This window comes from Oryzias latipes, chromosome 13 (genome assembly GCF_053564925.1).
Source record: "Oryzias latipes strain Hd-rR chromosome 13, Olatipes_Hd-rR_3.1".
In the NCBI taxonomy this organism is placed as follows: Eukaryota; Metazoa; Chordata; class Actinopteri; order Beloniformes; family Adrianichthyidae; genus Oryzias; species Oryzias latipes.
In genome coordinates, this window is record NC_136249.1 from 17,066,810 (window position 1) to 17,188,705 (window position 121,896).

At 39.7% G+C, this 121,896-nt stretch overlaps 4 protein-coding genes and 1 long non-coding RNA gene across 7 annotated transcripts in view; 1 reads left to right on the forward strand and 4 right to left on the reverse strand.

The window, feature by feature from the left end:
• Nucleotides 1-6,516, reverse strand: part of LOC101162182 (chloride channel protein 2) — a 97,311-nt gene extending 90,795 nt beyond the window's left edge. For both annotated transcript variants that reach the window (XM_023961539.2, XM_023961538.2), the window contains exon 1: nt 6,365-6,516. In XM_023961539.2, coding sequence (XP_023817307.1) covers nt 6,365-6,415 — 51 coding nt within the window. In that variant the 5' untranslated portion in view covers nt 6,416-6,516. The remainder of the gene's footprint in view (nt 1-6,364) is intronic.
• A 24,947-nt stretch (nt 6,517-31,463) lies between these two features.
• Nucleotides 31,464-34,961, reverse strand: LOC144996831 (uncharacterized). Its single transcript, XR_013659634.1, has 3 exons — nt 34,822-34,961; nt 33,481-33,593; nt 31,464-31,593 (listed from the first exon to the last, which is right to left on the reverse strand). It is a non-coding gene; the product is annotated as an uncharacterized LOC144996831 (long non-coding RNA).
• Nucleotides 34,962-35,916: 955 nt separating this feature from the next.
• Nucleotides 35,917-40,662, forward strand: tekt1 (tektin 1). Its single transcript, XM_011482670.4, has 8 exons — nt 35,917-36,057; nt 36,665-36,843; nt 36,915-37,080; nt 38,025-38,153; nt 38,241-38,387; nt 38,596-38,821; nt 40,190-40,386; nt 40,497-40,662. The coding sequence occupies exons 2-8, from the start codon at nt 36,687-36,689 to the stop codon at nt 40,654-40,656; spliced, it is 1,182 nt and encodes a 393-aa protein (XP_011480972.1). The 5' UTR covers nt 35,917-36,057; nt 36,665-36,686; the 3' UTR covers nt 40,657-40,662.
• A 735-nt stretch (nt 40,663-41,397) lies between these two features.
• On the reverse strand, nt 41,398-47,123 carry xaf1 (XIAP associated factor 1). The gene is made up of 7 exons (XM_023961578.2): nt 46,943-47,123; nt 45,908-46,043; nt 45,767-45,823; nt 42,613-42,826; nt 42,468-42,535; nt 41,614-41,826; nt 41,398-41,541 (listed from the first exon to the last, which is right to left on the reverse strand). Exons 1-7 carry the CDS (start codon nt 46,984-46,986, stop codon nt 41,497-41,499), a joined length of 777 nt encoding a protein of 258 aa, XP_023817346.1. The 5' UTR covers nt 46,987-47,123; the 3' UTR covers nt 41,398-41,496.
• Nucleotides 47,124-48,370: 1,247 nt separating this feature from the next.
• On the reverse strand, nt 48,371-103,954 carry ecel1 (endothelin converting enzyme-like 1). Of its 2 annotated transcripts, none has more exons than XM_023961545.2 (18): nt 103,783-103,954; nt 95,739-96,870; nt 94,514-94,582; nt 92,596-92,706; nt 92,389-92,481; nt 90,885-91,009; nt 75,305-75,527; nt 69,767-69,865; nt 69,188-69,262; nt 64,427-64,530; nt 62,674-62,732; nt 59,965-60,016; nt 56,743-56,810; nt 55,187-55,311; nt 52,119-52,184; nt 51,827-51,922; nt 49,670-49,746; nt 48,371-49,583 (listed from the first exon to the last, which is right to left on the reverse strand). In XM_023961545.2, the coding sequence occupies exons 2-18, from the start codon at nt 96,594-96,596 to the stop codon at nt 49,484-49,486; spliced, it is 2,400 nt and encodes a 799-aa protein (XP_023817313.1). In that variant the 5' UTR covers nt 96,597-96,870; nt 103,783-103,954; the 3' UTR covers nt 48,371-49,483. The 2 variants fall into 2 exon arrangements, with proteins under 2 accessions (XP_023817313.1, XP_023817311.1); XM_023961543.2 differs by having other exon boundaries at nt 55,187-55,335.
• Between the last annotated feature and the right edge of the window lie 17,942 nt (nt 103,955-121,896).

Below are 121,896 nucleotides of genomic sequence, written 5' to 3' on the forward strand. Positions count from 1 at the left end.
ATCCCACCTGTGCCGTCAGAGATCATGGCAGAATGAGAATTCTTCCTTTACCCTAATTCTTCTCCCCACCCCTACATTAAGCAAACGAAGAGTTATGGAAAAACAGTGTCTTTTAAAATAGGCATCACTACTACTCGATGATGTCATCAGTAGTGGAGCTGCTTAATCTTGGAAAATAGACAACATTGGTTTTATAACTTTAAAAAGGTCATGCAAAACAAAAATCAGTGCTTACATTTCAATGTAAACTTCTGTGCTTCAGAGCACAACCACGTGAAGAAAAGCGCTTCTCTGCGGCACAGCGCTGAACCCCCGCTAACATGGTTAGCCCTTGGAAAAAAACGATTTTGGACAATCCTACCCCTCCAAATGCCCCTACAATTGGAGGGGTAGGGAGAAGCTGTAGGGGTAGGGGAAAAATTCGGATTCGGCCCATCGGTCCAGTTAATATAAGTCTATGAAAAACCTGAAGTTCAGATGAGACTAAATATCAGATGTACACATTATTTTAACAGTTTTAGAGAGCGGTACACCACAGATGGGGTACATGAATATATGTGGTGGTGCAGCTTGTTGTGATACCTCACAATGCAAGAATGCTCCAGATTTAAACCTGCTTGTTAGTTTAGAGTTTGGTCTTCATGTGGCTTCCAACCACAATGAATGTTAATTAGCAGGACTGAGTGTGCATAGTTGTGTGACTCTATATGCAAGCCTTCAGAATGACCAGAGTGACCAAAACATTGACAAAACATTTGCAATTTCCATGCATTGTTAGCAAACAGGAAGTGGAGTTTTAGGAAGCTTTAGATTTTCTCTACCAAACACCTGATGCCTCACCAGAACCAGGGGGCACTCAAGGTGAAAGGATCTGACTCAGCCTTGGTGTGAATGACTGCAGTCCAGGTATTCCTGATAAAAACAAGTTTCCGTTTATCAAACAGATGTTTAAAGTAAAAGCAGCTTGAAATGTGGACAATCTGACAGCTGAGACACACAGCTGATAAGAGACTGAACATCCACTGATGTGTCAACGCTGACTTTATCACCAAGAACTGCCAGACTTGCAAAGACCTGGGGATCCGCTTCAAGGAGGACTTCAGTAAAGCAGACCGAGAAGCTCGAGCGGCCGTCTGGCCTATGATGGAGCGGGCCCGAGCAGAAGGGAAGAACGTCTATTACAGGGGCCATGTGGGATACATCAACGGGACTAGAGTCACTATGGAGTGAAATATTAACAAGGAGGTGACCTACCTATTTTGCATTAAAGAGTTCATATCATTTTGTTTAAATTGTTTTTTATTCTAGTTATTCTAAGTTTTAACATTTAAGTCATTTTGTTTACATAATAGAGTAAATCTAAGTTAAGTATTTTATCCTTTATTTTTACATTTTACCTTTTTCTTAAAAGTATTTTTTCTAAGATGCGAAAGGTTTTAATTAATATGGTTATATAATTTGTTATAACAATTTATATTGTTTTCCAGTGAAACATTTTCATGAAAATCATCATATAATGGTAAAATTCTCAGTTTCATATTTAGTAAATAGTTAGGGCGCAGCTAACCCTTAATTTAAGACACCAGCTTCTTTTATCTTAAATTTTCTCTTTTTTTGTTTTTTACATCATTCTGTGTTTTATTTTATGTCTTTAACTTCTGTGTGGTCTTTCATTTCGCTAAATACTAGGGGTATTAGGGATTCTGTTGAAAGAAAATCACTTTTTTTATTTTTTGCAAAAACCAAAAAGTTCAATGTTGTTGTCTACAAGAAACTCACTCCAACGAGACTGATGAAAAGTTTTTGGCCAATCAGTAGGGAGATAAAATCCTTTTCTCTCATGGCACCAATCGGTCAGCAGGGGGCGCTATATTACTGAATAGTTTTTCTGGCAAGCTTTTAGTTACAAAAAGAGATGGTTCTGGTAACTGGTTGATTTGTGTTTTTATGAAAGATGATAAATTTGTTATTCTGGGAAATGTATATGTATATAACTCTGCAGCGCAAAACAAAATCATGTTTTCAGATTTTACAAATTCTGTTAAAGAGCTAAACCAAATATATCCTAGCAGTAATTTAATCATTGGAGGTGATTTTAATATGGTGGAAGATGAATACCTTGACAGATTTCCCTCAGCATTTCAAAATCATCATTATAATCCAGTTCTTCTTCATTTATGTAGAGATTTAAATGTTTCTGATGTCTGGCGCCGTGATAATCCTGATGTTCGAGCGTTCACCTGGTTTAAACCGGACGGATCTGCTAAATCTAGGTTGGAATTTTGGTTAACAAGTGAAAATCAACAGAATTTTACATAAATAGCCAATATTTCTGCTGCACCATTAACAGATCATTCTATGATTAAACTTATTATTCAACCTCGCAATAATCCTAAAAACAAAGGTTACTGGAAGTTCAACTCTATTGGAGACTGAAGTTTATTCTCAAGCGATTATAAATGAAATCCAAAAGATAACTAAAGACAGACAGTTTACCACTCAGAGGGAGAAATGGGAATTTTTAAAATTCAAAGCAAGACAGATTTCCATAACTCCCAGCAAAAGATTGAGTAGAGATGGTTAACAAAAAGAAATGGAAATTATTAGAGAAATTAACTCTATTTGTTGTAAATCTCTATTGAGTGAAGGTGAGAAACAGAGACTCTCATTATTGCAAACCTTGCTGGATAACATGTACGTCTCTAAAGCCAAAGGTGCTTTCATTAGATCCAGAGCTAAATGGGTTGAAGAGGGAGAGAAAAGTTCGGCTTACTTCTGTAGACTAGAAAAAAGGCGACAAGAGAAAAATGCTGTTAACAAATTAGTAATTAATGGCAGGGAAAGTACAAATATGGAGGAAATTAGGAGAGAAATTTTCCAGTTTTACAGCGGGTTGTACTCTTCCTCTTATTCATCTCAGGATGCTGATCGCTTCTTTAATCACATCAAGGATTTGGCTCCTAAAGTAGATAAAAACTTTAAACAAGTTTGTGAAGCAGAAATCACTATGGAAGAAGCAGAAAAAGCCATGAGAAGTTTAGCTTTAGATAAATCTCCAGGATCTGATGGGCTTACTATTAACTTTTACAGACATTTCTGGGAACACTTGAAGGAGCAGTTTCTGTTGGTCATAAAGGAAATTTCTGAGTTGAACATCCTTCCAACTACCATGAAGCAGGGCGTCATCACCCTGATTCCTAAACCTGGGAAAGACGCCAGACTAATTGATAATTTGAGGCCAATATCCCTCCTTAATAGTGATTATAAAATTTTAACCAACATTTATGCATCTAGATTAAAAACAGGACTGAATCGGATCATCTCGGACACACAATCAGGATTCTTAAAAGGACGTTCAATTCACAATAATATCCGGTTAGTTCTTGATCTGATTGACTATAATCAGTTAATTGAAGATGATGGCTTCATTTTATTTTTGGATTTCTTCAAAGCCTTTGACACGGTTGAACAGAAATTTATGTTTCAGACTTTAGAAATATTTGGATTTGGACCTAATTTCATAAGTTTTGTTCAAACAATCTATAATGATACAAACAGTGTAGTTATTTTACCAAATGGCATTTCTCCCAGGTTTTTAATTAACAAAGGAATTAAACAAGGTTGTCCAATTTCACCGTTACTTTTTATAACAGCAACAGAAATGTTATCAATACTTATTAAAAACTCTGGTTTCGGTAAACTCAATGTTCTGGGAGAACAGTTAGCCATCACTCAGCTGGCAGACGACACTGCTATATTCATGAAGGACAGTCATCAAATACCAGAGATCATTCAGACCGTGGATTTCTTCTCTAAAGCATCTGGGTTAAAACTAAATCTCAGCAAATGTGAATTATTGCCAGTTGACCATGCTGATCAGTCAGTTCTTCATAACACAGCTGTTAGGACTGGTGTGAAATATCTTGGTGTTCATATCACCAAAGACAGTAAAACAATGGAGGAAATAAACTTATGGAAAACTTTAGAAAAATGTAAAGCCAATTTAAACATGTGGTCACAGCGAGACATTTCTATTCTGGGCAGAGTGTTTTTAACTAAATTAGAATGTTTATCCAGATTCATTTATCCAGCATATTCACTCCCAATTCCTAAATCTGCAAGGAAAGCAATAAACCAGGCCAATTTCAACTTCATCTGAAAAAACAAAACCCATTATATTAAAAAAGGAACAATAATTCAGGATTACAGTGCAGGTGGACTTAAAGCCATTGACTTTGAAAGTTTGGATGGTATGATTAAAATAAATTGGCTTAGGTCTTTTCTGCAAAATGAAAGAAATATTTGGTTTCATATTCCTTCAAACATTTTCTCTCATCTAGGGGGCATTGATTTGCTTCTAAAATGTGACTTTGATTACAGAAAACTTCCTATTAAACTTTCTACTTCTCATCAGCAGGTGTTACTGTACTGGAAACTCATAAACAAACATAACTTTAGTCCACACAATACTCCCATATGGAACTGTCGGTATGTTTTATGTAGAAACAAATCTTTATTTTACAAAAATTGGATTGATAACGGCATTTGGTCATTACTACATATTATGAATGACAATGGAAACATTATCTCTTTTGAAACTTTTTCCATTAAATTTAAATTAAATGATAGAAAACAATATAACAATGTGATCAAAGCAATCCCTCAGACTTTGATCCAAATGTCCTCCAGTTTGGTTCAAAATGTTCAAGTTCAGCTTCCATCTCTGTTGTTTGATGGTCGACCGGTTAATTCAAAACTTCCAAACTCATTTATACGATCTTTTTTTTTGTTAGAGAACTGTTTCCAACATTTGACAAAAATCATTTTATGTCACAAGAGAGGAAATAAGCAAGTTCAGGTCTCAGTTCATTAAATATCCAATTTTCCCAAAATACAAAGGAATCCATTTTAAAATAATAAATGCAGTCTATCCGTGCAAAGAACTGTTACACATCCGTTTTGGTTTTCCAGAAAATAACTGTTCTTTTTGTGATATAAATATTGAAACACTTGATCATTTGTTTTTTGAATGTATGTATGTTTACAGTTTTTGGGAGGATTTCTTTTTTTTTTTTTTTTTGGTGCTCTTCAAAGTTTCCCTTTCCTATTTCTATTCAATTACAAAAGCACATTATATTATTTGGAGTAGTTTCCGGTGATAATCTATTTGATTTGACATTCAATACCTTGTTAATATCTGGTAAATTTTTTATTTACAAGTGCAGATTCTTAAAAACCAAACCATTATTCAATACATTTCTTAAAGAAATCAGTTTATATTTTAAATCTCTGACATTGATGAAAAACAAAAATGCAATAAAACTGTGTATTTTCATTGAAGATCACATGCTGTATCACAATCCCTAGTATTGTAAACTACAATTCTATATATTTTGTTTTATTTATTTATTTTTTCTTTTCTTTTTCTCTCTCTTTTTTGTGTGTGGTTATTATGTGTATGTTTAAAGTTCAATTAAAAAAAAATAAACTGGAGGAGACATCACGTGGTTCTTCGTGGGAGAAGAGCACCGCCATCTTGGTGAGGTCAAGTTACAACTGCAGTGCAAATTCTTTAATTGTGGAATTATAAAAAAAAAATCTGGGATGAGTTCTGCTTCTGGTATTCTTCCAAAATTGCAATGCCATTTCATTTACACTCAAAAAATGTTCTATTCGGTGTGGTATCATATAGACCAGAAAATACAGTTCTTAATATCCTGATATTGCAAGGAAAGTTTTATATGCACAAAAATAAAATTTTGAAGACCAAACCACTTTTTATAACATTTAATAAAGAGCTCTGTTTTTACTTTCAATCACTTCATTATATGAAAAAAGAAGAATGGCTTGAAATTGTTTAGTTTTGTTCAGAAATACAAACTTCACGAGTACCCCTTACTAGTATTAGACTATTTTCTATGTTCCTTTATTTTATTTATGTTTTTATTAATTTGTGTGTTATGTTCATGGTTTCTTTTTTCCCCTCTATTCTTTACTTTCTATGTTAATATGTTATGTTTGGCAATGGTGACTGATCTTCGAGGCAATATCGATTACATTGTTATTGTTCGTTGTTAATGATACTGTCTTTGTTAATGTATGATACCACAATTGTCAATAAAGTTTTTTAAAAAAACTTAGCGACGTTAACTCATTGGTCGTGGCAACTTACAGCCAATCAAATAGTGTGACGTCATCATTGGTCGAAGGACCCCAAAGGACCCCGAGAACATCCGGCAACCCGAGAACATCCGGTACACACACCGGCGCGAGGACGAGACGCCTTCTGAGTCTGCTCCACGCAGATCAGAGAAAGTCCCGCAAAGTTCAGATGGAATCTCAGCAACAAGTGTGCGGGACTCACCAGAGTTTGTTCATACTGCAGCGCGGGCTGCTCCGCGCCCTCCCTGGCCATGGCTGTCGGCTAGAGCGGCGGGCTGGAACCGGGAACTGTGGCCGCGCTGATACACACAGCCGTCATTTTATAGCCTTCATGTCCCAGAAAGACACGGCGGGAGCGAGGCGGGACTTGGCGGCGCGTTGCGTGGATGGACCCTCCCATCAGTGCAGGAACTTCAGGTTCCCATCCAGTTCTGCTTCTTCTCAGGACTTCCACTCCGATGACAATTGCGTTTTGGGTGTTTTTAACATATACTTGTAGCAATTTTCTCACGATTGAGGACATATATAAAGAAAATTAATCTCAAACTTGCACTTCTTACTATTTTTCTTTCTTCAAATTGTCGTGAAACAGGGGCAGTCGAAAAAACGCATATTAGTGAGGTAGAAACATGACAAACATTTCCCAAACATGACATTATTTTAACTATCATAATCAGAATCTCTTTTTAGGAGTGTTTTATTTTTTACCAAAAAGAGGGTCTAAGGGCAGGGATGCCCAGTTTAGCTTTGTCTAGTTAGTTTAGACATTCTCAATTGAAATTTGTGACCTTATGTTCTCTATGATTTAATCTTCACTATACAATTACTGGTATGAAGCCCATTGAGACAATTATTGTTTTAATATTGGGACTATTTAAATGAAACTGAATCGAAAAAACACCACTGAGAATGCTTTGAAAATAGAACAAAAGATGACCAGTGTGGAACTTTAAAGACAGAGATCAATTACCTGAAACAGAAGCAAATGTGATCAGGTTTGGAAGGAAATCTTTTGTGACTGGGATTCATGGAGCACAAGACTTCCTTAAAAAACCCTTTTAGTGTCACTGAGCTTCCTCAGAAAAGCTGTCAGTAAAAAGTGGTTAAACCTTTGCTCAGTACTAGTCAGAAATACTTTCATTCCACATTTGTAATCTAAGAACTTTTAAGCTAAACTGTTTCATGATACTAGTAATTTATTTCACTATCACGCTGCTCGGGCATTTTTTAGTTTGGATGAATATTTTTACTTCTACTTGAATAATTTTGAAGAACCTTTTATTTGACAATGACTTGAGGCTCCTCTTCTCTTCACTTTACAAAAATGATGGAAAGTTCTTTCAATGTCAGGTCTATTTTTACTCATGGAAGTTTTAAAATAGTATTCCCTTAGCAAGAAGTAGTCTATTTACTACAAGTAAACTCAGTCTATAAAGTGAGGCAGTAGTCTTGGAAGCTTACTTTTTTATGTAGAATCCATATATTGTAAAATGTAAACCTGAAATGTTCCAATTTAGTCGGAAGAAGTATTCAGGTAGTGTACTTCCTAAACAACATGTACATGGTCTATATAAATTACAACATTGGTTCTTAGGGCTTTCAGTAAAACTTGATTGTTTCTTCAAACATTGGTTCCTTATTTACTTTTTTTCAGTTCAGTCCTGCAGTCTGCTCATCTAAGGGGGAATTTAGGTCATGCAGGAAAAAAAATATTTCAAAAGCAACATATGAAAAAATAATAGAACTAACAGGTGTTTATATCAATATGGTTGATTTTATTCTGGGAAAAAGAGTGAACTGTCTGCTACACCTCAATGCTTCGTGCCAAAAGTAGTACACAAGCTTTAATTATGACACAATTTCTTCTAATCTTCAATTAAACTGCCATGCAATCAGTAACCTGATCCATTTGACCTTCAGTTTCTCTTTGACATTGTGTATAAAAATATATCTGAGCAGAACCTAAAGAAAGGGATGGTAGGGAACAAAAAGTTTCTTTAACTTTATTTTATAAGTCGTTCCTTTCGTCTATTTAAAAAATGTAAAACAAGATGACCTGTGAAGAATTAAATGAACACAACAAACTGAATACATTAGTGTTAGCACACAAATTTAAGTCAAGTTGCTGCAGAATTCTGCTAAGAAAAGAGCAGGAAAAAGTCTGCATTGGAAATTAGACATTTATATTTACACAATTCTACCAAGTTGATGACACTTAGTTTATTATGGACCCCCAAACCAAAAAACTGGAAGTTTAGCATTTCGATTAGAATTGCAGATAGTAACACACTGAAGATGATCTTTAAACAAGCTCTGCAGTCCGTCACCCTGCAGCCTCTGGCTGTGCATGCAGTCTTATGTTTGAGTGGAAGAGGTTTTGAAAACTTTCCTCTGGTAATGTCAGAAAACTCTGCATCAGTCTATAAATACCAGCTGTGTTCTCACCATCTGTCCAAAACGTTCCATCTTATTTGTTCCTGGGAGTCTGAATATACCCAGAAAAAATAAAGAAATACAATTTCTGTTGTTTTCTCTCAATTTTACTCATGGCCAGGATCCTGAATCCTTCATCTTTATTCTGAGTCTTATTTATTTATCGCATTTGGAGCTTTAAAAGCTCTCTCAGATGCCTCCATGTCCCGAAAATACTTTTTTTTACCATCTGCACCTGCAGGAAAACACAAGTTTCTTAAGAAACCATCAATTTTCACTTTTCGCAAATGTGACTTTAGCCAGATTTATTTTCATAGCTTTATGCATAAAACATCTATTGTCCCAAAGAAGTCACCCGCTGACTCTAATGATCTGCTGGATGGATTTGCACAGAAGTCACAAGGCCTCATTCCTTAGGGAGTCGGAGCGTTTGTGGAGCCGCGCTCAGAAGGGTTTATCCAAATCTGATTAATAATCTGGTTTAATCAATAAATGATGGCGAAGAGTTTTGTGCTTTTATCATTTTTGGCAAGACACCCCCCCCCAAAAAAAAAGAGTACAGAAAGCATGTGAAAGATAAACAGGTTAAAATCAAACACATCTTGATCATGAATCTGAATGGAGGTCAAACTTGATTTTCTAAGTTAACCAGATGTTACACGCTGGGTAATTATTACACGGAGGATTTCTCCTTCTAAAGCTGAATTACAATGATTCGTCTTTAGGAACGTAATACAGAGAAAGTCACGTGTTTGATGTTCTTTTGCTGTGATGTGAGACAAATACCTGGAACTTAATTATAGCTGTCAGTGGAGACTTCAACCTGAGGCGCAGCTCTATAAAAACAGACTCGTGTCTACACTGAAACAAAGCCCGTGTTTTGGGTGGGGGTACAGAGGGGGTTAATCATTATTGTGGAACTGCCTGAATGTTTTTGTGGTTTCAATTCCAAATAGTGTCAGGTTGTAGTTTAAATATTTGCAGATACTTCACTTGTAAAACCTGATGTAGCGTTTGAGATTGAAAGTTGATGCTAAGGAAATGAGAGTAGAACCAAACAGCTCAGTGCTGTCAGTGACAGGGTGGCTAAACCTGCCTCTTGCATGCAGCACTGCTGTTTCCAACCAGGATTCTGAGAAACTTCTGACTTCCTGTGGAAAGGGACTAGAGGTGTGAGACAAACAGAAAGACCAATCAGCAGCAACAACTCAGTTTTCCTTGACTAACCCAAATCGGGGTGATGAAGGCTTTAAGAAAAAAGGCTGACTGTGTGTGGACAATAGAGGGACTTCCTGTGTTATCCGTCCCATAGCTTCAACACAGAATTTCAACTGAGATCATAAGATGTCTGTTTGTGTTGGTGAAAAGACTTGGCAGATGAGGAGATTGAGAATGCAGAGTAATACATAATCAAAGCCGCGAGCGTACTTGTGTGGCCTGCAGTCGCTACACCTCCCCACCCTTGCAGCCCCTCTTTGACCGACCCTTACCGTCTCCTACATGCCCCTTACTTTAGCCTTCTGATCCTGCCAGCCTTGTCAGAGCTGCATGTGACACATTCATAAAAAAACAACAACATTTTTAACACCATAGCAACCATATAATGATTTGGTCATCTGAGGGTGATGAACAGGTCTGTGTGATTTTTAGAAGAATCGATAAAAGATCCCAGATTTCAATTGGCAGCAGAAGTTCTTTGTTAACCACGCCCACATTCCTAATATGTTCATATCCTGTGTCATATTGTTTCATTCAACTTGAGCCAACGATTCACATGTTCAATTTTCGCTATATTCTGGCAAAAAATGTGGAAGCAACACAGAAACTCCACATTCGTAAAATTCAAAATCTAAAACTAGTCGTTAAAAATCTGCAAACTTCTAGTTCCAACATTTTTTCAGAAGTAGCTTCTCAGTGATGCTTCAGGAGTCAGAAGACAATAGTTCAAACAACTAAGAGGAGTTTAACTTTGTAGAAGGTTGTAAAGGTTTGTTTTTTAAATTCAAGATGGCAGCCTCTTCCAGAGGTCAAGGCTTATCAAAACTTTGATTGTGGTGTGTGGGACATTCTGTGATGATTGCTCGAACAAAAGTTTTCTTTTACCATTTTGTATGAAAAGAAAAATTACACATTATCCCACAAAATGGCTGACAAGCCATAGGTCCTGCCAGCCCATAATAATTTCAAAGCTTCTTTTGGATATCCCTGACACTTTTTATTAGCCCAACAAGAGGTTCATTCTTTGACGGTTTCTCTCGCAGTGATGTCCCTTTATTTATTTGTTTTCATTTGTAGGTAGGTCATTCATTACCTACAAGAAGAAATCGATCATCCTGCCGATTCCAAAATCCCCTCAAGCAGACCCAAGAGTCCCTCTGAATTATAGAGGCATTAGCCTTCTGAGTACCGTGTATAAAGTGTTTTCTAGTATTCTAAATAATCGGTTATCTGAATACCTAGAAACAAACAAAGTCCTTGTAGAGGAGCAGAATGGATTCAGGAGAAATAGAGCATGTATTGACAATATTTATGTTCTGTCCTCGGTGGTGAGAGCTAGACTGCAAGAAAGTAAAAGTACCTTTGTTTGTTTTGTGGATTTAAAAAAAGCATTTGACTCGATAGACAGAGATCTTCTTGAATATAAATTACTTATGTATGGTATTAATGGTCAATTTTATAAAGCAATTAAAGCTCTGTATAAGGCTCCATTAGCCTGTGTACAGGTGAATGACCTAAAAACAGGATGGTTTTCCACACCATTTCGAGTTAAACAAGGAGATGTTCTTTCACCAACTCTTTTTTCTATCTACGTCAATGATTTAGCTCAAGAAATTAAGAAAACTAACTTGGGTCTTGATATCAATAATTGGAACTTGAGCATATTACTTTATGCTGATGATATTATTTTGATAGCGGATGAGGAAATAAAATTACAAGGAATGTTAAATACAATGAATGACTGGTGTAACAAATGGAGACTCACTATCAAAAGTGATAAAACACATATCGTTCATTTTAGAAAGCCTTTAGTACCTCAAAGTCATTTTCTGTTTTATTTTGGTAAAACTACTCTCATGTTTACTGATACCTATAAATATCTTGGTTTTGTTTTTCATAAAAATATGATGTTCTCAGAAGGGCAGCTGTTATCAGATTCTGCTGGGAGGGCGCTTGGTGCAGTGATAAATAAGATGAAGGTCTGTCCTGAGTTGAGTTTTGACACGTTTGGTAAATTGTAGGATGCCATGGTGGGATCTGTGTTATTTTTATGGGGTTATGAAGACACTCCTGAGTGTGATAAGGTTCAATACAGGGCAATGAGATATTTTCTGGGTGTACACAGGTTCACCACTAAAGCCGCCATTGAGGAGGACATGGGGTGGGAACCTTGTGTGATCAAACAAAGAGCAGAAGTTCTCAGATTATGGAACCGGCTGGTGATTTATTTGTTCTCATTTGTAGGTATGTCATTCATTACGTCAAAAATTCCTTTTCAGCAGGTACAAGGTGTTTGCAAACATTTGGTGAATTTTAGTTTTTGAGTGTGGCGGGTGTAAAATTTCCACTCAAAGGCACAGTAAAAAAGAAGACGAGTCCAGGACTGCTGTGAGACAGAAATAGCGGCATGTAGTCCAGATATCAGATTAACACTTATCCATGTTTCTTTAGCCTTCAAATCGAGTATTGAGACGCTCATTCACAAGATATGATCTATAACATCTCATGATGCTTTCGCATGAATTATTACTAACTGGACAGAACTTGACAATTGTTTTATAGCACAGCTTCTCATCATCGGTCCGTGATTACACAGTTGGTCAGACAAACCAGCAGGGATTTGAACAGATAAGTCTACAAACAGCTTGTAGTAGCATCTGTTCACATTCCAGCACAAGCTCATTGGCCTTGTGGTAAAATGTCTGCCCTGAGACTGGAAGGGCATGAGTTCAAAGTCAGGGTTGAGTCATACCAAAGACTCTAAAAATGGGGTCTAATGTGTCCCTGTTTGACACTCAACATTAAGGGGTTGGATTGGGGAGAGAGGCCGTAAAGCTAATGGCTCTCCCAGGGGATGGGTCAAATGTGGAGACCAAATTTCACACACCTAGTTGTTCGACAGCCAATGGGTTTTAACTTTAACAACACTGGACATAGTGGTTTGTTTCTGTTTCATTGTGGTTAAAACAGAAGACATTCTGTTGTTGGTAGTTCCTGCATTTTTAAAATCCTTCTGAAGATGCATGGATTTCTGCTGCAAACAGACTTTCTGTTCTCATGATCATATCTCTGGAGTTCATTCAAAATCTGAATGTCTCAATCCAAAGCTCACTAGGCGCCACACCTCTCCTCACTCAGTTTACTAATCCTTCAATCAAACTTTCATGCTTTTGAACTGAAGTTTGCAGAGGACCTGGAAAAAACCCTCACATTCACAATTTCCACCTGTCTGAAGTCACGCCTGTAGTCAAAAATACTTTTAAAATACTTTTTAAAGTCAGAATGTGTTTCTGAAAATACCACCAATTTGAATGACTGACAGACATCCACCGTTTGGTTTCATGAAGGTGCATTTCATTTGCAGAAAAGATGGAAACAGTTACATCTGGCCATGAAAACAGAAGGTGCAAAATACAGAAGAACCCTTTCATTTCTGGGTGAAGAATGCATAATGCATAAATAAAATGCATAAATATCAGAGAGTCCTGTTATGGCCTCAGAGTTTCTAGGGGCTTTTCCTTCATTGCATGTAATATTACAACATGCAAGCAAACAAAGTCAATACATTAGTTTGTAGAGGTGAGTCTCTTAGTATGGTTAAAGTGACTCCTTCCTTTTTGAGACCTAAAAGTCAGCACAGACTTTAGTGTGATTTCTGAACTATCTTAATTTATTGTGTCTTTTACTTTAACATGTCCCTGCTACAGTCTGTCAATGTTGCTTCTTCCTGTTTTCTTTTCCTTCTGGTGTTTTTGCTACCTTACATGTATCCTGTTGCCCTCCACTGGCTGCCTCAGCACAACAAAAGCAGTGCTGTGATCCATCGATCCATCCATGTTCCTAACCCACTATATCCCTTTTGGGTCAAGGGGTTGCTGGAGCCTGTCCTGGCTGCTGTTGGGCAAAAGCAGAGTACACCCTGGATTGATGGCCAGTCTGTCGCAGGGCACACAATTACTCATAGTAATTACTGTCCACCTAGGGACACTTTAGACTAACCAACTAACCTATGAAGCATGTTTTTGGACAATGGGAAGAAGCTAGGGTGCCCAGAGAAAACCCCCACTTGCACATGCAAACTCCACACAGTTGGGTCCCAGCTGGGATTCAAACCAGGGCCTTCTTGCTGTGATGTGAAGGTGTGAGGCACTGAGCCACCACACAGCCCAATGCTGTGATCATGGAGACTTCATGTGACCAGCGAGCTCTCGTTACAACAATCATTCAGCAAAACGACTCCTTAGCTTACCTGGTGTATAGATATTTGATGGTTTGGATGCAGTGAAAACCCAGGTCTGACCCTTTCCAATTGGAAAAGATCCAATCCTTACAGGAAAACTTCCTCTTCTTCATGTGGAGCCTCTGCAGAGGGTCAAGTCTTCTTGCAATACGTCAAATGTGTCTGAGATAATAATATTTTTGAATGTCAGTGTGTGAGCAAAACCTGAGAAACCACATCCTTTCAGATCCTGTTCCTCAGATGGAGGGATTTGGATTCAAAACAAGTTTTATCCCAAACCTCCTGTAGAGAAAGAGGAATCATACACTGGTAACCTCTGAGAAAGTTTTAGCTTGCTAACTAACTACCATATTTTTTGGACCGTAAGTCGCTCCGCAATACAAGTTGGAATATAAGTTGCATAATACAGAATAAAAAATCATAGATAAATCGCACCTTTTGGAGGAATTTATTTAACAAAATACGGAAACTAAAACATGGCTGCACGGTGGCGCAGTGGTTAGCGCTCTTGCCTCACAGCAAGAAGGCCCCCGGTTCAAGTCCCGGCTGGGGGACATGAAAAACACAACATCAATGGGGGACCTTTCTGTGTGGAGTTTGCATGTTCTCCCCGTGCATGCGTGGGTTTTCTCCGGGATCTCCAGCTTCCTCCCACCATCCAAAAACATGCGACATAGGTTGATTGGTAACTCTAAATTGTCCATAGGTGTGAGTGGTGAGAGTGAGTGGCCGGGATAAGCTCCCGTGACCCCGAAAGGGAATAAAACGGTTAAGAAAATGGATGGATGGAAAATACGGAAACAAGAATTGAGGTTTTATCTTGAAGACACAGATAATGTTGAGAGATCAGGTTTATTTATTATGATAATTATTTATTATGAAGGGTTCTACAAGCTGACGTCATTTCCGGGTGAGCTATTCCCAGTGCTAGTTGTGTAACTGCTGTCCTCTTGTTTGGCATTAGCCTTACTACTATTGCTTACTCTAAGGGTTATCTGGGTTAATATTCACATCTAGTACCTTTTATTAGCTAATTCACCACTGTTAAACCGCTTTCTGTTCACTTTTCTCATTTTGCTAAATAAACCACTTCTCTTTACTTAAACACCGCTAGCCTTAGCTTAGAACCTAGTATGGCCACCACCACTCCTTCCGCCTCTCCTCCTCTCTCCTGCCCCATGTGCCATATGTTTAGTGATGATCCTGCCTCCTTTAGTGAAGATAGCGGTAGGTGTGTTAAGTGTAGTCTTGTGTTAGACTTGGAGGCCAGGCTGGAGCAGTTAGAAGCGCGGCTCCGCACAGTGGAAGCTAAGCCGGCTAGCCAGGTCGTTACTCGTAGCGCGGGCCGCGCTACCAGGGCTAACTTAGCTAGCACCCCAGCGCCCTCCCAACAGCCGGGAGACAGTCAGGGGTTTGTACCGGTTGGGAAGAAACATAGTGCTAAACGCAAAAACTTAGAGCACCCGAGACTCCACGTTAGTAATAGGTTCTCCCCCCTCAGCGACACACCCGCTGAACACTCAACTCTGGTTATAGGCTCTTCTGAAGTTAGAAACGTGGAGCTCCCAGCGGCTACAGTCAGGTGTTATCCGGGGGCCAGAGTTGGTGACATCGAGGGGAACCTTAGGATGTTAGCTCAGAGTAAGTCCAGGTTCCGTCGAGTCGTGATTCACGCAGGCGGTAATGATGCCCGACGGAGACAGTCAGAGGTGGTTAAGTTAAACGTAACTTCGGTGTGTAAACTGGCTAAGACGATGTCCGACACTGTAATTTTCTCTGGTCCCCTGCCGAACTTAGTCAATGATGAAATGTACAGCCGCTTTTCATCATTTAACCGCTGGCTTTCTAGATGGTGCCCAGAAAACGGCGTTGGTTTTGTGGATAACTGGAGCGCGTTTTGGGGGAAGCCCGGTCTCATGCGGAGAGACGGCGTCCATCCCACCCGGGACGGTGCCGCTCTTCTTTCTAGAAACATTTCTGCTAGGCTTAGTCTGTTAACCTGACAATCCAGAGACGAAACCCGGGCGCAGAGCAGCAGTGTAAAACGCTCCTCTGAGCCTCCCTTAGGGTTAGTGCCGGTGCAAAACCCATGCAGGGAAAGTCAAGCAGATCCGAGCTTTAGCTTATGTGCTGAAAGACAAATGAAAGGAGCGCGTCATAGAAACCTTAAAGTGACAGACAGCAGTTCTCACAAGCAGAATTATGACATTAAATGCGGTTTATTAAACATTAGATCCATTTCCTCCAAGTCCCTCTTAGTCAACGAGTTAATTACTGATAACAATCTTAGTCTTTTAGCCTTAACAGAAACTTGGCTCCATCAGGATGACTATGTTAGATTGAATGAAGCAACCCCCCCCCACTTATGCTAACTATCAGAAATCCAGGATTTCAGGGAAAGGAGGTGGTTTGGCAGTAATATCACAGTCTAGCTCACTTCTCAGCCCTAAAGTTAAAAATGCTTATAATTCATTTGAAAGCATCATATTGTCTTTAAGTCACCCAAACAGGAAAACTCGAAAACCTGTTTTACTCATAATTATTTATCGCCCCCCCGGCCCATATTCAGAATTTTTAACTGAGTTTTCCGACTTCCTATCGACTATTGTCTTAGATTCTGATCAAATTATAATATTAGGGGATTTTAATATTCATGTTGATGACCCCAGTGACTGCCTAGGAAAGGCTTTTGCAGCTTTATTAGATGATGTTGGTTTCACCCAAAGTGTGAATGAACCCACTCACTGTCATAAGCACACCCTGGACCTTGTTCTAACCCATGGGATAGAGATCAGCCAGCTGAGTGTCCTTCCTCTTAACCCCATCATTTCTGATCACTTTCTGATTACCTTCCAGTTTACACTGGAACATCCTTCTGCCCCAGTGAATAAGAAACAACTTAGAAGAACCTTAACTGACCGTTCTGTGTCTGAGTTTAAACACACAGTTCAGCCAGTACTTAGTGATATTCTGAGAAAATACTCTGAGACCAGCTCCCATAGTATCAGTCCTAGTATAAATGACCACTTTGTTAATGATGCCTTACAAGCCCTCAGGAGTACACTCGATGTTGTTGCCCCCTTGAAACCTAAGTTCGTCAGACAAAACCGAGTAGCACCGTGGTTTAACGCTGAAACTCGTTCTCTTAAACGAGAAACCCGTAAGTTGGAAAGAGAATGGCGCCGCTCCGGTTCAGAGCAGTCTCTGGATATCTGGAAACATAGCCTATTAAATTATAAAAAAGCTCTGCGTAGAGCTAGAAGCCAGTACTATTCAACCTTAATATCAGAGAATGGAAACAATCCAAGATTTCTTTTTAGCACTATAGCTAAATTAACTCGCAGTCAGAGCTCAGTAGAACCACATGTTCCTGTTTCTCTCAGCTCTGATGATTTTCTTACATTTTTCGATAGTAAAATCTCAAATATTAGACATAAGTTAAATCAAGTTATTCCTATTATCAGCCCAGAACAGGCTGAAGCGATAGAAATGGAGGCATCCATAGAAACCTCTGTAACATTAGACTGCTTCACTGCTGTGGATCAAGCGGAAATAACATCAATTATTACGTCCTCCAAATCCTCAACGTGTCTGTTAGACCCAATTCCCACTAGACTTTTTAAAGAAACTTTTCCCCTAATTAATGATCCCATATTAACAATGATAAATACCTCTCTGGAAACGGGTTACGTGCCACAGTCTTTTAAATATGCAGTTGTTAAACCTCTTCTGAAAAAGCCCAGTTTGGATCCTAGCATCTTGGCCAACTATAGACCGATATCAAACCTGCCCTTTATTTCTAAAATCCTAGAAAGAGTTGTAGTTAAGCAGCTTTACTGCCACCTACAGGACAACAGCCACTTTGAAGACTTTCAGTCGGGGTTTAGACCTCACCACAGTACGGAAACTGCACTAGTTAAAGTCTCTAATGACTTGTTATTGGCCTCAGAAAAGGGACTACTTTCTATTCTGGTCCTGTTGGACCTCAGTGCTGCCTTTGACACTATCGACCACGGTATTTTACTCCATAGATTAGAGCAGGACATAGGGATCAGAGGATCTGCTCTCCAGTGGTTTAAATCCTATCTGTCTGATAGGTATCAGTTCGTTAATGTAAATGGCCATTCCTCTCAGTGCACTCGAGTCAACTATGGAGTCCCACAGGGCTCAGTCTTGGGACCGATCCTGTTTACGCTTTATATGTTACCCCTAGGAAACATAATCAGGAAACACAGCATTAATTTTCATTGTTATGCCGACGATACGCAGTTGTATTTATCCATGAAGCCTGACCAGAATGACCAGATAGAGAAACAGAACGCCTGCATCAGTGACATCAAGACCTGGATGACAATTAATTACCTCCTCTTGAACCCAGAAAAAACTGAGGTCATTATACTTGGTCCTAAAAACCTCAGAGATGCTCTGTCTGCTCAGATAGTCTCCCTGGATGGTATAAGTATAGCCCCCAATTCCACAGTTAGAAACCTTGGGGTTTTACTTGACCAGGATTTATCATTTAAGGCTCACATATCTCAGGCATGTAGAACTGCCTTTTTTCACCTGCGAAATATTGCTAAGATCAGAAATATACTTTCTAAGAGTGATGCTGAAAAACTCATCCATGCATTTGTTACGTCGAGGCTGGATTACTGTAACTCCTTGTTAGCAGCGTGTCCTAAGAGTTCCTTAAGAAGTCTCCAGCTTGTTCAGAACGCAGCTGCTAGATTGTTAGCTGGAACCAGCAGAAGAGATCACATCACTCCTGTGTTAGTTTCGCTCCATTGGCTCCCAGTTGATTCTAGAATTAAGTTCAAGATCCTCCTGTTAACCTATAAGGCCTTACATGGAATGGCCCCGTCCTATATTAAGGACCTCATAGTCCCTTACCAACCAATCAGAACACTTCGCTCGCAAAATGCAGGACTGCTTGTGGTTCCTAGAATTAGTAAAAGTACGGTTGGAGGTAGAGCGTTTAGCCACCAAGCCCCTGTCTTATGGAATAAACTCCCAGCTCATGTAAGAGAGGCCGACTCAGTTTCTACATTCAAAGCTAGACTGAAAACATTCCTCTTTGGACAGGCTTATTGTCAGACTAGCTAGTATTCAGAGATTATTTAACTTAATGTTAGTTTGTTTAAATTAAACTTAATAATAACTATTTCTTTTAAAAGGCTGCTAGAAGTTGAAGCTGGGGTAACTATGGTGCACTGGGGTTCTGTCCTCTTTCCTTTTTTACTTCTACCCTTCCTCTCCTCTATTCTTGATCATAATTTATCATTTAGTTTTCCATGCCTCTGTTTGGTGCAGTGCGATTCATGTATTGTCCCTCTTTTCCTCTCCCCTCCTGGGGAGTGGGAGTGCTTCCAGACTCCAGTTGGCTCATCCGTGCTCCAGTTCCTGACCGTTTACCTCGCCTTTGCTCCTGCTCCTACACCTGGCTGTGGATCCTGCCTCTGGCTCATCTCTGGCTCGTCTCTGCTCTGTACCTGACCGAGTACCTCGTCTCTGCTCCTGCTCCTACACCTGGCTGTGGATCCTGTCTCCGGCTCGACTCGCGCCTTTGACTGTCCCCACAACCACGGCTGGATGAAGCTCGTCTGCTGGACTTTTATATATGTAGTTGTAGATTTAGATAAGTTAATTCTTCTCTAAGATTTCTGGTAAATCGCCTGTCCGTCCTGGGGGAGGATCCCTCCTTCATGTGGGCACCCCTGAGGTTTCTTCGTTTTTTCCGGAATCCGGTTTTTTTGGGAGTTTTTCCTTACCGCGAAGGGGGGTCTAAGGGCAGGGATGCCAGTATAGCTTAGTCAGTTTGTTAGTTCATTTTAGTATTTTTCTATTGAACTCTTTGTATTCGTGATCCTTTTGATTTCATGTTTTACTTCGAAGCCCATCGAGACGACTGTTGTTGTGATTTTGGGCTATACAAATAAAATTGAATTGAATTGAATTGAATACAAAAAAATTGGAAATCCTGTCTCGACATTTGGGTTTGAGATCATTCAAAGATTCTCCCGGTACCGGGAGGTTCACTCCCGCACCGAGAGCCGTCTCTGCACGACGGCCGCCTCCGCTGTGTTTCTGTCTCAGTTTGAAGGCTCACTGTTCCGCGTTAAGCTGTAAGGGGAAAATAGAAAAAATTAGGGGGCCTTTTTTTTAATCATTGTTTCTATGAAAATAAGAAAAATATCTCAAGGGTATGTCTGAATTCCTTCTCTACTCACTACATATAGCACTATATAGTACGTTTGCCATTTTGTAGTGCTGTCCGAATATACAATTCCAAATGTTGTCTTTTGAATAGGAGGGTAAATCCAGAGAATGATTGCTTCACCTCTGTGTCTTTTAAGGGTAAAGCTGTGGTGGATTACATTGTCACTCCGCACACTGGTTTAAGCGAGTGTGTTGAATTTAAAGTTCTCACCCCTCTGGAGCTGATAAAAAGCAACGAGTCTGATCTGATGAACCTCATTGATGACAGAAGTAAACTCCCTGATCATTCAGTGCTCTATTTGCGTCTTAAAACTATTGAAACAAATTTTTCAAATAATATGCAAGTTGGTTTACAAAATAAAAAGCCAATCAGAGAACTGCGTGTTCACTTTCTGGAGTCAGAAGTCTGTTGTCTCTATGTGAAATTGGTCTTCAGCTGAGGGAAGGTAGACAAACACAGGAAAATCTGAACCATTGCTATGGCTGGTTTTGTAATGTTTTGTATAAAGAATTGGATAAAAATAGACCAAAACAGAAATATAAAAGCAATAAAGGAATATGTAAAAGAAATCAACCTTACAGGAACAATGAACTGCAGAGTCTATGGGAAAAACTGTGTTTATCAGAGAAAAAGTATTTAAAATGCAAAGAAATGGTTCTGAAAAGAGAGCTTCTTTCTGTGTTTAAAAACTGTCAGAGTCATTTTGATAAGAAGTTAAAATTATTTAAAAGACGTTTCAGGAGGGGTAAAGCTCTTCAACTACAACTGCATTTGCAAAATAATAAATCACAGTTATTTTGGAGGGAAATAAATAAACTTGGACCTAAAAGTAGAAGAACGGTTCCACATGAGATTCTAACAGACTCTGGAGAATCTGTTTTTCTAACAGAGCAAGTGTTAAACAAGTGGGAGTCAGATTATAAGAACTTGTTTACCTGTAATAGTAGTTCCCACTTGTTTGATGACCAGTTTTTTCTGAATATGTGCAAATCCAAAACACTGCTTGAAGACAATAGTTTTAAAATTTCTCTGAACTACTCTGACAAAATAAATCAAGATATTACAATTGAGGAAGTTCTAAAAGTCATTGAGAAAACTAAACTTCATAAAGCTGCTGGTGTGGATGAACTATCAAACGTGGTTCTTAAGTGTCCCAAATTGTTAACTACTTTACATTGTCTCTTTAGATTCTGTTTTAAGAATGGCTTTATACCATCTATTTGGTATAAATCGATCATCAAGCTGATTCCAAAATCCCCTCAAGCAGACCCAAGAGTCCCTCTGAATTATAGAGGCATTAGCCTTCTGAGTACCGTGTATAAAGTGTTTTCTAGTATTCTAAATAATCGGTTATCTGAATACCTAGAAACAAACAAAGTCCTTGTAGAGGAGCAGAATGGATTCAGGAGAAATAGAGCATGTATTGACAATATTTATGTTCTGTCCTCGGTGGTGAGAGCTAGACTGCAAGAAAGTAAAAGTACCTTTGTTTGTTTTGTGGATTTAAAAAAAGCATTTGACTCGATAGACAGAGATCTTCTTGAATATAAATTACTTATGTATGGTATTAATGGTCAATTTTATAAAGCAATTAAAGCTCTATATAAGGCTCCATTAGCCTGTGTACAGGTGAATGACCTAAAAACAGGATGGTTTTCCACACCATTTCGAATTAAACAAGGAGATGTTCTTTCACCAACTCTTTTTTCTATCTACGTCAATGATTTAGCTCAAGAAATTAAGAAAACTAACTTGGGTCTTGATATCAATAATTGGAACTTGAGCATATTACTTTATGCTGATGATATTATTTTGATAGCGGATGAGGAAATAAAATTACAAGGAATGTTAAATACAATGAATGACTGGTGTAACAAATGGAGACTCACTATCAAAAGTGATAAAACACATATCGTTCATTTTAGAAAGCCTTTAGTACCTCAAAGTCATTTTCTGTTTTATTTTAGTAAAACTACTCTCATGTTTACTGATACCTATAAATATCTTGGTTTTGTTTTTCATAAAAATATGATGTTCTCAGAAGGGAAGCAGTTGTTATCAGATTCTGCTGGGAGGGCACTTGGCGCAGTGATAAATAAGATGAAGGTCTGTCCTGAGTTGAGTTTTGACACGTTTAGTAAATTGTAGGATGCCATGGTGGGATCTGTGTTATTTTATTCTGCAGGAGTCTGGGGTTATGAAGACACTCCTGAGTGTGATAAGGTTCAATACAGGGCAATGAGATATTTTCTGGGTGTACACAGGTTCACCACTAAAGCCGCCATTGAGGGGGACATGGGGTGGGAACCTTGTGTGATCAAACAAAGAGCAGAAGTTCTCAGATTATGGAACCGGCTGGTGACTTTACCTGCAGAGAGATTTGCACGTAAAATATTTGATTGGGATAGAGCTCATATTTATCCCTGGTGTAATGATGTATTTAACATTCTGTCCTCTGTAAATCTACAATCATTATTTTTTAATTGTTTGAAACGTAAGAGAGATAATGTTAAGGAAACTTTAGTTGGTTATTATGAAAAAGACTGGAAAATGAAACTGCTTCAAAAACCAAAATTACGAACTTATTTGCAAATTAAGGACACATTTTCTGCTGAGCCATATGTTATATATAACTTAAAAAGAGGACAAAGATCCTTATGTGCTCAACTGAGAGCAGGAGTGCTCCCCCTACAGGTGGAAGTAGGGCGTTTTAAAGGCATTCCTGAGGAGGAAAGACTGTGAGGTCTGTGAGCTGCAAGTGGTGGAGGATGAATTTCATTTTTTGTTTTATTGTCCTTTGTATGAGAAACAGAGACTTTGTATGTATGACGTTATAGAAAAGAAATGTCCTGATTTGTTTTGGTTATCTGAAAACAAAATTTTACGTTGGCTCTTTGAAAATGAAATCTTTTGTTTGTCAAATTTTGTGTCAAAGGCATGGACAATAAGAATGGACACTATTTATTATGTTAGACTCTGATTAGGGGGGTTATTGGTTATTGGATTCTTTTTTTTTTTTGTGATGGGGATGTATCTTTATGTATTGTGTATTTTGTTTTTTCAGTGTCATATGAGCCCGTGTGGGCTGGGCACATTAGTGCATGACACTTAAATAAATCAAATCAATCAAAATCCAAAATCGAGTGCCCTAGAAATTTCCCAGAAGTCTCTGCGAAGAACCATTGTGTAACGATGCTCACTGGATTGGTAAATGTAGACCACAATGGTCTGCGTTTGGACAATTTTAGCAACAAAAAAAGTGTTTACATGTCATTTTTAATAACCAACCATTAAAATTTTCATCTTCAGAACACAATGGATTTATAAATAATCGTTTTAAAATGCTATTAAATGTTACTTTTCGCTGACGTCATATTTGCTGTTTAAATGGGGGAAAAAAGTAGTGAGCATGGTATCCAAATTGCTTTTAAAATCAAGGGGGACTACATAGTACTCTTTGGACAGGCTTATTGTCAGACTAGCTAGTATTCAGAGATTATTTAACTTAATGTTAGTTTGTTTAAATTAAACTTAATAATAACTATTTCTTTTAAAAGGCTGCTAGAAGTTGAAGCTGGGGTAACTATGGTGCACTGGGGTTCTGTCCTCTTTCCTTTTTTACTTCTACCCTTCCTCTCCTCTATTCTTGATCATAATTTATCATTTAGTTCTCCATGCCTCTGTTTGGTGCAGTGCGATTCATGTATTGTCCCTCTTTTCCTCTCCCCTCCTGGGGAGTGGGAGTGCTTCCAGACTCCAGTTGGCTCATCCGTGCTCCAGTTCCTGACCGTTTACCTCGCCTTTGCTCCTGCTCCTACACCTGGCTGTGGATCCTGCCTCTGGCTCATCTCTGGCTCGTCTCTGCTCTGTACCTGACCGAGTACCTCGTCTCTGCTCCTGCTCCTACACCTGGCTGTGGTTCCTGTCTCCGGCTCGACTCGCGCCTTTGACTGTCCCCACAACCACGGCTGGATGAAGCTCGTCTGCTGGACTTTTATATATGTAGTTGTAGATTTAGATAAGTTAATTCTTCTCTAAGATTTCTGGTAAATCGCCTGTCCGTCCTGGGGGAGGATCCCTCCTTCATGTGGGCACCCCTGAGGTTTCTTCGTTTTTTCCGGAATCCGGTTTTTTTGGGAGTTTTTCCTTACCGCGAAGGGGGGTCTAAGGGCAGGGATGCCAGTATAGCTTAGTCAGTTTGTTAGTTCATTTTAGTATTTTTCTATTGAACTCTTTGTATTCGTGATCCTTTTGATTTCATGTTTTACTTCGAAGCCCATCGAGACGACTGTTGTTGTGATTTTGGGCTATACAAATAAAATTGAATTGAATTGAATTGAATACAAAAAAATTGGAAATCCTGTCTCGACATTTGGGTTTGAGATCATTCAAAGATTCTCCCGGTACCGGGAGGTTCACTCCCGCACCGAGAGCCGTCTCTGCACGACGGCCGCCTCCGCTGTGTTTCTGTCTCAGTTTGAAGGCTCACTGTTCCGCGTTAAGCTGTAAGGGGAAAATAGAAAAAATTAGGGGGCCTTTTTTTTAATCATTGTTTCTATGAAAATAAGAAAAATATCTCAAGGGTATGTCTGAATTCCTTCTCTACTCACTACATATAGCACTATATAGTACGTTTGCCATTTTGTAGTGCTGTCCGAATATACAATTCCAAATGTTGTCTTTTGAATAGGAGGGTAAATCCAGAGAATGATTGCTTCACCTCTGTGTCTTTTAAGGGTAAAGCTGTGGTGGATTACATTGTCACTCCGCACACTGGTTTAAGCGAGTGTGTTGAATTTAAAGTTCTCACCCCTCTGGAGCTGATAAAAAGCAACGAGTCTGATCTGATGAACCTCATTGATGACAGAAGTAAACTCCCTGATCATTCAGTGCTCTATTTGCGTCTTAAAACTATTGAAACAAATTTTTCAAATAATATGCAAGTTGGTTTACAAAATAAAAAGCCAATCAGAGAACTGCGTGTTCACTTTCTGGAGTCAGAAGTCTGTTGTCTCTATGTGAAATTGGTCTTCAGCTGAGGGAAGGTAGACAAACACAGGAAAATCTGAACCATTGCTATGGCTGGTTTTGTAATGTTTTGTATAAAGAATTGGATAAAAATAGACCAAAACAGAAATATAAAAGCAATAAAGGAATATGTAAAAGAAATCAACCTTACAGGAACAATGAACTGCAGAGTCTATGGGAAAAACTGTGTTTATCAGAGAAAAAGTATTTAAAATGCAAAGAAATGGTTCTGAAAAGAGAGCTTCTTTCTGTGTTTAAAAACTGTCAGAGTCATTTTGATAAGAAGTTAAAATTATTTAAAAGACGTTTCAGGAGGGGTAAAGCTCTTCAACTACAACTGCATTTGCAAAATAATAAATCACAGTTATTTTGGAGGGAAATAAATAAACTTGGACCTAAAAGTAGAAGAACGGTTCCACATGAGATTCTAACAGACTCTGGAGAATCTGTTTTTCTAACAGAGCAAGTGTTAAACAAGTGGGAGTCAGATTATAAGAACTTGTTTACCTGTAATAGTAGTTCCCACTTGTTTGATGACCAGTTTTTTCTGAATATGTGCAAATCCAAAACACTGCTTGAAGACAATAGTTTTAAAATTTCTCTGAACTACTCTGACAAAATAAATCAAGATATTACAATTGAGGAAGTTCTAAAAGTCATTGAGAAAACTAAACTTCATAAAGCTGCTGGTGTGGATGAACTATCAAACGTGGTTCTTAAGTGTCCCAAATTGTTAACTACTTTACATTGTCTCTTTAGATTCTGTTTTAAGAATGGCTTTATACCATCTATTTGGTATAAATCGATCATCAAGCTGATTCCAAAATCCCCTCAAGCAGACCCAAGAGTCCCTCTGAATTATAGAGGCATTAGCCTTCTGAGTACCGTGTATAAAGTGTTTTCTAGTATTCTAAATAATCGGTTATCTGAATACCTAGAAACAAACAAAGTCCTTGTAGAGGAGCAGAATGGATTCAGGAGAAATAGAGCATGTATTGACAATATTTATGTTCTGTCCTCGGTGGTGAGAGCTAGACTGCAAGAAAGTAAAAGTACCTTTGTTTGTTTTGTGGATTTAAAAAAAGCATTTGACTCGATAGACAGAGATCTTCTTGAATATAAATTACTTATGTATGGTATTAATGGTCAATTTTATAAAGCAATTAAAGCTCTGTATAAGGCTCCATTAGCCTGTGTACAGGTGAATGACCTAAAAACAGGATGGTTTTCCACACCATTTCGAATTAAACAAGGAGATGTTCTTTCACCAACTCTTTTTTCTATCTACGTCAATGATTTAGCTCAAGAAATTAAGAAAACTAACTTGGGTCTTGATATCAATAATTGGAACTTGAGCATATTACTTTATGCTGATGATATTATTTTGATAGCGGATGAGGAAATAAAATTACAAGGAATGTTAAATACAATGAATGACTGGTGTAACAAATGGAGACTCACTATCAAAAGTGATAAAACACATATCGTTCATTTTAGAAAGCCTTTAGTACCTCAAAGTCATTTTCTGTTTTATTTTAGTAAAACTACTCTCATGTTTACTGATACCTATAAATATCTTGGTTTTGTTTTTCATAAAAATATGATGTTCTCAGAAGGGAAGCAGTTGTTATCAGATTCTGCTGGGAGGGCACTTGGCGCAGTGATAAATAAGATGAAGGTCTGTCCTGAGTTGAGTTTTGACACGTTTAGTAAATTGTAGGATGCCATGGTGGGATCTGTGTTATTTTATTCTGCAGGAGTCTGGGGTTATGAAGACACTCCTGAGTGTGATAAGGTTCAATACAGGGCAATGAGATATTTTCTGGGTGTACACAGGTTCACCACTAAAGCCGCCATTGAGGGGGACATGGGGTGGGAACCTTGTGTGATCAAACAAAGAGCAGAAGTTCTCAGATTATGGAACCGGCTGGTGACTTTACCTGCAGAGAGATTTGCACGTAAAATATTTGATTGGGATAGAGCTCATATTTATCCCTGGTGTAATGATGTATTTAACATTCTGTCCTCTGTAAATCTACAATCATTATTTTTTAATTGTTTGAAACGTAAGAGAGATAATGTTAAGGAAACTTTAGTTGGTTATTATGAAAAAGACTGGAAAATGAAACTGCTTCAAAAACCAAAATTACGAACTTATTTGCAAATTAAGGACACATTTTCTGCTGAGCCATATGTTATATATAACTTAAAAAGAGGACAAAGATCCTTATGTGCTCAACTGAGAGCAGGAGTGCTCCCCCTACAGGTGGAAGTAGGGCGTTTTAAAGGCATTCCTGAGGAGGAAAGACTGTGAGGTCTGTGAGCTGCAAGTGGTGGAGGATGAATTTCATTTTTTGTTTTATTGTCCTTTGTATGAGAAACAGAGACTTTGTATGTATGACGTTATAGAAAAGAAATGTCCTGATTTGTTTTGGTTATCTGAAAACAAAATTTTACGTTGGCTCTTTGAAAATGAAATCTTTTGTTTGTCAAATTTTGTGTCAAAGGCATGGACAATAAGAATGGACACTATTTATTATGTTAGACTCTGATTAGGGGGGTTATTGGTTATTGGATTCTTTTTTTTTTTTGTGATGGGGATGTATCTTTATGTATTGTGTATTTTGTTTTTTCAGTGTCATATGAGCCCGTGTGGGCTGGGCACATTAGTGCATGACACTTAAATAAATCAAATCAATCAAAATCCAAAATCGAGTGCCCTAGAAATTTCCCAGAAGTCTCTGCGAAGAACCATTGTGTAACGATGCTCACTGGATTGGTAAATGTAGACCACAATGGTCTGCGTTTGGACAATTTTAGCAACAAAAAAAGTGTTTACATGTCATTTTTAATAACCAACCATTAAAATTTTCATCTTCAGAACACAATGGATTTATAAATAATCGTTTTAAAATGCTATTAAATGTTACTTTTCGCTGACGTCATATTTGCTGTTTAAATGGGGGAAAAAAGTAGTGAGCATGGTATCCAAATTGCTTTTAAAATCAAGGGGGACTACATAGTACCACACTCGTTTGTTAGTAGTTAGAAAAGAATTTGGGCATAGCCTAAATTCAGGAGGCCCGATTCCCTGAAAACATCATGTGCCCATAGCTGATTCCCCGATTGGTAGATGCGACATGGTGACCTATCCTTGAACTCTGGCTGAGCCCGCTGCTAAAATACTGCTCCAGAACCTTGGATTGCGCTTGTAGCATTGACTTAACATCGAAACTGGCCGCCACTGCAAGTATTTTAGCGCAATATATGAACAATTATCAACAATACAATTATCAACAATACAACCTTTGAACTATCATTCAAAGCTTGTATTTGTTTCTGACTCTACTTTTTTGTTGGAGGTGAGTGATTCCGGATAAACAGGCGGACAGAAAGCCGATCAGTTATGATCGCTCTTTTAACGTGAGAGGAAAACATCAAACAATAACCTGAGTCATTCTCCATCCACTAGTGTAGGTGTTAGTGTAAGGGTTTCTTGTTTGTTAAAAAAAGACATTCCTGAGTTAATAAGCTGCAAGTTTATTCAGAAAAACAAAAGTATGAATACGCAACAGAGCGGGGAGCATTCCTGAAATAGCAGCTGCAGAATGGAGGTCAGTGTGTGTGTGTGTGGGGGGGGGTTGACTTGACTAAAATGATTACAAAAACTGTTAACTGGAGTTGGTTCTCTTTCTTCAAACTTCTTGGAGAAAAAGTGAAACTTCTGCACTGATAGAGTCCAGCTGATGACTTTTTTACGATATGCTTCAATGGAATCAACCTGGATGATTGACAGTCTACAGACTTGACGAGAGGGAGTTCACCACTGAAGGTGTGCTCAGGTGGGCAGCTTGCTCCTTGACAGCGCATGCTCATCCTATCTGTCCAGTTTCAGGTCAGATTAAAGTGTTTTTCCTGGTTTATATTGATGGGTCAAAAGTCGAGACAAAAAAATTAAAAATCAGTTTTAATGTGGAGTTTTTTATGTCATTATTTACTTAAAACTCACTTTTGTTGATCCAGTATTAATCAAAGCACAGTCATCAGTTTTTGTGGAATTTTTACATCTATCATCTACACTGGCCAAAAATATAAACGCAACACTTTTGTTATTGCTCCCATTTTTTATGGTATGAACTCAAAGATGTGAAACATTTTCCACATACACAAAATAACCAGTTCTCTGAAATATTGTTCACAAATCTGTCTAAATCTGTGATAGTGAGCACTTCTCCTTTGCCAAGACAATCCATCCCACCTCGCAGGTGTGCCATATCAAGATGCTGATTAGACAGCATGATTATTGCACAGGTGTGCCTTAGACTGGCCACAAGAAAAGGCCACTCTGAAATCGTGTTTTGTTTTATTGAGGGGGTCAGGGGACTCAGACAACCAGTCAGTATCTGGTGTGACCACCATTTGCCTCATGAATGCAACACATATCCTTCGCATAGAGTTGATCAGGTTGTCTATTGTGGCCTGTGGAACGTTGGTCCACTCTTCTTCAATGGCTGTGCGAAGTTGCTGGATATTGGCAGGAACTGAAACACGCTGTCGTATACGCCGATCCAGAGCATCCCAAACATGCTCAATGGGTGACATGTCCGGTGAGTCTGCTGGCCATGCAAGAACTGGGATGTTTTCAGCTACCAAGAATTGTGTACAGATCATTGCAACATGGGGCCATGCATTATCATGCTGCAACATGAGGTGATGTTGTTGGATGTACGGCACAACAATGGGCCCCAGGATCTCGTCACGGTATCTCTGTGCCTTCAAAATGCCTTCAATGAAATGCACCTGTGTTCGTCGCCCATAACATACGCCTGCCCATACCATAACCCCACCGCCACCATGGGCTACTTGATCCACAACATTGACATCAGAAAACCGCTCACCCACACTGTCTGCCATCTGCCCTGAACAGTGTAAACCGGGATTCATCCGTGAAGAGAACACCTCTCCAACGTGCCAGACGCCATCGCATGTGAGCATTTGCTCGCTCAAGTCGGTTACGACGACGAACTGGAGTGAGGTCGAGACCACGATGAGGACGAGGAGCATGCAGATGACCTTCCCTGAGACGGTTTCTGACAGTTGTGCAGAAATTCTGTGGTTATGCAAACCGATTGTTTCAGCAGCTGTCCGAGTGGCTGGTCTCAGACGATCTTGGAGGTGGACATGCTGGATGTGGAGGTCTTGGGCTGGTATGGTTACACGACGTCTGGGGTTGTGAGGCCAGTTGGATGTGCTGCAAAATTCTCTGAAACGCCTCTGGAGACGGCTTATGGTGGAGAAATGGACATTCAATTCCCTAGCAACAGCTCTGGTGGACATTCCTGCTTTCAGCATACCAATTGCACGCTCCCTCAAAACTTGCGACATCTGTGGCATTGTGCTGTGTGATACAACTGAAGATTTCAGAGTGGCCTTTTCTTGTGGCCAGTCTAAGGCACACCTGTGCAATAATCATGCTGTCTAATCAGCATCTTGATATGGTATACCTGCGAGGTGGGATGGATTGTCTTGGCAAAGGAGAAGTGCTCACTATCACAGATTTAGACTGTTTTTTTGTGATATAAATATTGAAACACTTGATCATTTGTTTTTTGAATGTATGTATGTGTCGCGCCTTCAGCGCAAGGTTCTGGGAAACCAGCACGAGTTCCACCGTTAGAAAGGATGAACGCAAAATATGTTGGTGTCAAAAGAATCTTTAATATATACCAGTGGTGACTACCACGAGAAAAAAAGCTAAAAAATTCTAAAAGTCCCAAAAGCATAAAATGGCCAGGTAAAAGGAGCAAAATCGATTAAAAAAAACACGCCTATAAAAACACAAGAGTCCATCTGGGTAGTTCATGCATAGTAAAGAAAAAATAGGAAGTCCTTCAATTTAAAGCAGTGGATGAGCAGCAGTCCACGAAGGGGGTCCCGATTTATACTTTTCTGCTCCAGCAGTGGCCCCCTTCCTGCACGCCACTGGAATGGGGAGAAGGAAACTCAGCTGCAGTTCAACCAGGCCAGACAGTAGCCACGTTCGTGCTCACAAAACCAGTTACGTTCCTTTAAAGTCTGCTCCTGCTGCAGCGATCCTCCCCTGTGTCGGTCTCGGCACCTGCTCGTCTGGTGGTGCTGCTCCTGTTCGTCCCTCTGCTGCTTCCCCTCGCGCCCAGCTCAGTCAACTGTTCTCCTCTTTATAGACTCCTGTGTGCTTCAGGTGCGGCTCATCAGCAGGTGTCATGCATCACCAATCAGTCCATGCAAGAGTTCATGCAAAGAATCAAGGAATCCACTACAAAGTCATGCAACACAGAAACCCTCATAAATATTCAATAAAAACATGTGATAAGCCACCCGACATATGTTTACAGTTTTTGGTGCTCTTCAATGTTTCCCTTTCCCAGGGCCGGCCCTGGTCTTCTGGGGGCCCTAAGCGAAATTTAATTTGTGGGCCCTCCAACTGATCAGGAGCACCAAAAAAAACGCAACTGTTGTTGTAATATAAATGAGATCTCTCTATTAATACATTTGTGAATTATTGTTGCTGCCGAAGAATTGAATACAGTAAATTGCCTGCATGTTGGATGCACATTTAGTGGTGCAGAACAAATTTTAAATGCAAAGAAATAAATATGAATGACAAATGTATATAGATATATAGATCTATATTTTTTAATGTAACATTAGGCACTCAACAAATTACATTCACAAAACTCCAACTTATTAAAAACAGCAACTTAATACCAAATTATATAACGATAAAACAATCCAACATAAAGAACACAACAGCTCAATGAGGGGGATTTTGGAAAGTCATAGGCTGCCTTTACACTGCATGGTTCAAGTGACCCAATTCCGATTTTTTCCTCTCACGTGGCACAGATCGGATATGATCGGTGAATGTGTAAGCAGGACAAAGGCGCATGGATTCCGTTTTTCTCAGATCGGATACAGGCCTCTCTCATATGTGGAAATAAATCGGAAACGAATCGGATACGTGCATTTGCGTGTGCCATGTAAGCAGACAAATCGGATATTCCCCAGTAAATGCGAGTCGTACGTCAGTGACGTCAATTCAGGACACCACCAACTGAGATCACATGACTTATTAACCCTTGTGCCATCTTAGAAGACCCCACCCTTACACTGACGTGTTCTCCCTACCATGACAAAGGTGGATAAAGATGGAAAGATTTCATGTAATCCATGAACACCATTGAAGATCACAAATCATTGAAGAAAAAAGGTTCAGAGTACTGTCTAGTGGGTCTAGAAGACCCAACTCCCTATGTTAAAATGCCTAGGATAGCACGAGGGTTAAGGTGCTTTTGTGCGCTGATGTTGCTGTCAGCGTGTTACCTTTCAGCCTCAGGCTTCAGACCGTAGTTGGAAACTGCTGTCATGTCCGGTCCGGACGCAAACGGTAACTAATGAAGCGGGACACCGTTGCTAGAACAGGCTAGAAGCTGTTTATTTCTTTGGGGGGCGTGTATGATGGGGACCGTGTGTGTGTGTTAGCGCGCGCGTGCTTGCGTGTGTGTGTGTGTAAGGAGAGACAGTGAGTGTGAGCGCGGAGCGGGGGACTGTCAGAGAACCGTAAATTAAAAATAAGGTGTCTCCCCCAAAAGTTTTGGAGTCTTTCTTAGCCCACTCTGGAGGCTGAGGGTTCAGAACGGAAAGTGAACCCCGAGAAATCTCCTGTGCGTTTCTGACTACGGTTGGAAAAGAGAAGTCATCGCGCAGGAAAGGTTCAACACTTGGATCAAACTGTTAGTACAGCACGTCTGCAAACACTTCCTCATTCAAAACTCAGAGAGAGCCTAGCAACCCTCCCTTTTACTCCCCCGTGCATCCCCTCTGGAGCGCCCAAGGCAACGCCTCCTTCCGTCGCAGCTTTGCCTCCATGACAACCGCAATCACAAAAGTCTGATGGAGGTCCGCGGAATGCGGAAATACTGCTACGTAGTCCTCAGAATGTCTACGTTTGATAGTTTCAGCATTGTATAGTGTAAAAGCAAAAATCAGATACGGGTCACTTTTAAAAGATGATGTAAGCGGGTCGTCAAAAAAATCGGATATAGTCAGAAAATCGGATATGAGCATCAAGACCTGCAGTGTAAAGGCGGCCATAGTCTTTCTCAGTCTGAAAAGGACCTCTTTGCACCAAATCCATTCTTACTGGATCAGAGACTGTGGTTGGCCATCATTCATCTGGACCAACTGGATTTGAGGTGGTAGGTGGAATTTTGGATCCACTAGGCTCCTCTTCCATACACGCCTCTCTTGGAGCCTCTGGAACATAAGATACAGAACTTCAATAAAAGCAAACAGTGAAAAGTAAAACAGTCAAATGTTTTCCCTTTCAACGGTAGATGTGGTGACAGGAGTTTCTTCTGGAGCTAAAAAACAAAAATTATTATTATAAAATAATCAATGATAAAACTAATAAAATACCTAAAGCAGAATACTACTCCAACTACTATTCTACAACTCCATCGTAGAATACTACTAATAGTTTAGTGGCTCATTTAAATCTGTGTGCAGGTTTTTCACAAATTCATGATCTTTTTATATATTTATGAGAGATTTATTGTTTGATTGTATATTTGTATGAGGTCATATTTATTAATTTAATTATGAACAACTTGGGACTCCATACTCCTCAGCTGCTGTTTATGAACATAAGGGGATATGCAGACACTGTTTTTTTTATTACTTTACATGCTATAAAATTATCTTAGATGACATATTCAGTGATGACAAGAACATCTTGGGATGTGGACGCTGCATCACCTCCAATACTTTTGGAGAGCAGAAGAAACTGTTGGCTAAGACGGAACTGAGCAAAAACATCATTATTATGTAAAACCAAAACTGCAAAATACAAATAAGAAAAAAATGTACCCATTTATAAATAATAAATGTGAACAATAATTTGAGTATAAATGGAAATATAAGCATTTATACACGTCTTTATCAATTATTTTACGTTCATGATTTTTAAATTAGTACACTTATTTTGTTTATCATTTATAAATGAGAACATTTATTTCCTATGTATTTGGCAGTTTTGATTCTCCATATTTTATGCCAATGCAAGATTTTAAGACACATTCAATATTGAATAAGTCAGACTACCTGACCTGCTATAATAAATGGCTGTTTTTTTACTGACATAACCGGAAAATGCAGAACGCACTAAATAATATGCTAAATATGTGTTAGCAAAACAATGAAACAATACGATAACGTGAGTTATTTAAACATTTATCAGCCACCATACTATCATCATTATTTACTTTTCTCTGCTCTCAGCCGTTTTAGAAGGTCATGTCTGACCTCATCTTGGAAACTTGGGTATCAGAATTATTTTCGAGTTTTCCATTGGAAATAACGACAAACAGGGTCGTTTTATGTCCAATCTTTACCTCGGATCGATTAGTTTTTCACGTAAATTGCGCAGCTGCACAGAAATACTGGACAATGTAAAAAAGACGGCCCCAACATCCTCCAAACTTACCTTGTGATTGGTGTTGAAGTTCTTCATCTTTTTTCAGCTCCTGATGATAAAGTATCTTTGGCATGAAGTTCTCTTGTTGTCGCTTTGATCAGTGTGACAAAATGTGCTCGTTTTTTTCTTTTTCCCAACTTTATTGAAACAAAATGTGCTCGTAACTGTACAGTGTGCCAGGCTCAGATGCAATTATGTTGACCGATCGTTGCTAAGAGGGGCGTAACGTCCTTATTGGGGGGGGGGGGGGGGGGGGGGGTGTCACAAAAGTGCAGGCAACTTTATTTTGCACAACATTCACAGCGCACGTTGGTACGGAAATTCTATGAAATGGGTTGCCAGATTTGGGTCCTTCTTTGTTTTATTTTTTTTCGCTACCTCGGGGCCCTGGTAGTGACGGGGGCCCTACGCGGCTGCGTAATTCGCGTATAGGGAGGGCCGGCCATGCCCTTTCCCCTTTCCTATTTCCTATTTCTATTCAATTACAAAAGCACATTATATTATTTGGAGTAGTTTCTGGTGATAATCTATTTGATTTGACATTCAATACCTTATTAGTATCTGGGAAATTTTTCATTCACAAGTGCAAATTCTTAAAAACCAAACCATTATTCAATACATTTCTTAAAGAAATACGTTTATATTTTAAATCTCTGACATTGATGAAAAACAAAAATGCAATAAAACTGTGTATTTTCATTGAAGATCACATGCTGTATCACAATCCATAGTATTGTAAACTACAATTCTATATATTTTGTTTTATTTTTTTATTTTATTGTTTCTCTCTCTTTTTTGTGTGTTGTTATTATGTGTATGTTTAAAGTTCAAATTAAAAAAGGGAAACCCTGCAGCCAATCAGAATTCAGTATAAATGCAGACCATTTTTACAAAAAGAAAAAAAAAAATCTGCAAGGTTCTTTTATTTTCTCATCCTGAGGACAAATCATGTGATGCATGAAAATGACAACAATCCCACAAATCTCGTTTCTTTTTGCGTAATTATATTTTCTTTGGTTAAACGAGCTGACGGCTTCTGCCTCTACAAAAAATGAATCTCTGCGTAAGATTTGTTTATTTTCACATTTCCAAATATCTAGTAACCCTAATTTGTTAAAGTAGTTTAGTAGTTGTTTATTCGTGTTTTCGAGTGAAATCAACACGGAAACGCCCCGAGCGGAAGACGCGTGCCGGCTGTAACCATGGTAACGGTTTGTTGAACAAGCTAACGCTGCGTGGAAGGAGGTATGTTCCGGTTTATGTCTGATTCAAACTTTTTGTTAAGATAACATCAAATAGAAACTGTCATATCATGAGTAAAAAGAGTTTTTTTTCCACCTTTTATTTCTATGTTATGTAGGATTCTAGTTAGCTTTTTATGTTAAATGCTAATTGATTATATTTAGTTTGTAGCTAATGCATCCTAAGACTTAATCTAAAATATTTTAGTTTCAGAATAACTTCTAAAATTAAGTTCCAGATTTCAGTTTTCTGAGCTGCCCTACAGGAAGCCCTTGGGCTTTCTGATGACTGCTTTCATTTTTATTTTTCTCTTTATGTTTTAACTCTGTTCTTTGTTTCCATAAAAGTGAGATTCAAGTTTAAATCCATTTAAAAAAAAGGCAAAACAAAATCTAGTTTAAAAAGTTTATCCATTCCTGCTCTTTATTTATTTTCTTTCATCTTATTTTATTAGAAAAAACTCAACTCATAATCAACGATTGTTTTATAAAGAACATTAAAAAAAGGAGTTGGACACAGAGAAAAAGGCAGATTGTTTTACATGAAGGAGAAGAGCGTGTTGTCATTTATGAGGTTGCATTTTCATCTTTTCTTTCTGCCTGGACGACAGCGAGCGTGGAACCGTTTCGATAATGGACCGCACTCTCCAGAGCCATGAAGGTCTCAGTCCAGTAAATGTTGCTGGAACTCTGCACCAGTCTGAGCGTTTCAGAGCAGAATGCAAAGAGCTGATCAAGGAGACCAAACAAATCTGCAAACGCATGCAAGAGGACGAGAACCAACAGTTTGGTGAGTCAGAAAACACGTCAGACTGTCCACTGCATGTGGCTGGATGGTGACATTCTGTATCTGCTGCTCAGATCAGAAGCTCAGAAGAATCCAGTTCCTGAAGAAGGAGCTGGAGTTAAAGCTGGATGAAGTTAACTTGGAAATCGATGACCTGGTAGTTTTGCAGAGCAGAGTGACCAAGGCTCTGGATGCCTGCAAAGAACCTCTGGAGGTCACTGACCTTTGTATGAAGGAGCGGTAAGGAGGAGCAAAGGAAACCCAAACCAATGAATGAACGTTTATTATAGGTTTAATTAAAAGGGATCTGGCATATATATATTTACATCTTCATTACAATCATACAACAAACACCCATGTGGATCCACGCATGGAAAAATGTATTGGTACTTCTCTGTAAAATGAAAGGAACCCATATTCAAAGATTTAAACTGACAAAAGTAACAATAAATAAAAATAACTACAACAAAATTGACCAATTAAAGTTTTTCCCTGCTTTTGAATTTTTATTTAAAAGAATAAAATCAAATTAATGAAACACATGAAAAAAAATCCTTTTACAGTGATAACACTGATTTACAGTAGTCAGTGATTGTCTAAGATGATTTTTTTTCACCTGTCAACAGGTATTATGGTCCATTCCTCTTTACATGTCTGATATCATGCAGATAATATGTCTATAATAAAACAATACAGACAAGAAACAAATAAGTACATTCAAATAAAGCACTGAAAAGAGTGGTTAGAAAACAGGATGTGAGGGAGTTAGAATTAATCCTGTCAAAAGTTATCACAGTGGGTGAAAAAAAAACATTCCAATAAAAAAGTTAAAATCAATCCAAAAATTAAAAAAACAGAGATCTTAAAAAAAATATGGTTACATTGTTTTGTATTCAAAAAAACTTCACTGCTGTTATATTTGTCTTAAAATGTGTCAGGCCTTAATTTAGCAGCTGTGCCATAGTATTTTTACGCTTTAATTTAATCTTGAGTCATTCTTTCTACATTTTTGTTTTAATCTTTGATTTAAATAAAAGCATTTCAGTATGTGTTTTAATATTTTTAAGAAGTAGAAGATAAAAATTATATAGATGCACTGCAATGATGGAGAGCAGTTAGGTTAACTCAAACTATGAGCTGGTAACTTGGATTTGTTAAATAGATTTAGTTTGTTTTTATTGCAGACTGAAACGACCCAACTCTGAGAGGTTTCATGATGAGGTGGATGGTGAGCTGCTGAAGGAGAGTGAAGGTCTGAAGAGAGTGGAGTCTCTTCTGCAGCGTGTGACGGAGCAGATCTCTGAGCAGCTCCGGTAAATCCTGAGAGTAAAATCATTTTGTGCTGAATTTCATTCAAATACTCATTGGAGTTACACTGGTTCTGTTCTGTTCAAATCCAGACTGAACCGATCTGCAAAATATGGCATAGAGAAGGACCTGAAGGAGAAATCTGAGGCTCAGAACGTCGACAACTTCTGCACATTAATGGCCACCCTTTCTATGAGTCACCGCCACAGACCCAAAACCCACTCCACACCAGAACCAAGGTGACCACTCTCAGTTTTCCCCAGGGGGTCTTGATGTACTTCAGTGTTTGAAGGAGTTAGGCTTTTTTAGGGAAACTCTGCGTCCTGTTCTTGATAAGGAGGTTCTGGAGTCTTTCTGAGCAGGGCTGAAAGGTTCTCTTCAAGCTTTCTGCAAATAACCATTAAGTTTAGACATTTAAAAACGTAGTCGCTTGTTTATGTTCCTCAGCTCAGTGCTGACCCTGGATCAGTGGGAGAACATCTCATACGCCAACATGGCCAAGGCGGAGCAGCAGAAGACCAACTCCAGGTCTCTTCAGGTTCTGGTCCAGTCTGTGCTGGACCAAACAGCTGCTGACATGCAAAAACAGGTCCAGGCCACGACAACTGCAATCCAGCTAAACGTTCAGAAAATGAAGAATGCTAAAAACCAGATGGAGGATGAACTGGTCAAGGTACAGAGTTTATACGTAGCAAATCTATAGTGAAGATGTTGACTCTGATTTCTTTCTCCAATGGGAGAAATCTAACCTTCATCCTGAAGGAGGATCAGAGCCATCAGGGGTTACAAATGGTCAAAAAAGTCTATTAAAATTGAAATAAATGATCAAAATGGTGCAAAGGTGGAGTGGTCGGCCTCTGTTCGGAAGAGCGTGGGTTCAGTTCCAGCCCTGTCCACCCAAGTGTCAAAATCCCTTTGGGCAAGACACTGACCCCACCTTGCTCCCGGTAGTAATGGATGGTGCCAGCGTTTGGTAGCAGAGTGTGAATGTTTCTGGGTGAATGGGACTGTGAATGCAAAGCGCTTTGAGCCATCCGAGAAGATAGCAAAGCTCTGTATAAATACAGTGATGGACAAAATTGTTGGTACCCCTCAATTAAAGAAAGAAAGTCCACAATGCTCACTGAAATGACTTGAAACGTTCAAAAGTAACAAGTACATTAAAATTCTTTGACAATTAAATAATCAAAATCAGCCATTACTTTTGAGTTGTTGATTAACAGAATTATTAAAAAAAAAACTAATGAAATAGGGCTGGACAAAAATGATGGTACCTCCATAAAAGACTGAGAACTAATTGTCCAGGGGGTCATGATGAGCTCAGGTATGTCCTTTAATTGACATCACAGCTGTTTTCAAACCCATAATCAGTCAGTCTGCCTATTTAAAGAGAGACAAATAGTCACATTGCTGTTTGGTGAAACGGTGTGTACCACACTGAATATGGACAACAGAAAGTGAAAGAGAGAATTGTACCAGGACATTAGAAACAAAATTATAGACAAACATTGTAAAGGTAAAGGCTATAAAACCATCTCTAAGCAGCTTCAAGCTCCTGTGACGACAGCGGCACATATTATTCAGAAGTTTAAGACCCACGGGACAGAAAAATTGGGAGAAGTACCATTTGCCAGAATGTTGAAGGATTAATTCTTGTTTGTTTTTTTTGAGCGGTTGGGAATTTTTTTTGCAGTTTTATTTTCAATTCAAATGTATTTAACAAATTCTTGTTGGTACTTTGCAAAACACAGCAGTTGGTGGTCAGTAACTCTTTTAGATAAGATTAGATTTTTGTGCTCCATATAGGTTTTCACTACAATAAAACAGGTTTTTAAGCAGTTTTCAGCCCTGAATAAATCTAAAACTGCCACATGACAAAACAACTTTCCATTAAAGATTTTACATGTTTATAATAAAAGGAGGAGAAAGCCATTTACAGGCTAGTACTAGAACCATAGTAATGTTTATGTCTGTACGTGTAATTCTATGTATTTTAGTTGAATGTTCTAAATTCTTGGTGTCAAACTCGCTCTATTTCTAGATTCAGTCAGAGATCAGCAGCCAGAGGAAAACCAGAGAAGATCTTCGAGTTGCTGTTGCAGAGAATGAGGAGTTTTTGAGTTTGACTCAGGCGAGGCTGGCTTTGCGCCATGAGAGGCCCGGAAAAGAGCAGTGGCGAGATCCAGCCCAGCGTAAACTCCTCGCCGATGTCCAGAAGATCACAGAGCACATCAAGCAGTAAGGCTGGCTGAGAGTTTTCCTTAAGCAGAACCTACAGATGAGTGACTCCAGAATGGAGATGTTAGCATGCACCTTAAATGTTCTGTTTCTTCCCTTCATGCTGTCAGACTGCAACAGGAAGTAGACCGCTCCGAGGATGAGGAGAGGCGTCTGCTTAACTGGAAGCTGAGGCTGCAGGAAAGCATCGACAGCAAAGCTAACTGTCTGTACATTGATGAGGTTGTGTGCATGCAGCGCAGGGAGGCAGTGATCATACAAAACTTCTGAACAGAACTTTCATTCATTCATTCTTTTTCTAACCGGTTGTTCCCTTTCTGGGTCACGGGGCTGCTGGAGCCTATCCTGCCACTTGTGGGCGAAGGCAGGGGACATCCTGTACAGGTCGCCAGTCTGTCGCAGGGCCACATATCACACATCCATGCACACTCTCACTCCTAGGGGCCATTTCGAGTAATCAATTAACCTACATAGCGTGTTTTTGGATGGTGGGAGGAAGCCAAAACATGCAAACTCCACACAGAAAGGTCCCCCATTGAACCGGGGGCCTTCTTGCATTGAGGCAAGAGCGCCAACCACTACGCCACCATGCAGCCGTGAAAAGAACATTATTTAAAAAAAAAAACATCATCATTTTATTTGACAGATTTTTATTTTACTACTGAGTGAATCAAACTTCTGTAGTTGTTCACCTTTCTGCATGTCCCCCCAGGGGGTCGCCATAACGAATCAGCTTCCACTGTGTCCCACATTTGGTTTGGCAGAGATTTTTACGCCGGATGCCCTTCCTGACACAACCCTGTATTGTATCCCTGTATTTTGATTTTTTTATATATTCAAATCGTTGGGAATTAAGAGCTAATAAAAAAAAACAGTTTGAAAAAGCTCTGTTTGGACGTAGAATCTGCGATGGAAGGGCTTAAGTATCCCTGCTCTGCTCCATTCTGATGCAAATATGCATCAAACCACTTCTGCTCCCTACTTAATTTAGCATCAACTTGTAAGCAAAAACACACTCTAGGTGATTTTTATTTTTTTTTCCTAGCTGGAAATAAATACAGGCATCGAGGGGTTAAAGCTGGAGGCAGCAGATCCACTTGGAGTTCTTCTTTAACTCTTTCTGCCTTTAAGGAGCACATTAGTTTGACATCTCACCTGCAAACACACAGAGCAAAAACTTCTTAGCAATAGAAAGGCTTGACACTAAGAGGTTCATGCTAGATTTACCTCATGCCAGTGCAGCGTTCTGACAGGTAAGGCCAGGAGACAATGAGGGCAGGTGCTGATCTGATCTGGATCTTCTCTGTCATCCTGAGAACCATGGCTGTGGGAGTTTGAGGAAGCTGCTGCCTCGGCCGCACGTTTCCAGGAGAAATAATAATCCTTCTCTTCCACCTTTTCTTTTTCATAATCCTTTACGGTTCCTGAGAAACGCTTCAGCTTAGGAAAGGCACAAGCACAGGAATTAGCCTCCATATTTACTCCATAAATGTTATGTTTGAAAAAGTGTAAACCTGCTCTGCTTTAGATCAAATAAACTAACAGCTAAGAAGTCTATGACATAAAGAAATACTGCTGGATCAACAACACCCAGAACTGATGCTCGGATATGCAAACCTCCAGTACTCTTCATAACAAAAACACTAATTTGAAACATTAATGTGAGGTTCTGGACACAGTTCATTCTTCTCTCTGTGACGACAAACGTCTTCAAAGTTTCCCTAACATCAAACACAAATTTGTCCTGAAAAATAATCCTGGATTCAAGTTTAAACCTCGGCTCCACAAACCCAGGTTTTTTATTTAAACTTTGGAGATTTCTATTTAAGATGATGATGATGATTGTGGCTATAGAAGACAGATTTACAGTTTCCACTTTGATGAAATGATTCTGTTTTTCATTTCTTAAATTGGCTTTCATCCAATGTTCTCACACCACCTAGAGGACTATCAGGGTCTTTCGAATGTGTCTGATTGTTCGCTTGATTTTATTTTGTTCCTTTACTTCAAAAAGATTTTAAACATTGAGGACAAATAGGTGACCCCCGAAACTGTGACGTTAAAACAAATAGAGAAAACACCTCATGTTCTTCTGTGTCTTCAGCTGAAAATGAGCTCATCCCTCTGCAAAAGTCCCCTGTTCCTCCATCTGTAGAGAGAAGGAAATAAGTTCTTTCCTGGAGGAGCAGTGGTTGGGCTTGGTGCTGCTTAAGGTCTTCTTCTAACCTGTGTCTTGCACATCACTGGCAGCTGGGCGGTTCCCTCTGGTCGAGCATGTGAAGCTGTGATCCTGCAGGTCTCTCAGTTTGACGTAGCAGCTGCAGTCGCTGCAGAGCTCCGTGCGACTCCCACAGACCAGAAGGTGCTCGTCCAGCTCCCTGAAGCAGACCTCCAGCTCGCAGATTGGACAGCTCTGCAGCCGTTCGAGGCATTCGTCAGACTGAAAGACAAAAAACAGACATGAAATCCACCTGGAACTAAGAACTTACACCTGAGTTATAATGTGACATCAGGTGAAGGAAATCGTAGTAATGAGTCCCCTCAAAGCCCACCACAGAAAAACTTAGATTTCTTTTTGTCTGAGCTGACATCTGTCTTAACTGCATAACTAGGATGAGCTCCATGAACCTGCTTATGATGAAGTCGGTAAAAGATGATGGACCTTTAGTGCTTGGACATGAAATCAGTCAAAAGCTGTAACAGTTAGAGCTTCAGTCAGAAAATTATTTTTTTTTGTTTTTTTTTCTTTAAATACCAACTGTGATAAACATATTTTTTTTGGTGTTTTGAACATGTTCTTGTGGCATTTTCTCTGTGAATGGAGGACATATGTTAGGATAATTAAGTTCGAAATAGCATTTCTGAGTACCGGTATTCCTTTGTTTAAATTGCTGTGAATCCGGAACAGATGAAAAAATGCAGTTAAAAAAAAACGTGTAATTGTCACATAAAAAAAGACACAGAGTGGGTAACAAGCTCATTGCTCCACTCAATTCTGATGCTTCCACTTCCAGATAATTGGATCCATGTACGTCTTTGTTTTCTTCGTCTGAGCTGGAATCTGGCTCAAAACTGTACAGCTTGATAGCTCCAATATTGCTCACCATTTTTGTTGCAGTAGTAATGTTAGGTTGGGGGTGTGAGGGGCTGTAAGCTAGCGGGAGAGGGTGGCCGAATCGAAAATTCTTCCTCTATGCCTCCGGCTGCCCCCTATCCCTCCGATTTTAGGGGCATTTGGTGGGATAGTGGTGTCTGAAATAGTAGATTTTTTGAATGGGAAACCTTCGCGGCCGCGACGGTAATTCTCGTCACGCTGTGCCACGGAGGAAAATGCATTTCTTCACGGGGTTGTGCTCAATGACTTCATGAATCCACTGTGTTCTGAAGATAAAATTTTTTAAATTTTATTTAAACAATTAATTTAAATAAATTTTATTTGCAAAAATTGTTCAAAAGCAATGCATTGTGGTCTATATTCGCCAATCTAGTGAACATGGATGCACATTGGTTTTTCGGCAAACAACGCAGGTTTTTTTTTTTTTTATTTTGGCGAAAAAATATTTCCCCCATGAAGTCCCTATGTTCTTCAGACCAGTGTGTGCTACTGGTTCAGAGAACCAAATGCAGGTTCTGGGAGGACTGCACGTTTGCAGTGTTGGCTTCTAATCTCTGGAATAAACTGCCCCCAGCTATTAGAGAGGCTACCTTCTTGGAGAGTTTTAAAGCTAGACTGTTCCTCCACAACCATGCCCTAGCATCTGCTTAACGGACCTTTTATTATATTCTTAATTCATGTGTAACCTTTGTGCTATCCTAGCCACTATAATATTTGGAGTTGGGTCATCTAGACCCACTAGACAGTGCGCTGAACCTTTTTTCTTCAATGATTTGTGATCTTCACTGGTGTCCATGGATTACATGAAATCTTTCCACCTTTATCCACCTTTGTCATGGTCGGGAGAACACGCCAATGTAAGGGTGGGGTCATCTAAGATAGCACAAGGGTTAATAGTTTTTATCCTTTTTTATGTTTTATCATTGTATTAATTATTGGTTTGACATTGTGTTCAGCCCTTTGGGCCTCATTGGATGGTGGTGGAAGGTTCTCAATAAATGAAATGAAATAAATAACCCTTCTGTTTACCTTTAAAACCATCTGCATCTTGGGGTTTCTTGAAAGGCACTTATTAAATAAAATGCGTTATAATTATTATTATTTGGCTGGGTGTAGGACTGGTGCACAGGAAACCTGGGTTCCCTTCCCAGGGGTGCAATGAGCTAAATCCAGTGTGGGACTCTTTACGCTGCTGCCTGTCTGGGTCTCTCTGTGCCTTGAAAATACAGGGTTGTGTCAGAAAGGGTATAACCACCTGTGCGAATCACTGAAAGCTGATTTGCTGTGGTGACCCCTTACGGGATAAGCCGAAAGGTGAACAACATTATTATTATTATTATTTCAGTTAAAGTGAAAGTATGAGAATGATATATAAAAAAGAAGACAGCCAGAATCACAAACACTACAATTCTGTTAAAGGGTGGTGAGTAAAGGGACCTTGATGCTCAAAGTGTTCTTTTAGACGACGCTTGCTTCTACAGGAAGGACTGGAGGACCAACTTTCAGCTTCGGTCCACAGAAATGAACATCCAGGCTAAACACAAACTAGTTTTTGACTAAAGAAATAACAAACAAAAAAACTCTGGAGAACCTGAAGGTGAAAAGAATAAAAAACACATGTAACCTGATGAAAGCGGCATTAAAATACTCCTTTAGCTTTAACAACAAAAATACAGAAAGCTGATGTATCTGTGAGAAAACATGGGGAAACTCAGAGTGTGATTTGAACAAATCCAACAGGAAAACGTTGATCAGTAATTTCAATTAAACTATCATCTTGCAAAAGAGAAATTCATCCCTCATGGGAGGTCAAAGGAAAACCAAGTTACCAGTCACCGATCACTAAATAACCCAAACAAACAAAGTAAATGGATAAAACCATAAAAAAATAATTGATCCATTAATCAAAAATGATCCATTCAAGATTTATTAAAATGGAGATCGGTGAATGGCCCTCCAGCAGGAAAAAAAAAAAGATTTAGTTTGTAAACAAACAATGCTGTGAATTTCTCATAATCTCACTGCTTTCTACAGTTTTCTCAGCAAATCTGTTTCAAAACAAGAGTAACAGAAACATACAGTGTAGTGTATTACTCTGAGAGTATCAGCTTTATTTCATAAAATAAATGCGTTACTGTACTACAAATTACTTTTGTAATGCGTTACTTCCAACATAATTGCTGAAAACTTTCATTTGTGGGGGTAAGGTGATCCCTCAGCCCCCACAGGCGTCTTTGGAGGAGCCAGGTCGTGCAGGTGACTCACCTGATGCTCTGACAGGTGGCGCCGCTCCATCTTCGTGCGGCACTTGGAGCATTTTACCTTTAAACAATTTCACAACAAACAATTGTAACAGACGGCATGATGGTGTGTGACGCACGTGCCGGTGAACGAGCGCGCGCGCACCTGTGCGTGTTGTTCATCCTTGTGTCGGGCCAACTGATCCCTGGGGACCGGTTCGGCGCAGTCGGGACACAGGCACAGGAACCGGCGGCAGTGGCTCTCGTGCAGAGCGAAGTTGGGCTCGGCAACGTCCCTGTGGCTTTCAAAATAAAAGTCCGGCAGTGACAGTTAGGAAAGTGCGCCCCTGCTCGGCGCTGCAGGTCACAGCAAAAGATCACAGTGACTGTTATCGATCGATCGATCACTCTGATCTATGACAGGGGTCGGCAACCTTTACCACTCAGAGAGCCATCTGATCTGGACCAATTTCCCTCCGACATAAACAGGGAGCGGAGCCGCAACACCCTTGCACGCTCACATTCACAGCTATGGACAATTTGGATTGACCAATTAACCTATGAAGCATGTTTTTGGACGGCCGGAGTCCCCGGAGAACATGCAAACTCCACACAGGAAGGTTGTTCTGTTTCAGGTCCCCTAGCGGGGATTTGAACCAGGGGCCTTGGTGTGAGGCAAGAGCGCCAACCACTGCGCCACAAAATGTCTACATAAGATTTTTTCTAAAACCTAAAACTCAGCCCGTTAGTTGTTTTTAAAAAAAATCAATTTTATAAACCTTCCCTGTTTACTGCTTTCCGACAGTAGTCGTCAGACGACCCGGAGAGGTTCTGCATGATGAGGATTTATACACTTCTCATTCAACATGTACTGTCTTTTAGAAGAACTTTCCGTCCCATAACCAACAGACTCTGGTCCGCGTTCACAGCCGCAGACACGCCCCCTACGCGCGTCCACGCTGCTCTCTTCCTCCTTCCCGGTCACACATGTTAAAGGCACCACGACAATCTTGACCATAATAGTTATTTTACAAAACCACAGAGAGCCGCAGCACAGGGAGGAAAGTCCCGATCTATGATCATCAGTATCGATGTTAATCCAACCTGATTTACGTAAACACATATCAAACCTAATACATCTGATCATGTTGATCGTTTCGACTTTAGAAATAAACTCGTGCAAATATTAACTTAACCTTACCAATGTCCGCACGTGCGCGTCGCTTCCTCCTCCCTGTTTTCCATTAATTTAAATGTTTGTTTGAAGAAGCTGAAAAGGCAGCAGAGATATTTTCCCACTTTAGCTAAACAGAAAGTGAAATGATTTTATAAATACTCTATACTTTGTAGATGTCGATAGGTTCCTTGTGTCTCGTGGCCTTTTTGGTGCATTGTGGGACTTGTTGTAAATTATGACTACAACGAAAAGACGTAAAAGAGAAATTTAGTCCACTTATTAAAAACATTTTTTTTGCTACTTATTGAAGCAAACATTTGGAACAAAGGCTCTAATAGCCTATGTGAAAGTAGAAAATAGTAAATGAATGAAATGCCTATCAGATTCTGTGATGAAATTTAAAATCCAAATTTTGAAAACAAACCAAAAATTAACCATTGATTCAACCATTCATTCAAAATTTATGAAAAAACAAATCTAAAAAAGTAACAGAAAAACAATGTTGTCAAACTCGTCTGTTTATGCCAGTGTTTATTTTATTTATTTTTCTTCAGTTTGTCAATGTTAAGGAGTGTCTTGTTAAACACTTATTGTTCAGGAATGCATAGGCTATGCGTTATGTAAGGGTCTGTGCTGCTTTTAACAAACAGAATGTTTGGTTGTGCGTCTTTGTTTCCAGATTTATCTTTTATTTATAATTCAATAGTTTCATTTACAGTTTTTCTCTTTTAATCTCATTCCCCATGTTTCAAGTTACTGTAAAATGACAATTTTCAATCTACTTTTTCCCAAAAGGAAGAAAAAGAACTTTATTTCAAAAGCTGCTGTTAACAAAATTAAACATTTTTTTTATTTGATGTATTTCTCTGTATTCATATTCTTTAATGAGTCAGCATTAGATTTGATGAAAGCTCTTCAAATAGTTTAATAAAGACTAAATATTTTGAGTCAAAGTAAAGGACATACTTCTTTAATTTGTAGGATAATTTTTCAGCCAAACCTGAAACTGTACTCGTAACTCATCTTCTTGAAAATTAGGATGAAAAATGTAATTTAATTTAATTTTCTGAATTTGCACTGAAAAAATGATTAAAAACTCTATAAATAGATGTTAAAAGCGGAGCAACTATATTAAAACAAAACACAACAGCAGTGGGATTATATTTGCTTCTTTCCACATCTTTTAAAGCAATTAGTCAAGATCTATTTGACAAATGTAATATATAATGGATTCAGTGCATCATGTACTACATTTAACTTCTTTTTCTTGGTTAGTTGGCAGATCTTCATAGAGGAACCTTTTTTTTTCCCTCATCCGATCCTGGCTGTTCTGCTTCTCATTGGAGGGCATTTGTTTATGACACAGTTTGTTCCTGGATGTGTTGATGCTGGCTGGGCTGTGCAGTGAGAGGTGGACGCTCCACTGGGTTGAAGTGATGCAGGAACATCATGGAACATCATGTCAGCACAGAGACTGAACCGTTGCGTTTATTCAAACATCAAACAGCGACCAACAGGGAGGAGGAGGAGACAGCAGCGGAAGTGAGACTGATTTGTTTGTGGAATTTTATCCATTTTTATCAATCAGAATCTGATGGATAGAAACATGCACTTACTTCAACAACACCTGAGGAAGCTCTCCAAATGTTTAAAAAAAAAAAAAAAAACTCATTATCACAACAGATTCTTTCTTCCAAAGTAAAGTATTTTACCTGTCACCCTATAAAAATCTATGACTCTCCTTTAATAGGTTCACTTTACTGAACAGAATGTTCTGTAATAAGGGGTTTAGTGATGAATATGAGCTCCAACATCTTGATTGTTGAGTTCTCGCTTCTTCAATGATGTTAATTCTTCTGTTTCCGAGAGAAAGGATTGGTTCATTCTGCGGCGCCACGTTTTCCTCTGTGATTCCAGGGAATAAAAACCGTTCCTCCTCCATATTTTCAGAGTTTGGAGGATCTTATGCGTCTTTGAAGGAGCAGACAATCCTGAAGATCCTCTGTTCGGTGCCGCACTGTGATGTTGTTTTTCAAAATAGGACAAATCTTAAAAACCTTACAAACATTCAAAGATGCAGGCAGACAACACAACAGTCAGAACAGGAACCATTGCCTTCTGCAGCCACAAGAGGGCAGCACTGGAACACAAGTCCATCCCAAAAAACCCAAAGGGCACAGCTGGCATGAAATAGGAAAGTTTTTCTAATTTTAGACATTTAAATTTCATTTTTATTCAATGCTTTAAAGAAAATTAAACAACTAAGAATCCTGCTCATGATTATGAATATATTTTAAATATAAAAATAGATTTTAACACAAATCTAAACTTACAAATATATAAATAATGAAATACCAAATGAATGATCATCCATGCTTCTGTAATCAAACTGGTGTATAAATGACCATCCTGACTAAATGCATGACAGCAGTCACTGGTGGAGTCTGAACGGGACACAGTTTTGCTTCCAGGGGCTTTGTAGGACATTGCAGAGAAGGATCCAGAAGTGACAGTAAACTTTTGGACGCCAGCATGAAAACTGAGGGTCATCAAGTGCAGCAGAATTCACCAGACAGAGCATTTACTGGCAGGATTCATGGGAGAATCCTTCGGACAATGGAAAACTCGGGAAAACTCGTCAAACTGGGAAACGCTGCCGATCACCCTGCAGGAACACAAAAATATCAAACCCAAGTCCTCACCGATCACAGTGATTTGGAGATGAATCCCGTCATGCATAAATGTTTGTACCTGTAGTGCTCTGGAGCGTGTTTGTCAGTCAGCAGCTGCAAGTAGATTGACTGAGATCGTCTCTTCATACACCAGTTCTGAAAACAAGGACACAACTCAGACGGAAAAGACCAAAAACCACCGTCACAGAAACATCACAGAAAATGATTCAGTCCTCGACCGAAAGACCAGACCAGATTGGTTTCTACATTCACAGTTAGACTGAAAACATTCCTCTTTGGACAGGCTTATTATCAGACTAGTTAGTATTCAGAGATTATTTAATTTAATGTCAATCTGTTTAAATTAAACTTAATAACAATAACTATTTGTTTTAAAGGCTGCTAGAAGTTGAAGCTGGGGTAACTATGGTGCTCTGGGGTTCTGTCCTCTTTTCTCATCTACTTCTACCCTTTCTCTCCTCTATTTTTGATCATAATTCATCATTTAGTTCTCCATGCCTCTGTTTGGTACAGTGCGATTCATGTATTGTCCCTCTTTCCCTCTCCCCTCCTGGGGAGTGGGAGTGCTTCCAGACTCCAGTTGGCTCATCCGTGCTCCTGTTCCTGACCGAGTACCTCGCCTTTGCTCCTGCTCCTACACCTGGCTGTGGATCCTGTCTCCGGCTCATCTCTGGCTCTTCTCTGCTCTGTACCTGACTGTGTACCGATCTCTGCTCTGTTCCTGATCGTTTACCTCGTCTCTGCTTCTGCTCTTACACCTGGCTGTGGTTCCTGTCTCCGGCTCGACTCGCGCCTTTGACTATCCCCACAACCACAGCTGGATGAAGCTCGTCTGCTGGACTTTTACATATGTAGTTGTAGATTTAGATAAGTTAATTCTTCTCTAAGAGTTCTGGTAAATCGCCTGTCCGTCCTGGGGGAGGATCCCTCCTTCATCTGGGCACCCCTGAGGTTTCTTCGTTTTTTTCCGGAATCCGGTTTTTTAGGAGATTTTCCTTACCGCGAAGGGGGGTCTAAGGGCAGGGATGCCAGTATAGTTTAGTCAGTTTGTTAGTTCATTTTAGTATTTTCCTATTGAACTCTTTGTATTCATGATCCTTTTGAGTTCATGTTTTACTTCGAAGCCCATCGAGACGACTGTTGTTGTGATTTTGGGCTATACAAATAAAATTGAATTGAATTGAATTGAATTTCACAATTCTTGTTTCTAACTGCACCTTTGAGTATAAAAACGTTACCCCCACCGCATACTCACACCTAGTATTCTGTAAAAATAAGTTTTTGGCACACATGCTATGAAAGACAACAAAATATGTTTATGAAGATGCACACTCTTTTCAAATGTTGCATTGGTGTTCTGCCTGAGCAATATAGCTGCAAAGCATTTTGGGAATCTCTGACAGATCTGTGAATCTTTCATTTCCCTGAAGGTGAATGCCTCTGTACATGTTTTTCCTCTGTCCTTCCCTTTCATCTGAAGATGTCTTCAACTCCAGACACAAGATTAAACACATGATCATAAAGAACTCCAAAAACGGATGCAATCGGCCTTGATCCTCAAGAGGTCTCTATGTGAGTGTGTTCTCTGGTTTTAGCTGAAATCCGAGCTCAAATAAGCGACAGAATCTGCATCAAACTGAGCTCAAATGTGTCGGATGTCTAAACAAAAGCATGTTGACGTATCCCTGCGTGCTTGGTCATTCATTGGCGGAAGTTTATTAAAACACGGTACATTGATCAATACGTTTAAAATCCCTGGTGTCAGAAAAAAAAAAGTTAGATTATTAATAAGTGACTTGTCTGTTGGCCTGCTGTGAACTTTCAGGGGATTGACTGTATTCAATTCAGTGGAAGTTGGAAAAAGCCTTAAGCCTTTTATTCCGACGTGGATTAAATGTAGAGTGAAAGTGAGCTCCTGATTTTCGCAGCACTTTCCTGTGGTAAGAGTTTAAAAAAATCCCTTTGTGCTTCCTTCCAAAGCACCTTCACATTTTTCCAAAATTACATGAAGTTAGGATTTAAATAAAACCTATACCCTTTATTGATCAGGGGTGGTTTAATTCTGTGGTTAATACATCATCAGGTTTGCTTAACAGGATGTTCATCCATCAAGGGATGCTGATTCGGTTTCAACCTCACCTGCTCTCTGTGATCAGTTGCTGCAGCTAAAAGGAGTTCATATGTAAATGTAATGAAAAAATGAAATGAGTCCTACCTGTGCAAAAGCGATGAAGAGCAGCTGCTCGTGAGTGTATTTGAGGCCGGGGAGCGGCCTCTCTGGGCCGTGTTCCCGAACCCACTTCTGATATGCCTGACAGGAGGGAAGAGAGGCAAAAGTAACAATGCTTTATTTTTGAAAAGTGACTTTAATAAAATAGATTTTTAAGTTCAGGAGAAATTGTTGAGATGATTCCTGGATCAAACTCAGAGTTTGGTGACAAGAAAAAACCCCAAAGTTCTGCTCTTTATGTTTCCACTAAATACAAGAGGAATCATGGAATACTTACAGAGTACGCCAGCTTCAGCCCTCCCATATCTGCGATGTTCTCTCCCAGAGTCAGACGGCCATTGACCTACACACATGTACACACACATACAAACGAACACACATAGACATACATTTCGATTTAGTGTGTAAACCAGCTATCCTGGTTGCGTTCAGCTCAGTATCAGTTTAAATGTGAGCCGGATTTGGTTTATATCTTTACTCATTTGTCTTTGTTCAGAGGAGCTAGAAATAAACCAATGAATCTTGAACTCATTTTGAGTTTTGGTAAATAACTATTTACTTGTACTTTTTGTTAACCAATCCCCTGATTGTGCTTTCCTGGTTTTTACTGTTGAAACAAGTGTTTCTTCAAGTCACCTGAACAGAACTGAGCGATCTCCACAAATGCAGCTTTCATGCAGAATGCATATTTGGGTTTATGTTCAGTGGGTCAATACATAATCTTGGTCCAAACATTTTTTGGACACAGACATCTTTGCTTAGATGTTGGTTGTGTTTCAGAGGTTCAAAAGAACACTTAAAAAAACAGAAGCTATAAAAGTCATGCACAGTGTGTGCATGTATTCTAGCTGCTGCCGCTTTTTAACATGCACAGTTGGCATCTCCATTAACGCTTATTTTTGTGGAGCTGAATGTCAGTTGTGTGACTTTAAAAGGGCAAATCTAGAAGTTTCTCTGTGTTTAGAAGTTCACTGTAAAACTCGTCCTTCTAAAAAAAATATAACAAGGGATTTGGAGGAAGTGGTCTGGGCATCAGCTTAGACTGCTGCCCCCGCAACCTGGAAGAAGATGGATGGATGGAAAATAACAAGAGGAATGTTTGAGCAGAATTTCTTAAAATAAGGAATAATATCCTGCCTTTTAAGACAAAATTAAATCTTGAAATTAGCTACAAACATTCATATTCAGGCATACAGTATTAGTCTGGTAACTGGAAATATCTGTTGAAAAAAATGTGCATTGCTGAAAAAATGTTCTATATCTTTAAAATATGTATTTTTTTCTGTCGCTTCCCATCGTATTTTAAGGGCTAGACTAGTCCAGCTATCCTTATAGACCAATATCCTTAAATGGAGACTAGAATTACATATTTCAAGATAAAGTTGACTTTAAAATTATATGTAAATGTATAAATAAAAATCTTCAGTTTCCCTAAATCACGCAAGTTGTGTCTTGAATCAAGACCGCTCACCGTCACAAAGAAAATTTCTCCTTGAAAATTTTATATAAAGTAAATAAAAACTAGTTTCATGATAGGTATTGTTTAAAATATGATGTTTTCATGATCAAATGACTCAAAAAAGTCATTGTCGTAAAACAAGTTGATGCATTTGACTGAAAAGTTACTAGGAAATCAGTCTTGTCTTATATCAAGTATAATAAGATATTTCAACCAGAAACTAAACAAAAATACTTGGGGAGATTTGGTGCTTTTGGTAGTGTTTGGTTCCAGAAATAGTCTATCGTACGAGCTTCATCTGGTTTGTCTTCCTCATTTGGATTAAAGATGCTGGTTCTAAACCGGATCCTTTCCTCTGGTATGTTCATGTTACATTTCAGAAGATGCTTGTTAGTGTTGAGTCTTCCTCACAAACCCGTTTCTCTCATAGTCTTTCATAAGGAGACACACACACGTCCACATGACTAACTACTTTAGAACAGATGTTCCTCAAGGGCTTTTACATCTGGATTCTTTCATTTCTGCTTTCAGTTCTACAATGACAATCAGAAGATCAGCTTCTCTCAGAGCAAAGCAGTCTTTTTACTTTAAAACTGCTACTCTTCCTTTCCTGCAGTTTCTCACTGATCTAACAAGCCAGTTTGGGCTTTTTTTTACGGTTAAACTGTGTTAAGAAAGATTGATTTTGTGAAAGTTTTAAGCTGCTCTTTCTCTAACCACATGAAGGAGATGTCTTTACCTGTTGGTAGTCTGAACAGAAATGTTCACATGCTTCAGTGGGGTATGTGTAACAGTTGCCGCTGCTCTGGTCTTAAAAACCCAGTCGTGTCTTCAGGATTACGTTCCTGAAGATACCACAAGGTTGTAGATGGGATGCTGAAGTCAGAACCACGTGGAATGAATTGCTGAAGCCGTTCCCTCGCTACCCTCTGGCGCCGTGACTGTCAGGATAATCCTCCTTGCTTTATCTGAGATCTAGCTCCATGGAAATGACCACGAGTCTGCTAAGCTAATGTTTTCCAAAGCACCACCTTCAGAGCACAGATGGGTTCAGACAGCATCTCTCAAAGCCTGGAGTTTGGGTCAGACAGGTTTGTCTGATCTGGGGTTTAGATATTCAACTGCAGCAGAGGCTCTACATTTTGAATTTTCCACCCACTATTTCTCAAGCAGCACTCAGCAAAAATCTAAATGAAAATAAGAATAAGACAAAGAAAATATATCTGGCCAAACACAGTGTAAGGATTAAACATGGTCTAACTTTCAAATGTAATTTATTTCAGATTTACTCCTCTGCATGACACAGTTCATCTCCTTCCTGATGATCTGGTGGGTTTGAAGCCAAGAAGACCTCAAATTCTAACTTGATCTGTCACAAAACATCTGAACATGCGTGGAATTTTCTGAATTTGAACAGCATCAGTGGAAATTCTGTAGTTCAGAACAGAAGCTTTAAAAGGACAAAACAAAAAAAATAAGACAGAAAGTGGAGGAATTTATCAATCCAGATGGAGTTCAGCGTTGAGAGACAGATTTTGAGTTCAAATTCTCCGTTGCGCCACGTTAAAGTCTGTACATTTTCACGTTGGAGGGTTTAAACCACCAAATGGTTTCTGAGTGGAGCTGCAGCCCCCCCAGGGGTTGGGCCAGTATGCAGAATAAATTTCACACCCACAGATTTGTAGAAACAAACTTTAATTTGAAAAATTGAGGGGCCTTATTCAAGCACGGTGTTCCCTCATTTATCGCGGGAGTTATGTTCTAAAAATGACCTGCGATAAATGAAATCCCTGATCCTGAAAAAAACAGCAAGACCACGAAGGGTGAGTGTCTGTGTGCACTGTGTGTGTGTGTGTGTGTGTGTGTGTGTGTGTGTGCAAGCCCACCCTCTGGTTATACACGGTGAAGTTATCATAGAGCTTGACGATACATTCGGCTTTCTTCTGGAACTTTCTGTACGACTCCTCGGTCCACCACTGCTTGAGGTTTCCATGGCGATCATATTGGCCCCCTAAGAACATGAACCATTGCATCACTAAGATGAGGGGGCAAAAGGCAGGGTGGAAGGGTGAGAGTTAGAATGAAGAACAATCCAAAGAACTGCCCAGCATGACATTATCTGATGAGATGATGGAGACGCCACTCAATCAAGATACGATCAACAAAGTCAGTTTCATCTCAATTCAGGTGTTCATGCCCTCCAAAATGATGCTAACAGTTCTGTTAGAATAATTTTAAATCCCCATGTTAGAAATAATTAAAAAGTACAAAACGCAGAGAAAAACAAAATACAAGAACTGAAATGAGATTCATTTACATAAAAGAAAAATGTGTTAGGGGGAATTCAGAAGGCGTCAGGTGCCCGAGGCATAAAATAGTATTTTTTAAACAAATAGAGAGTATTGAGATCAAAGATTAACAGTCATTCCTAATTTCTACTTTACTTTGCGAAGAAATGACTTTTTTGTTGTCCTGTTTTGTGCAGAAAATCAAGAAATCAAGGAGAATCCTGCAACTACAAAGCACACATTACTGTTAAATGGGGCATTAGCATGGACCTCTTCATATTTTTGAGGCCTCCGTGTTGCTAGATACTAGATTTCTACAAAGCATTGATGCAAAAAACCAAAACAGCCACACAGACTTAAGGCTTAGATCTCAACTGTCATCCTGGAAAGATTTATTGGAGAAACCTTTTTTCCAAACACACCACGGAAGCTTTTATTCAGACAGATTTAAACAAATGTATGTTGTTGAACACGTTTGGAGATGTTCGTAAAAAGAGTTTACAACATCTGGCTCATTTGATTTCTCGTAAATGTTAAGTGGTTGGAGGCTTTATGAGAGGATAAGGACTTTAACAGGAAAAACCCAAACAGCCTGAATCATCAAAAATTGACGACAAACCCTAAAGATTGTAATACATAATAATAATACTAATGATAATTTGTTTTCACTTGGTGTTTCAGCTCTTAATTGAATTGCACAGTTTTATTGTTCCTATTGGTAACATATGTGGATTCTTCCACATACATTTCCCATATCTGCACCATTTTTCAATGAAGTTTGATCTGGCACTGATTTGACATCACTTCCTATTTAATGGGATTATTTCCCTGACATGTCTGTAAAATGAAAACTGAAGACATTTCCGGGATTACCCCTCAAAACGGAACCCTTAAGTGTGTCCTCGAGCACCATTTTTTTCTTAAAATCTTCTATTATTAGGAGCTGTACCTACACTGGATTTGATTTCTGACTTTGGATGGATGGAGGAAATGCGTGATTCTTCCTAAAGTAAACATTTGAAAGGGAATCAGTTTTTACTGGAAAACACGTTTTAATTTGTGACAACGAATGAATGATGTGGATGGATCTAAAGATGTTTACATAAGACTTCAAATAGTAGTGAAATTCTGGATGAAGAGGTTGTTCTTCTCACCCCAATCATCATATCCATGCGTCAGCTCATGCCCGATGATGGCTCCTATTCCTCCATAGTTCAGAGATCTGTCAAGAAGAAGGAGAACATTATCAAACCCTTTATTGAATAATGTCCTTTTATTAAATAACATTTAAAAAAGGGAAGCTCTAAAACTGAATAATTCAAATCAACCTCCCACCAAATTGTTCTTATTAATACAAACAGATGAGAAAACAAAGATGTTTCATAGCAAACTCCATGAAAAAAGCCTGAAGTCATTTTCGAGTAACAAGTGAACCGCAAATGGAGTGTGTACGGTACTTGATCTATAGAACAGCAGTTCTTTCATTGCTGGTGACATTTTTTGGATCACATCAAAGTGTTTAGAAGGTCATGATGTTTCTGTGAGGGTTGCTTTGTTTGTTTCTCGCTCAGACATGACAGATATTCATTGAAGTCCTTCGCGGCTGCTTCAGTTCCAGGTGATCAGTTCTTAGTTCTATTAAGGTCTGTCTCAGTTTTTTCACCTGTTTTTTTCTGATGTTTTAACTGTTTTATTGTTTAGTCTTTTTGTTGTTTTTGTTCATAGCAGTCGGAGCATCCACTTCCTCTCCCATCATCCATCCTGACAGGTTCTCGTTTTCTTCTCATGTGTCTCACATTGACCAACGGAACAGCTTCATAAAGTCAATAATGTATTAAGGATATGAATATAAAGCATAAATGCATATTTGGAGGATGTAGGAGAATTCAGAAATTAATAATTTTTAGAATTTCTTGTATCAAAGTCACAAGCAGTCAAAAAGCAGGTTTTAAAAACTGGTCACTTACAAGATAATTACATCTTTCTTTGATGTTTTTTAATATCTGCAGTCACTAAAAGGTCAAACATATAATTTTCAAAACTGAACCCACTAAAGTTGAATTCTGTGGAGTTCCTCAGAACATCAACAAGCCTGTTTGTACGTTTGACATCCGTTTTCTTGTGATGATCTGCTTTGTTCTTGTCACGGCCTCCTTCTTCCTGGAGCAGGACGTGACAGTTACATGTCTGATTGGTGCTGAATAAAATAATAGCACAGGTTTGTTTTGGTGAACCATTTCCAAAGCAGACCCATTGCGTGACCTCACTGCTGAAGTGGATATTTAGCACCTGCTATAACATGTGAACCGTGTGAGAAAACCATCAAGCCTCCCGGTGCTCCCTGGGTTCTGCGGGTCACCTCTCCTCCCACTGACCCAGACTCTCCATTGGATTTGCCATTTGTCACACATGCAGATGCGGCGAGCGTCTGACTCAACTCGAGGCTCGTCGATAAGATGCTTCACACCAAGCCGACTCCTTCGTCAGCTAACAGGCTGTTTGAAGCTTCATTATGCTCCACATGAGTGGACGTGTATGTGTGTGTAACCAGGGCTGCTGCAGTAATAACTTGTAGGGGGCAGTTATGTGTTTTCTACAGTCATTAATTAAAATTGATTAGCATGCGAGTCGTGGCAGTGATATCCTTTAATGAAGACATAGAGGTGTAGGGGCTGCAAGGTCTAATTATTGGATATTCTTGCTGTGTGTTCGTTCACAGAAGTTTCTCTAAATGCAGACGCTGTAGCTTACTGAACTGTGGCGTCACCTGAACATCACCTGCAGCAGCGGGCTGTTGGTAAACAAGAGTTTAGGAGTCACTACACATGTTTACTCACTTCCTGCGCTCAGACTAAACTTAAAAATGTTTGGGCAAGAACGCCACTTTAGAACATCAAGAACTTTTAAAAAAAGACAAAGCCGGTGCAGCTTTTTCATCACTTTAAAAAAACCCAAAAAACAGATGAGAATCTCACATCACCCACTGGAAATTTGAGCTTTTCTAAAATATTTGCAGGTATACACACTTGCATTATTTTAAATCAAACATTGTTAGGATAAAAAAATCAGGAATGTTAGGAAAATAAAGCAGAACATACAGTAATGAAATCAGGCTGGACTGGTTTAAAGACCCACTCTGATAAAAAATATGCTTTTGGTGTTTATAAAATGTTCTTGTAGCATTGTTCTGGTGATGGAGGACATTTATAAAAAGAATTACGCTTACAATTGCATTTCTGAGTATTTATTCATTCAAATCGTTGTAGTAATCGTTGAAAAATATCATATTTCAGACAGAAATTACACTGGGCAGGCCACAAGCTTCCCGCTTCGCTCTATTCTGATGGATCTATTTGCAGTCGACTAGATCTATTTATGCCTTTTCCTTGTCCGAACTGGCTTCTGGCGTCCTGCACACAACTCAGAGTCAAGTGCTCTAATGGACTATTGCTGCTCTGCAGGAACTGTCCCTTAAAACGACAAATCTTTTTTGATTTTGGCTAAAAAAGGAATAATCATAATCAAAAGACCACTGGGAACACTTTGAAAATAGAACACAATGATTGGATTTACCCAGATCAAGAACTTGCAAAGCATAACCTCTAGACACACCTAACAAATGCAACACCTTAAACCTGAGATGCACTCATGTCAGAAAAAAACATATTTCCAATTCTTTTCTAAACAAATTAGATTATTTTAGCTAAAACTACTAAATTACCAACCAATTATAAAAGTTTGAAAACTCAACAAAAACATAAATTATAAATGAACAGCATCATTTTCAAAACTATTTAATTGTCCTTTTGTGTCTTTTGGCAAAGTATAAAAATATTTATATTTAATTTTCGTGGCTCTTTACGATTTCATACTCAGTATAGTCACCTGAGGATTTTGACCTCACCTGGTAAAGAAATAATTCTAACAACAGAGCAAAAGTCAATCAAAACTGTCAGTTTAAAAGTAGAGTTTCTTTGACAAATATATATATATATATATATATATATTTAAAGTTTGAATTATGAAATAAATAGTAAACCAACTATCCATTTCTTTACATCTTTAGACATTAGTCCTATCAGTGGAGAAGACAGAGGAACGGGGAAAGTCAGGTAGGCACTCTGCTGGTGACATTCCCATCAACATGCTGGGCTCAGATTCAGGGAAGCGACCTCTCAATGACATCTTTTCCATTAGCAGGGCCTTGTTCAATAATTGAGCTCTTGGTGGGTAGTTAAATTGGTTTAATCAGGTACGTTGGGACCTAACAAAAGCAGAGGCTTTCCAGGCTCGAGCTGCCGTAACGACCTTGGTTGAGGCCACAGAGCAGCCGTTGGCTCGCCGCAGAGATCTGAGGGGATGCAGGCGATACTTACTGTGGAAACTCGGGGTTGTAAAGAGTCGGCTGAAGAATGCCGGCAGGAAAGACTGGAAAACACATCAAAGAAGGAATTATTTGCATTAAAAAGGGTTGGACAAAGAGATGTTTTCAGGCAACTAGAATATTCATTTCCCCATTCTCTTTTCAGAATGAAAACCTCTTCACTAAAACTGACAAAGAATTTCTTTACTATTTTACTATGGGCCTTTCAAATTAAAAACTGTTTATAACAACAACAACTTATAACAACTATTTTAAAAGGTACTTTTTGAATCTGGATGAAGACCAAAATGTGAAGACTAAGACTGAAGACTAAGATGTGATTAAAGTGTGATGCCATTGCTTTGATTCACGAGGGCCCATGGCAACATAAAGCAAACTGCACGTAAGATCATTTCCTGTCACATGTTGCCTTGATGTTGAGTCATAGACTTTAAATCAAACTTCAAGACATCACCTGGATAAATGAGAACCTTTCTCATCACGTTTCACAAAAAGATGCAAACGTTTTTGTCTCTGGATTTATTCATAAAACAGACCTAAACTTTGACTTGACTTTTTCTCTGCCTGGAACCCTTAAAGTTAGGGATCATAAGAGGGATACTTGTCTTCTTTGCTGTATCCTAAATATGCATAATTAAATATGCAATTCAAATCTCTTTTAGTCAAATATTGAGTTTTTATGTCCAAACTAATCTTTTTTATTAAGTGAATGAAAAATCATAGACATGAATAAAGAAAAATGTTAAAACTACACAGTAACTTGGAACGGATTATGCTGTTTCTAATGAGTGATGAAGAAAAACTAGCTGTGAATTCAGAGGGTTCACTGAATTAATGATCAAAAACCGAGAGGCTGGAGCTCAGTTACACAATAAAAGACTAAAATAGAGAGTTCTGGAACAAAGTTTTCTGTAGTGCCCAAAAAAATTGACCTACAATGATAATAAAAAGGAAAAAGCTCATGAACTCTAACTTGTGTTGGAGCAGAATACTATTGCATTCCCTCAAAGAATGAACATTTTTACAAAACCCTCCACTCTTTGTTCCCGTTCATCCACTCCTGTAAAGAATACTAGAAGGTCTCTTTTGTTAGTAACAAATACACATAATATAAGAAATTATTTTTGATCTATGTTTCTGAAGTCACACCTTGATGGGATTAAACGGGAAAACAGGAAGGCTAAAATGAGATGGCAATAAAAAGCTCAAACTCTGACTGAATGGTTGTCTCCGAGCAGCCAATCTCCAGAAATTTTTTTTTAACGCAACCAGTAAACCGTCAGTTAATGAGAACATCACTGCTGACAGGGGCAACAGGTGTAAAGGAGCAGAATGAGCAGTCAGATTCAGCTGAATGCATCAGGGGGCCTTCAAAAGTATTCAATCAAAGTAGGAAAAGAGCTGCTGAAGGTGCAGAGGTGGGAACAGACTCAGCTATCTAAAGCCTTTGCCATGCATAAAGGGGGGCTTGGCCCGTTTGGGTGCGGCAGGTTTTTGGGTTGTTCCAACTCATTGAGGGTCATAGAGAGGAATGGATGCACCTTAAAGGTAGCACAGGTGTGACACAGACAACACTTTGATTGAGTAATTTTCTTATTTCTATCAGTCAGACAGCCTGCAAGGAGCATCCTTTTACTGAGGGCTCCATTCGCAGGATTCAGGATTTGGGGGGGGTTGATAAAGTGGAACATCTGTGCGACATGCCTGTGTCTCACCGTCTTCACTCTTACTTACGTGTTGTATTACTGTTCACTATGACCTGCTGCCCATAACATGCCTGTAGAAAACATGTGCATGAACATTTCTCTCTACAGGTTCACCGATTGCTCCACAACCTTGATATTTTGTGAGGGTCACCTGTGTGCTTGTCCAGGATTGACCATTTTTCGTCCGCAGACAGCCAGTATCCACCTTAAGGGCAGTTGTGAATAAAGCTTACTTTTGTAGATTTAATGGCATTATTAAACTATATCATAAAGTAAATGACTTCATTGTCCATGGATGTTATTTATATGCCCGGTCCAGAAAACCATGGCGACATGATGCTACTTTGTGCTGGTTAGTCTGCAGGCGGCATGTTAGCCTGCGGTCCAACTAGTCAAACTGAGATGGACGGCGTTTCTTCCTTTTTATTGCAGTGTAACATGTTAGTGCTGTGATGCTGAGCTGACCCTGAAAGCACCAACATCTAAAGATGGATGACTTCATGGCTGGGCTCTGCAAAAATATGACCCAGAGAGTCCGGATGAGTATGCTTGTTTAACCTTTGTCTTCTTGCATCAACTCCTAACCATCGATTTTCTGCCATGACTTTAATCCAACAGGTTGACAGGCGTAGTCGACGGGCTGATTTTCAGAGAGGTGTGTGTGTGTGGGGGGGGGTGTTTGGGGGCAAACTAGATTTGTTCAATGCTCAGGAAGCTGTTGCTGCTTGTTTTTCCTCCAGGGGGGAATTAGGCAGGAGAAGTGGAGATCGAAGTGGAAAGTAGCGAGCCATGATCGAGAATATGACATGAGGAGGTGGATGTTGTTCTTTTTCCCGGCAGACATCGTGTTTCTGGCTGAAGTCAGACAGCACGGCGGTGTAATTGTGTGTTACTAACGCTTCCGTCCACATGATGGATGTGGAGGAAGGATTGTGTTTGTGTTTGCAGAGGCTGATACCAGCATCAGCATGTACAACGAAGAGTCAAGCACTCACCCATTTGGTTCTTGTTAGGCAGGTAGTAGGCATTAAGCGCCTGTGGGGGGAGAAGCCATCTGAGGAGAAGAGAATTAGACAAGCATGATTTTAAAGACACTTTTCTTATCCCACACTCTCAAATCCCCTATCAATCTTGTTGGATTGTGAGCAGAATGGGAAAAAACATCTAAATCTGTATTCCTCTAAAAATCCCGTTCAGAAGTTTTATTAAGTCTGGTCACCGAGCTGAAAGTCCTCATGAAATACAGACTTCTTGTCCAAGGCTAGTTTATTGGCACCAAATCCCCAAATGACTAAATTCAAGATAAGTGGCCCTGACTGCATGTGCATGACTTTTCCTGTAATAACACAACCAAACATTAGGTGGCAGTGTGGCATCTTTTACTGTAGCTGTATCTGATGTTGTACAGAGAAGCCATCACATCTAAATTTTTGGTTTATGATGCTTTTGTTATTTTTTGAGGGTAATTAATTGATTGATTGATCGATGGATTGATTTTCGACAATTTCAGCAATAAAAACAAGAAAAAAAGACAACAAAAAGAAGTAATCTGAAATAGATAATCCCATCAATTTCAGATATTTAGTGGACACAAAGAGATGGAACCGCCAACTAAAGAGAGCTGGGTCTGTTGTGGGACCAAGTCTGGACTCTGTGGAGGCGGTGGTGGAGCGGATGATGCTGTCCAAGCTCAAAGTACACCCCAGGGAATAACAGCCATCCCGCGCTGTCAGTCTTCTCTGACCAGAGGAGTGTTGTCACTGACCAACTTGCTGCTGTGCTACACTGTTGTACCCGGTGCAATAAGGCTACTCAATGCTTTATCTTTTGTGTGTGATTCCTTGTGTGATGAATAAATGGAGCAAAGGACCACTATTTCTCTATGGATCAATAGAGTATCAATCAATTAAATTGTTCATAAATTGGTTATAAGATAAATCAAAGAAAATGATGCTATTATATAACATTTAAAGTTGGTGACCTCAGGCAGCTGAACATTAAGGTGACCCTTCCTCTCAGTTTGGACATCAGTGATTTTGAAGGATAAGGATGAAATATGGTTGTAAAGTTAGCAAACATTACAGAAACAATCTGGACGACTGAACATGAGGGAAAAAAGGATTACAAACCAGGAAATATGACACTAATAAGCAGAAAATCAAATAATGTCATTAATGTGATTGATTTTTAATCTGATGGACTAATGTATGCACATGTGCATGGACTCAAAGGAGGAGGAGGAGGAGGAGGAGGAGGAGGAAGATGAGGAGGAGGAGGAGCGGTCCTTCCGCGACAGATAGTGATTGAAGAGTAACTTTTTAAGCTCAGAGTCAGAATGTGATTCCCTCTTTAGGTCATCGAGTGGGAGATAATGATACAGCCGCTAAGAGCCCCTTTGAATACTGATGTACTGTGGAGTCCTAACACAACGGCTCGATCCAAACATACTGGACCGTGTTTAGGTAAATGGAACCAAACGTCCCACAGAACTCCGCCACCCCCACTGCCTGACTGCAACACATAAGCAAAGCAAATTCATGGCAACTATTTGTTTTATACTTATCTTTTGAATTATGTTATCTAAGTGAAACTGCTTTTCTTTATGTTTTGATTTTTCTTTTTTTGTGAATATTAAATACATGAACTGACATGTGTTAGGCGGTCAAACGTATGGAGGAGAGGAGCGAAGACGCCGCAACCGCAGCGTGAGCATCAGGTGCAGGAGATGAATCAGTCAGGGACACTCACGCAGTCTTGTCAACTTCTTCATGGATCTTCTTAACTGACAGCTTGATGTTGAACTTGATACTGTTGAGGATGTTCTTGAAGTAGGTCTTCTCGTTCACGTCAAACTGAAAAGCACAGATACGAAGTGAGTCTCAGACTGAAAAGCTTCAGTGAATGTTAACATTTCCGGAGTGGATGAGTGGAAAAATCACAAAACATAAATCTCTTGCTGGTATAATTTTACTGACGTTAAACATTTTAATAACAATGGAAACAATTTGAAATGTCCAATAAATTACTCTTGGCTCTTTTCTACTTAACAGGAACTTAAATTTTTATTGTTTTTTCCAGAAATGAATATTGTTGTTAAATCAGTGGTCCAAACAAAGTTCAAGCAAAGCAAAATTAAATATTTTAGTTTTAAAAAAAAAGTCTCACAAACAAAAATGTTTTCAACTTTATTGTTTAAGTATTAAATTTAGCAAATAAATCAGTAACAGGGGGGGGGGGGGGGGGTTAGCAGGTAGAGCTTGGTGTGTTTCTTTGTGAGAAAAAATCTGTGTGATGGTTTTGACACATGGCTTGTGCACCTCTTCAGAGTGGGACGTGTCTACTTTTTGGAGATGCGTTGGTTTCATCACATCCAAAACCTTGAAGGTGATTTGGAAGGAGCTCTGCTGAAGATCTAAAGGTTCCTGTCTGCAGTCCTGAGTCTGAACTGATCCTCTGAATCTAAAATTAAAGAGGTTCTATTGACATTTGACTGTAAATTAAAGTATGGATTGAGCCGGTAGTTGGAGCATCACAAAGTTTATAGAGTGCCATTCCATAACAAGGATAATCTCAAAATGCTGCCCAGAGAAAACCATCAAACATCAGAATAAAAGCAATAGAAGAGGACTGAATCAAAAAGTAAAGCAGTCATTTTGTGTTCTGAACCTCTCCCATCTCCTGGGACTTCACAGAAATACTTCTGAAGGGTCTTTGGACTTAATCCTACAGACATAGTAAAGAGTTAAAGCTTTAGTCACAGCACCCATAGGGAGCGTTGAGCCGAACGGGTGCTGCGGGTTTTTGGGTTGTGCAGGTCTGTGGAGCGGCTGCATCTTAGGGGAAGCGCAGGTGTGTCTTGTCACCTCAAGGGACATCATAAAAATAGAACATACCATTGTTATGCGTGTGAAAGGGTATCGTGAAGTATTTGTAAGGATAATGGAAGTTAGAATTAACTTGAAGCTGAGTTCTGTTTTTAAACACGTCACACACTACCACCGGATGACGACTCTGACCAAAGTGGAAGGTATTCCGCCGAAACATGTAAGGTATGTTTGACAAAAAACAAACTGTGTCTGATAAAAATTAATTTAAGAACTAAGTTTTGGCGATCTTCTCAGGAGGTTTTCAGATGACTTCTGATAAATTGTTTTTACATAGGGGTCCTCCAGATTAGATTTATTGTTTACCTTGAAAACCTCCTGGTTTCTCTTTAGATGATCTGACGTTTGTGACTGGAGAGTGGGACCCTCTTGAAAACAGTTTCTCTGATTGTTTTCCTCAATGCAGGTCATAACTAATGAGGCTTAGAACAGTCAGTAAAGGTTGACATGTTTGAACGGCAAAACCAAAAATGTTTTGACTGCTGAATCCTGAAGATGGGAGTTCAGAAATCCTGGTCTGGAGATCTAATCTTAGACCACTTTGGAAGAGACAATCCTTTAAGGGTTTTAGATGGTATCTTTTTTCCAGTTGATGAAATAAAAAAGAACACTTTAAATTTCACTTTGAATTTCCCCTCATGGGATGAATATAGAATGATCCTGAAAAGAAATGTACAGAGCAGTAGATTACAGTGCACAGTTGTGTGTGACTGCTGAGGAAGCATCAGTTTTTAGATGAGCTGAGCTGTTCCCGCTTTGGATTAATGCAGCCTCACTTATCCTTGTCAGAAATTTATCCTGCTGGTAAAAAAAAAAAATTAAGTTTTCCCAAAAGATGGGTCTGTTCCTGGTTCTGGTGGAGAATAGAGGAAAAAAAAACTTTTTTTCAAATTTGCAGTAATGGACGCTTGGTAAAAAAAGGAAATCTAATAGCAACGAAATCAGGCCCAGTTAACAAAAAGCAATAATGTGATGTCTATTATTATTTTGAATAAATTTATGACATTTTAATTAAAGGAGAAAAAAGGCTTCAAATGTTCACAGTTTTTCTTTTAGATTGAATTAAGTACATTTGCTCAGTTTGGGTTGCCATGCAACAATAATGAGCTGTCAGCACCTATTATAAGTGTAAAGCAAAGTCTAATGAAGTTTAGCAAAAGTTTTGCAATTCTATAAAAGCAATATATCTTTGGACATTCTAATTACCTTTTTTGGGGGGAATTTTCAGAAATCTCATCTTTTCATTTTTGTAAGTAAGTGGCATCAGAGTTCTGCTGCTGTGTGGTTTGTTATGTTTGTGTTGACATAGGACACGTGTCCACAAACCATCACACCCACTGACCCACTGTGGTTGTTATTTTCCTCTAAAACACTCATCCTCTCAGAGAAATGTTGTCAAGCACAAACTAAACATTTGATCCCTTTTGCAAAAAACAAAACAAAAAATAAAAATAAAAATAAACACCCGGAAATGCTTAATCTACATTCAGTTACCCATAAAATGACTTAGCAGTGTTTCTGTTTATTCCCCCACAAAAAACTAGCTTTTACAGAATCATAGTTAATTCTGAATTGGTCTGCATTGCTTGGTGTTGCACTGCCTGTTGCAGTGAGTCTCTGACTCTGTGGCCGCAAACAGATAAAACAGCTGTAAGTTCATAGCATCTGCACTCAGCGGACCATCGTCCCCAACAGCTGACAGCTTGTCTGCTTCAGACGCATTCATGAATGACAGCTGAGATGTGGAAGGAATTTGTGAGACTTGAGTTTTTGTTGAAGAAAAGACATCAAATTTATGGCATCTGATTTTTGGGTGTAACTTTGGGTTTAATGGCTTGAACTAAACCAGGGGTGGGCAATTATTTAAACTCGCGGGCCACGTTGGGTTCTAAAATTCGATAGAAGGGCCGGACCACAAGCAGATGCGTGGAGTGAAAATATTATAACATGGAATGTAGATGAAAACATTTGGATTGAAAATTATATTCTAAAACAGAATATTCTAGAGTTTTTAGATTAAAACTTTTGTTCCCATTTTAGATCAATTTTTACTGTGAAGCCCTTTGGTACCTTCAAGGAGTTGTAAAGTGCTGTATGAATAAAGTTTCATTCATTCATGATCTTTTTAATAAAATAAATAACATTATTTATGAAATAAAACAATGACCAAATAACACTCTATGATTTTCAAAGACAAAAATTCAGGAAAAATATACTGATACATTTAAAAACACACACACACACAAAAAAAACAATAAATAATCGATCCTCTCCCATCAAAATCCTAATAAAGACTTTGAGGGCTACAGCCACTCACGTCTCACAGTTTGCACAGCTGTGCTGTGTCCTGCGCGTCTGTGTTTCTCATCCAGTAGTAATGGAAAAAGCGAATTTCCATGTCTTCTGCTGCAGCTACGCATATATCTGCATTACTTTTTCACTACTACAGAGTTCCCTCGTTTATTGCAGGAGTTAAATTCTAAAAATAACCGTGATCAGTGAAATCCACAGAGTCTGATTACAGAAGTTTATGGCACTAAAACTCCTCACTGCTGCACACTTCATACACATTTCTCACACAGGCATGAACATTTTCATCCTTTTCTCTTGTTTAAATTCTCAAACCTTCATTGAAATTAGGTCCAGGATCTTAGAATGAAAACAAAGAACTGATCGATCGCAGATTTCTGTAGATTTGAAGAACTCCGCGTTTCTGAACAGGAGACACGGCACGGACTGGGGAGATTAATTGACTGGGTCTCCAGCCAATCAGGACACAGAACAGGGTGCGCTGTTTAAAAAAGGCAGGATGATCACTCTAAAAGAACGAGCTTAACCGGGAAAGATGACCTGGGACACTTCTGTTCTGTTTGACAGAGATTTTGAGAGGGTTTCAGGTTGGAGCACAGACTGCAGAAGGGAGGAAGAAAATGTCACGTCTTGATCATGTGGCCAGATTAAAAAAACTGGTTTGACCCAAAGGACTGGACTAACTGAAGATCAACATTTCACAGTTCCAAATATTTCTAACAAAACATTTCACATTGACAGACTACTGTTGGTTCCTGCAGTTTCCAAAAGTTGAGTGGGTGGCAGTTCTGCTCCTCCCATGTTCCTCGACCACAGCTTGTGTTTTTAAGCCAGAAACAGCCTTGGAGTCATTTACAGCTCACTTTAAAAAGCACAACAGCTTTTGTCTTTGTCCTCCACCAGCAGATGGCAGCTCGTTCAGAGTACAGTTCTGTCTGTTTTGAAAGAAAACCGTTTTCTGCATCGTTGCCTTCTGAATGCGCAGAACTGGGGAGTTAATGAAGCTTTGATGGATTAATTCAAGGATATTCATTTGCAATGAACTGGAAAACAATTGGAGAGTCATTGTCATCGTCATTCACGCTGAATATTGTCTCTGATCTGCAGGATTTCTTGGATTTTGTCTATAGCTTCACTTTTGGGCAAATGATCAACCTTTGCGCAAGACTTCAGTGGAATCTCAAAAGAGATGATCAATAAAGTGTCTTGGAAATGGCAAAGTAATGTTATTCTCTGTATAAATTGAACAACACTAGATGTACTGAAACAAGTGATTGAAATGCATGATGAGTATGTCATTGCAAAGGCTACTCACCCCGTACTCCTGATCTATGAGCTCAGGCTTGACCAGGAAGTCTGGGTATCCCGTCATTACCATCATGTGCTTCAGCTGGGAAGAGAAGGATGAGGGGAGGAGAGGAGGAACATCGTGAGTCATGCTACTCTCTCCCTCATTCACTTATTGTACAGTTACTAATAACCACACATACATACTTGGCTTTAACATTATCTGAGAACACACACACGCACACGCGTACAAACGCATGCACATACATCAGCTAATCAGGCAACCCCAGTGTAATAGGATTACAGGGAAGCTCTTTATATTCAGCATGGCTCTCTAAAAGGATTATAACTTTAGACTGTAAAAGAATTGGAAAGGATATCTTTCCGTGCAGACCCTAAATCAGCACCACAGAGGGATCGCGGATTAAGCAATCCTCACTCTCAATGTCAAGCCCTTGATGTATCCTATCACACTATCTAACCATGCAATCAATCAAGTCTCCCTGAGAAAAGAATCACAAAGAAACAACTAAGTCCTTTTGAAAAACTAATGAGATCTGGCAGCAAGTTGTGATTGGGATGCAAAGGCGGATTCAGACTCTGGAACCTTTGCTCGGGCCGCCTGCTTGGTGGCTTCATCCATCCAGTCCAGCTCGTGCAGGCGGAGGTCCAGGGAATGCTTTATGTCCTCCACCAGCTCCTGTACCTGTAAGGAGATTGCAGCACAAAGAAACAGGTTTGAAGGAAATACCTTAATGTTTTAAAACACAATTCCTTTACCTGTTTATGCAGAACGTAAATAAGTAGTATGACTAAAAGTCCCATTTGTAAAGCATTCTCTGTTGTCTTTTAATAATATTATACCGTTTTAGTAAAAAACAAACAAACATAGGACATGGAAAGTGGGGTGGCCCTAAGTGGTCAGGGCGGACAGAGACAAACAGCCACCAGATAGTAACTTTTGATGTAAGTTTCCTGTGGTCCACCCTGAGAGGCATGTCAGCAGTGGCTATCTAGACTTCGTGGTCCTCCCCTTTAACATAACGAAGCCCACTTCCTGTTGTCAACATGCTTTCTATAGGTGTCCAAGGTTCAGACGACCACCCAACAGGTCTTTCTCCCTAGAGGCCTAATGGGTGCTTCAAAATCCCCAAATGCTGGTTGAGTATCTCGAATTCTAACTGATGGAAGAAAAAGATGTAGGAGTGTACCTAATTGTCCACAGACCTTGGGATAGGAGGGCTCCAACCCTCCAGTCCAAGGCCTCCACCTACACAATGAAATACTGTGTATCAGCTGGCATGAAACTCCAAAACAGCCTTTGGTAGAGCAGATGTCATAACATTTGTCTTATCATGAGATTAATTTTATGACATCTGCTTAAGGGATCGCATGAAACTCTTGTGTTGGACATTTTCAGCTTTTGAATGTTAGAGAGTGAGGATATCATCAAAGATACACGAAACAAATGTGTTGGCCGTGTCATTTAACACATCATTGACCATATTCTAAAAGCAGAAGCCTTTGTTATTCTAGACCAGATTACAAAATACTCATGGTGTCCATGAGAAGTATACATTCACTTCACAAGCCCAAACAAGATGGTTGGCCTTGGGTAGGTCAAATTAGGTATAAGATCTGAGTTATTGCAAGAGTTCAATCCAGAAGCTATGCAGGGCAAATGCTAGCAACTACAGATGGCTATCTGACTGAGTCCTAACTGAGGACATGGTCCTAAAATGCCTTGATTTGTATTTCTATTTTTTTTAAACAAAGGAGGACCCTGTCCCTACTGGTGACATGAAGGGTGAATCCGACCAGTGGTCTTATGTTTCCCATGACTTCTCACCTAGAGCCTGATGGAGTAAAATGGTTTCATCAGTGGGTTAGTATTAGATGTCTATTGCACAGTCAAAAAGGTACGTGAGGAGGTTGGGAGAGGGCCTTAATTTTATTAAAAACCTCAATGGACTCTGGGTATTGGGATTGCACCTTACAGAGGTTAGAAAGATCCTAACCTCTATAAGGTATATAAGATGTTCTTTGTTTTTCTTCAAACAGAAAGGTGTTACTTTATAGCTCAGAGACAATTCTACAAGCATGATGAGTCCCACAGTGTCGGTTCTGGCACAAATGATGCCCTGGGCGAGCCACACCAGTCCCGCCCCTCGGTACCCTCCAATTACGACCCAAAAAGGTACAATTGCTTATTATGGTTTACTTTATTATAGGACTTATAAAAAAAATACTAAAAGTAAAAACAACTCTTACAAGGATAACATCACACATGTTTGCTTGAGGTTTCAAATGACCTCCATTATAAGATAAAAAACTATATACAACTAGTGCAACTTAAAGCTTGAAGCCTATTGAGATGACTATTGCTGTAATATTGGGATATATAAATAAAACTGAATTAAATTGAAAATTCTCATGGCTTACACTATGAACTTGGTCTGCTTCTCTTAAACTAAAAATGTGCCCATCTTGCCTTAATATGGGCAAAGTCAACAATCAAATCCTCATATGTTAGTTTTTTAGCAATGGTGTAGTTTTATGATTATACTGCCAAATCAGACAGCCGATCTTGAGCCATGGATGATCTTAGGAACATTTTGATAAGCTTAAGCTTTTTATCCTTACAGCTAATTCTTTCCAAGTTTTCATGCAGTGGATATGATCTGAGCTATTGTCATGTGAGTTGATGAAAGAACTGACATGCTTCCAGACATGAAATCCTAAACTTCCTAAACGGGTTCTGAAGTGGTCTCTGTCTCCGTCTGAGGTAGATGGCTGTGGGACACAGCCATCTACCAAGGGACCACAGCAGCTGCTTCCAAATATTTTAGAAGTGCATCTAATATGAATAGAAAAACGGAACATTCTTACAAAATATTTAGACAAATATACTAAAGTAGATGGGATTGAAACTGTATATTTTAATACAATTTCTGACAAGCTGAGGAACCACCACAAAGTAATAGTAATAATACTGAGAATAAGAGAAAAAGTACTGAATATATGAAATTCCAAATATCTAAAAAACGTGACAGCAGCTCATTGTGTCGTGTTTTTTGCTATTTGCACCAGCGAATGAATTCATTCAAATTGGTTGGATATAAGTAATTATAAAATTGTATTTAATTAGCTGAATTGTGTGCACAAATTGAGTTTGGATTATCTAAAAGTGAGCTGCACGGTGGCGCAGTGGTTAGCGCTCTTGCCTCACAGCAAGAAGGCCCCTGGTTCAAGTCCCAGCTGGGGGACATGAAAAACACAACATCAATGGGGGACCTTTCTGTGTGGAGTTTGCATGTTCTCCCCGTGCAAGCGTGGGTTTTCTCCGGGATCTCCGGGTCCCACCATCCAAAAACATGCTTCATAGGTTGATTGGCAACTCTAAATCTTCCATAGGTGTGAGTGTGAGTATGAGAGTGAGTGGATGTGTGATTGAGGACATTCCACCCTGCGACAGACTGGCAACCAGTCCAGGGCATCCCTTGCCTACGCCCAAGTGGCCGGGATAGGCTCCGGCAACCCCGTGACCCCGAAAGGGAAAAACAGTCAAGAAGATGAATGAATGATGAATGAATTATCTAAAAGTAGAGGCTAACAATAGCCTAACTACCTTTCAAATAATATTAATTGTGCATGTTTAATAAAGTTGTAGGTTTACATAATGCATTAACATTGTTCAACCTTTGTCCTTTTCACGTGTCTCTTGGTCTTCTTTATTCTTTTTTTCTAAATCGGTCACCGGATGGTTTTGTCCTTTTCATTTTATTGCACTTACGAAGACAAACAAGTTAGCATCTTCTGACACCAACTACCATTAGGATCACAACAGCTGCGGGCTAAACCAATGCTTATTATAGTATGTTTGAGAGACTGGAATTGGGTTTTAAAAATACATCCACAGTAAATGCAGTCTGTAATCTGGTGTGAAACTAGTTTGAGCTAGAGATGACTGTTAGACTGAAAAACTGTTAGACAATTGCCTATGTTTCTGTGAGATTCACCCAGCCCCCTGGTGAATTGCGCCCCCCTCTTGAATTTTTTGACTTGTTATGTTCCAGAGGACTTTTACGAATTTCTCGCCCATGAAATTACAGTCTGCTCCAGAATCAATGAACGGCTCTCCCAGAACAGGACAATCCTTAAAGTAGAGAGTAATGACAGTCCTAACAAATACAGGACAGGAAGAAAAGAACAGTCTGGCCTTCCTCCCTCCTGTTCAACCTGATCTTTTATTGGACAATTTTCCTGCTTGGTGATCTGGTTCAACAGAAAAGAAGCATCTGGGTAAACATGTGCCCCAGCTGCAAGGGATTAAAAAGTGTCTTCTAGAAAAATGTAGTTTGTCCAACTTGGAAGAACCAATCATGAAACTTTGGTTACTCTATCTTTTTGTCTCACGCATCCGATGCACACCGCCAAGTTCCACAGACTGCTCAGAGAGGATGGCGGGGTCACGAGCTGCCAAGTCATCCTTTGTGTTGTCATTGATTTGCTTACTTATTTGAGTCCAGCTTCATGTGCAGGAATCAAGGGATCAAAAACCCCTTAATGTGAAAAAAAAGTCCTTAATTGAGAAACAAATCTCCAACATTTGTTTCCATTCCATTCCAGAGAGAAGTGAAATTCCAAAAGTCACCTTGGAGACTTCAGAGGGAAAGAAGGGGGGTGCAGAGTGAAACAAATCACACTTTGGTTAATGCATGAGCAGCATATAGTGGAATCTTTCAAAAAGCATTCTGGGGAGGCAAACAAGGGTTGTGACCACACCTCGATGAGCCAAGGCCAGCAACCAAAACAGCTTTAGGTTTGATTGATTAACTTAAACTATGTCAGCCAAGCCAGCAGAAATGTCTGGATCTGTAAACATGCGCTCCCATTCCAGAGCCATTCTGGGGACCATTTAGGTCAGATGATCGGGCAGTGAAATGGAGAATGGACAACCATGAGGAGATCAGATTCTCAGACTCTCGTGAATGGTACAAACTCAATCAGAGGACAGGATCGTGATCCTGAGGATCCCAAATCCTGACACTTCAATTGAGTAAAAGAATTTATTACAAGGCTAGAACAAAAAGCTACGGAGCATCAAGAAAACCACAGAGAAATGCTCCAGCAAAGTTTGTGTTTGAGTTCAGCGACACGAAGGATCCCCGACTTTAAATAACGGAAGAGGTTAAAGTCTGGAAGAGCCGGAGCAGGTGACCCCACATACATCAATCCCACCAACCTTAAACCCTCTCAGGAACCAAAGCCTTCCTGTCGTATATTTAGAGTTTCTTTTTCCATGTCAGCCTTGAATTTAAAGCAGTTCCTTCACTGTCTGTTTCTCCGTCTGGTTGCTCATCTCTGACAGGAGGGTCAGGGGCAGCTGGATAGACTCATTCTGAACAACTGGAGTTCTTTAACCTTCAATTGGGTTCATGTTTCAAATATAATTGCAAAATAGTGAAAGAGGAAAAGGAGACCCTTCATTTGAAGACGCACCAGACCAAGAAGAGATGGGAGGAACATCAGATTTAAGATGAAGACTTCTCATTTGTCCTCTGAGAAGTGATGGAGTTCGGCAGCATTTACAGACGTTGAACTGGACCCTCAACGGCACACAGAGGCCATGAATAAGTAAGAAGGAAAGAAACTTCACTTCTTGAGTTTGACAAGCATAATGAGTCCCGTGATGCTGCTGATCATTTCAAACTTTGTAGTAGAAATTACAGCTTAATATGCAATCATCTGCTGGAGCAGCAGGATAAGAGACGAGAACCAGGACTGGTTCAAAAGGTCTGTCTCCTTTTGCAATACCTTCACCAGAAAATGGATCAAAGAATTTTAATAAAAAATTGTTTTCGTAATATCACACATTACTATTTTATAAAGATAACATTTAATTTATGATTAGGAGTTATTTGAGAAACTGAGAATTCCTAAAAGAAGGAGAACAAACTGAGCTGAAATATATTTGTATATTTATGCAGAAACCTTTGGGAAATACTTTTCACATGATAGTGAACAATAGGAGGAGGACGTTAGTCTTTAGTAAGCACAGATACAGATAAAACACCTCATCCATCAGTGACCCATGCACTCCTCAACCACAGCACCACCATCAGTCAGTGTGCAGAACCCAAACCTTGGCCTTGCTCTGTGAGGAGAAGTGCTGCTGGACGAATAAGGCTCCCAGGGCCATGCCAAAGTGTTTGTTGGTCTGCGTGAGGCAGAGCCTGCTCAGCTCCAGCTGCTGCTCCGTGCCATCAATTTCCCGGGAAAACTCATGGATGGTGCTACGGAAGGCCGTGGACAAGTGCTCGCTCAGAGCCGCCACGATGCGCCACAGCATGTAGTTATGGAGGACCCTGAATAGAAAACAGGAAAAAGGGACAAATGTTAGCCATACAGGATTTCATCATTAAAACTGTTAAGGACTAGACAAACTCTGTGAAAAGGTATTTTTAAGGGATTAAAATAAAACATGTTCACTTCCGCCCACTCCTTTTCAAGCAATTAATCAAACTCTATTTGACAAACTTAATATTGAATGGATTGAATGGATTCAATGTGTTGTGTACTGTACGCATTAGTGAAAATATTATTTCTCTTTATCATTAAGGGAAATAATATTATGGTGTGTATATGAATATGTATGTGTATTTCTCTATCTTCCTTTTTCTTTTTAATTTTTAAATTTTCAATCAATTCATGACTAATTTTCCTAAGTTTGATATTTGTATTGATATATAGGCTGTTAAAGTACAAAATATCACTGTATTATATTTTAACCATAAACTGGTATACGTAGTATTTTGGTCTAGTTTGTAGTTTAAACATCTTTTACACTTGACATAAGACTAAGCTAACTTATGAACAATGTTCAGTTTTATGCCATTTCTTCTTTCAAGACAATAACTTTCGAATATCTTGTCAAGTCATTTGATCTTGAAAACATTTTTTTAAACAATATCTCCATTAAAACCTTTTTTTTTTAACGGATATATGCTTACTTTATGGCATAATATTTAGAATATCAGAGCAATATACTACATATAACCTGGATATAAGTTTAGCTTATATCCAGATTAAATTTTGCCTTACAAGATCAGGACATCACAATTTATTTAAAGAAATCTCACCAAGATAAGACCAGTTCTATTAATAGAATTTATCACTAATAACAAGGGAAAAACATCCTGTGTTCAAAAACATTTTGTAGTCTATATTTTTGACCCTTCGTCTTTAGCTTTTTTAATTGACTGTTTTAAATAAACCAATTTCAATAATATGTTATTCAGTAATATAATTAAAACTGCTGATTAACTTGACTGAAAATGTTATATTAAACTATTTCTTTCTATTTAAAAAAAAATTACTTCAATCTATTTTCACTGAAATGAATTCACTCACACGTAAATATTTAGTGAGTTTTCTCTTCCAGTCTAATCTACACTTCATTTCTTTATCAGAAGTAATAAATAAATGTAAATATAATGTATATGTATGTATATAAATAAATGTAATAAATGAAAAGTTATTATGAACTAAAACAGACTTTTTTAAGCTTCAAGTAACAAATTTGTCCCCTTGAGTATTTTTAAAAAATGCCAGAAATTCAGTGAATACAATTAAGTGGGCTCAAGAAGTCATGGGGATTCAAACATTTACACTTAGATTTTCTTTAATTATATTTCCTCATATATTAAATTGTTTAATGCTTTTCATATTTCACAAACTTTTTCTGACAGGGTTTCTGGATCCAGAGAGAAAAGTTCAAATAGAAAAAAACAAACTATGAAAAGTTGCTGAAGCCCAGCAAATATCACTCTTTTCTAAAAGAAAAAAAAAAAAAGAAGCAGCAGAGGGTTGTGGAAAGTGTCAAACAAGAGGAGAGGAAAAAACATCATGCATATATGTATTAAAGCTGTTCTTCTCCCCTCAAACGATGGAGTGCTGCTGTGTCCCGGTGCCCCCACTGGGTGCACACATCACATCAGCCCTGCAGGGACAAACGCTCCTTTCTCCTGTTGTGAAGCTCTGTGCAGACCTCAAGGCATGTTGTTGTTCATCCTTGTTTTTCCTGGTGATTTTCTCTATGTAGAGAAGGTATTAGGTCAAAACTGTCTTGGCAGCAACAACCCCTGCAGGTCCAGACAACTTGTTGAGAAGTGAACTTAATTGATTGAAGTAAAGGTGCAAACTTGAAGAATTAAGCCTGGATGGGATGTATGAGGCGATGAGGTCTGGAGGAAACAGTAGGAGCCAAGATAAAATATAAACTTCGTTAAGTTTTGGTAAGTTTAGTACTTTTGTTTATTTTTGTTTTAAGGCTGTGGTGTAGAGGCAGAGAGGTTGACCTCTGATTGGAGAATGGCAGGTTTGGTTCCCACCTTGCCCCCCTATTTGTTGAAGTGTCCTTGGGCAAGACACTGAGCCCCTCATTTCTTCTGGTGGTTATAGGTTGGCGCCAGAGTTCGGCAGCAGGGTCGCCATCAGTGCATGAATGTATGTGTGCATGAGTGAATGGGACTGTGAGTGTAAAGCGCTTTGGGCCTTCAAGGAGGGTAGAAAAGTCATAAATATATATGTAAGTATACGCCATTGATAGACACTGGACAATGAGCACGTCATTTGTATGGCATGATTAATGAATGTGTTTTGATTAACCATCATTGAGATACATGCAGAGAGACACTGCCTTTTGACCTTCACTTATTTTTGTTTCTCCACAAATCCCAGTGTAGGATGCTTTTTTAAAGTTCAACAAATGTTGACAAGTTAGACTTACATTCATTGTCATTATTTTGGAAAAAAGGTAGATTTATGTTTTAAGAATAAGTGCTAGTATTAGATTTTATGAGAAATGACTAAGATGGGCAACTTGTGCTCATTTTGTTCACATTTTGTTCTAAAAGGGCTCATTTATATTTAAAACACTATTTTTTTGTCACTGTAATCAAAACTAACTACAATTAGAATAATAAAAACTCAAAAAATACAAACCATTTGCTTGGAACTACCAAGAAATTACTTATTTTGCTGTATAGCCTTCAATTTCAGGTAATTCTAACAGTTAACTTTTTTAGCTTAATTTTCCCTGTTTAAACGCTTGTGTGGAACGCCTTGTTTCCAGATTTTATATCTTACAAGATTTCTTGTTCAGTAAAAGTAGTTTGTTGCATGCACAGATAAGTGTACTACTTTCAAGTGAGTTTCTCCTTAAGATCAATGTTCCTTTCCTAGTTTTAGGCTGTTTGTTACAGGTGTAGCTTCTTCTATTTGTCTTGCATGATTATTGTAGGGACTGTGCTACGTCCCTTTTGTCCATTGTGAGCACCCGGCCAGCGAATGTCTTTAGAAGCACACAAACATGTGGAAGCCACATTAATGGTACAACAGCAGCAGCCTTTGGTTGTGGGAGAAACAGGAAATCTCACAGTGAGACAGAAGATAATCCACATGAAACTGTGTACAAAAGTCCCAAAGCCACAGCGTTAGAACAAGCATGAGTCACAACTGCAATTATATGACTGCCTCCTTAACATTAATTAAGGAGGAAGCTGTAATTGAACAGCAGCTCAGTGCCACACATTACGAGTTAGTTTAATAAGTTATGGAGCATTTCTGGAAGTCCTCAGGATTATGATGAAATAGCAGTTAGATTAATGGCACTAATTTGCTCAGATTTGATGAAGATTAACAACATTTTAAACAGTTTATGCTGGAAAGAGCATAGTGGGTGTGTGCATGTTGAGTTTCTGCATGGTGTTCTGTAATGACAGAAAGGCATATTCTGTTTTTGTGGTTGATTGTCGGGCAGTGCCTTGAACCAGGCATGAACACTACAGTTAGAACTGTTTGAGAATGACCTCTCCTCCATTCTGCAGGATGTGCATATAGAAAACCAGAGTCCTTCACTGGCAAACACTGAGGAGAATTGTTTGAAACTCTATTTACTAAAACTCAAAGAAATCCTTGTGAATTTAATAAAATGTGTCATTCATAAAGTGTTATTCTTGATAAATCTTTCTTTAAAAGTATCATGGTTTTGTTTGGTGGCTTGTAAAAAAAAGTGAAAAATGTTTTTAAGAGCTTTACAAATTTCAGCATCTTCCTGATGTGACCATCACTGTTTCCCAACGGCAGTCAAATTCAATCAAAATCTTTTGTGACCAAGAATGTCCTTTAAGTGTAAGTCACATGAGTGCGTATGAGTGCTGCAGGTTTTTGGGATGTCTGACACATGGAGGGTCGTAGAGTGGAGCGGCTGCACCTTGAGGGGAGCGCAGATGTGTCTTGCAGTTCCCCTAGGGCTCTGAGGCCACCTCAAGGGACATCATGAAAATGAAACGCACCATTGTTGTTTGTGTAGTGAATGTATCGTGAAGTATTTATGAGGCCAATAAAAGTTACACACACTTACGACGTGCGGGTGATGTTGTTGTATGGTGTCCTTATTTCACTTTCCAGTAAGTAACTCCTGCAGCCTTAGTGATGTAAGAGGAGTACCAGAGAAGAGAGGGAAAGTGGCTGTGATTTTATTTTGTTGATAGCACCATCAGAAAATTATGGAAGCAAGGCTCAATGCAAATTTGCAACATGGGCGTTTGGGCCCATCTCAAAGACTTTAAGGACCATGCCAAAACAAAGAAGCACAAAACAAAGCATCATCCCGCTGTCAAGAATTTTCTGGTGGCATCGATATTAGTGCTCAGAATTGGGACGACCAGAAACGCCATGAACTCCACATTGCAACATATGTCCCTACACATCAATTTCTGCAGTCTGTCTGACATTCTGCAGGATAAGAGTGGAGCATTTCAGATGCACAAAACCAAATGCACAGCCATAATATTCTAAAAGTCATGTTCTCTGTTCTGCTCTTGGTACTCTGCTCTCCACTGTGCTCTCTGCATCTTTGACCGTTTTCACCCGCTGAAACAAAAGGGGGATTGCAGGCTTACTGATAGAATTACCATAATGACCCCACATTGGCCGGAAAACGCAACCTCTAAGCTTTCAGAAACTGCTGGAATTTTTCAGACTAAGCAAAGTGTTGTGGATATACAGCAGCCAAAGGTGGACTTCAATCAGACAACTCATGCAGTAAAATTATTTATTTTCACATTCTTTTAGTTTGGCATAAGGCTCCGTACAATTCCATGAAACAAGATTTCCATAAAACTTTAGTGTAACAACTACCCTTAACGGAGCTCACAGGTGGAAGACAGGGAGGAGGGTGGGGCGACGAAAGTAGCGCTTGCGGTAAAGGAAGAGAATGAACATCTTGCACACCTGGACTTAAATAGGACGCTGAACAGGTGAGTTGATTAACTGAACCGCCATAGGGGAGTAATTTCAGTCTCCCTGAAATGCTCCCAAGGTCGCTCACTTGTGCAAAGGTGTCTTTACAATAATATTAATGACTCTTTCCACATTTTCAGGCTAATTAATTACTGATTAATTTCTCAAGCGTTTTTTGTGGTGTCTGGTGGTTTTTAGATGACTATTGGGATGGAAAACCATGATTCCATCAATGTTTTGCTTGCAGCATGCCCATACAAAAAATTTAGCATAAAGAGTTTTGCTCTATGGGTTCACCCAGTAGTTTATGACCTTGATATTTCATGCAGGTCTCCTGCATGCCCTAGACAGACCCCATTTCTCAACCGCAGACAGCCCATATCCACCCGTAAAGTGACTCAAACAATTCATGCAGCAGAGGTGTCTAGTTTCAATCTTCAGTCAACGCACAGATGAGATGTCCTGCGGCCTGCAGCGCACAAGTTCAGCAGCATTGCAATCTAAGCGCCACCGTGGGATTTGGATTACGCGTCGCGTCAACCAATCAGGGGCTCAGCGGATACACTGATGTGACATGTTTAGTGACACAATCAGTGGGTGGTGCCTAAAGCTAACTGGAGGAAATTCTGATCGTTCTTCTCCTGAACTTTATTTTCCTTTTTGTATCAAGGCAATGATAAAAAGGTCAGTTTTCATTATTATTCTTATTATTTTCCTGGTTGGAGTAATGCCGGACAGCAAGTCGACAGACACACAGAGAGACAGAAGTACCGCTGCGATTGGCCGTCATTCAGACACAGCTCCCTCAGCAGGGGTGAACCTCCCCGTACTGGGACATGGAGAGTCTCTGACTGATCTCATTTGTAGAGCTCTTTAAAATAAAAACGTCTGATCTCTCAACATCATTCTTGTCTTTTATACCTTGTAAATGAGATAAATAAATACACTGCTCCATGTAGCGATAAGGCTAAAAACATTTGGCAGTAGTTCCTCCCTCACGCGTCTGGGGGTGTGGTTTATAAACACATTTTTGGACAGGTGTTGAGCAGTAAATTCGAAGAGCATCCAAATAAAGGTGATGGAAATTTGATGCACAAACTGCATTCGGTGTGAATGTACCATAAGGCTGAAGCGAAGCAGATTCTCCTCATGATTCCCTGTTGAGAACAAAACCTGTAGTCTTTTCTGTAGTAACATCACTAACAGGTTTGCAACTTTAGCAAATTCCTTCATAGAAGTCTTTTTGAAGTCAATAGCAAGACACATCACTCTGTGTTCAGAACGTAACCATCAGAACAAACACCTAAAAGTCTAAAGACTCAATCTTCATTTACACAGAAGCAAACTTTAGAATTACATGATGGGGGAATCATTCATTCTCTAATGCATCAAAGGTGTAACAGGGCTTTAAACTGTCTTTGTGAGTGTGACTTCATGCAGTAATGGAGTCAAAGCACAGCTAAATGAAAGCATTGTCTGCCAGAGCTCTTCACAGATCAAGCAGTAGGTCTTAATCAACACAGGACTGAGTGAAAGCCTCATTAGCTGAATGGATTTTAATGGGGCTAGTTAGAGAGATGAAAAGACACCGTCCCCGTGCTCTACATTAACACATTAGAGCAGGTAATGACCCCTTAGGTAATTGAAGAGAGAGGCGCGCCTCTTTACAAAACTCCTCTTGAGCTGCACTTTTACTACAAACTGATAGTGATGGGAAATGTCCGCAGTTTGATCATTTCAAATTTTAAATTGTGAAACAAATGTAAGAAAATGGGAAGTACAAGCAAGTTTTCAGATGCACCTGAAAACTCAAGGACCCCATGACGTTTTTTCCTGTGGACCTTGAAGTCTGAGCTCCAGAGTGATTTGTCACTCCTTCTAAATATAAAAACTTTTTAAAAAATTGCAGCAAAATTGTAATCAATGTCCATGTAAAACAGATTGGATGCTTTTAAAGAAACATTGTTTGCATGCAAGAAAACAAGATGTCAAACACTGAAAATTGGGTTTGAGTAGTTTTTTGTCTTTTGACTGTGGAAGCAGTTTTCTGTGTGAAACCATCATGGGTTTTATTGAAACATTACAACTTTCCAGTCCCAACATCACCTCAATATCATACATGAAAGATTTTCAATGTATTTCCATTTAATAACAATTTCTCTTCTGTTTTCCGTGTCTAAAATATTTAAATTTCTACTCTATAATAACATTTTTTGGGATGCTGTAACTTGCAGAATTTAGGAAAGCAACTTATAAAGCAGAGATGGATGGGGATGGGGTTCATTTTGTGAAAAATAAAAGTATAAAAACAATTATAAAAAATGTAAACATTGAGTTCAGTCTATGCTTTGAGGTTTGAAGCGCAAAATGACCCCCCCAAAAGCAAACTGCAGGTTGGTTCAGTCTAAGACCTCTGAAGGTTGGTCTCACTGACTGCATGTGAGAATTGGAGTGAATGAGAGTGATGTGATCCATAGAAAATGGTCCTCTTCTGACTCCAACCAAATAAAGTCAATTCAGATCTATCAATCAAACATTTGTAACTTTTGATTGATTGCCCAATAGTGATTCTTGCTCTGCTGCAAAAAAAGAGGAACAGAGGAAGAATGGTTATTCTGACAAATAGAATCATTTCGTTTATACGATTTTGGATTCTTGGAGCCAGTGAGTACTTCCTGTTTGGAACGTCATGGGGGAGGAGTCACTCTGTCCATTTCTCTTAGACAGTCAATGTGTTTTTATGATAAGACTTTAGATTGCCTTCATGGACTGAAATGCGCCATCACAGTTGATGAGTTTTGGGACACTCTTTTTATCTGTTTTAGTCATTGTGACACTCAGGTTGTGTAGGTTGTTTTAAACGTGTATTTCTAGGTCAGTAGCCATCCAACTGGGGTTTGCATGGTTGCACAACATCGTTTAATAAAGTAATGAATGCTGTTGGAACCCCAGAATCAGGTTATTTGAGATTTTTTTTTGCTGCCACCTTAACTTTTGTGCCAGCAGAGCTGCAGACCTGTGAATATTACAATGGTTTAATCCACCTGTTCTGAGCTGTGTTTCAAGACAAATAACAAAAGTCAGATTTGTTTGTGTTTTGTAATCCAACTTTTATGCTCAGCTGGTAAACAATCGTGTTTATGGTTGAAGGCTTTGTGGAACATTTCTCCTAAACTTTCTGTATCTAGAAGTTCCCAGTTTTGCTTTTCTTGGACAGAGATGATGATCCCAGCAGGAACTCTCATTTGTGGCTCTTTTGCATCTCTGACTTCATCATGAACACTCATACGGTTTCGCTGCGAGGCGTCTAAATGTACAGCGTAGACACACACTTTCAAACATACAGCCTCCAGAGGGAGGAGCGCACAAAGGGGGAGTGTGGGGGAGACGCTGGTGTTTTCATTATTCTTTCCCCTTCATTGGAGGCTTGCTCATCTGGCTAATGGGATTGGCGGCAGTCACCACTGTGCACTGGGACCACACACACACAAACACACCGAGCAGGGAATGAGACTAGAGGAAAAGAAAGGAGGAGGAGGAACCAATGTGTGACTAGTCAGCTGACGTGTATGCTTGAAACTTCATTACTAGGAAAAATGAAGATAGGGACTTTGACAAAAACAACTGCAAAGATGGACAATTGATTTGGTAAAATCAATAATCAAGAAAAATTCAGACAGACTTCTTACAAAGAAATAAAAGGATGAAGAAACAAAGTGAAAGAAACAGAAAGACAATAGACTGAAGGAGAGTGAAATTGACTGGATGACGAAATAAATCCATCAGAAACAAAATGAAATGGAAAAAATGAGGAATGTAGAAAAGACTGGGTAATTAAACCGTTTAGGAGCTAAATTGTCAATAAAAAAACTGTTTTTTTTTTATTTCTGAAGAATACAGGAAAAGCTTTTGTGTGGTTCAGGTGAAGTTTTAGCTGAGTGAAACTTTACATGCTGTGATCCTGAAAGTGCTGTGATGATGTTAAGTGCTCGCAGGCAGGAGACTTTACAGGAAATGCGTTTGCTGCTTGAACATTTCCAGTGGTTTTCATCAAAACGCTATAATCTAAGGTTGTTCTATAATGTCAGCTTTTTATCCAACCATTGTTAGCCAAACCGATCTGGCGTTGGATCTCTTGTTCATGTTGTGTAAATGGTTCATGAGGTATGTGTGAGTTGTCTTGGTTTCCAAGTCCACCATACAGAAACAAAGCTCATAATTCAGAATGTTCTTTTACAAAACCTTTTTCTGGCATTTCCCTCTTGCTCAGACATTTTTTTCCGAAATATCGTGAAAATGTAATAAGATATAACACATTGACATAAACCTCTCAAGAGCTGCTATTTTTTTTAAGTATGGATACTCAGGTCCTCAGGAGTCCATGAAATAGGTTGTGGGTTCCTCAGGGTTCAATTTTGGGACCAATACTTTTTAATTGACATATGTTGCCTCTTGGGGATGTCATCAGGAGACATGGCGTTGACTTTCACAGCTATGCTGATGATACACAGTTTTACATCGCCGTATCTCCGGATGACCTTGAACCTATAAACACTCTTTCAAAATGCATTTTAGATATATGGATGGCAGAAAACTTTCTACAGCTCAACCAGGACAAAAAGTTTTAATCATTACTCCTAAAGATAAGAGAGAGATTATTTTACCCAAACTTAGGAACTTTAAACCTTCTCAATATGTGAGAAACCTGGGCGTTTTTTTTAGCTCTGAGCTGTGTTTGGTTCCTCACATCAGAAATGTTGTGAAAACAGGATTTTACCATCTTAAGAACATTGCCAGACTCCCCCCATTCCTCTCTTTTACCAGCACAGAGGTGCTAGTGCATGCTTTTATTTTTAGTCGTTTATATTTTTGTAACGCCCTGCTCTCTGGTGTACCAAAAAAGTCTCTTTCAAACCTACAACTATTGCAGAACTCTGCGGCACAAGTTCTGACAAGGACCAGAGGGTGGGAACACATTACTCCGGTTTTAAAATCGCTGCATGGGCTCCCTGTGTGTTTCAGGATTGATTTTAATTTTTTTTTAATGGTTTACAAATTTTTTAAAGGTCTTGGGCCCTTTTACTTAAATGATATTATTTTAAAATATGAGCCCTCGTGGACCCTGAGGTCCTCTGGCACTGGCCTCCTAGTTGTTCCTAAGGTTAGGACCAAGACACACGGTGAGGCCTCGTTCCGCCATTACGGTCCTCGCCTGTGGAACAGCCTGCCGGAGAACCTCAGGGCAACAGAGACTGTGGTTTTTAAGAAGAGGCTGAAGACTCACCTTTTAGTCTGGCTTTTACATGACTTTGGTAATTGCTTATGTCTTTTATTATTTATCTATTTATTAATTTATCTTTTTATTTATTATCTTTTTGTTTTTAATATGCTATTCTTTTTATTGTTATTTTACTATTTTACATAATTACGTTATGTTTTAATCATTTTACGTATTTTATTTCTTAATTACTAACATTGTTATATCTTATTTATATTATATTTCTTTTATGTTGTTATTTTCTGACAATTTTTATTCTGATTTTTTTTATTCCAGTGTTTCCTCTTGGGGATCCATTGTTCTGGGGTACTGCCGGCTTCACCTGTAGGGGGTGCTGTTACTGCGGTACCCGTTCTCACTGGGCCGGCTGGGGTCCCGCTCTGTGGGCTAATAGCTGTAGAGTGGGCCCTAGGCTGCTCCGTATTGGGCGGACGCTGTAGTAATGACCCACGGGGTCGGGCTGGGCCTTGAAATGACTGGATCCCCATGATATCGTTTCCACAGCAGTACCAAGCCAGACCTTCTTTAAGCTGCAGTTCTTTGTTTGTTCAGGGTTCTACTGGGGGAACTGGGTGGGTGGAGGGAGGAATCAGGTGAGGGAGGGGTCCCATCTGTGTGTGATTGTCCTCTGTTTTCTGTTTTTAATAATTTTCATTTTTTTTCTTTTTTATGATTATTTGATCTGCTTTTATGTTAGGTGCTTTGTGTTTTTAATTGAAATGAAAGGCACTATATAAGTAAATAAAGTTTGAGTTTAACCTATTCGTCAACAAAAAAAATAAAGTGGGGCAGAGAGGGTGTAGGTGGGTATAGCGCCTACGTGCCCTACAATGCCACTCCTGACAGTAATTTTATACTTATAGTTTATATATTATTTGCCTAAGTTTAAGTAAACTTTCAAGATTATCTTCAGGTCATAAAACAAGCTGACTAGCCGAGCACTAAGGAGGAAACAAAACCAACTCTTTCTCAAAACCTCAGAAAAAAACAAAAGTATAAGTTGTACGTCTCTGTTAAAATTGAACCCAGAGATGGAGAGAAGGTGGTGAAGAAAAAAGCTAAAAACAATAAAGCAAATTCTTTTAAGGACAGGGAAAAATAGCAGGATGGGTTCAGGAGGAGAGGAAGAGAATTGAGAGAGACAGAGATGGATGGAAGGGATGGACAGAGCTGTAGATGGAGAGAAAAGGAGGGCAGAGAGGTGTTGGGGGATTGAAATAAAGCTGCTGGAAGGAGATGTTATCAGGCGAAGCTGAGGAAGATGCTGTGAGAGTGGAATAAGAAAGACAGGAGAGGTCAGGGAGAAAAAGACTGGAGGGAAAAGAGTGATTGAAGGGAGGATGAATGAGAGAAAAACACTTTAGGTAGGAGGTCTGAGGAAGAATGAAGCTACATTTTGCACGTTGACTCTGAAAATTTGCTGTACAATGAAACAACATCAGAACTTCAAAAAAGAATTTATTATCCTATTAAGACTTTAATGTTATTGAACTGATTGGCTGAAGATGGAACAACTGAAGGATGGAGAACAGGGAAAAGGAGAAATGTAAAAAGGAATAGTTTGAAAATGTCAGAAATAAAAAAAAAAAAAAATCAAAGATTCTTTTCTCCTCTAACTCTGAAAAACCAATGACTCCAAAGTTAATATATTAGTAGTTTTATATACTAAAGTAAATGTATTGGGAATCAGTGCTAAAACTGGGCTTGATTGTAAATTGTTCTTCTTTTTTTTTTTTTCCACACACAATTCTGGGCAGAGCCAGCTGTGGGACTAATATGCAGATTTTTGTGTTTCAGTGACATAAAAATAGTGTTTTTTTCAAACATTTTTGTTTATAACATCAGGTGGGCGTTATGGTAAGCCAAATACACTCATCAGCTATTAATTACTCCGTCCATCTATCCATTCAGTCTCCTCACCTCTGGTTTCAAAAGGGGCACTTTACCTAATAATAAGCCTCTTTAGAGTCTGTTTAGGAATTTTTTGTTGCTATTGTTTGTTAGCTGCTTTCTTTTCCAGCTCATAGTTTTGCATTACAAGGGCCATGTGTCTTTGATTGACTGATTAAAGAAAACAATCTCACTTCCCTTTTTACCGCCCACATTTGAATTTTTGCGACATTGAGGTGTTTGGTCACATATCTTCAGGCAACACCGTTACAAATAAATTGTGTCTCCATCAAAAACTGCATTTTTGAAAAGACAGCATTAGGTTTTCAGGTTTTTCCCTTCATAGCCACCTCAGTCTTTCTTCATGGTAACAGCATTCACTCATGATGAACACATAGTACAGCTAAAACCAACAATTCAGGTAACATAATATAGTTCTTTCACTTCTCCATGGACTTATTTAAGTACAGGTACTGGTGTTCTTCTCCTTTTAATTACCTTAGCTGAACTTCTTCTCGAATGTTCATACGGCTCCTCATGTTCCCATTGTCCACATGTTTCACTGTTTATTCCTGACAGGTAATCCCTTCATCTCAGCTAATCTCCACTCATTTTATGCTTGCCTCCTTTAAGGAACGCTGCCATTATTTCCACAGCTTTATGTGTAACTTCAATGGAGGCTGAAATAAACCCCGCTGACAATGGTTGACGATGATCCAAACACATTCAGATGCCCGATGGTCATGTCACTTTGCATTTGAAAGCATAAAGAAAAATGAGAACAGACCTCACTAAGTGTGTCAACAAATTCCTGGTACAAGCTTTGGTTATCGTCTACTTTCACAGCTGGGATGATCTGGCTGCAGCGCTCTCAGTGTGCGTCTTAAAAAGTGATCCAAAATAAAAATAGGACACACTTTTCTCTGCTGCTTCTTGGCCTAATCTGGCAACAGTTGGCTGCAAGAGTCGAATTCAAGTCTCAAATGTTTTCCTACAGAGTTTATATGAGATTTGAACCCTGCAACCTAAACACATCTTTTTGACTTTGCTTCTGTGAATAATTCCAAAAGGAGCTGCCTCCACCAACAGCACAACTAAAGCTTCTACACTGCAAGAACTTTCTGGGATTTCTGTTTTCATTTCAAACAGAAGTTTCTGAGCATTTCCTCACATTAAAATCACTTCAGATTAAAGTCTCTGTTAAACAAGATGGTCCAAATTTAAGGGATTCTATGTGCAAAAGCTTATATATCGAACTTTAAGTATCTTTTTCAAACGTGTAATTAAGATCATTTTTACTGACATTTATCCCAGTGTTATAGGAAGAAAACATCAGATAAACAGGAGAAGCTTTAAATAAGATATGTTTTTGTCAGATGAGGCTGATCAGACTCTGATAATGTGCAGCATGAAAAGTATAAGGTTTACGTTTATCCAAACAATTTAAAGCTCAAAATGTTAAAATATTAATTTCAAAACAGAACAATGTTGTTTTAAATATATTTTTACTTTCATTGTAATTTACTTAAATAAAATATTAAAATTTTAATTTGTAAATATTAAAAATATTTACAAATTAAAATCTTTAATAACATCAGCTGGAATGGACTTTCCTGCAAATGTATCTTAAGGTTGGTTAATGCAGAAAAAAGTACCAAAAGAACCTGCTTGTAAAGCTTCAGTTAGCATAGTCTGCACGGTCAGAAGAAGCTGGAACCAACCGATTTTGTGGAAATGCAAGAAAACCCTAGAAAACAACACAGACGATTTGATGAAGTCCACAAAATCACATTTGAACAAAGACAAAACATGAACAGAAACTTCTGATTTGTTGTGGCCCCTGTTAGAAATAACATTTTTTATGCAATAATGTGCTTTTTTGGAGCCATTTCACTGACAACCTGCGGTTACAAAGTCCAACCTACACTGCTGAGCAAAACCATCTTTCTGGAAAATACTTCAGACAAATATTTCAAAACAATGCTTTATCAATACTTGATAACAGCCCAAAATGATCTAAAATGGCATACTTTAAAGATACAACTATGAACAGCAACAAAAACTTAACAAACCAAAACAATGTAAAAAAAAAGACTGAATCAATGTGTCCTTTGTTAGGGAAGCAATAGCAGGTAAAAAAACACGTCTTACCTGTGGGTCAGTTCCCCTTGTAATTGTGCAGTAGACATACCAGGTTCTATCAGAGTCAGAGGAGTTTGTTTTTCTTCACAAATCATATTTTTTTGTAACAATTGTCAACTGATACAAAGATTCTAGAGTGCATCACAGATGTCTTCACCTGATCACTGGTGGATTTTTGCGTTCACAAACTGTCATTTCAGGGTAAAAAATTATCATTCATCTCCACTAACATCACTCATGTCCAGAATTAGCAGAGTAGATGATGCGTTTCAGCACCAAATTCAATTCTTGTCAATGCACATTTCCCCAGCAAACCTGCATTGGACACGTTTCTTCATGGCATGTGAAGAGAGATCAATATCACACCAGACCACAGATTTGAGCAAACTCAATCAGACATTGCAGCATACAACAATGCAGCCCAACACGCTAAGCTGAAATGATTTATTAGCCACAGTGAATGAAGCAGTGTCGGTATGAACTGAGGTTTCATGACGGAAACGTCTGAATGGGATATGCTTTTAGGCCGACATGTTTCCACTCTCACAAATGACAAGCGTGAAATCCACTCGCCAGTCAGCTGCATATAAGCTCCTGGGTGTTTGTGTGGAACAGAGGGACTATTGGTGAGCTGTCAGCAGCTGCAACACATAACCTGACGTGCTGCCGCCCTTTAGGCCCTCCCCAGGAGTCTGTCAAGACGGAGAACAGAAGTGTGTGTGTGCTCGTCCATGTGTGTCTGTTGAAGACTGGGAGGTAGAAAGGCGTTCGAGAGGGATCAATATTAATCAGCTGCATTAGATTTGCACGTTCAACCAACAGTGACTCCCCCCCCTAACTCTCAGTCACACGACTGCATACACAAATCAGTCCAGAGCAATGTTTTAGAACCGATCCATTCACCTTATGACACCGTGTTTTGGCCAGAACTGTGGAGACTGCCCTACAGCAAACAAACACACACACAAAGAACCTCAAACTAAAGCGCTTAGTCAGACTCCAGAACAACTACTTCAAAACTGCATCCAATTTCATTGATTTTTCCACAATCTTCCTCCTCTCATTCCACAAAGCCCTCCACTCACTGAGCACCAGCACCCATCCTCACCTCTTTGAAGTGGTCCTGATGATGTTTGAGACTTTCTTTATATAGTCAGTGGCGAGTACCACAATTTCTTCGTCCTCAGAGAAGTTGTCATGGAAGATTTTGTCCAGCAGGTGTTTCCAGCGAAGCTGTGGTGGAAGGACACACGGTACAGTCTCAGACCCGAAAGACTCTTGAGTTCATAGAAACAATAACAAAAGGTATTGGTACTGCATCACGGATTCACATGTCAGAGACAATAACATATTCTTATAAATAATTTCAAAGAACTGTGTCAGTGAATGTCAGGTTGCAGTTGGACAATAGTTGCAGTAAAGCCACAGTCACGTCAACATAAGAGGGGTGCTGTGGGCTTTTGGGTTGTCTGGCTCCATGGAGGGTCATAGAGAGGAGCAGCTGCATCTTTGTATGGCCACCTCAAAGGATGTCACTTAAATGGAATGCACCATTGTCGTGGGTGTAGTAAGTGTTTCGTGAAATATTCGCAAGGCCAGTGGAAGTTGCTCAAACTTATGTTGTACAGGAGATGCAGTCGTACAGTGTCCTTACGTCACGTTGTTAATAAGGTACTGGTCCCTTATGGACCGCAAAGTGCACGTTGGATGCTTGTAGGATGTCCATACAACCGACGCTGATTGTCTAAATTCTTCATTTTAACAGTCAGGCTGCGCACAAAGATTACACACTCATCACATGAACAGGCTCCTTGTGGAGTCCACAAGGATTTTGGGGGCTTAAAAAATGAAAAATTTGTACGACACACCTGCATCTCACTTACCGGTACTTCACCCTTGCTGAACTTTACGTTGTGATCATCAAAAACGTCAGGGCAATAACAGTGGTGCCACATCCCTCCAACCACCAAACCCTCAATTTTCCAAAGGAATAAATCCAAGAAAACACACTCTGAAATGTATTTTTTTAGACCAACAGCATCCTGGTCTTAAGTTAGCACATTTTGAAAAGGAATATGTGACTGTGGGCTTTTCAAACTGTACTCCACAGTGAGACAAAACCATATCTACAGAACACAGACAGAGAAGCAGAGCAGAGATGTCTGCGTTATTAGTCGTTTAGTTCAGCATCTCTACAGACCAATCCTGCTGGCTTCAAACCTAACACCACCTCTCTCTGCAGACTCATTCCTCCCCTCCTGTTATTTTCAACAGCCTTCCATGTTTTCTACTTTTCTCCTTCCACCAACTTCCTTTGCTCCGTCTCTCAATCTGCTCGTCTGCCCCTGCAGGGCAAACAGCTTTTGTGAATCACTTAGACCCCTGTGTCTGTGCGTGTGCGTCTGTGTGTGGATGTCCGTGCGTGTGTGTGTGGTGCGCTTCATTGCTCACTCATCCTGACCACACACTCTCCCTCTCAGCACACCGCTTTAAACCCTCAGCTGCGCTTCAAATTTTTTATCTTTCCGTCTGATTTTCCATAAACTGCGCGGGCACACTCATGCATGTAAATGCAGTTTCTGTGTGTTTCTGCATGTGTTTGCAGTTCTCACATTAGGAGCAATGTGCTGTAGCTCCCTGAGGGTGATGCGGTTATACATGGTGCTGATGTCTTTCCGTTGGTCCTCGTATTCTGACACAGTGATCTAAAGAGGAATAGAGGGGGGGGGGGGGGGGGGGGGGGGGGGGTGTCACTCAACAATTCACAAACACATGCACCACAGCATGTAGACATGCATGCACACATGCAACCAGCTCACGTTGGCCAGTCGAGTCTCCAGCTGTATGATCTCCTTTGACTTCTGCGTGGCATTGTGAGCTCCCAGCATGCTCAGCAGACGCTCCATCAGAGCCTTGTACGCCGCTAGGATCTGAGGACACGAGCAACATCAGCGTTAGCGGACAGGAGGCGGTGCAGAGCATCATCAGCAGTGGGCAGCAACAAGGGTGACATGTGGCAAAGTGGAAGGGATAACAAAAGCACTGCAGGGGACAAAGCAAAGCAGGTGGACTGATGAAGAAAAATGAGAAAAGAGTCAATCTACCAGATGGAAGAATGAAGAAATGGTTCAGCGAGGGACAGAAGTAAGGAAAACGGGGTCAGTGCTTCAACGTAAAGAGTACTTTAGGTAAAGTTAATTATCTCAAATGAGAGTCTTCATAGTTTTACAAAAACACCACAGAAGCAGTTGAACAACACAACAAAAGAACACAACAAAAAAATCAAACTTAATTAGAAACTCAGACTTTTAAAGTTTAAGTGTCAAAATAAAAGCCTTTTGGACCAAAGTTTTTACTGTTGCATCAAACTATTGACACACTTTAATATACATGTGAGGTCTTTTGTCTTTTAAAGCAAAGGTACCTGGTGTGGTGCACTTCATTACTTCATAACTACAAGCTGGATGTACAAATATAAAAAAATGTGATCTTTCTGCTCTGTATCTTTTGTTTCCCCTCATAAATGTGTTAGGATGCACCACCTCAGTTTGGTTTTTCTGTGGATCTCTTGGTTCTTGTCATGTTCTGTTTTCAGGTCTTATGTTTTTCCTGTCACAGTCAAACCAGGTTCAAGCTTCTAATCATTCACAGTTCTCTTCATTTGGTTGATTGTCCTCAGTGTATTTAAGTGTCTGGTTGTCATCTGTTTTGTCACCCTGTTGATCCCTTTGTTCACATTTCTGTCATTTTTTAATTTAGGGTTTTACCAAAGGCTCAATCTCCTGCATTTTTGGTCCTACCCCACTGGTTCCAGACAAATTAGTTAACAAAATTAGTTCCCTTTCAGAGGTCATTGTTGTTGTTTCACATATCCTCAAACTATGTCCCTTGAAACATCTTTGTAGCTGTTTAGCTAAAGTCTAAAATATGAATATGGCCTACGAAAACAATTTTTAAAATTTTGAAGCCTGGGCACAAAAGCAATCACAGTGGACTGCAGCTACAAGGCTTAAACTGAAACCAAAAGGAAAACTACATTGATAAATGTATTGTGTTGTTAACTACATGCAATGAGTCTCCCAGCAAATAACATGACACTATTTAGTGTTATGAAATACTGAGCCTTCCAGGTGCAAGAGGTTAAATTTTTTTTTAAAAAGTGATAAACCGTGTGCACAGATTAAATAGTTGTTATTGTACTGTTGAGCAATCGTGCACACGCACACATTGCATCTGCATGTCTCTGAGCAGAGCACGGTTTACTAAGCCGGGCGCACGGATTCTCCGAGGGCTCAGTTATAAATACAAATTCAAATTTACAAATACAAATATCTCCATGTGATGCCAAAAACCACACCTGCAGCCACAAACTTTGTTTTTATCATCTTCAGAAAAGGTTCTTCACTTTTAGTGGGCTGTAAAAACATTGGGATCATATTTTGCCAAGAGTCAACTTTGACATGAAACGCATGTCAACACATGTTCACATTGACTTTTTTGAGCTCTCATCGATTGGATCTGCAGTAAAACAAACATTTCTTTTTTAAAAAGCTGCTTATTTTACAGGGTAATGTTGGCTTGAATGAAGTCAAAGGAGAAACTGGGATTTCAAAAGAAGGACAAAAAAGTTATGATGGATTGGAACAGGAGACGGGAAGTTCATTTAAAAAGTAGAAAAAAACTATAATAAAGATGTAACAAGGAATAACAGAGAAACCAGGATGGAAAGTATTTCACCTTGACACTGTCCTCGTCCTGTCCCAAGTACAGACTCCTCTCTGGCAGTGTAAGCCCCTCTTGATCAATCTTCAAACACAGGAACACACAAAGTTGAAAAGGAGATCACTTCCTTTATGTATGTCTCTAAATGTGATGAGAAATCAGAAAAATTCATGGATTTTACATTGTAAACTGCATCTCAACAATGTATCTATTTGTGGTATTATTTGTATTAATGGTATTATTTGTATTTGGTACTTTTTTTAAGGTAACACACATTAGTGAGACAAAAAAGTTAGTAACATTTGTCTTTGAATCTCTCTCGATCTCCTATTCTCGGCAGTTAGCCCCGAACTTTTGTAGCTTGCCAATGTGGCGCTGTCCTGTGCTGCCGAGGGCATCATGAGGGTGGCTTGCTGTGACAGAAGTTTAGATTGGAACTCCCTAGAATATGTCTTTTGCGCCTTACCTTTGTGTTTGGATAAAACTGTGTGTAGTGGTGGCGTATATTGTACTCTTTAAGTACAGCCCCGGACTGCTGACAAAAAAACAAACAGCCTGAGAAGATATTTCTGGTAAAAAACAATCCTCCTCCCATATTTGTTTAAAATGCCTCTTATCCGTTTGCTACTGCCGTTGTCGCTCCATGGATGAATGGGAAAGATTAAGGGATTTTAACGAAACACTCTGCGGGCTCTTACAGGCACGACTTGGTGGGCCAAAAGACAACCATTGGTGGGCCAAATTTGGCCCGCGGGCCCTACTTTGGGGACCCCTGCTCTAGAGCCTCACCGGGAGTTTCCGATCCGTATGTTCTTGTGCAACACTTAAAATTCAGTGATTTTAACCTCAGAAACTGTGGAAAATGTGTTGAGTCAACAAAAAATGTTCTTAAACACAGATCAGTGGGAAAAGAATGTTTACTTAATGTACTTTTTTTTTTTTTTTTTTACAAGGACAGGTGAGGCCGAGCCTCACTTGCCTCATCTGACCGCACGTCACTGCTTAAGGTGGTCAGTACTCGCATCTTACTAATGAATAGTGTGGCGGAAGGACACCATACGACAGCATTCCCCCTACGTCATAAGTAGCTGTAACCTCCATTAGCATTACAAATACTTAACGATGCACTCGCCACACACAAAATGAGAGAACAGTTTTTCGGTTGTACAGACAGATCTAACAGAAGAATTTAAAAAACATGAATTACAAACTATTGGCTTTGATTTCTCTGAATACTCACCCTGATGGCGTTCCTTGATGAGTTTTTGTCATCCACATTGACAGTTAGGGAGAAGAAGACAGCAGTGCTGTAAACTCCCTGCGTCCTGTAAAGCAGCTCATCAAAGTCTGGCATCTGTGGGGCGCCCTCCTGCACCCACCCAGCTGCACTGGGAGGGGCCCCCACCAGGTCCCACCCTCCACAGCTGTCCAGCAGCTCTGTCATGGGTTCAGACCCGAGCTTGTCAATCCTCTGGATGTTGACGCAGGATCGATAGAACTCCTTGACTTTACGTTCTGCTGAGTTTGGGCTTCTTCTGCGAATCGGCTCCAGGAGGAGGCGCTGTAGTTTCTCCTCATTGTGTTCTCCTATGGCTGTGATAATGCCATAGCTGAGCTTGTCCTCAGGGATGCCGTGGCGCTTCAGCCAGCCTCCACAAGCGAAGGAATAGAAGTCCTGGCAGGGCTGGATGGTGGGGTCGATGTTGGCCTGGACAAAGCGAGCAGCCCGCAGAAGGGAGCGCTTTCGTTGGCAGTCCTCTCTGCACTGAGCGTCCAGCGGGGAGTCCAGAGAAATGTACTTCAGCGCCAGCATGCTTCCCATTATAACACACATGCCTGCAGCAAAGACCAGAGCAGAGAGAAGACAGATCTCCCTCCGGCTCCATCGAGGAAGACCCCCGCTGCTGCTGGTGCTGCTCAGATCTCTGTTCCGGCCGTTAGACCAGGTCCCTCCCCGTCCCCGCCCCATGTGACGGTCCAGACTGCCCCCAAGGTGAAGGGTCATGCCATTGCTTAAGATGTCACTGCTGTAGCGACCCCCATACTTAACCTCCTGGAACTCATCATAATGGGCTGTTAATGAGTACGTTTTCTCCATGACGAAAAGACAGCAGTTCAGTAAAATGACTAACGGTGCAAAAGAGTGCTAGGTTTAGAGTCCAGCCATGAGCTCTCCTACTGGAATAGGATAAACCTCTAACGTTATGGATCCAGCTGGGCTTCAGCTAAACTCCCTTTCTAATATATTCAAGTAAAAAACGGAAAAACAAGGAGCTCCCATTGCGGATAAAGAATCCTGGTAATATCACTTGGTCTCTCTTTTCATTATTCCTCCATCCTCTCCTTTTTTCCAACCAGTAACAGGTTACCTGCTGAAAAAAATAGAAACAGAGTAAAGATGTGGGTCATAACAAGTGTTGAAAGCTCAAACTGCAACAGCGGAGAACAGCAGAAGGAAGCTCCTGCTCGTCTCCCTGTGTTTAGTTCCAGTTGGAGCAGGTTGATTGATTGTTGACTTTCATCCCTCAGAGACTGGATGTCCCCAGGTTGAATCACAGCTCAGGACAGATCTGTTTAGACAGCAAACAGGCTAGCTTAGCTGGTTCTGGAGAGGCGCGACAATCCCCAGAACCGGGCTCTTGTCAGTCCACATTTATCATCACAGCAGACGGACACAGAATGTATCGTCTCCGTCTAAACACCATGAAGTCGTTCACACAACTTTCCACCTTGACAAGCGACAGGCCATTGGTCTTTGTCACTGTTTCAATGCATGGAGGTAAATAAATGTGCTTCAAATATTATCTGCTAAAATCAAATCTTCATAATTTAATTTTACTACTTCCGGTTGGATCAAAACTAACATGACTCACTTTAAAGTTTTTAGATGATATCTCAACAGAAGGAGCCTTAAGATGATTTGTCGGTGTATGAGACAACTGAAGATTAATGTGCGAAGCAGTAATGCATTCATCACACAATGGTCCAGGTGTCATGGACCTTTATCATATGATTGCTTCCCCTCAAACTGTTGGAAACAATGTGTGGTGTGATACATTTTTAAAAGCTGGAAATCTAGACAAAAAAGTGTCTCCCAAAAAAAAACCTCACTTTATTTACATGTATAAGCACAGAACTGGAAAAGGAAGTGACAACATTTATTCCAGTTTAAGAAAATCTTAATTGCTTTCTGAGATAAATACAGATCAACATCACAGAGCCAGAAAACTGGAGTTCATTTGAGGCTGCAGTTTTTTTAAGACCACATAAGATCCTCAAAGATCTTTGAGTAGAGATTTTCCTTCCTTCTGATCTGTAATCCATCCATCTGGAATGTACTACACTCTATCTTGGGCAAAGCATGGAATAAAAGGAGAAAATTGATAAACTTCCTTTGATTATTACACTTTAAAAAATGTGTTTATCTGTTTATGCCTTAGTCACATGTATCCATAAAGAGGTTGACCCGTATAGGTTCTGCAGGTTTTTGGCTTATCTGGGCTTGTGGAGGGTTGCAGAGAGGAGTGGCTGCATCTCAAAAGGAACGCAGGTCTTGCAGTGTGCACATGCCCCTAGGACGCCGGTAAGATGTCCTCACAAACTACATTCTGATCATCGTATTTACTCATTTCTAACAGTCAGGCTGCACGTAAGGACCGTGCACTTATCACGTGAACAGCACTAACGGACTGCTTGTGCAGTCTGTAGAATTCGCTAGTGCTGAATTAATGAAAAATCTGTACAGCACGCCTGCATCTCATCAACTTCACCCTACCCTGACATGTTGTACATATGCTCAGTACGACCTGATTGAGTGGTCTAAGTTCTTAAAATTTCGTGTGGGCCACCAGCGTGCCCCGTCCAGATTTGTCAATTTGTAAAGACAGCAGTGACTGGGACATTAAAGGTGTCCACATTGCTATAAATAAGCAATGGGGTTGCACATGTATTTCTAAGTGTTGAAACATCTTACTGTGAAATTTAACAAGATTTCATCGTAACTTCTCACTGTGGAAACTGGAATAGGTCAGAAAACCGAAACTAAGATTGTTGCAGCTGATCAAACATTCATACAAACATTACTACCTACTTTTATAACCCTTCAGAAAAGGACAGAAATTATGAAGCTTCCCTGCAAACACATGGTGCTCATTACTTCAACACCTTAAACCTAATATTCCCTTCTGTCTGGGTTTCATATTAACAAAGTCCTTTGGGAAATTTCTGGGTCTTTAGCTACAAAACGTTCAGAATGTGCTGAGAGGAAACCAGCTTGTGCTTTTACAGGCTTTCCACAGAAAACAACCAAGTGAGTCACTAAAACATAAATGTGTGGACCAGAAGAGTAAATCTGTACAACAACAAATGATGGCGTAATGTGTAAAGCATTGATTACTTTTATTTATTCAAAGAACAGAACATTTTACAGCATTTTGTGAAACATTTTAATCCCAAAATGAAGTAGAGAGGAATGCCGCTATGCTGTTTGTTAAAACAGAAACGTCCCACAATGCCTTTCTGCTCTGCATCGGCTGCGTGTTTGCTTCTGATTAGACGCTCATGGGTCACAACAAAAAAAGGCATTCAGAAATGTTACAAATGCACCAGAAAACTCTGAGCAAAAGTACAGAACCACATTCATGTTTGATCCCATTTTAAATGGTTAACATTAAATTAGACATTAACCTCAGTTATCAAGGAAACAGCCATGTTTACAGGATGCTTTTTGTTATAGCCCTGCAATTACACTATGGGGGTAATGTATGAGTGCTGCTGTGCTGAGAAGTTTCAGAAGTTTGCACAGAGAGTGAAACTTCCAATCTGATTGTTACATGACAACTGTTGAGTGATAAAGTTGATAATTCGTGGTTTGTTGGTTAAGTAATGCACATGACAGGTAGTCTGAATCCTAGATGTTTAAAATCCCACACGGATCATCATTTGATCTATTTCCAAAGTGTTCCCAGTGCTCGTTTAATCATGATTATGCTTTTTTTCTATTTTTACCTAAAAAAATAAAACCTTTGTTATGTGCTGGACTGTTGGCGTGGCCGCCCAGAATATTTTCCACATCACAAATGCGATCTTTTTCAAACAGTATTCTTTTGTCTGCTCATGATTCACAACGATTTGAATATTCAGAAAAGCAGATTGAATCTAAAACACAATTTTTATCTGATTGGCTCACTTTCAGATGTGGATCAAAGTGGTGGAAAGCGACAGAACCTTCACACCTTCATGTGAAAGTTCTGTCGCTCTGATTTCCACTGACCACGAGAAAAGTCAAACCGCCTGCAGACATCACACAATTTCAACTGCTGCTCTTTTGGGAAGTCATTTCTGAAAGGCGGATCTCTGGGATGGGATAAACTTGGAACTGATTGGACTTGTAGTTGTCAAGTATCCAGTTTCAGACCCAGTTCAGCCACTATGCAGTTGCATTACAAATGGCATCTGGTGTGGAACCTCTGCCAAGTTGTGGCTCCTTGTATCGGGTAGCAGACACAAAACAAAAATGAATAAATATTTTGTCTGAAATGATTAATGACCGAGAGGAAAAAACAAGAAGAAGAACCTGGGCTAGCTTTGTTAGTCCTCTGCGTGTTATACATCAATAATCACCTTCAGCTTCTCATTCTCTGCTGGGAATTTTATATAGCTCATGGTATATGTTGCTTCCTTAGTTTAACCTCCACTTTTTACTGTCTAACTAATAAATTGGCTAAATTGTCAGCTGGAAAGTCAGTCGGTGCCACCAGAGATCCCTAATAGGTAAACATAGATCATTTGGTTTCGGGCTAGACAGGGTTCCCTTGTTTGGTCTTCGTTTGAAGTTAATATAATCTTACTTTGAAGAGTTTCTCTTGTTTTAGATGGTTATGAAATTGCAACTTTTTTGTGTGTGCTGCTGATCAACTCAAAATCACTCAGCAAGCCCATTCTGAGTATTTGTGAGGGAATTTCTGCAAAGTCCTAAATACTTATTGGAGTTCTCTGCTTTCATGCATCAATAACATGGCTTCTTTTTATATCTCAGTGATAGTAAACATGTTCAAAACATTTTCACAATATTTATTTAGAATAAAAATCAAAGAATTGTCGCAGGTTTCATTTTTTCCTGAGTCAACACAATAGGATACTTATTTTCTGCAATTCTGTAATGAAAATTGTCTTTTTTTTTCTGCAATTATTGGTGAAGTGATTCACTTGGAGATAAAGTTAGAGAGACCAGACTGAGGTTGTTGGACAAGTCCAGAGGAGGGACAGAGAATATATTGGTAGAAAAATCTTGAGAATCCTGAGTCTAGACTCTAGAGGAAGACCAAAGAGGAGGTTTATGGATGCAGTGAACAAAGACATGAAGGTAGCTGGTGTTAGAGTAAAAGATACAGCAGACAGGATTAGATGGAGAAAGCTGATTCACTGTGGCGACCCCTGCAGGGAAAAGCCGAAGGGAAAAGAAACGGAGCGGTGAGCTGATTCTTGCACTCACACATAAAACATACACTAACGCATACATTTAGAGAGCATGGATTACATCAGCAAAACTCTCATAAAATGTATTAATACTGAAAGAGTCAATGAAAGTGCTCTCCACTTCAAATTTCCAAAGCTCAACTTTTTTTTCAGAGTTTCATCTTTGGGACCCTGTAAGAAATTCTCCCAGTTTCATCTTTTTAATGCAGCTGCAGGCTGACAGGCGACAGGAGTGATGCTGAGGAAACTGCTCACACTAAAGAGAGGGGAATTATAAAGTCGGTGTCATTTTCGCTCCACCTTATCATCCATCTGTCCTCTCCTTTGTTACATGTGCGCACACCTCCATATCAGGTCACACACATTCCTGCACACAAATCCACTCGCACTTCATTTTAAAGTATATATAATCTGGTTTCTGATCAAAAATCAGCCGCATCGTCTCTTTGTGAAAAGTTTCTACTCAATCAAATATACGACTATTTTCTCTGTGTCACAACTACTTAAACCCTCTAATCCATTTTGTTACACACATGCACGCACACACACGTTTCGAGTGGACATTTGGTGTATTGCTAATGGATTGGTTCTCATGGGTGCTCTTGCAGAAAGGTATACTTGATAAATGGCTATTTACTTAACATGACAGGACCTAATATCTGAGAGGTTTACTAATACTGGTGAACGCGCTCTGTCCCACAAATACACACATGCATGCACACACACCTATGCAGACAGACACATGCAGATACACGCATGCACAAAAATATGCATGCACACTCACACGGAAAAATGCAGGTACACACACACACTTGCAGGCACAAACATATACATGCACAAACACACGTGCAGACAAAGACATGCAAATACACATACACACATGCAATCATACATGAAGATGCATCAATTCCATACATGCATGCACACACAGATATAAAGGTACACATACACACATGCAATCATACATGAACATGCATCAATTGCGTACATGCATGCACACACAGATATACAGTCAAACGTGAAGAGGCACAAACACATGCATGCATGCATAGACACGCACACACACATACAGTGACACACAAACATGAACAAACGTGCTGTCACAGACTAACATGCACAAACAGATGCATGCACATGCAGGCACACACACACACAAACACATGCAGACACATATGCAGTCACACTTAATAAACTTGCACAAACACATGCATAGACACACAGTTTTCTCCTCAAACTATCCCAAACACTTCCCAGGTGATGCATGGAGTCTTCTTATCTTGGTCAAACATTCTTATAGTACATTTTCAACAATAAAACAGTGACTATACCACTTAATTCTTTTAAATTTCATAATGTTTCTTTTTGAACCTTCCAGTGCAGCACCCACGTAAGAGTAGGGATATTATTCAAGTAGAAATAAAGACCTTAAAAGGTAAATCTAAGATGTTTGGTTGCTCTCTCTCTCTGTTTTGCTTTTTCCCCCCTTAAAGCTACAGGCTTTGAGAAAGTTGCTTTTGGGCATCCATGACAACAGAAATTTTTTTTCAAAGATCTGTCATGGATCAGGTACAATAAATGTCACATGTGTTACGTTAAAAACACGGATTTAGAAAAATCACAAAGAGCCTTAATTCCTCTGAAGGAAGAATATTTATCAATGAATCACAACTCTTCTGTCAACTTTGCATATTTCACTTTTTTCTCCAAAAATTCTCCCAGATGTGAGCTTCTTTGTTCTCTGCACCTTTTGCTGAAAACATTTTTCTATCACTGAAGTTTGTGAAAATATTTGAGAAAATATGAGCTTATAGCAACAAGCCCTGCGCTTTTATCTCCTCCCCGGGAAGCTGTGTCACCTGAAAGCTCCTTAGAAATGGGTGTATTATCCGCTAATCGAAACGGTCACAGAGCCTCCACGGAGAGCGGGAGGCTTCCCGGAGGGTTCGGAGTGAGAGTCAGTCCCCTCCAGCCTTATCACCAGCCGCCAGAGGCTGCAGCAGAGCGCCACGGTGGGTTTGCGCAACTCCACGTTTGGACACAGAGCTCAGGAGTCCAAGCATTCTGCTCAGACTGGAACTGGAAGCAGAAACTAACTTATGTGGGAAACTACGCGCCCTGTGTTTTTTTATAAAGTGACGTTTGCTCATTTAAAAGACTGTAAAAAATCATTCTGATTTCTTGTTCTGCGTTAAAATGCACACACACACAAAACAAAACAACCGATTATTATTGTACATCTAAATACAACGTTTGTTAAACACGCAGGAAGGATGTTATAGCGTCATTTTTCATTGTTATGGTTTAATTTGACCATTTTCATTTTGTTTTCTTCAGAGGTGAAGGACCTTAGAGTCCCGTCAACTGTCGCGTGCAATTCAAACTTTTTGGAACGATGTGCGCACGGACGCAGCTTCAATCAATTCCAAAACGACCAAACGGTTTCAGTTTTTTGCGCAAATTTGCGCCTTAAATGCTTTTTTATGCCAATATAATCCACTGTTATCCTAGTTTGGGATTTTGTAAAGCATTTGCTGCAAAAATGGTCACAGACAGAAGCGCAAAGACGCATGCAAACAGACACCAGAGAAATAAAATGTAATGCCTTGGTTGGAATGAGAAATAGAAGCTTAAAACGGTTGCTTTGACCGCGGATAACCATAACTTTGGGATACACATAAAGATATATCCAGGTATTCCACCTCTACACCCCCTCCCCCCAATGGTTTAATAGTGTTTCTGCTGCCTCATAACCGGAGTCCCGGGAAAGCATCTTTACGCATAGTGGTACAGAAAGAAATGGAACTTACCTGTGTGGAAGAAAACAATATCTCATGCAGCGATTATAGTTAAGATTTATTTATTTTTAATGAAAAAGGTAGTCCAATTGGATATCCCTGCGCGCTCCTCTCTCTGGGGACCACCGCACTGACGGGATATGCGCGGGTTTGCGCGGCAGCTGCAGCGCACAGCCTCCGATGTGAGGAGGAGGAGGAGAGAAAAGGAGGGTAGAGAAGAGAGGGGGTACTATGAGGGGGGGGGGGTGTGTGTGTGTGTGTGTGTGTGTGTGGGGGGGGGGGACTTGCTTAAATAAGCCACGCAGGTTTTTAGAATAAAACCTCCCAAAGAACCAAACGTGTGTGTTCTGGGTTTTGTTTGTTTCTCTGTGAATAAATAGGCACAGAGCAACCCAAATCTTAAACATTTACCAAATTCTGTCAGGATCCTAATTACTTTGGTCCTAAATAGTTAAAAATGCTATAAAAAATGAACCAATTTTCCCTCCGCGACTAATGAAACAGTTTGTGATTAAAGGTAACAGCAGACCTTGCCTTTACCCTTCACACTTTTTGAATACATCCTCCACATCACTGAAGCCGTCTTGATTTTCCCTTCACTGCATTCAAATTCAGTTCCCTTGGTGCCAGATCAGTTAAGAACCTGGACTAATTCTTAAATTAGGACGCCTGTTCCAGTGACTAATTCCAGTCAACGGCAGGGCTTCCATTTTACACATGTCCATTACAAAGTATATTTGAATAAACTCTGTGGTTTGAACATGCATTAGTCATTAGCTGAAGAAAACATTCATCTTCATGTATTTTGAAAAACAAACTAATCAAACCAAAAGGTCGGCTAATATTATTATGTAAATCAGTGAGTGACTAACTGACCATTTCACTGCCACCATTGTTCTAAGGAGGAAAGAGCTCAGAAGAACACTTGTTGACTTTGCTGAAGGAAACCACATTTATAGACTTTTGAATATTTAACACACTTAATTATTAATCTGGGATTGTCCTTTTCTTTAATTAGTTGATGAAAGGCTGGAGATTAACTTGTTTTAAACCCTGCACACATCTCAACAGGCTGTGGATCTGCCCTTTCTTCTCCTGCTCTGCAAAACTGCTTCTGCTGCTGCAAGAATTTAGGGGTATCAGCATACTTTTATCCACATTGATTTAGTATTGAAAAGATAAGGGATTTTAATTTTTTTCAATTAAACAAGGTTCTCCTAATTTTTAAATCCCACAAACTTCTCAATTAATGTGTTCCTTCAGTGCAAATAAGATGCAACATAGGATTTGTTTTAGTGTAGATCATGATCTCTCTGATAAAATACTTCACACTGGGATGAGGTCCAGCAAAGGTGGAGATCATAGCTGCAGTTTAGTGTTCCATTAATCCATGAAAAAGTGCTAAAACTATCTTTACAATGATTCTTACAAAGTTTAGGTTTTAAAGTTGTCCACTGCTGATCTTGTCTATGTTGTATATGAAGAAATTCAGCCACTTTCTGTGCACAGTGAAACATTTGCCGCATGTTAAATGCTTGAGGGTTGGGATGTGGCAAACCAAGAGACTCCTAGTGTTCATCATGAGATGCAGGGACAGGCTGATGGCTGTAAGATCATCCCTGCAGTGGAGGGTAGAAGTCTTTTCACAATTTCTGGTCTGGTGAAAAAAAGTATTAAAGCTTACCATGTCCCCCTCGTACCAACTGCTTGTGTCTTGATAGAAGTTAAAACAACAATGCAGATGCTCAGAATCTTATTTTTGTGCTCCATTCTCTGAAAACAGTCAAAAACATGACCTCTGACCTTCACACCAAGCATCATCCTCAGCCATAAAGTGATATCTCATGTTCATCATCCTTAAAACTAGGGATTAGACACACTCTTATGCCTCACTTTGGTTTATCTGGACATATGCTCCATTAACATCTCCTGGAGGCTTTTACATGATTCAAATGGTTTTCCTGTAGAGGTCTAGTAAATATGGTCATCTAAGTACTAAACCCTTATAAATGGCAGATGTATCTAATCCACTATAATCTCGTATGCTAAATTCAGAGATCGTCAGGGATTTCATACATCTGTGGTGAAGTTAATGGTGTGGAAAATGTACAATCTGAACCAAAAATAATGTCCTTAATTACAAATCACATTTTTAAAACTCTAAATATGACAAATATTGATGATTAACAATTAACATACGTGAAATGAGAGCACCATGAAAAATACATTCAAACTAATTTATCAATACCACAAAGTAGCAGATATTTCTGCATTTTTAACCAGTCAACAGGACACATGCTGTTTTGATCTTAACTTCTATTACAGTAACTTTTTAACCCCTTGATACCTATTGATGCATATGTGCATCAAACCATTTGTGCTCAAAACTATTTCAGCTACATTAAAGCAAAAATATTAGTGAATTTTTTTTCATAGTCGGAAATAAATTCCGGCGTCAGCAGGTTAACAAAAAGTTTAATTGGTACATATTGCAGCGAATTGAGTTTGGTTCTGTTTATGTTTTAAAATCTGGAGCTTACTGAAAGCACCAGGCAGACGCTGGTAGGCCTTGGGTTCTGCCACTCAACCTGTTTTCATGGGTTTAGACTGGTTGGGATCAGCCATTGGTTTAACAGGGGATATACGGGACGACCAGTGCAGGAGAGAGGGAATTAAGATGTTAGGGAGCATTTTTCTTTTACTCTGTTGATGAAAGTTGTTGGGTAAACTGTACAGCGTTGGTTATGGCCTAAAGTAACCACGAAATAAAGAAGCTTAAAATGGATTAAGTCTCGGCATCTCAGTGCGAGAAAGGGACGTTACAAAATTTTTACATAAAAGTTTGGTTGCAAAATAATCTTTGAACCTGCAGAAAGGTTGGTATTTCAACCTTAGGAAGCCTCACCGCTATAATTATATTGTACTATTTTTCTGGTAAGGACATTTCACACTACTAAACCTTTGAATACACATATACTTTTGAGACTTCTCTTTAGGCGATTTTACCAAATTCTATTCTCCTAATAAAGTTTGTTGGCTGGTTCTAATCTAATATTTTCAGGTTTTAATTTTTAGTTTTCTCCTTACTGGTACTCGTTATAGCTCAATTTTTCTGGATAAAAAACTTCCAGAAACATCCAGAATAAAAGAGACTGGTGTGACGTGTCTTTCAGATGCTTCATTTTTGCCACCGGGTCGTTTTATTCTACTTCTACTGGGTTTATTTTCCTAACAAGTACACAGTTGTGGGGGTGGGTTGGGGTGGGGGTTGGGGGTGAGGCAAACCGGGCAGCATGCCTTGTAACTCAGCTCAGTGGAGCAGTAGATTTGGGTTCAGCTGTCCGTCTGCAAAGAAGCAGGACACTTGGCAAAATGAAGCCACAATGGCGACCTACAGACCCAGAATTTTAACAAGTGCCCCAGCACACCAGAGAAGAAGGGAGGGGCCGGCAGGGGAACCCAGAGGATGAGCAGATGAGCTGAGTTTCAGTTTGGGGGAGTGTGAAGGAGAGGTCCCCCCGGCCCTCTGATCCATCATATTCGGATGTTATTTACACACTTGCTGCCATCTGAGGGTACCTCTGCTCACACATGCACATCTACTCAAACAAACGTGTCAAGCTGTAAAAACCCCAAACACGTTCTCTTGATACTCGCTGAAGAGTTTATATAAGACGTTGTGTGCAAGTCTATTTCTGAGAGCCTAAAAATATCCCTTTTGCCCTGGTTCATTTGATTCATCAAGGTCCCTAATGAAGCATTACTCCTGCAAAGGAAGTTCTATCAGAGACAAAGATAAAAATGCTGAAAGAACAAGCTGCACAAAATTAAATGATTTCCCAAGAACATGAACACTGATAACTTATTCCACCTTCTTTAGGGATGCTAAGCTAGAATTAGCCTTTAGCTTCCCTTTCAGGTTTAACCAGCCTGAGACTAATGGAGGCACTTTTCCCAAAGGGTACAACAGCCCTGATAAAAGGCAGAAGAGGAGAACAAGGAGATTTTTTCTCTCTCTCTCTCTGCTCCACACCTGAGCCTGACCCCACCCCACATGTTCACCCCCCACCTTCTTCTTCTTAGACAGACTAATAGGCATCTGGGAACACCATTTATATTTCTTGCATCCCTACAGAGACCAAGCATCAGCTGTCTGATAGAGCGATTTCACCCCCTTGAGGTATTACAATAAGTCTACTTGTGTGTGTGTGTGTGTGTTTTATAAACCACGTTTAGGGGTTTTTGGAGGAGTCAGTAAAAGTTGCCCACATTACTCTCCAGTGTAATAAGTTGGAGCAGATCTCACTGAAAGTTTATGATTCAACTGATCTGTGAAGACCTCCACCTGTGTGACACTGCCGGCGTTTCCACTGAATGTGAAAGTGAGCAAATTGGATTTGCGATAATAAATTTGCATAATGAAAACACAACAGTTTAGAAAAAAACTCATCTATTGAAAAAAAGTTTTAGTGATTGGAGAAAGTGGTTTTTGAGATGTATGGAAATTGACATAGTTTGCAAAACTGTAATTAAAACACTTTTTTTTTAAAAATTTAATGAGTCAACAACCGGATGGCAATGCACTTCTTGGTTGGAACTGGCGGCCTTAGGCACCTGACAGTGGACGCCACTAGAGGTCCCACCGCATCACACAGCTCATCAAAAGTTGAGCATGTCATGCAGAATTGTTGGATCCACAGCTCCTCTGTAAAATCACCAGCTACAATTTCCAAAAATCGCATCCTCTATAGCCGGTCCCATGTGTAAGGAACTTGCCACTCCATGACCTGATTAACCCTTGTGCTATCCTAGGCACTTTAACATTGGGAGTTGGGTCATCTAGGACCCACTAGACAGTTCTCTGAACCTTTTTTCTTCAATGATTTGTGATCTTCACTGGTGTCCATGGATTACATGAAATCTCTCCACCTTTATCCACCTTTGTCATGGTAGGGAGAACACGTCAATGTAAGGGTGGGGTCATCTAAGATAGCACAAGGGTTAAAACGTCGACGTCTCTTTTGATAGATGATGATAAGTGCTAGAGCCGTGGCAGAATTATGAATGTATGTGCTGTATATCAAAATATTGTTCACATCTATATTTTTAAATTACATAGCGTAAGCTTGTTTGGTATGTGTTTATGCGCATAATTATGAATTACTGTAAACAGTTTGATTGTGAAATTGCCTTTTTGCAATATTTCTAGAATTTCAATTAAGTTTTTTGCATGTTCGCATGTTCATTCACTACTCATCCATTCTCCGTGAAGGTGAGGTACTGATGTAGTCACAGCTGCCCTGGGGCAGACTGACAGAGGCGTGGCTGCCAGTGTGCACCTACCGCCCTCTGACCATCACTGGGACATTCATTCGCGTTTACACACCAGTGGAGCTACACTGGAGGCAGAGAGTACACTCATGTAGAGCTTTACTACCTGTGACAGTGAAGCCCAAAAGGTATAGTCCCATTCACACACACACATTCACACACTGATGGCAGCTCCACTGCTGAACATAGGCGCCTATAATCACCAGGCACAATGTGGGGTTCAGTGTCTCGCCCAAGGACACTTTGACACATGGGCTGGCAAGATGGGAACCAAACCTGTGACCTTCCTATAAGAGGCTGACCGCTCTACTTCTGCATTGTGGTACAATATTATATTTCCTGCATCACCACATTATGATCACTGACTACTAAACCTTTCAGTTAAAACGATTTTTTTCGATTTAAGTTTGTTAGCCAGTCCACCAGGTTATGAACCAGCGAATGAACAGCTAACTAAGCCTTATGTTCACACCAACCAATGCAATATGCATGAAAGACTTGGTGTCATAGAATTCTGGCCGGGCACAAACCGCAATTATTAATTTCTCCATGATCAATTTTCAGACGGTTGGTACTTCTGTGAATTATAAACATATAATTAACTTTGATCAATTTTTTTTCACCATACAAGGATCCCTTAAACCTTTATCGAATTTATTTGAGAAATTCGGAAAACTGTCACAACGTCTGCAGACAGATTGTAATGTGAGACTTTTACTTTTTCTCACAGTATCTCAGGATATTCTGCTTCTTCAAAATGAGTTTTCTTCTCTGTGGCACAGCAGTTTCCCATCAGATGATTCACTAAAATAAAAGTATTGTTGCCGACGGCAGTAAAGCCTTTGTTTTGTGTGCTTGTTTTCAGAGAAATAAGACACTATAGATGAAATCCAGCTGTCATTCTTGCTTTTTGCAAACCCTGTTTGACAGTCAACGCTTTCTGAAACTTCACTATGGAAAGATAATTTAAGTTCTCTGTCTTCTTTAATTATTACAAAACTCTGCAGATACTTAAAACTGGTTCGAAAGCATCCCTTGAAACACATATAATGTGACAAAAGTCAGACGGGTCTTAAAAGATTTCGGAGACTTTACAGCTTCTTGATTTTAACCCACTGTAATTTTTAATTAGTATAACTTTTTCTGTTTTTTCTTATTTTACCAGATTTAAAATGATTTTTAGGTGGTATTTCATATTTATGTGCAGACTTCTCCGAGGTAAATAATTTAAACATTAAAATCAAAGACATCAATTTATATGTATGGCTAAATGAAGCGGCAACTGAACTAAGCTTCATGTTAATATCCATGTGTTTTTCCGTATTTATGTCTTGATGGGTCTTTGACAGATAAATTAAAAATGTAGCTTGACACAAGACACAAGTTGTCCCTCATTTCCCCTTCTCCAGCTTTCTTTTTTCTTGCTCTTTTTCCTCCTCAGTTTTCATTTTCTCCTGCTGTCTTTTGATTCCTGACTCTTCTCATCTTGCTTGTTACAGTATAGGTGCCTCGTTTCTCCCTGCCAAACACAGATTTTTGCGGTAATGTCCACATGTTTGGATGTTTTCTTAATTAAGTCAATGTCTCCCAACATTCCAAAATGCAGGAATTTCAAATGAACAAATGCAAATGATTTGAAAATAGATTTGATGTTAAAATGTTAAACTAAATCAGCTGAAAAAAAAAAAAAAAACAATGCAGAATGGTAAAGCTTGTATGAAAAATTCCAATAAGGAACTGTTTGTACAGAAAAACCCTTTTATATGAAAAACAAACCCATGAGTGACATTGGTTATTTGCATAGTTTATGTGTTTTTCTTCAAAAATCTCCAAACACGTCAGAATGCTGCAAACATCTTTGCATGACTGCAGAGATCAGGTTTTCTTTTGGTTCAGTCTGCAGCCTGGGCTTTCTGATAAAAAGAGACAAATCCAAGTTCTTCATGTGTGTCTGCTTTGAAAGAGGCAGTTGTGTGCACTGGATGGAATGCGGCTAAACTATCTGATCAATCAACAATCAATTTGTCCATTGGTCTTAGTCTTCTAAGGCCAGGCATGGAATAACTCAAAGATACATGCCACTGCATTCAGTTTGGAGACATCTTTGCATCTTTAAACTGAAAGCAATTCTGTGGTTTGTGGAGCCCAGGAAGCCTCTTTTTCAGTTCCGTACTAATAACTTAATACTAATGCCCTTTCATTTGTCCCCTCCCCGGCCCTCTCCTCCCATCTATTTTATTTCTTAAGTCTCAAGTGTCAAAAACCCCATTACAGTAATTAAGCCAGCAGACCCTCAAAGAGTTCTCTTCCAAACAGTTAGGGAATGTGGGAAGCATGGAAGGGGAGCGATATGGTTAGAAGGAAGGAGATGGATGGAGAGCTCCACAGAGAGGCCTGCAGAGTCGCAGAGATGAAGGAGTGCAGGGGTCCGCGAAGGCCGGGAAAGCGGAACAAACAGCTTCACAGTGCAAGAAAAGTAAACAGAGGAAAGTCCCAACAAGCAATTTTCCGATGAACATGTCGCCTTTTCCACGTCTGTAAATCAGCAACACATTAACTCTAAGATGTTGCTGTAATTAGTATAAATGAGTCCATTTTCCACATGAATGACAGCCTCCATCCGCCTCTGGACTTATAATGAACATCAGTGACTGCTCACTGGCTTCAACACTAAATACCACCAAGCTCCAGCCCTTCATCCTATTTCTTCTTCCATTTTTTCTGATATAAATTTAATAACTGACACTTTGAGAGTTTTCTACCTTGTTAAATAGATTTTAAAGTTTTTGAAAACACGAATTAGGGCCATGAGCTTTAGGTGCTTAAGTTTAAACAAAAGCAGCAGAAATGAGTTGGGGTTTTGTTTAAAGACCCACTCAGATGAAAATGGTGTTTTTAACATGTACTTGTGGCATTTTTTATTTTTACAGTAAAGGACACATATTGAGAAAATTAAGCTTAAAAATTTCATTTCTGAGTATCATTGTTAATCAGAAGTACACAAAAAAATGAAGTTTGAAAAAGATCGTATTTGTGACGTGGAAAATGCAATGGGCGGACCACAAGCTCCCTGCTATTGCGTTGCTAAAAGGTTGTCATGTTGTCTAAAGCCTTAGTCACAACTGTCATCGTAAGGAGATACAGGCTGTCTGTGGGTAAAAAATGGTCAAACCTGTATGGAGCATGGGTGTGCCAGACACACCTGTGCTCCCCTTGAGATGTGGCCACTCCTATTTATTACCCTCCACGGGCCCAGACAAGAACTCAAGAACCCACGGCACCCATACAGGTCAACCCCTGAGCAGGTCCACGTGACTAAGGAATTAGTCATTGTCTTCTCTTGCCAAAAAACGAAGAAGCTTTCCAATTTTGATTTTATTGGGCAAGATGATGACAAAACCGTGGGCACACATTCAGTAAGGCTTTTACAATTATCTATTCTGATTGAGATTACTGAGTTTTGAATGTAAGATTTAGAACTTTAGAAAATTATATTCACAAATGTAGAGAAAAAAATGAAAAAGGGATTATTTTATAAACAGCTAATAAATATATTTTATGTTGGTCAATCAGCTGACTGAGCACGGTGGTGTGTCAGTGACTGAGTGACCTTTCAGTTTTAAACTTTGAAACTAGGTTTGAATCTGAATTCTGCGAGAAAAACTTAAAGGCAGAGAAAAGGACAGATGTCACAACCTCATGATAAAAGGTGAGCTGTTGAAAAATGATAGACGCTATTAGGTGAGAGGGTGGAGGTATGGAAGGGGCTGCAGCTTCTTTGGTGGGGATGTATTGACCAATCCTCATTAGTATTCTGAGCCTGTTATTTGCTTAAAAAAAATTATTCTGTCGTTTTTTTCTTTTGAGGGTGATGTCATCTCTATATGGATCTTTTGGTCAGCTGCCATCATTGCTTGCATCTCTGTCACTGTCGCGCTCCCCCACTACGCACTTACACACACACACACATATCCACTTAGCCCCTAAGCGACCTACATCTTAATGCACATTTGCTGCAAAGGACACAAATATATCTGTATTATGAGTTGGGTGGAGCCTTGGAGGAACGGTGTGGTAGCCGTGGAGAAGCTTGTAGTCTCTGCTCTTGATTCTGCTGAAACCAGAAATCTTTATTGTTTAGGCTTACAAGCCCACTTCATATGGTGCAATGGTGCATTCCTTTTTAATATAAAAAAGTGCCACCATTGGTGGTTTTCCACAGCAGGCAGGGCGGGGTCATAAATCATTTTTAAATCTTTATGAATTCACGGTAGAGAGTGGAGGGCTGGTCGTAGTGTGTGTGTGTTTGGATCACAAACACACAGTGGCCATATGCCTGCTTCTGAGATTGGAGTTTAATTACTGAGTAGACCACCTAGAGAAGGGCCAGCAAACAAATATAGATATATGGTAATCAGAAGAAAAAAAGGAGGATGCAAGGCCAGAGTAAGCAGGGTTCACCAGCCTCTACGAAAGCCACACACCCAATCAATCATTTTTGGTTGAGCATCTACTGTATATTACAGGAAGGCCTGCAGACGAGATTTTGGAGGATGTGGCGGATCAAATTATGATTTCCAATTGATTAACTGAGAAGGTCATCTAAATGTTAATCTTTTTTGTTTGTTGACCACTTTCCTTTATGTCTCTTTTGTCTTGCTCATATACGAACCCTAAAACCCTCCACATTCTCCCACTTCTTCCTTTAACCCTTTAACACTTGAGATGTCACTGGCAACACCTAAATAACACACACTCTTTATTTGTTAATTTGAGTTATTTATAGACTTTTTCCAACAGGCCGAAGCCCATTAATAGGCAAATTCACACACTAAAAGAAGGAAGGCAAATGAGAACTGCAGATTGGAAAGCCAATACAAATGAAATGATTAAAAGTTGAATTTTGAAGTTTTATTTAGTTAATGCTTCTTTAAGCATTTTCAGTGCTTAAAAAGTCTTGTATTGATGATTCTTTAATCTTTTTTTTTTTTTTTTTTTTTTTTTTTTTAACTTGTCCTGTCCAACAGCTGGGCAGGCAGATGAGAACTGACGGCCTCTTGTGTTGGACATATTTTACTTTAACAAGAGGGGTTATTAATCTTCAGACAAACCAAAGGTCTGTCTGAATAAACCCCTTTTGTAATTGAGGCAAAACTTTATTAATTTCAATCATGTTTGAAAATCTTTGGTGTTGGACCGGACGGAAAAGGAAAGAAGGGAAGAAGAGAGAGGGATGTTAGAGAGAGGGGGGGGGGGGGGGGGGGGGGGGTTAGGAGGGTGATAATAGGAGGGGAGGGGGGATAAGACAATGAAGCAGCATAAAGCAACAAGTTTACTGGTTGTTTATCATTACGGTAAGGTTTAAATGTAGTACAAAAAGGGCGGGGCCTGTCCACATACACTCAAATGTTATCAACACACCTGCTAGCCGCAAAAAAGCCCACATGTCAACATGCACACAAAACAGATAGTGTTCACACACGCATACTTATGCCTTAAAACCAACTAGTGTGAAATATTTCATTAATTCTATCACGCAAACTATTAGTGCAAAGGTGAGCTAACACCTGTGCTCAGGTGAGTGTTTATCTTCTTCTAAAATGGATGGAGGAATGTGTAAAGAAGGAAAGAGAGCCCAGCCATCCCCACACCAAGACCCCCGCCGCAGCAGCCGGTCCCCCCCCCCCCCCCCCCCCCCCCCCCAAGGCCACACGGGAGCAGGCAGGGAACAATCCGCCCCCCGGGCGATCAAATCCGCCACCCAGGCCAGGGCCAGCCGGACCGCCGCGAGTCCCCCAGAGCCAGAGAGCAGGGAGGCACGGAGGGAAAGAGAGCGCCGCCCCAGCCCAACCAGGAGAGCAGCCCCCCCACCACGCCAGGAGAGCCCAGCGCAGGGCCCCACCGGAGAAGGACGCCCACAGCCCCAGACGAGCACCCCATCACCACCCAGGAGTTCCGGGCACCCCCCCGCCCCAACCCCAGGTACGAGCCAGGATCCCCCAAGGGAGACCCGCTCCGCACTCCAGGCAGCCACCCACCCGGCCCACGGCTGGACCAGGGAGGAGCAAGGCAGGGGCCCGCCACCCCCGCCCAGGAGGGGGACAACCCGGGGAAAAAGGGGGGCCCACAAGGGGTGTTGTAAACATGGCCCGACCAGGCTCGGCCACAGTTGGAAATTTGGCGGGGCACACACCCCAGGGACACGAACACCCCTGGCTCAGGTGTAATGTGAACACCCCCACCCCCCGCATGGAGAGAGCACTACCGGGCCCAGGAAACCGGCACCCAAGGGACACGGCCGCCGTTGCAGAGGGCCCCGTACCCCAAACGCCGGCCCTAGAAGAGCTCTGGTCAGGCCTCGACGGAACTGAGGCAGCCAACCGGCCGGGGCAACCGCTGATTGCCTCAGCGGAGACCCCGACCCGTCAACCCCCCATGTCCCGCACCAAAAGTGGGCCCCCTCTCCCCCCCAGAACGCCCCCCCCCCCAGGACAAGGCCGAAAAGCCCCCCACCCCACCCCACCCCAGACTCCGCAGCCGAAGCGGATGAAACCCAGAGCGACCGGGGGTCCCAAGAGGGTTGTCCCGTCCCAGAGCCAGGGAAGGGCTGATCCCAGCCCCAGGTGTAGATGGGCCCATCCAGCGCCGCTGCCCCCCCCCCCAGCAGGGCCCCCCGCCAACCCCCCCCAGCACAGGTAAAGGGACCACCCCCCCAAGCCAAGTCAGACCACCACCCCACCACCCCACCACGCAGCCCCACACCCAAGCCCAGAGGACCACGCAGCGCCCCAGCCCGCCCCACCCAGGCATGATTCTTTAATCTTAATTCAATTTTTCAATTCAATTCAATTTTATTTGTATAGCCCAAAATCACAACAACAGTCGTCTCGATGGGCTTCGAAGTAAAACATGAAATCAAAAGGATCACGATCAGATTTCAATCAAAAGTGAAACTAACATTTCTCAAGAATTGTGGGGCAAGGGCTGCCCTTCCCTGTAGCTCCGCCCCTGGCACAAACAATTCATTACAGTAAAGTGTTGCATAATGCCACAAAGCTGCTTTTTTCCGCATCAAACTCTGCTGGAATTACATTATTTACATAAACGGTTAAAGAGTTACGCTAGTTCAAATACTGTCAACACTGGAGCTAAAGCTCTGTTGTTAAAGGGTTAAGAAGTAGACATGATAGTTCAAACTAACCTTTCAAGACACTCTATGTTCTTAACTTTATTAAATATGTTGCAAAAAAAGCAGGGAGTTGAAGATAATGACCTTTAGAGTTTGGAGTTGCAGAGGGGATTCAGTGAGCATGTGTCAAAAAATCCAAGGAAAGAAAAATTGGAGCGTTGAAAATGTAGTGGGTGAAGGACAGGCTTTGAGTTTGTGTATGCGTGGATGAATAGGTGGGTGTCAGACACATCAAGAAGGTCCCCAGGGAACTGTTAAATAGATGAGCCAGGTGTACATAGTTTGTCTGGTGCGCTCCCTCATGCAGTCGATTAGTTAAGCCAGATAGTGTCCCAGAGGGAAACAAGTGTCTGTGCAGGGATCTGATGGCTTTTCTTCATTAGACACATATTCATAACAATGCAGTACAGTGTGTATAACACGGTCTATTACAAATCTCAACTTGAGGCACAAGGCCAATTCGGGTGACATGCCAGGATGTGTCATGATGCTAAGAAAAAAAATAAGATCTGGAAATAAATTTAAACAGATTATAAGGCTTTAAACAAAACAATTGAAAATACTAATAGAGAAGTGACCTTGGAGTTAGGGGTGAATGTACAAGGTGAATAGTTTTGGTTAAAGCGACTGGAAGGTGCAAAGATATTATACTTGGATTCTGGAGGCATTGACTCCTTGGGGCCAGATGCATTCCTGGTCATACGGTACCACCTTCCCCTTGGCATATGGGACCTGGTCAGTCTTGGGTTGGCATGCTTCCTGTTGGAAGCCTCTGCTGCTCTTCTGCACTGTACGCCCCGGTAACGGTTAGGCTTTGGACAACGTCTAAGACATGGAGGATGCCCAATCTAATCTTGGGCTCATGTTTTATGTGTTTCATGAAGGTATGCTTAAAGTATAAATATACATGGTTTTCTTTTGTATGCATATTGGTATATATATGTAAATGCATTTTGTATGCTCAGTTTTATGTAGTTCTGCATTTATGTATGTTTGTAAATTCAGGCTGACAATAGTTTTCTATACACCTCTGTGTGTAGGCATGGATGTTTCAGTGTGTGGATATATTTTTCTGCACAAAAATCCAGCTTTTCTGTGAAAATCGACATGCAACACCGATGATGCAACTCTTGTTTTCTATTTTGCAGTCATCTCTGTTGGTTTTCTTGCCACTGTTTCTCTTCTTCTGCTCCCTGCTATATAACTGTCTGTTGATTTTGCAAGTTTGTCAGATAAATTAATCGGTTAGTTCAAAAGGGGCCCAAGTCCACAATTTTTCAAAATAGAGATTTTCTATGTTCTATGGTCTATCTGATTACGTGCAAAAAAAGTCTCAAGTCCGTTGTAATGTATTGACTATGCTTGACATTTAAAATGCATTAAGTGCAAAATTCCTGGACTTGGGCCTCTCTTGCATGGGTTTTGCTTTATCCCATAGATGGCAGCACTAGTTATCCAATATGACAGCGCCCCTGTTTAATTCAAGAAGGGCCCAAGTCCAGAGACTTTAGTTTGCTAGTCCTCTGAAATTATAAAAGTGAGGTGCTTCATATAATAGCATTTGTAAGCTATGAATTGGTGCTAAATCTGGGTAAAGTATTAATCATTTGAAGTAGCCTCCCTTTGAGCTATGTATTAAAATCCTTTCCTGGAAAAACAAACCTCTTGGACTTGGGCCCCTTTTTAAACTAACCGATTCAAATGTGAATGAGAGTTTAAAATTCAAATGTTATTTGTCCTATACATATACATATACATAGATAGTACAATATGTCAGGAAATGTAGCTTTCCCATCTTATTTTGCGATACTTCCCATAAGGATTTTCTCAGTTGTGCAGGTGTAGAATAACTTGAGCTTTCTTTACCAGGGTGAGTGGAACCAGATCATATGCGATAAAAATAACTTGGTACTTGAGACGGTCCACTCTCTCCACTGGGGTCCCCTGATCGTAAGGGGCTAGAAGTTCCTTACCTGCTTTGTGCCAAAGTCCACCATCAGCTTATTAGTTTTGCTGAAGTTGAAGAGGAGATTTTTGACCTGGCATCTAGTCATTGTTGCAGATCAGTATCGTCCACAAACTTCATAATATTGGGGAGCTTGGATATTTTTGCACAGCAGTGTACAGGGCAATATCAATACAGACACAGGCATGGTCTGCCATCCTCGACCGGATATAATACCTTTGTGTGAAGACTGTGGGCCAAACATCCTGACCTTGTAGTAAGCCTTCACAGAGGAATTTAGGCTGCTTCATCAGCAAAAAATGAGCTGATGTCAAACCCTACGGTCTACAAAAAGGACATTATTCAAGTTCATTTGCGTGTAAGCAGGTGACTGAATATTTTTGCCAATATTTCTGTTGTGATGCATATGAGGTGATACTTTCAATCACAGAGCATGGAAGAGAACATCGTGATGAAGAGCTTCACATTTACATCTTCTGCACATTCCTCCCACCAGTCTTTTTACATTATCAGTTCCTCTAAAACAGCGTGAAATGAAAACATAAATTGAGTTTTAATTTGGCTTTATAGCTGCTTAGTGACAAAAGCCCATGGAGATGGCTGTTTATACCCTAATTAAAGGTTAAAGACAAACGAGTTAAAATGCTTCAATCATGAAATATTGTATCTCTATAAAAACACTTGTAAAAACATGTTCTAACTATTGTGGTTTTACACTAATAAAGTGCAGCAAATGTTTTTTCATATTAACTCCAGTTGCGGATTCTGGACTTGGAAGTGGGTGAAATCCTGTTCCCTCACACAATTATAAAGTTGGGGGTTCAGTACTGCTCAAACCAAATCCTAAGTCAGCTTTTCTGTTCTTATTTTCAATTGTCCTTTTTAAAAGTAGCACCACTGGACTTTAGAACTATAACAGTGGTAGTTTTTCTATCTGATTAGATTTTGTGTTTTTAGTGTGAGGATTTTGTTTTGTCTTCTGGCTCAAGTTGCATTCATCTCATTAGCTGAGCCAATAGCTGAGCCAAAACTGTCCATCCTCACGGACATCCTTCATCTTTGCTCAGCTGATTGGTTTCATTTCTGTTTTAAAATACATTGGTCCCTCTCTATAACGCAGGTCACCTTTTGCTGTCTCGCTATTTAGCTGATATTTTAGAGCAATTTAGGCTGTACATTGAGGTGAGCCCGACTATATCTAACCCGTACCTCTCAACCTCCCGCACAAACCAAGGCTCCTATGTTCCCAGAGAGGCCATGTTTTATGACCAGGGGTTGGCCCGCCAAGGCACCTGCCTCAGACTGCCACCCAAACCACAGTGTACCTTAGCACTCCTACAGGTAGTGGGTCTTATCACTTCAGGCTGGATCCAACTGGGGCCAGTGGAAGAAAATGGATGAATGAAGAAAATGGATGAATGGATAAAGAAAATTGATGGATGGATGGATAAATGAAGAAAATAGATAGATGAAGAAAATGGAAATATGGGTAAAGAAGATGGATAGATGGATAATAAACACATAGGATGAATGGATATTACCTTGATTGTTCTTATAATTTGAAAATACAGCAACACTTTTTAGCTACAGTATTTAGTGTTTGTGGATAACACAATGAATTGTTTGTTGAAAGAGCAGTCGAATTCAGAAACACACAGCAGCACGCTGCATTCAAGTGTTCATTTAGAGATAAGTGTTGCTGCAATAGCTCGCCCTGAACGTCACCAACTATGTTCTCAACGCATAATGTGTGTTTTCTGTGACAGCAGCAAAGGGAGATTGGGGAAATGAGATAATGAAACTGGATGAACTAAAAAAAAACAGCAAAAATGTGAACATGTGTTTGTAAAAACCCTAAAGACTCTTTATCTCTAAAAACAGATTTGCTCTTGCTTCTCCCCCGATCTGCTTCCAAAACATAGCGAAATCTGAAAAAAAAGAAGTATTTCACTGGTTTTTCACTGTTTACTGTCAACCTTGCAGTGTCCATGGCAACCTACCTCGCCAAGTTTTCTTTCTTCTTCTTCCAGTGGTACGTTAGTTAGTGGAAATGTTCAGCAATGAGTGAATGAGAGAAAAATGAAGCTATTGCAAAGGAAGGAGAGCAACGCTGACTGTGTCAAGAAAAGATAAGCCTAAATGAGACACTTCCCCAAAGCGCCACTGTTAAGGAGGGAGAAACGGCAACACTTTTCTGTTGTCTAATCTAAACTGTACCTTAAGTTGTTAAACTTCAAAAAAGAACGGTCTTACTGAAGGAGTTGAATGGGGATGCCAAAGGCAAGATTTTCCATTAAAGAAATTACAACAAAGCTGAATCCACAATAGTTTAGGATGTTTGAATTTTAAAAAGTCCTAATACTACTCTGCGGAATACAAAACTTTTGCTATGAAGCTCTTTTTAGGATCATATTCATCTAACTGTAGGCAAAAATGTGACTTCTGGCGAACATAAAAGAGAAGAACTCCACTAAGAAAAAACATAGCTCTTATTTTGATTGTATATTTAGTAAATTTTGTTCAGCAAGTCATTCAGCAAATCCTATTTTAGCCTACAATTGGTTTTCTATATTTCCATCTTCTTTAATCACTACCACAAGTTTTTAAACATAGATTGCAGCTGCTCCACAAAGACATCTTTGATCACAAAATGCAAGAAGAGAATGGCAATACCAAGACAAGATGCAGCGTTTGCCACAATTGACAAAAACAAAAACAACACTTTTGGTCATCTTGTCCACTCAATCTTCTCTAACTGCATTTTTAGCTGGATTCGCTTTTAAATTAACATATACATATTTTAACAATGCCAGAAAACATCAGTGGACAGAGGACTAATGAGCTGTTTGACATGAGAGCACTCAGTTTCCAGTAAATCCTTAAGAGCTTCTTCTCTAAAATCAGCTGTCCGTTGGCACAAAAAAACAGCCTTTGACTGCTAATCAAATCTGATTATTAAAGTAACAGATATCTCTGAATTAGTAATAATTTCTACCTCCTTATCAGTGTAAGCAGGACTTTATATCAAACTAAACAATCAATCAAAGATGCAATCCTCGTGTAAAAACAGACGAATTACCAAAAATACACAGATTTTTTAATAATACAGTAAAATATTTGAAGCTTTTAGAATTTTGTTTGAAACAAAGTGGTTACATCATGTTTCTATTGAGTCTTGTGGATCTCAGACAATAAGAGTCTCATAAAAAGACAGTCCAGCTTTCCACTCTCATGTGTGATCAGTTTCACCAGAGAAACTCAAGATTTTCCTCTCAAACAAAACTTCCTTTCTTTGTAAAACCAACATTTTTCCTCCTAAGTTTGATTTAATTGTAGGGAGAAGCAGCCAAAAAGACACAAAAACCCATTTCACCTGGAATTAGGTTCACATCAGGACCTTTGCAATAATTACAAGTGGTCTTTATTTATGCAAAATTTCTGTTTTTATACTTTTTAAAGTAAAAGTCCTTCAAATACTTCATTGAATGCAAACACCGTGAATCGTTTGGAGTCCCAGAATATGGACATCTCTATATTTCGGAGATCTTTCTTGAGTTTCTCCTTCAGGAAAGATTTTGTGTCTCTACACATTTCATCTTAAAGCATTTACCCACACATGAGAATGGAAGCTAGGAGTTCA

Bases quoted from the DNA above. Each gene is read 5' to 3' on its own strand.
- ecel1 (XM_023961543.2), bottom strand. From the start codon at position 96,596: ATGGAGAAAACGTACTCATTAACAGCCCATTATGATGAGTTCCAGGAG. The intron at 92,482-92,595 runs GTGAGCTGGTTG...ATTCCTCTTTAG, and splicing joins TGGAGACTCGACTGGCCAAC to ATCACTGTGTCAGAATACGA. The intron at 55,336-56,742 runs GTGAGAAGAACA...CCCTCATCTTAG, and splicing joins GCATGGATATGATGATTGGG to TGATGCAATGGTTCATGTTC.
- xaf1 (XM_023961578.2), bottom strand. From the start codon at position 46,986: ATGGAAAACAGGGAGGAGGAAGCGACGCGCACGTGCGGACATTG. The intron at 42,827-45,766 runs GTGAGTCACCTG...TTTGTCTTTCAG, and splicing joins GCCACCTGTCAGAGCATCAG to TCTGACGAATGCCTCGAACG. The intron at 41,542-41,613 runs GTAAATCTAGCA...GTGTGTTTGCAG, and splicing joins GAACGCTGCACTGGCATGAG to GTGAGATGTCAAACTAATGT.
- tekt1 (XM_011482670.4), top strand. From the start codon at position 36,687: ATGGACCGCACTCTCCAGAGCCATGAAGGTCTCAGTCCAGTAAATGTT. The intron at 36,844-36,914 runs GTGAGTCAGAAA...TCTGCTGCTCAG, and splicing joins GGACGAGAACCAACAGTTTG to ATCAGAAGCTCAGAAGAATC. The intron at 38,154-38,240 runs GTAAATCCTGAG...GTTCAAATCCAG, and splicing joins CAGATCTCTGAGCAGCTCCG to ACTGAACCGATCTGCAAAAT.